At 47.1% G+C, this 142,955-nt stretch overlaps 2 protein-coding genes and 1 long non-coding RNA gene across 9 annotated transcripts; all 3 read left to right on the top strand.

The window, feature by feature from the left end:
• Window positions 1-27,726: 27,726 nt before the first annotated feature.
• On the top strand, window positions 27,727-53,920 carry STX16 (syntaxin 16). 7 transcript variants are annotated; one of them, XM_008514006.2, is made up of 9 exons: window positions 27,793-28,695; window positions 36,374-36,385; window positions 43,378-43,485; window positions 43,911-44,051; window positions 45,060-45,225; window positions 46,292-46,383; window positions 46,926-47,069; window positions 48,321-48,401; window positions 50,856-53,920. In XM_008514006.2, exons 1-9 carry the CDS (start codon window positions 28,564-28,566, stop codon window positions 50,958-50,960), a joined length of 981 nt encoding a protein of 326 aa, XP_008512228.1. In that variant the 5' UTR covers window positions 27,793-28,563; the 3' UTR covers window positions 50,961-53,920. The 7 variants fall into 7 exon arrangements, with proteins under 7 accessions (XP_008512234.1, XP_008512229.1, XP_070445737.1 ...); XM_008514011.2 differs by having other exon boundaries at window positions 27,793-28,644; XM_008514012.2 differs by lacking the exon at window positions 36,374-36,385 and having other exon boundaries at window positions 27,727-28,644.
• Window positions 53,921-64,707: 10,787 nt separating this feature from the next.
• Window positions 64,708-88,508, top strand: NPEPL1 (aminopeptidase like 1). Its single transcript, XM_070589637.1, has 12 exons — window positions 64,708-64,941; window positions 65,644-65,829; window positions 66,386-66,556; window positions 70,739-70,828; window positions 71,300-71,381; window positions 73,126-73,268; window positions 79,807-79,884; window positions 84,872-84,972; window positions 85,928-86,051; window positions 86,431-86,607; window positions 87,143-87,253; window positions 87,756-88,508. The coding sequence occupies exons 1-12, from the start codon at window positions 64,792-64,794 to the stop codon at window positions 87,912-87,914; spliced, it is 1,572 nt and encodes a 523-aa protein (XP_070445738.1). The 5' UTR covers window positions 64,708-64,791; the 3' UTR covers window positions 87,915-88,508.
• Window positions 88,509-93,318: 4,810 nt separating this feature from the next.
• Window positions 93,319-140,743, top strand: LOC139078117 (uncharacterized). The gene is made up of 3 exons (XR_011530883.1): window positions 93,319-93,935; window positions 138,200-138,402; window positions 139,784-140,743. It is a non-coding gene; the product is annotated as an uncharacterized lncRNA (long non-coding RNA).
• Window positions 140,744-142,955: the final 2,212 nt, after the last annotated feature.

Here is a 142,955-nt window from a genome sequence, read left to right on the forward strand (position 1 = left end):
ACAAGGCAAGGAAAAACAGGATTGAAACAGAAAGACAATCCACTAACTGGGAAAAAATATTTGCAAATCATATATCCAACAAAGGGTTAATCTCCAAAGTATATAAAGAACTCACACAACTCAACAACAAAAAGTCAAATAACTTGATCAAAAAATGGGCAGGGGATATGAACAGACATCTCTCCAAAGAAGATATATGGATGGCCAATAGGCATATGAAAAGATGCTCATTCGCACTGATCATCAGGGAAATGCAAATCAAAACTACACTAAGATATCACCACACAGCCGTTAGAATGGCTAAAATAACCAAGACAAAAAATAACAAATGTTGGTGAGGTTGTGGAGAAAAAGGAAACCTCATACAGTGCTGGTGGGAATGCAAACTGGTGCAGCCACTATGGAAAACAGTACAGAGATTTTTCAAAAAATCAAAAATAGAAATACCATATGACCCAGCCATCCCACTACTGGGTATCTATCCAAACAACTTGAAATCAACAATTCAAAGAGACTTATGTACCCCTATGTTCATTGCAGCATTATTCACAATAGCCAAGATGAGGAAGCAACTCAAGTGCCCATCAACTAATGATTGGATAAAGAAGATGTGGTATATATATACAATGGAATACTACTCAGCTATAAAAAATGACAAAATAGTCCCGTTCACAACAACATGGATGGACCTTGAGGGTATTATGTTAAGCAAAATAAACCAGATAGAGAAAAACAAACACTGTATGACTCCACTCATACGTGGAAGATAAACAAACACATGGACAAAGAGAACAGATTAGTGGTTACCAGGGGGAAGGGGGAGGGGGTGGGTACAAGGGGTGAAGGGGTGCACCTATAAGATGACTGACAAATAATAACGTACAACTGAAATTTCACAATGTTGTAAACTATCAGAACCTCAATAAAAAATAAATAAATCAAGACTCCTTGAGGTAGGTTGAATTGTGTCCCCCAAAAAGAAACATACACACAGATCCTCAAAACAGGGACTTGTTTGGCATAAGGGTTTTTGCAGATGTAATTAAGGTAAGGACCTGGAGATGAGATCGTCCTGAATTAGGGAGAACCCTAAATCTAAGGACAGGTGTCTTTATAGAGACAGAAGAGGAGGAGACACACAGAGACAGGGGAGACGGCCACGTGAAGATCGATGGAGTCAGGGATGGGAGTGAGGGGTCTGCAAGCCAAGGGTCTCCAAGGGCCGCCAGCAGCCACCAGAAGCTGGGAGAGAGGCCTAGGTCAGATCCCCACAGCCTTCAGAGGGAAGGCGGCTGCTAACACCACCTTGACTTTGGACTTCTGGCCTCCTGAACTGTGAAAGAATACATTTCTGTTGTTTAAAACCTCCCAGTTTGTGGTAATTTACGGCAGCCCCAGGAAACTAATGTCCGGCCCTTATGGGATCTAGTACCCCACCCCAGGGAATTCCATCAACCCAACACAAACCCCAACCCCTCATCCACCTCGAAGATCAGTCTCTAATTGGGGATGTAGCCTGTCCTCGTCTCCCCGGTGCCCCCACTCACGAATCCAGCCCATCTCCCAGCCCCCAACCCCCTCTCCCTGCCCCTCTACGGTCCCTCGGAGAAGAGGCCTCCTTGTCCTGCTGCTGGAGAAGATGGACATTGTTGCTCCTGATGGCCCAGCATCTATTCCCCGTGCTTCTAGTAATGGTGCCTTGGCTTCCCTTTTGGGGGGCTACCCTTCCCCAACTTTCAACCCATGAGTTCTGTGTGGGGCCCATAACCCAGGGCTGGTTAATCAGAGCATTCCAACCTCTGGCTACCATGGCTCACTTAGAGATGGCACACGGCTGGTGCATCAAGGAGATGCAATCACAGGGCTCTGGGTGGGATGTAAGGAAGCAAAGCTTTCCCACGGGATGGCCAATCTGGGAGGCTGTAAGCCAGGACCTACCACGAGAAACCGTGTGGGGAGAGCCTGCCTAGGAATGAAACCAACATGAAGGAAACCAGGGCTCAGAGTGGAGCAAGATACTGATGGCAGCTTTCATGTCCCCGGATCTCACCATGCCTGAAATCCACTCTGTCATTCCAGATAGGCACTTTGATGAGACAATGAAGTCCTACATTCTTCCTTGAGTCACTGAACTGAGTTTCTGCCCTTGTCAACGAAAAGAGCACTGTTGACACAAAAAGACATCCTGAACGTCCACCCAGAGATTCCCAGAGTGTACAGGAAGAGTGTATTCTTCCCACCCAGCCCTGGTCATCTTTGGGTTCCTCTTGCCAGAGGCCACTTGCCTGGCTCTAGGGTCCCCGCTCGCCCCTCTCCCCACACTGTTTGCAGGACTAACCAGGACTGAGCTGCGCTGATCTGGGAGTCGTCTCCCTGTCTTCAGTGTTCCCTCCAAATTAGGGCAGTGGTTTTCTTCTGAAAAACCCAAACCTGCTGGGCCTCGGCCCCACCCCACTAGGTCTCAGCTCTGTAACTCATGTGCTGCCTTGAGTGTAATTACGAGTATGTGTAAGTGTGGGTACAAGCTGTTTACCTGCCATCTCTTCTCCAGACCCCAGCTCCTGTGGAGACAAGGATTGCACCGCACAGACTGGGCGCCCAGTCTTGCTTGTCGGATGCGCCGATCAATGAATGATCCTAGCGCAGGAGCCCAAACCAGCCCAGAGCACCGATGACATGCCAGGTCTCCTTCCAGCTCTGCACAGGACTTGGATCCTAGGATGTGGCATTAATAGTCTCCATGTCTTGTAGATGAGGACGTGAGGGACAGAGCTGAGGAGCGACTTGCCTGTGGTCACATATGGCTGGTATGTGGTGGGGGGAGTATGATGTCCCTGGTTCCCAAGCCAGAGTTCTCAACAGGAAGGAAAGGAGGGAGGGAGGGAGGGGAGAAGAGGGGAAGAAGAGAAGGCAGGAAGGTGAGAAGGAGGAGGGGAGGGAGGGAAGAAAGGGGCTGGGCATAGTGTGTGCATGTATGTGTGTGTAGCCCATGACAGTGTTGTGTAAGCGCATGGGTATGTGTGCAAGTGTGTGTGTGTACAGGTGGGTGTGAGTGTGCACACTGGGGAGTGCTATGCATGTGTGCGAGGGTGAGTGCGTGTGTGGCGTCCTCGCGTGCTCCCTGCCCATTATCAATGTGCATTTCAATGCGGCCTCATCCCTGTGCCGAGGGCGTCCGCGCGGCTGCAGCGCTGACTCACGCCGCTTGCCGGTGAGTCACCGGGCGGCGGGGCGGCCGCGGGGGCGCTCGCTCTCCGCGCCGAGTCCCCGCTGGCCTCCCGCTCTAGGCCGCCCCCGCCGAGTCGCCCACACCCACTCCTGTGCTCATTGTTGTGTTGAAAAATGCCATTTCTTGGAGTGGCTGGGAGAGTGACAGCCTCGGAGACAGCGGACGCTCCCCCCCGGCCAGCCCCGAGAGAGCAGAGGGCAGGCTGCCGCCCTGCTCGGAGCCCGGGGCTGGCTGAGCACACGTGGCCCCGGGCCAGCCCCGACCCGGGGACAGAGGACAGACAGACAGTCAGACCGACAGTCAGAGAGAGACATAACAAGAAACAGATCAGATGGTGGGAGGCGCTGCTGGATGCTCCTTCACAGCCGTTAGGACCACCTTAATCCCGCGTACAGGGGCTCACAGCCCGCCCCGTCAGGGCCGACCCTGCGCCTTGCATTTCCTGCCTGGCCTGCCTCACCCTAGTCCTGCCCAGATGGGAGGAGGTAGGGGGCAGAGGGGGAGTGGGGTGGAGGGCCGGCCCAGGTAGCCCCCAAGGAACGCCCCCCACCCAGGATCTCCAGTGTCCCCATTGCGGACGGTGCCCAGCAGCCCTGGACTCCCCGAGGTGAGCTCTCGGGACTGGAGGAGCTATGCGTAGCACTTGCAAAACCTTTCAAAGACCAGTTTGTTACAACTGAGGACAGAGAACGAAGTGGCACGCTCTCAGCGGCAAAAGCTTCAAAAGCTTTGAGTATTGGATATTTCTGATCTGGAGGCCATGCTGAGAATAAATGCCCCTGGTCCTGCTTGGGCCTTCCTGCCACGCCCGCTTCCCTTTGCTGGGGTGGCACTTGACAGAGAACCTCAGCGATACCTTCCTCTGGAGCCAGCCTGTGGCCTCCCAAGCGCCCAGCTCAGAGATGGCCCGAGTTTGGGATTAGATGCTGGGTTTATGGGTGAACTCGCAAGATGGTGGAGCTCAAACTGTGGAAGGTTGTTCCATCTCTCTCAATCATCTCACACTCTTCCTTCGACTGTTTTATTCTCACTCCCTCCTTCTGTGTCTTTGCCTTGTTTTCTTCTCTCCTTACCTTCTTTCTCCTCCTCTCCTTCTTGTCTCCCTCTTTCTTCTCCTCCTTACATCTTCTCTGCTCCTCTTTCTTTTCTCTCTCTGCATAGAATCCAGGGAGCTCTAAGGACAGGACAAGAGTGGCCTGCGCAGGTTCCTTGCCTTGATCGCCCTGTCTCATACTGAGAATTGAGTTCCTTCAGAAGGACCATCACATCTGCTGAAGCTGATTTTCTAAGAGAGTCTATGGGATACACATGGACAGCTGCATGGCGGTGCCACCCAAGATCGCGAGACTAATGTGATTCCCAATGCCACTTACCACACATGGGTTGCATGCCAACTACCTTCAGGGGCTCACTTTTTTGAGAGGAAGCTGGACACGGTCCCAGCTGGCCTGGGTGCAAGGCAGACAGTGGCAAGACCACTGGAAGAGCCAAGGAGAGGGGCCCAGATCCAGGTGGAACCAAGATGGCACTGGGTGAGAGTCACATTGGAGTAGGCTGGGACCATGAAGGAGTGAGGTGGCCCTGGGTGTGGAGGAAGAGAAAGGCGATTTAGGAAGAAACAAAAAAGTGAGATGGGTAAGAGGATCTGGACCTGGATTCCAATCTTGGCTTCACAGCTTTCCGGCTATGTGGCCTTGGTCAAGCCCCTTCCCCTCTAGGACCCTGTTTCCTGACTAATTAAAGGGGGACACGGTGCCTACCCTGCAAGGGAATGAATGAGACATTTATTGAGTGCCTGGCATACGTGACTTGTTGTACCGTTCAGTCCTCATGACACAGGCTAAATGGAAGTGTTCTCCACTATGACCCCTGCGTGGCAGAAGAAGAAACAGGCACACAGAGAGGGGCAGTGCTGCCCGGCGTGTACGGTGGAGCTGGCATCCTGCTGGGCCTGCGGGCTCCAGAGCCATGCTCTTCCTGCCACATTTCCTGCCGCCCTGTGGAGGAGCTTCAGACGCCAGGCTAGGGGTCTGCACTCTCCCTGGCAGGATGAGGGGAAAGGGCAGCAGCCCCTGGAAGTTTCTGTGCTGGGCAAGGCACAGTCTCCTCACTGGTGGCCAGCAGGGAAGGACCTCTGGGGCTGCTGAGTGGCCGCTATTGTTCCTGCTTCTGGGAACTTCTCTCTCCCCAGCCTTGTCGCTGGGGAGCATCCTGTCTAGGGTCTCTGGAAGCCTCTCCTCCTCTTATTTCCTTCCAGCTTCGTGTCCTGGCGGCATTGTGTGCCAGGGGGGCTCATGGAATATTGTTTTTCTCCAACAGCTCAAACAACTGATGAAATATTGGTGACATGCTCTCCATAAGACCTATTCCCCAGAGAGCCTGTCTTCAAATGACTGCCAGGGCCTTCAGTGCTGAGCTGCCTTCCTTGGGGACCATCAACATATGGAACTTATTTTTAATTTAAAAGAACAACAACTCCCCCCGCCCCTTCCTCTCCCTCCCCCTGCCTCCTGCCGCTGCTCCAGGCTGCCCCGCAAACACGGGGGCTGTTGCTACCTCTGGGGCTTTGTTACTGTTCCAGCCTGGGAAGTCTTCTTTCCTCCTTGACTTGGCCAAGCTTTCCTGTGCTTCAGGGACCACGCCAAGGCCCTGGCTGGACCAGGAAAGCCCCACAGACATGCTTGACCCTTCCCATCTCCCCTTCCTCATCCTTCTGAGTGAGCAAACCATGTTGCTCCCTCCCCAAGCATCTCCCCTCTCCCTACCCTTGGGAGAGTGTTCTGAGAAGGAAAACAGTGGCCTGAATCTTTGGAAAGTTTGGACGAAAGGTGGAGGGGACTTGGTCTCATGGTGACGTCCCTCCATGGCAAGGCTGGGGCCTCCCCACACCCTTGCTCCACGCCCAGCACTTTCTAACAGTTGGAATGTGTTATTTGATTTCATGCATCTCGCAAGCCCATTTTATTGGCGAGGCAGCTGAGACGCAGAGAGGCTGAGTGGGCTGCCCAAAGTAGAGTGCTATAGTAAGGACTTGACCCCAATTCTGACCCTGAAGACCACCTCCGAACTCCTCTGTGGAACTGCTCCCATCAGGATTCCAATGTGGCAGCCTTTTAAAACACAGCTGGGGCAGAGGCACTCTGACGACAACATTAGTGATGAAGATGTGTCTTTGGAGATATTCGTTTTTTCATGAGGGGTTCAAGTCAGTTAGGTTTGAGGGGAAAAAGAGAAGGAGAGGGAGGGAGAAGGGTGGGGTATTGTGGCTAATTCAGTGCCCAGCACACTTGTCTCTGGGCCTCTCCTGGCTCCAAATCCCCCTCCCCAGCTGTGACGTCACCAGCCAGCCCCTACCGGCAGCCCGTGATTCATCAGCAGCCATCTGCTTTCTCACTGCTAGGCCAGCCAGAGCCTGGAGTGGGGCCCATCGGGCTGGGAGACAGCTGCCCTCTGACCCAGCGCAGCCCCTGCAAGGGCAGCAGGCCTTTCTGGATGGTTTGCATTTTTGGAAATGCTGGTCGTCTCACCCAAGTCTGCAGATAGCAGCATCTCACCATTCTGATTGGAGCTTCTAAATAGTCAGATAACCTTGCTCCCGGAGAAACAGCCTGAATGCCATTTACAGATAGTGACACGATTTAATGAGATAAAGCCTTGGGCATCCACGAATCAATTTATGGTACTAGCTGTGATGAAATGGCTGTTTTCTTAATAGATACCCAAACTGAACACAATCCATGGCTCTGGGAGCTTCAAAGAAACTTCTCTGCTCTAGCCTCTTGAAATTTCAGGCAAAATCCGAACACTTGTCAGTCTTATCACTGCCATGAAAATGATGTGTTTTTGTAATATTATTGGGGACCCATTGGCCAAGGAAGAGATGCCCCAGCTGCTTTGGGGGCTCAAAGCCATTGTCTTCACCCTTTTTTCAAATAATGCAAACACTGAATTCCAATACCACCTTCTGGAGGGGAGATTTCAGAGGGATGGCTTGTCCTGGAGAAATTTAAACAGCTGGAAGGGGGATAAATGTCAAGCTCCCACTGGCTCCCCATTTCCTTGAACAAACTGGTTTTGTGAAGACTCTGGCGCGGGTAGACTGTAGCAAGTGAGCAACCGGATATCAGACCTGCCCCTTAAAAAAAGAAAGACTCTCCTCCCCACTCCCACCGTCGTGGCCCCCCCAGACAATGACCCCCCAGACCACAGCCCCACAGCCCCACAGACCCACAGCCCCCTTGGAAAGGGCACGGTCACCTGATGGTGTCTGTCTTTTCCGCCTGACCTGGAGAAATGGCTTCCTCCTCTGAGTTCCTAAAACATTTATCATCCCTACAATTCACGGGGCAATTAATCATGTCCTGCCTGGAATATCTCTGCTATTGTTGTATCGAACAGCTGTTTAACCCTTATCAGCAGTGAAGTTTTCCGTGTCTTGTCTTTCTACGTAGATGTGAGCTTCCAGAGGGCTAGGCAGATGTCCATTCATCTCTCTCCCCTGCGCATAGCTGGAACGGGCCTGGTCTTACCACAGCGGGGGAAGGGCTATGTCTTCCCGTTAAGGGTAAAGTGCTTTCAGAGACTGGTTCCTTGTCAGTGCCCAGTAAAAGCCACTTGTAACAGCGTCATGGGGAACATTACTGTTACCTGGTTTACTCACATATTGGTCGAGCCTCTACCATGGGCCAGGCACTGTGCCAGGTACATCACGAACCACCTGGAAGTGGTACCCATGGATTTCTGGAATCCAGGTGCTATTCCCTACGGAGGGGATGCGTTCATCCCCTGGGTGAGAAGTTCTTTCCTCAAAGGCCCTCAGTCGGTGTCAGGGACGCTTTAAGCCTGGGAGAAGTTGGTTGTTTTGGTCTCAAGAGCTGTGTGTGACTTTCAAAGAACAGAGAATTTGTAGGCAGAGATGCTCATCAACTTCCCCAAAAGAGTCAGGGAAGGGCCAGAAGGGAAGAAGTGCTCCAGTGGGGGGGCCGCTGGTCGGGGGGAGCTCAGAGAGGCCCTGCGCTCACTGTGGTGAGAGACCTTCGCTCGTGTCCTGGCAACAGCTCTTGCTGGCTGAGGGAGAGGGGGAGAAGCGCAGGAGGGTGGGAGAAGCAGGGTTGAGATAGAGTCGAAGGAAAGGAGATATGTAAACTCTGTCCTCGTCACCACCAATAAAATAGTTGCTGTTGGATCATCTGAGAGAGCCCCACTTATGACAACACTCTCACCTGATTTTGAAAAGCTCTCTCTCTTCCTGTGTAGAGAATGTGTGGAGGTGCAGGAGGGACCCAGGAGCAGAGTGAGGGGCCTGGGGTGGGGGGGTGGAGAGAAGCTGCTGTAGTCCAAAGCCTTGCTTCTCGACCTCTCCACCCCTGGGTTCCCTGGCCCTTCCCGACTCCCTCCACACCCACAACACCATGTGCAGACTGCCTGTTTGCGTGTTGGTTTCCCTCACGAATGGGGGGGCTCCGTGAGGGCAAACTCCGGCTTGATCCTCTCTGCTTGCTGAACACTGGCAGGCAGGCTGGCACACACGTCATTCCGTCTCTGTTCTGGTTCAGCTCTCTGCAGGAATCCCATCTGTGGGCTTTGTGAAAGCATTCCAGGCCTGGACTAAGAGGAGGCCTAGCTCCCAGGCTGTATATTATTCCATCCAAATCCTAGCATTGTAAACCATGCTTCATTCCAGCCTGGGGTTTATGACTCCCATAGGGTCCATTCTGTAGCCCACTTCCCAGCAAAAGCTGGGTTCAGGGACCGCTGAGACCAGCTCCAGGTCCCAGAAGGAGAGAGACCTACATCTGCTCAGAGGGCCTCTGGCCCCACTGATCGTAGATCTTCCGTCAGCCTGTGGTGAACATGACAAGGACCTAAAGACTCTTTCCTGGTTCTGGTGTGTCTTTTCAGGGACAAAACAAGTTAAACACACACACACGCACAACAAAAAACAAAGTAAAAATCGATGATGATAATGGAACCCAAGGTGACCTTACCTCCATCTGGCCCCTAAAGAAAAGAAGGCAATGCCGGCCCTTCCGGAAACCCTCCTGGAGACCGGGGCGCATGCGGACCCCACGGGGGAGGAGCTCCACTCAGAGGAGGACGGAGCCATGACACCCACCAGGATGAGGGGCCCAGGAGCTTGGGCTACTGATCTTCTTTCTCCTCTGGGGTGTCTGGATATGAGGGCAGTCCTGGATCCCTGGGGAAGTCTGCCCACACCACTGCCCTAATGGCCCTGTAGGGGATTGAATAGTATCCTCCCCAAATGTCACATCTACCTCGAACCACGGGGACCTTACTTGGAAATGGAGTCTTTGCAGATATACTTAGTTAAAGATCTTGAGAAGACATTATTCCAGATTTAGGGTGGGCCCTAAATCCAATGACTGACATCCTTATAAGAGGAGGAGAGGACACAGAGACACAGAGGGAAGAGGGCCATATGAAGATGGAGGCAGAGATTGGAGGATGCAGCCGCAAGCCAAGGAGCACTAGAGGCCGCTAGGAGCTGGAAGAGCCCAGGAGGGACCCTCTTCTGGAGCCTCCAGCGGGAGTGTGGCCCAGCCTACACCTTGGTTTCAGGCATCTGGCCTCCAGAACTGGGAGAGAGTAAATTCCCATTGTTTTAAGCTGCCAAGTTTGTGGCACTTTGTTACGGCAGCCACGGGAGACTAATACGACCCAAAGGAGTTTGAATTTGAGCCTCGTTGGGATGCAGTTGTGGACATTGAAGACACTGGAGTCTGGCTGAGGGCCCGGGCCGGGAGGCTGCAGAGGGGAGGGTGGACTGGGCTGCGGAGGCGGCTGTTCCCGTCGTGTGGGGCTCTGACAGCCAGTAACTCTGGGAGGAAATGGATGGCCTAAAACACCCAAGATGGCAGGTGAGGGCCCCCAGAGCCTCATCCTCTGTGGGCTGGGCTCCTAGTGTGTGTCTGACATTGCTTCCTGCTTGGGACCAGAGGCCCTGGGATGGCAGTGGCCAGAAGTCCCCCCGAGGAGCAGCAGCCAACCTTCTCGGGTGGTCCACCTGACCAAGGGGGAGCCACTCAGCTCTGAGCCCATGCATGGGGTGGACACCTTGACTCTGGCCAGCTCTTGCCTGCCTCCCCCTCTGAGACCCTCTGCTGGAGGGACTCTGCATGAAGAGCATCAGGCCCTCAGAGGATCATGCCGTTTGGGTTTGAGTTCTGGTTCTCTGTTTACTAGCTGTACAGCCTTGAACAAGTGATTTTACTTCTCTGAGCTCCCCTTTACCCCTCTATAAAATGATGGCTGAGCCTCTCTGAGCCTCAGTTTCCCCATCTGTAAAAATAGAGATAAGAACAGCGCCCACCTCCCCGGGTTGTTGTGGGGATGGAAGGGAAGTCACCTGCGGAAGTCAGCACAGGCCCGGCCAGACGAGGATGGATGTGGGGCTGTTCTTTACATTGTTCCAGGCTCCCCGCCTCGATTTCCCCATCGTTTTCCACAAGCTGATGGATCAGCCACACCAGGGCCTCCCTCCAAGGCTCACCTGGGGAAGGCTGACGCCCCTCTCCATTCAGGTGAGAAGGACATGCAGAAGCCACCTTCACGGAGGACGGTGAGCCCACTGCAGGGGACGTGGGCTGCCTGCACGGGTTTCTGCAGCAGAAGAATTATGGCAGCTTCAGAGCAGCGACCAGAGTTCCAGGGTTCCTGGAAATCCACAGTGTCATCAGCTGCTCTGTGGAGAGGCTTTGCAAAGCCTCCTTGTCCCCACTGCCTTCCACGAAACCATTTGGGCTGCATTCCTTCTTCATTCTTTGCACAAATATTTATTGGGTACTTACAGAGTGCCTGACACTTGGTGTCAGGTCACCGTGGCAAGCAGACCAGGCCGGCTCACATCTCGTGGATGAGACAAGGGGCTGAGAGAGAGACTCGTGGGAAGACCTGGTAGGAGAGTGCAGCCAGAGGACTTCTCTGAGGAGGAGCCATTCAAGCTGGGACCTGGAGGCAAGGAGGAAGCCATCCTTGAGATGAGCCAGGGCAAGAGCATTTCAGGCACGGGGAACAGCAAATGCAAAGGCCCTGAGGAGGGGAAGCTTTGGCCAGTTCTAGGAATGTGTCCAATGCCACTGTGGCTGGACAGCAGTGGGCCCTGGTGAGGAGCAGGGCTGCAGGATTGCCATTTGATCAAAGACAAATGCCTCAGGAGAGGTGAGATAGCTAACCCACTGGCATGTCACCTCCTCCAGGAAGTCTTTCAGGGTGGCCTGGGAGGAGGTGAGCAGCAACACTGCAGAAAGATAGGCCTCTTGCCATGGCCTCATGTGGCCATCACCACCCATGGCTTTGCCTCTTCAGCTTCTTTGCGTTGTGAGGGGTGAGTTTCTGATCCTCCCAAGATACCCAGAATAGGGTGACATGATGTCTGTTACTCCACTGATGACCAGGACTGATGTGACACATCTGGCTGGTCAAGTGGGTGATCCCTTATCTCCCAGAGCTACGTACTGAAAGACCTTCCCAAGGAGGAGCAGCCCAGGACTCTCTGTCAACAGAATTCTGAAGCTCCGTGCGCGGTGATTGGTTGGCGATGTCTGCTAGGGGCCCGGGAGGGAAGCCCGGGGGCTGGCAGGCCATGTATTTGCCATCCTTCATAACTGAGAACCTCATTCCCCCTCCCTAAAGTCCCATACATTTTCTAGGTCTTAATCCAGTGGCATATACATGATAGATGTTAAAACGATTTGCTGTTTGATCGATAGTTTATTCAGCAGTCATTTTATAGCCTAGTGACTACGGGTGGGATTGAGAGAGGGAATAAGAGAGCGCTGGGTACTTGGTAGGCATAGAAAAATGACTCTCATGCCCAGACTGGCGAGACGGTTGACTCCTGGCTTCCACACGTTTCTCATCTCCTATCTGGCAGCTAGACGCTGGGGTGCCAGGCCCCTGCTCAGGAAGGTAGCTTTCCTGTGTCTAATTTCATGAGCTTTATGCAGAAAGACCCTGCTCTCCTTCCCCCCAGGCCGGGTCTTCAGAGCTGAGGCACTGGCCCTGGTGTGCCCACGGAGGGGCTGGAGGGCTCAGGTTCTGTTTGACAAATACCCTTATGAAAGCAGCCGTCAGCAGGCAGGAGAAAGGCCCTATTTAATGGAGCCTTGTCAGAGAGTCTAGAGTTTAAATTCTCTTCTTGAGAAAGGAAAAATACCATACAGAACCACACCCGCAGATGCATCAATGTGGGCGCGATTTATTAGCTCACATGTCAACCAGTGTTTTCTCTCAGGAACTGTGAAATCTTTCCTCCTCTCTGACCAAGGCATCAGCAGTGTGGTCACCGCATATGTTTTTCCACTTTTTCCAGAGCCAAGACCAGAAAGAAGATTAAAAATGGAAGTGTAAGAAAAGTTCAGGCCATCCCCACTGCAGTTTGGGGAGCTTTCTCAAAGTTCTGACAGGCACCCTCCCCGCCCCCCACCTTCCTCAGAGCTGCACACTCCCCACGGGCCCGGATGTGCTGGAAGTATTCAGACTCCCATCTCTCCCCGCATCTTTCCTAAGGCTCCTACAGCACACACACCAGCAGGACCAGGCGGCTTCGGAAGGCTTCTCTGTGTCCCAGTTGGCTTTCTGAGCATTTGGCGGAGGCGACAGCCCCTCCAAACACCAAGAGCGGGGCTTCCTGCTGACGACACAGGGTCCAGGTGAGGAGCCACCTCACATCAGCTTCGTGCCAGAGTCTCTCCTGGGTCCCCACAGTGTCAATGTGCTCCAGCCCTGGAGTCACCAAGAGCCTCTCGGAGCCAGCAGCCATGGGGACACCATCCAGTGCCTCGGGAGGTGAAAAGCAGGGGTTCTCATCTGGGGTCATTTTGCCCCCAGGGTACATCTGGCAGTATCTGGAGAGATTTTGGTTGTCAAAGTTCTAGGGGGCGGGGTTTGCCAGTGGCATGTCATGAGTGCGGACCAGGGAGACTGCTGAACACCCGCCAGTGAACAGGACAGCCCCCAGCAGAGGACTATTCAGCCCTAAGGTGCCGAGGTTGGGCCCCTGTCCAGAGAGGTTTCTCTCCTGCCTCCCTGCTCTCGAGCACGTGCTGGTACCATGGTCCCCTCCCGCCGTCCCTCAGGATTCTCCTGTGGGTCCAGGATTGATGTGCCCATCAGAGGAGTGGACAAAGGAGGAATCAAGCGGGGAAGTGACTTGTTCAAAGGCCAGGATCGTCACCTGACGGCCGCTCCCACCACCTCCCCTCCTTCCTCACTCTCTCTTTCCTCCTCCGTTCTTTGATGGGTGGCCCTTTGCGTTTTTAAAAATAAAAACAAGTGAGCGAGAGTGCCAAAAACGTTCCTGCAACCTTTTCCACCAGAGGAAAGAGAGGAAAGCCAACTGGAGACTTGCGGTGGTTGAGAGACAAAAAAAAAAAAAAAAAAAAAAAAACCAGAAAGAAAGAAACTGTTCTTCATCGTGACTCTCCCTGGAGCAGAGAGAAGAACACACTGGCCAGCCTGTGGCACATGCAGACGTTCTGTAGAAATTAGAGGGAGAAGGGCCTCACAATCCTTCCATCCCAGGTGGTGGTGAGGGCAGGCGACCACAGGGATGTGGGAAGGAGGCCACCCAGCTGGTGGGAGCCCGCCAGACCCAACATTAAAAGGAAAGGCCGACGCAGAACCTTCTGCATGGCTGCAGCTTGGAAGGCCTGAATGAATGATTCCAGCCCGGGGGATCTGCTCCTCTCAGGACCACAGACCCCAGGCGCGCTAAGCAGCTAAGAACCAGAGAGGGAACTGCTGAGGGGGCCCCGTGTAACGATTCCAGGAGTGGGCAATAGCCTGATTACATTCAGCCGAATCCAGAGGCCCCCCGGCAGCCTCGTGGGCCCTGCACCCGCAGGCTTGCACACTGCTCCTCATCTCCTTTCCTCTCCTGCTGTCCTGTGAACATACCAGCTACGCTCCTCTCCCGAGTCTTGCCCTGCTGTTCCCTCTCCCTGCGACACTCTTCCCGGACAGTTTCCCTCCTCCAACATCACCTCCTCCTAGAGGTCTTCCCTGACCACCCTTCATGTGAGTCTACTGTCTGCCATGAGGCAGGGACCTTGTAAGTCTTGCTGACCACGGCATCGCCAGCAGCCAGCTCCTTGCCTGGCACATAGTAGCTGCTCTGTCGATATCTGTTGAGGATTGGGTTGCACTCCTGTTCCTGGGGGCTCTGCTAGGTTGGTTCCTGGAGGACTTGGTTACAAGATGCTCTAGGTGATCGGGCTTAACTAAGATATCCTCATGGGTGACATTAGTACACTTCCTCCATATTAACAACATGATTGAAGAGCTAGGCGTGGGTTCTAGAGCCAGCCAGACCTGAGTTCCATCTCGGCTCTGACTCTCTGTGACCTCAGGTCAGTCACACACTTCTTCAGGAGATCCTAGCTCTGGCCCCTAAGGCTCGTGGATGGTTATGTGAGATGATTCATTTCAGGTGCGGAACATACTTGTAGCTACTGCACCCCTCCTCTCAAGGAGAAGCATGGTTAGGCAGAGTTTCTTGAAAAACCGGATGCTTTTTCTTCATAAGCTGAGAGCCTGGGGATGTTTCTCTCCCAGTAGTCCCTGGGGGGCCACCAAATTGTGCCATCTTCCAGGCGCCTCTCATTTTAAAAGACCAAGGAGCTGTGAAAAAGCCGCTTCCTGCACATGGAAAACTTAATCATGGGATTTGCATGAAAAGCAGCTGCATTTAGCCTTCAGACATGCATGGCCCCCTCCCACTACCTTTTCCAAACGTTCAAGATTGTCTGCTGGAGCTGCCTGCACTGAAAACAAAAGAATTATAGGTTCAGTCACTGTCAACATATGCCCAGTGTTGTTGTCAGGGGCCCAGATAGCCCCACAAAGGCCAGGCCAGACTCTGGGAAAGGATGCTGCCCCGTCACCTCTCCTAGCTGTTGTATAGACCCCCAGCAACCCACACCCAACTTAAGAGAAATGCCTATCAATAATTCTCCATTCTGGGCTGGCGACGGGCCAGCTTCCAAGGCGCGAGGGAATTGTCACACCCCGGGGCTCTCTTCTATCACTCTGGATCCATCTGTTGCCTCACAACTTCCTCCAGGACAGGGCCACTGGCCAAGGCTGACACATTTGAGAAAAGCAGCCCCTCATTTCACACTGAACTGCACCCTGAGCCCACAGACCTGCCACCAATGTGCCAGCTCACGCAGCCTCTGCTCAATGTGCAGCCCGTGCCTTTGGCAGGGGTGCAGTGCAGCCTCTGGGGGCCCCACACTCCGCGCAGCCTGGGCTCCGGGAACAGGCTCGCAGGCCAGTCCCTGCTGTGCGTGGGGCCTGGGGCCCTTCCCTGCAACTCGCCTTGGGGCCCCTGCTTTATTCCCACCCTGAGGACTGCCTTTTGCTCTCAGGAGGTCCATTCATTCATTTACTATTCATTTATTCTGTCATTCACTCAACAAATATTTACAAAGCCCTCACTCTGCGTGAGCATAATACAGAAATGAATAGGTATACGTGGTCCCACAGCTCTTTGCAGTTTGGAAAAGGAGATAAGAAAAGCCTTGTTTTCGGTCTATGGGGCTCGCTGCTCTTTTTTTGTGCCCAGTGTCTACTTTTCCTTCTTCTGGTAGCAACACCCTGATTTCCTTCGGGACAGCATTCCCCCACCAGCCTCAGTCCCTGTGGTTGGGGGGCCTGGCCTGGCTTTGGCTTTCTCATGAGCAGGTGAACCAGGATGGGCCAGATGGAGCCTCACTTCCCTGGGGACAGCAATTGATTGGGTCAGGGATGAGGAGCATGTGACCCAAGTCAGGCCAATGAGACTCAGTTCTGGAACCTTTACTGAATGACCAATGAGTCCAGACATGCTGGTCAAGGCCAAAGAATCCATTCATTCTTTCATCAATCCAGGAAGGCTTCCTGAAGGTGGAACTTCAGGTCTTTAAATGATGGGAGGGAAATGAGCACAGCCAGCACTCCTACGTGGCAATCAACCACCTGCTGACTCATCCCCTCAACATTCCTTGAAGACATGCTATGCACCAGGTGGTTCCAAGGAGAGCTGGATGTGTTCTAAGCTTGCGTGTGGCTTAGTAAAAGGGTCTGAGTCCTCTACCAGCAAGTAAGTGGTTCCCTGCGCCTCCCGCTCCACCTCCTGCTTGTTAACTCTTGCTCTAAGCGAGTTCATCTCCGAGGTGAGAAATGACACTAATTGTCCCAGAGAACAACACAGGAGATACTGGTCTTCACAGGGGACTTTGGGAAGGTACTAATTCTCCCCTGAGGGACTCTAGAGCGCGCTAAAGGGCTGCTCGAACTGGATTCAAGGCCAAAGCCAGGCACCAGGCAGCTGTGTGACCTTGGACAAATGGCTTCCCTTCTCTGGCCTACATGGTCTCTAGGCATCTATCCAATAAATTCATTATTTCTAAATCAATTAAATAGAAACGCTGAGGCCAGGAGGCTTGGAATAGGAGCCAGAGTATGTGGGGCTGACCAATGACCCATTGGGAGGATGGCTGCCATCTATCACGTTTTGAGAGGTCCTCCCTCTGCTGGACTCCAAAAGCCCTGACAGGGCCAGTCCACCACTCCACTCCCAGGCCACGTTCCCAGCACCGTTTCTCCCCCTTTGTTTTCCTTCTGTTCCAGGCAGAACTGGGTAGGAAATTCTGTCGAATAAAGACAGAAGGGCTTGCTGTTGCTGATGGCATCCCGGGGAAATGAAGCGGAAAACCGCACGAGTTATTCAGCTTCACATAATGCTTTTATCAGGGGCCCTGGAAAGAACGCCGGAGCGGGAGGAAGTCTGATTTCCTTGGAAAGATGGAATTCTGGTGAGACCAGCGGGGAGCCGGGCCCTCCTAGCACAGCAGCAGGATGGAAAGGTCTGCAAGTCTACCGGGGCGAAGACCGACGGGAAATTTCTCTCCCCACCCCGACACACACACATGCACACACGCACACGTACACACGCACACACACACACACATCAAGACCATGTTTCATCCCCACTTTTCAAAGGAAAAGCTGTGTGTGGGCTTTTACTCGGCCAACTTTGAAAGACGCCTGGACTCCACACACTCTTAGAATAAAATCCAAACTCTGACTTCAGCTTCCAAGGCCAACGTGGCCTTTGGCTCAGACCTCGCCCTGCACACCCGCCCCTCCTCTGTGACCCGCCGGCCTGCCTGGCTCCTTCCTGTTCCTCGAAGACTCCGGCCCGCCCCTCCTCGGACCTTTGACCTGGACGGTACTTCAGGCTGAGTGCTCTTCGTTTGGCTGTCCCTGCTGCTTGACATCTCTTGTTCTGAGGGGACTCTCTGAAATATCCCTGGTCTAAAGCAGGCCCCTCTTTTTAGTTTTCTCCTGGTGCTTCCCACTCTCTGAGATCACGTTGTTTATTGTTTATTTTCTGATTCTTCCTCCTAGAAGGTGAACTGTGGGAAGGCAGGCGTCACATTGGTGTCTTCGTTGCTCTATCCCCGATCGGGAACAGTGCCTGCTGAATCCTGCAAGAATCTCCTGGTGGCCCATCCCAACTGGAAACATACAAGAAAGGGAATTCTAGGAAATGTGCTTCAGCCTGGCCAAGTGTTATGGTCTGAATGTTTGTGCCCCCCTAAATTCCTATGTTGAAATCCTAAGCCCCAGTGTGGTGGTGTTAGGAGGTGGGGCCTTTGGGAGGTGATTAGGTCATGAGGGTGGAGCCCTCATGAATGGGCTTAGCGCCCTTATAAAAGGGACCCCAGAGAGCTCGCTCCCCTCTTCCTCCATTTGAGAAGCTGCCAGCTATAAACCAGGAAGAGAGCCCTTACCACGAATAAATTTCTGTTGTTTATAAGCCACCCAGTCTGTGAGATTTCGTTATAGCAGCCTGACCGCACTGAACAGGACAACCGAGACACCAGGTTAACACGTTCGAAAGCCATCACACAAGGTCCACGTCACTATTGACTGATGGAGCGAGTGAGTGGTTTTGGACTAAAGTGTGGACTTAGCCTGGCACATCATTCTCTTGATCCAGTCTCTGCCTGCCCACCAGCCAGTATCCTGAGTCCAGCTTCCTCCCAAACCTCCTCAAGGGTCTCTAAACAGCTCAGGCTCATTTGGGCTGTCCCCTCTGCCCAGAATACTGCTCCTCACCCATCCCCCGGGTGACTCAGCACCTCTTAAGATTCAAGCTTCAAGCAATGGACCCTTTTGGAGTCATTTCGCACCAAACCTGAGTCACAGGCTTCCTCTGATCTCCTTCTAGTTCCTCTCCCTGGAAACAACCATTAGTCCATGTTTCTTGTGTCTCTCTCCAGAGATAATCCAGTCATTTACCAACAAAATCTATATATATTTTTCCTCACATGAAAGATGGCATACAATATATATTTCTCCTGGATCTTGCATTTTTTCTCTTGATACTATATTTTGGAGACTTTTCAAATCCATATATACTGAATTGCTTTATTCTTTCTGACCACTGCATGGGATTCCGTATCCCCAGACCATAATTGATTTAACTGGTCACTCTTAGTTGGAAATTCAGATTGTTTCCTCTTTTTCACTCTGATAAACAGCGTTGCAGGGAACGTCTTCACACATGCTCAGATCATGCTCCTGCCCCTTCGAAACCTGGCCAATTTCTAGTGCTCTACGAGATTGCCTCTAAGAAGCCCACCCAAATCTTTACCAGGGTAGGTTGGCTGCCCCTCTTTGGCTTCCAGGCATCTGGTGTGTACCTCCATCCTATCACTCACTGTAATTATTGATGTGTCTGACTTTCCTTGTGTCTTGCTCATCTCTGAGTCTCCAGCACAATTCACAGTACCCAGCACACAGTAGGCATGCAATAAATGTTTCTGAATTGAATGAATGTCAGATTTAAACTCCTGACTTTCGGGGGGGCCCCAAATCTTGCTCTGCCCTAATTTATGCACCATCCTCACCTCCCACAATTCCTCAGTGCCCATGGGCTCAGTCTGGCTATCCTCTTGTCTCTTGCCCACCTGATTCTGAGTCTTGATTCTTCAGCTTTGCTCATGCTGCTTTTCCCTCTCTGGAATGCTCTCCCCTTTCAGAAGCCCTTTCCCATCCTTCAAGGCACGGGTCTTCCTCTAGCTCCTTCAAGAAGGAAGCTTTCGCTGAAATATCACTCTCCCCCTTTTCTGAACTGCTACTGACTTTACAGTCACTTCGGCATATTTTTTCAAGCTCCATTGCTCCCTCATTGTTTCCTGTCTGTTGGTTTTGTGTCCCCAGCTAGACTGTGAGTTCTTTGAGAGCAGAATGTCTTACACAACTCTAGCATCTTCCACAACGCTGGGCTCATGGCAGCTGTTCAATACCTCTGTATTGGTAAAGCAATTGGTTCCTTCATTGATTAAGTCAGACCTTAATACTGATTCCTGGAAATGGTCCTCATGGCACCAAGGCAGTGCTAAACATCACAGTCCTGACAACCTTCGTAGTAGGAGACAGGACTCATGTAGAGGAGTCTGTGGGAGCTTGGCTCTTCTCTAGACCTCCACCTCACCCCATTAAGACTGGGCCTTCTGCAAGAGTGACTCCTCGTTACACCAAGTTTTATCACTCTGCAGTCCCTATGGACCTCAAACCCTCTCTCCTTTGGAAGTTGCACATAATACCCATCCCGCTTTCTTGGCTCCTTGGGAGAAATGGAGCACCCAGGGAGAATTGAATGAACTTCACCCAGACCCCATGTCCAGTCATATTTCCAGAGAGAATTTGACACAAGTCCAGCTCAATCAGTCTTTATTTCTATCAAAAAGACATGAAGCAGGCTGTCGATCTCATCAGGGTGGAATAGTTAAGTCCCATCTAATAGAGCCAAAGGAAACATTTAACTAGGTTTGCTACTGAGCTTTGGAAGGAAAAAGAGAAAGAGGGTACCAGATGTGTGTGTTTATCACCAACAATCCAACCTTCAGGCTCAAATTGATTTAGACTGCCAGCTAAGGATGAGCTGGCCTTTCAAAGGGACGAGGAGAAGTACCAATGGGAGATGCAAAATTTAGCTGGATTTCTTCCTCTGTCATCGGTTTATACAACCTTCTCATTATCCCAAACACTTCCCAAGAAATTTGGGCTCATGAATGACTACTGATTACAAGTACCAGGCCCTAAAGACATCTACCTGGACTCTGCTTGGCCCAACCCAGCTTCACAAGCCTCACATCCTAAACCTGGGCTTTGGTTGTAAAACAAGGATCCATCTTCCTACTGTGATATGCTGTACGATGCCTCCCCAGCTCTCTCTGACCCTGGTGGACCCACCTGACTCCCCATCCCTCATCAGGGATGCTCAAAATGTCATTCATTCAGTCATGCACAATGAGCAAGCCCTTCCTCTGGCAGGCACTGGTAACTTAGAGATGAGTGGGCCTGCCCTCCCCACCTTCCCCATCTAGTGGAGGAGACAGACGTGAGAACAGATCCATACAAGACAGGATGGCACATCCTGCAGGCCAAGAAGAAATGCCACGCTTTGTGTTCCAAGAAGCAAAAGTGATTTATGTTGGCTGGGGGGATGGGGAAGGGCTCACTGGTAACACCTGAACTTGATCTCGAAAGGTGATTGAGAGTCTTCTAGAAGAAGGGGATGGGAGTGGACGTAAGTATTCAAGGCAAAAGATATCAAACATCAAAAGGGACAGAAATGGTAAGAACGGAATGTGCAGAGAAGGTTCCACAAGACATAGGATTTGAGATGGATGTGGCTTGAAAGGTCAAGGACACTTTTAGAGGCAAAGTTAAGGAGTTAATTTTTTCCTATAGGCAGTAGTAGGATGAGAAAGCAGGTATTTAATCAGGATAAGAACATGAACAGATTGATCTTTTAGAAAGGCGATGGTTCAGAGGACATCCTGCACCAGGGACCAGCATTGGAGACATGGGGCCAGCTAGACAGGCCACTGTTGAGATTTCCCAGGCAAGAGAGACAAGACCAGTGGAGTGGCAGTAGGTATGAGAGGAAGGACTGCTGATATTTAGGAAGCAGAATTTTCACGCTCTGGTTGTGGATGGTATCTTGGCCCACGCAAAAAGGAGCTAGGATGCGAGATGCCAAAGGCTCTATTTAGGGGGACTGAATGACTGGTGGTGCCACTGATAAAGGTCAGGAACAGAGACGGAGGAGAATACCTAGATGGGAAGCCAGTGTTGATTGTGGGACGTGTAGGACATCCAGGCGGCTCCGTGCAGTTGGAAGTTGGAAATCCACATGGAATACCCGGAACGAGAGGTAGGGGCAGAGGGTGGAGTTTGTGGAGACAGCCTATAGGTAGATGGTGCCTGTAATTACAAGTAGGTGAAGGGTAAGGCAAAAAAAGCAAGGATGAAACATTGGGGCAAATCAACATTTCCGGGCTGGGCCACAGAGTGATCACAAAGGAGAACAGTCATGACTAAAGTTCCAGAAGCCAGAGGAGTGAGCTTCAAGGAGAGGCAGATGGCAATGTGTAAAGGGCCCAGAGGAAGGATTGAAAACTGGCCTAAGGCAGAAATCTGTTGCATGTGAGCACCCAACATCCCTTTTCTTGGGTCCAACATACCGATTTCAAAAGGGCAAACTTGCAGTGCATTTGGTTTGGGTGGCTCTGATGCAGCCACCCTCAGCTTCCTGAGTTCAGAAGTTGACGCAGGCGTGACCAATTAGATGATGACTACTTTCTGGTCACAGTTTAGGGTTTAGTGTTCAGGGATAAAGAGAGTCAGGCCAATGAGAGTCAATTCTAGGACTTTTTGAAACCATTGGAAAAGAGAAATGTACTTTCTATTAGGGTTGCTATGTTGTGAGATACCAGGGCAGAGTTTCCGGATATCAATTTGCCACCTCCTGGGGAGAGCTAGCCTGAGCATGAAACCAACACAGAGGAAGAAAGAGCTGAGAGATAGAGACTCTTGTTGATATCATTTACCCTCTGGATCCCGCTATGCCTAGATTTTTTGTTAGTTATTTGGGCCAATAGATTCGCTTTTAAGCTTAAGCCAATTTGATTTGGGTTCTGCACTTGCAACCAAAGGGGTCCTGACCCATACAAGTCCACATGGCTAATAAGAGGCTGCTGGTTACAAGACTAGCATTTGGAGAAGACTAGAGTCCAGCTCTGTACTTGCACATCACACAGAATACCACAAGGAGGTCAGTGGTTACAGTGCTGGGAAAAAACCAGAAACGGATGAACTGGCCGTGTCTCGGTACCTGTTAGCGTGAAAACACAATGATTTCCTTTATATTTTTCAAGGGTTGAGTCATTCAGGGCAGCCCTGGCTTGGCACATCAACTTATTGTTCCTGCCAAGGAAGATGGTTAAGATGGGAAGGTTGATTTATTTGAGTACACACGTGTCAACATCATCCTGAAAGAGAAAATAGAGTGCAGAAGATATGCTTTGCTGGCATGAGCTATTAACAAAGAGGTCTCTTTCTTGGCCTCAAAGACTAAAAGCCAGGAGGTTAGATGTTGTTTGAGTCTTGAAGTTGACCAAGCATGGGCACATGGTATGATGAGCCTAGGGCCCTGGGAGGGGATGGTCCTTTCCCAGTGGCATGGAAAAAATGAGGAGATTACTTTATATGGGGTGGTCCGAGACCCACGTCAAGAGAAGGAGCCAGTCACATGAAGAGGCTACGTAGGAGGGAACGGCAAGTGCTAAGGTGGTTTGAGGAATAGTAAGAAGGCCAGTGTGGCTGAAGCATGGTGAGTGAGGAGGGAGAGAGCATCACCATACTCCACCTATGCCACCCATTTAGGGTCTTGACTCTCTGGTATACTCTGGTACTTAATATATTTCATCTCATCTTTCTGTCTATCAATCCATCCATCCATCTATTCCACAAACATTTATTATACCAGACAATAGGTGGCACTAAGGAAGTTCACCGAATAGAAGGAGGAAGACCCATGGTCTAGGCAAAGAAAACCGCATGAGCCAAGGCCTGGAAAGGAAAACCTCACCACTTGGGTGGGGCCTCTTGGAAATGGTCTTGAATGCCAAGCCTCCAACCCAGTAGACAGTCCACCACGTTGAGAGAGCAGAACATCAGGAGACGTTGCTATGTGAAAAAAATTCTGGGATAAATCAGGTATAGTATTATACTATATTCTAATACAGCCAAGTGGTAGCAGGGATGAAAGGCTTAAGAAAAAGTGAGGGGAGAAACACTTAGAATTGAGACTATTCCATCAATTAGCTTAATTTTTTTCTGCCAACCAAGAAAAGACCATCATTAGTTACTATTAGTGATGGCCCGGCTTAGAGAGCACCTGTTTTCTGCTGAGCATCGCTGGTGTGGGCCAGAGGGAGCTGTTTCAGGGCCTCAATCAGGCAGTGACATGATGATATTTGTGCTTTGGAAAGGTCACCGTGGCTTCTGGGTAAAGGATGGACGGAGGGAAAGAGAGAGTGGCTATTAGGAGGCTGTTGGAGAAATGCACATGATGAGAACCATCATTTGGGCAGAGGAGGTGGAGACTGCAAATTCCTTGAAGGCAAGAGTTTTGCTGTTTCATCCCTTTTAGCAGTGCCTGGCAAGAGCTAGGCACAGCCGCTGCTAGAGTTTTAGAAATGCCCACTGCATTGAATTGTCTGGTATAAAAACCTAAGAGTCTAGACAAGCAAAACTACTGCCTTTCTCTGGAGTCTCTCTGCTTATCAGAGGCATCGTGGCTGAAGACAGAGCTAGGGAGTTTTCTGAGGTTGGAAATACTCAAGATTTTGAGGAGCGATTTGGGGAGAGAGAACACAAAGCTTCTGTTTCTTAAATCCGGCCAGAGTCTGCCTGTTATGTCAGGTCTGTGCAAATGAGACATTCATTAGGGTTGGGGGCTTTTGTGGCTCATCTTGATAAAAGAATGACCATCTGTCTTTCAGTAGGTGCTAGAAAGGCCAAAGTGAAAAGGTATCCATTTGAGACTGTTTAAACCCCTCTTCCACATGAGAGTGTGTTGCAGACACATCTGGATTCCCAAGCCACAGAATGAGAATCTTGAAAATGTGCTTGGAGAGTACCCGGTTCCCAGGACCACGCCCTCCTCATTGGAGTCTGCTGTGATGCCTTCCAGGGAGGGTCCAGCCCCCCTGAGCTGTGTCAGCAATAAGGCTGCTGGAACAAACCATGTTGCCCATTTTTGGAGCACTTATTATGAGGGCTTCACGAGCCCTACCTCATCTAAACTTCTTCACCAAAGGGCGAGTCTCGCACTGCTGACCCATTTTCTCTAACCACTGACCTGTCAGCTCCTGAAAACCTTCTTCTGCCCCTGCCATCGTCTGGCTTCAGCAGAGAAATTCCATGTTTATAGTTCTCTTCTGCACTGATTAAGATGACAAGAAGACAATGAAACACTTATCTCCAAAAGTGACTTCTTGGATCCATTGGCTAAATGTTAGAAAGTGGGTATGAAGCCCAAGAAACAGGACACCCAGGCTCTTTGAGCTTGGGGAGTATTACAGAATCCTATCCCAGGCCAAGAATGAGTCACAATGAAAGCTTTTAAAATATAAAACCATCAACCTAGATTTCAATTCCAAGGAAACACATACTTGGCCATGAGGGAATGCTTTAAAAAAAAAAATCAGGCTTAAGCCACTTGACAGGAAAATAAAACAGCCAAGAAACATTCAAGTAAAATGATTTACATCCCCCCCACCCCAATCTCTTCCAATATGGGTCAGGATACATATGGACAAGATTGCCACCAGTGTGCATGACCTCTCCAGGGCTCCCTTCTTTTCACTTAACACTATTTCCCACACATAATCTCTTGCCTGTTCGCAGCCGGGTTATAGCTGCACGGTACTGCCTTTGGGTTGCTATGCCAATCTCATGGATTCTTCATGATTTTTTTTTTGCTCTTGGGCTCTTGGGTTGCTTGGAGTAGCTGTTTGGGGAATATGAGGATTTTTCTTCCATTATTTATGTGTGCAAGCACTGTTCATTTCTCTCAAAGAAATGGAAGCTTGATTGATTTCCTAAATGTAAGAACGAGATTGTCCTGCAATAAATATTTAAGGCTGACCAGGAAGGGCGACCACCATCTGCTGAAACACAAACCCAGGAATTACTTTGTTAAGCTTTCCAAGCGAAGGGAATAAATGAATAACCATCGTATATAATATCTGCTCACCACTGGATAGTTTACAAAGGTTTTCACTTATCTCATTTGATCTTCACAATAGCCCCGGAGAGGTAGACAGGGCACAGGTTACAGGATTATTAAAACCCCGCACTTTTTCTTTTTGAACAGGTAAGGGCTCTAAAGGCTTAAAGTCACTTGAGGGAGGTCAGAGAGTTTGGGGACTAAATCTCGGGTCTCTAATTCATTTATGCACATATTTCAAAAACATTTATCCAGAGACTATTCCAAGCTAGATGAAATGGCAGTGGGTACAAAGATGAATAAAACACGGTCCCTGCGTAGGAGGAAGATCACGTTCTAGCCTGGAGGAGAGAGCCAGGAGAAGTAAACAAGTCCCTGCTTTGCAAGGTGATGAGTGCTCTGGAGAAAAGAACACAGTGCGACCACGTTTCTAATCTGATGTTCTCACCGAAAACCGGCTCAGCTGTTATTTACAAAATCTGTCCTCCGAAGGGGGAGTTGGGGGGCTGAGCCGTGTGTCTGCGGTCAGAGCTCGCTGGGGGGATCTGAGGTGGTGTGGGGACACGGTTCACCCTCATTCGGTAAACATGCAAATATTTCCCGGGGTGCCGAGCTAAGCCTGGGGGTCCACACCCGGGCTCCCCGAAATTCCCTCCACGAGATAACAGAGGGTCCCTGCCTTTAGAGCGACGTTTTCATCCCGCCGCAGCCTCTAGCTCGGGAAAGACCGGCTGCTCGTTGTCTGCGGTTACACGCGGCGGCGAGACAGGCTGCGAGGTTTTGTCTCGCCCGAGCATGGTCCACGGCCGGGAAAAGTCGGCGAGCTAGCGCTCCTTCTCTGCGCATCGCCCTCTCCCACCGCCCCGGCTCTGGAAGCCACAGCCCCTTCCTCGAAATGAACGCGCCAGCTCGGTTCTCTGGCTCTCTCCTTTCTTTTTCTTTTATTTTATGCATTGTGTTATTTCCTCTAAAGATATTTTTAACGTTAATTTTTAGTTACACAACTGACGCATGGAAACATTCTCCTTTAGAAAAAGAAATATACATATAGATATATAGAGATCTATCTATCTATCTATCTCCTGGGTCGCCAGCAATTGGCCGAGGTCCCCGCTGGTGCGGCTGTCTGAGCAGCGCCGCTGTCTCCGCGCCACCCGGGCGCCGTTGGTGAGCGCCGACACCGGCTTTCTGTTTCTCCTTTTGCTTTACCCCTCTTTGCAAGCCCAGCGCTTTGCACGCGGGAAACGCTCGAAAAAGACACACGTGTGTGTAAAGTTTGTTTAATGCAAGAACAAACGCAGGGATGAGGGCCCGCTCCCGGGTTTCGGGGCGATTTTCCTTTGTTAGGACCGCACACCCGAGCCCTGCCCGGCAGCCCCGCAGTGATCTCGGCTCCCCGGGGGAAGGGAAGCGGGTCCTGCCCAGGCCCCGGGACCCGGGCTCCGGGGAGGCACGGCAGCCGGGCTCCGCGACCCCAACCTGCACCGGCGAGCGCGCCCAGCCCAGGCCGCTCCCGGCTCGGGCCTTGGTCTCGGGGTGCCCGTGGGGTGGCCTGGGTTCGGGAGCCCAGCGGGACACGGGCCTCCCTCCAGGGGCGGCCGCCTGGCCCCTGCTCGCGCGCTCGGGCTCGGGCGGCTGGAGCCCAACGCAGCCCCTAGCAGCCCCTGCCCGAACGAATGCTCGGATCCGGGCCCTGGGCGACGTGGTGGGGTCGCCGGCCGCCCCCGGCCAGGTCTGAGCGCGGGAAAGCGGGGCGCGGGGCCGGGGCCAGGCCCAGCCCCTGGCGCGCTGGCCCGCTCGGCAGGAAAAAGTTGTCGAGGGGGAGGGCCGTCAAAGTTTCGGGAACTTTTCCACTTGAGATTCCACAACCCTGCAGTGCCCCCTACAGAAAGCGGCCGCCGGGGAGGGCGGGCGCCCCTGCGACCCCGACTGCCGGCGGCGGCGCGGCCCAGCAGGCCTGGAGCGCCTGCTTTTGCTTTTTTTTTTTTCCCCCTGGTTGTTTTTCGGATACATCTTTTTTTCAGAATTGAAAAAAAGCGAGCGCGAGCCGCCGCCTGCAGTGGAGCGTGCTCGGCCTCCAGAGGCAGTCGTCTCCAACTTTTGCTCTCCCGCCCCAACTCCGCGCGCGCCTCAAACTTCGGCTCTGCTGGAGCCCAAACTTGCCTGCCGCGCAACTCCACTCTAATGTGCGCGCCAAGGCTTCTGGCCGCGGTGGGCAGCCTGGGGGCCACCCTGCCGAGGCCCAGGCCTGCCCGCTCGCCCGCTCGCCGCGCCTGGGCCCAGCTGGGGAAGGGGAACCCGAGCACCCGGGAGAGGGCGGAGCGCTCCCGCGCCCCGGGGCACGGGGGCAGGGAGCTCCCGCGCCCGGAACGTTGCAAGCAAGGCTTGCTAACGTCGCAGGGGGGCACTCGCGAGAGACGGACAGGAAGAGGGCCAGGGGGGACGCCAGAACCCGGGACCACAGCACGGAAACGGCCCGGGGCTGAGCTGCAGTCAGATCCGGGGATGGAGGGAGCCGGAGAAGAGGAGTGAGGAGGCCGGGGAGGCAGGCCCTGCTGCCCTCCTGGAGGCTGGCAGCCTGCTGTGGCAGTGGAGGCGCAGGCCTCCCAGCAAGGGAAGGGGTCAGGAGGTCGGGCCCGGCCTTAGCAGGCTCAGACAAGGCCCAAGAAGGGAGCACCAGGCCCTCTGGAGTTCAGGGCCCAGGCCTGGTTCGCTTGTCCAGAGGGGACCTAGGCCAGGCCTCTAGTGGAGACACAGTCAGAGCCAGAGCAAGGCCTCAGGGCGCGGCCTAGCCGCCTGTGAGCCAAGTTAGGGGTAGGGAGCAAGAACCCTTAGGGGTCTCAGAGACTAAGGCGGGTAGGGGGCTTCAGGGCCTCCCAGTCCACAGCCGGATTGGCGAGTTAGACGCTTGTAGATCCAAGGTTGGATTGGGGTGGGGTCTCTGGGACGTTGGCTAACTGTGCAAGGATTGGGGGGATTTAAGTGCTTAGAGATCGAAGGCAGGCCTTGGGTAGGGGGAGTCAGACAATTGGAAAGCCTAGGTGGTTATTTGGGGAGGGGTCTTTGCGCCTTGGCGAAGCGCAAAGCTGCAACTGCTTGGCTTGAGGCCTGAGGCCTTGTCAAGGGAGGCTTGTGTGCAGGGTGGGCCGACTAGGCCAGGCTAAGGGAAAGAAAGTGAATCAATCTGGAATATAAGTGGGCGGGGGGCCCCTGAGAGGGGTGTCACAAGAGGTGAGACATGGCCACCAGGCGTTTAACCGACGCTTTCTTGTTGTTGCGGAATAATTCCATCCAAAACCGGCAGCTGTTAGCCGAGCAAGTGAGTAGTCACACCACCTCCAGCCCTCTGCATTCACGTAGCATTGCTGCGGTGAGTCTCCCGGCGGCCTCTCCGACACACGCACCGTGTGCACTGCGGCTCTGCCTGTCTGTCTGTCTCTGTCTGTCTCTCTGTTTGAAAAAAGGAGATAAGAATAATAAGACTAAGAGTAATACGGAAATGCAAGGTCCGGGGCATCTATGACCCTGGATGGGGAAAAAAACCAGTTTTAGGCCCCTGCTCCACCTCTGCCTGTGCTCTCTCTCTCTCTTCACTTCCGCAACCCTCCCCATTCCTCACCCCCCCCGCCCCCCCTCCCCGTCGTCACGACCGGCCGCCTTCAATTTACATATGTTTTAACACTAAGATTTGGAAGCGCTGAGCCTTGCCGAAGCCTTTTTGTCTCTTTTTGTTCTAAACCTCCCTCCCTCCCCCCCGTCCCCCCCCCCACCTCTTACCGGCCTCACTTTGGTCCCGATGGCCGAGTTGCTGGATCGAAGACCCAAATCCTTGCAAATGAAAGACTCCCCCAAATGAGGAAGGAGTTGTTGTTGTTTTTCCGCCCGTTTTCTTTTAATGGCCTCGCAGCCCTCTGTGTGGCCGTGTTGTCTCTGAATAATTGCTTCCCTGTTTTTCCTGGGGGCTCTGTTTGTGAGACTGTAAGGTGCTAGGTTCTTCGTTTTCCATATCTCAGACAGGAAATTAAGCTTTTCCCTCCATTCGAACTTTAAAAAGAAAACCTGTGTGTGTATGTGAAAAATAACCCCCTAAATAGCCTAGGTTTTTTGATTTAATTAACCTGGACCTTTCTTTAGCCCAGCAGTACAATCTTTTATAGGGAAAGCCTGGAGAGATTACTGATGTTTTGTTGTTTTTATGAGGGCTGCCTTCCCTTTCTGAACCTCAGTTTCTTGCTCTGTTAGATAAGGGAGTGGGTCTGGATTATCCATACAAGACAATGATGATTAGCTCCGTAATATCTTAAATTGAAAATTGAAGTTATGAAACTAGTTTGTGGTCTGGGGCTGTAGACAGGCTGGGTTTGAAGAGAAGCAGCGTTAGAGGATGAGGGAATCAAGTCACCCCAAGACCACATTCTTAGGGATTGTACTTGAAATATACAGCTTTGGGAATCTCACACTTATTTCGCCTCTTAAGGGCTGTATTGCCTTTTACTTTTTGTCTTATGACCTTATGTAAATGCCTCAGAAAAATTATGCCATGTGTGTTAATTATTGACAGGGCATCTGCAAAGACAGTTTTTCCTTTTTGTAAATCACAAGTGGAAAATGTCTTTGGCCGTATTGCTCCTATAGAAAACCTATTTTAATCCGTGTGAGCAGTTTTAGGGAAAAAATCACATAAACTCAGTCAAAAAGCATAGAAAACAAAACAGGAATGGAGTATGTTTAGTTTTTTGTTTACTTAAGAACTTGAAGGTTTTTTGCATTTGTAAACTGAAAAAGATGGTATTATATTGAAATGAGTGTAAAATGGAAACGGGCTAATTCCCGTTTAAACAGTACTAATTTTGAAAAGAATATTCTGAAATAAACCAAGAATTAGAGAATAGAAATTGAATAAATAAAATTCCTCAGTGGAACTTTAGTTTTGTTAAATAAGATGTAAAAATTGCATGTTCCTTAATGGCTTGATTTTATGCTACCTCGAGGGGGAAAAAAAAACAGAACTAAAATTCCCGTTAATGTTTCTGAGGTATCATTTTTAGTTGATTGGAAAACGTATTGTTTGCTTTTAAATTTTTAATCGTATAAGGTTCAGAACACCCTGAACTGTTGGGTAACATGAGATTTTTTTATTATTATTGTTAATAATTAAGTCAGGCAGTTTAAAAACCTGGTGTCTGAGACAGGCAGCTTTTTAACAGTGCATCTCTAAGTCAAACCGATTTTTAAAATAGTTTTCTAAGTTAGGCAATTAAAAAAATATATAAGCTAAGTCAAATAATTAAAAATGAGTAGCTAGAGTGTACAGTTTGGAAAAATAGATATGTCAGAAAATGTACAGGTATATTTAGGTAAGCCAGACAATTTCTTGAAAACAGATTTCTAAATCAAACTAAAAATACATGTCTAAGTCAGAACATTAAAACATATTTTCTGTATGTCACACCATTTAAAATGTTGCAACTTACATTAGTCTATTTAAAATCTTTTTTAGATCATTATAAGCAATCAGATCATTTAAAATATCCTTGCAATCAATTCAGACCGTCTAAAAAATAGATTTTGCAATTAAACAAAAATAGTTTACCTAAGTCAGAATTTAAAAAAGAAAACACACATTCATATATTTTAATTGTGTGCATTAAAAAACACATGGCATATCAAATTTCTGAAGTGTTTAGGGGTGAAGTATTTTATCTTCAATTTGCTTACAATTGCTTCTACAGAAACTATTTACACACACACACACACACACACACTCAAATATTGGAAGATGTAAACATGACTAAGTAAATGATACAATTTTTTCAGCTTTTCTGAAAGTAAGAAAAGTGTTACAAACATTTTGGGGAAAAAACCCATGTCTAACACGATTTTTAAAAACTTCATTGAATAACTCATACAATGTTTTTCACTGCATATCTAGCTCTAGAAATTTTAAAACCTTATTTCTAACTTGTAAATTTCAAACCTGTGTAGCAAATCAAACACAACTGTAGCTGTCAATATGGACTGGGTTTTAGGTGATATTAACAAGTTATTACTTAATTAAACTAATTATAATTAATTAAATTTGTTAATAATTAGAAAGGGTTACTGAAACATTTAGTAATGTCAAAATATCACTTATTTCATATACTTAACGCCCCCAAAAGGAAACAAAATAAGGCAAAGTGTTACTAATTGTTAAATGTCCTGATGAATATGTGGGGGGATGTTTAACATTTTACATACTTTTTGGTATGTTTGAAAAATTATAAATAAAAACTTAAAAGATATATACCTGTCATGTTCAAAACATGAGTAAAACAATTAAAAGGAGACAATTTGTAAATATTTATCTAAAAGTCAGGTAATTAAAAAGGAAGTAAATTAAAGTTTACCTTAACTTAAAAAATCATAACCTGAATTTCTAGGTCCTGGTTAGAAGAAAAAGCTGTAGAAGTTGATTTTGGTGTGTGTATTTGTTATCTCACACACAACAAAAAATAAATCACATCTAAAGTAATAGATTTTATCTTTTTTTTTAGGTTAAACCAGAATTTTCATGTCCTTGTTTAAGGAAAAAGCTGTGGAATTTGACTGTAAAGTGGTGTGTGTGTGTATGTATCTCACACACCTCAAAACAAAGCATACCTAAAGCCAAATCATTCAAAAAATTTAAACCTGCATTTTTTGCATCCTAAGTTTGAGGAAGAAACTAGAAGTTGATTGATGGTGATAGGTTATTGTATGTACCTATACATTCCTGCTAAAACAGGTTTGTGCAGCATTCAGGCAAATATGTCACAGCGAAGCAGGAATTTAAGGAGGACGTGCCATGACAAAACAAACAAAAAGTCCCAAGGGCCAGAGGGGACCTAAAGGTCACTTGGCCCAACATCCTCATCTGTGATAACCCCTATGCCTGCCTTCCTTGACCACGGTTTGCGATGGCGATAGGAAATTCCAGCAGCCTGTCATTCCACCTCTCATACGACCAAAAACGTCTTTGCCTGTATTAACCCTAACTATGTCTGTATCTTGCGTCCTGTGACCCTACCTCTGGTTCTGGCCCTCAGGGTCTCTGACACAGGAAGCTCCTTCTTGCTTCTGCATGATAACCCGGCAGCCGCCTTCTTCCCGGCGCTTTCTGTAGCTCAGCAGTCCAGCTCAGACAGCGTGGTTAAGTTTCTTGCCTATGAACGAAGTCAGGTTTTTCTGTATTCTTTTTAAAGTTCAGCACCCAGAACTGAACAAAATTCTACTTGTGTTTTTGGTTATGTGGATATTAGTGAAACTAATTGTCAAGAACAGACTGGAGTTTGATTTTTAGACTGTCATCAAGATGCAGTTATTGGCATTATTCATTCTGTTTTGACCTCAGTTTTTGATGCCCCATCGCAGTTATGCCGTAGGGCAGTGTGAAATAAAGGAAAGAGCATTGGACCCTAAGTCTGGAAATTTAGGGCTAAGTCTCACTATGTGGCTGACTCAGAATGTGTCTTTAGGCAAGCTTTTAATCTCTTCCAACACCTTTTGCCTCATCTGTAAATTGAGGGGTTTGAGTTAGGTGATTTCTAGTGGCCCTGTGGATTCAAAAGTGCTTTCTCAAGTTCTGATTTAATACATTGTTTCTTCTGACCAAGGCACACAGCCTTAGCTTTAATTTGAAAAGGAGAAACAGATAGTTAACAACATTGCTGTGCCTGTTAGCCCACTGTTCCGGGCAAAAATCCTTAGAAATAGCCCCAATATGCAAAAGTAACTTTGACGTTACATCAGCCAAGTACAGGTTTTAAGGCAGCACTCATTCAAACAGTTACAGGCAGCTTGACATTAAGAAGCTGAAATGAATTTACAAAGCTAAAGCATTCTTAAAAAATGTGTCTCTTAAATGAATGAAAGTAGATGTTGAGTTGCTGTTCTCATCTGATGAGGTGCTGTATGACTTGTGTGATTACCTTTGGTCTCAGGGAATGGATCTAATAAAGGGTGGGAGCCACTTCGTTAGTGTTTACTGCCTAATCTAGTCTCTGCTTTAAAACAACACAATTTAAAAATGGAAGCTAGAGTTAATTGGTCTTAGATTAGTTTGAAACTAGCACATTATTTTTAATAAACTATGTTGTGCTTTAGGAAAAGAAAACTAAGGTTTAGCTGGGATTATAAGAAGGCTGGGGTGCTTCTTGAGTCTTGACTATAACATCAGCTAAGATTTATGGAGAGCTTCCTCTGTGCCTGGCACTGCTCTAAGCCCATTCCATATGCCACCTTATTTCATCCTCACAGAGCTCTGTCAACTAGGTGCTGTTCTTTTCATGATACAGATAGAGAAACTAAGGTTTAGAGGAGTTAAGAAACTTGCCCAGTGTCGCCCACCTCGTGAGCCAGGGAGTTGGATGGGAACTCAGGCAAACCTGGCTCCAGAGCCCTGTGCTAAGCTACTGGGCCACATGAGTGCTGGCTGCTTTTCCAGGACTTGTGCTGCAGGTCCTGGAAAATGGAAAGACCCATTGTTTAAAAAATTTTTTTCGTGCACTAGGATAGCATCTTTCTTTATCTCACTTTACAACTATACGCAGTCACTTTTAACTTGCATATTGAAAGTTTTAAGTTTTAGTCCAGGCTGAGTCTGTTGGAAAATTAGTTCTCTGTCTTTAGAATCCAAGTATGAAATCATTGTATATTTCTCTTTAGATCTATTTGCTTTTCTATTTCTAAAGATTCCATTGGAGCAGTGAGGCTTACTCGAGAATAAGGGTACTTTGTTGGATAAAGGTGAAGCAAACTTTTATTTTGGCAGTAACGGAAATAAAGTAAATATCACTATAGCATAGACCTGTATTTCCAACTCATTTTGCTCAACTTTTCCAGACTTCCTGAGTAAACACAGATGGGTTTCCACTTATTTTTCAGTTTTATGTAGAAAGTTCTTTAGACTATAAATTCCACATGCTACTTGGAGTTTTCACTATTTGCTTGATTGTGTGCCATTGGGGCAGGTCAGAAACCTCGATTTAGACATTATGAAGATTTAGAAGGTGGTGATGTGTAGTAACGTGTTTTCATTTGGCTATGTTTTGGTTTTTCCTGATGGTAATTCTAAATGTTTTGATTCACGTCTTGACAAAATTTTCTGGTAATTTGGTGGCAGGGGGAGTTTTGAAAACATGTTTTTAAGTAGCAAAGTGGAAGGGGGCGCTCTTCGAAAAGATGAACTTGTGAATTTAATTCCTGATGTGGTGTGGTGGTGGCTGTGTATCACTAGCAATTCCCCAAGTTGTTAATAAAATTAGAGAAGCTGGAAGGGAGGCTGGAAGGAGGCCTGAACACCTGGGTCTGTCTCCATCCCAGCCATTAACAAGTTCTGTGACTTTGGGGAAGTGGATCCATACATTCTGAAGCTTGGTGTTCTTATCTGTAAAAAAAAAAAAAAAAAGTGACATCTAACCCATGATTCTGATTTCGCCTCTTAACAACTAATAATTGTAGAAACCAAAACATCGGGATGTGTGCTTGGTTAATAATCCAGGAGGACAGGCTCACGTGTAGCAGAGAGCTTCACCCTGGTGTGCAGTAATACTTTGTTCAAAGATTAGATGCCAAGGAGCCGCTGTAGAACCGGCTGATGTGCAGATTCAGATGCTGAAGTTAGGGGGTTGCCTTGTGTCTTGTTTTAATAATAAAAACACTCTGGTGCTTTCTTGCTGAAAATGTTAAACTTTTAAAAAATAGAAATGTTTTTCTTTTTTAAAGTAAAAGGTAATTAAATCAGATTTCCATTTGACACTATCTTTTCTATATCTTCTTATACTACTATAGCAGGGTGTATGTATATAAATATAGTTCTCTTTTGCTCTCATTGTAAACTGTAGAAGGAATGAAGAGGATTCAGTTTTCTGTAATGTCTCCGTGGAGGAATGTTATTTAATTACATTTTTATTGCTGTCATTGTTTAATAATATTTTGGCCCTGATAGACTAGTTTCATTTGCACTATTAATTTTTAAATAAGGAAGTTATGTTTTTTATTTTCTAAATTTACTGCTGAGCATAAAAAATCAACACTGTCGATTATTGAAATTCACCACTAATTATTTCAGTGATCAATACTGTAAAAAAAAGACCTAGTTGTTTAGATTACCTATCATTAGTAAATGTCTGTCCGGAAGCTAGAGTTCCACATTGATCTAAAAAAGACCCTTCAGTTTTAAATGGAAACTTAATCCTTAGGGCTGCAGGTGCTTCCTCCTTCCTACTCCCTCTTTAAAACTCTCTCCTTACCTTTTGTTTTGTTTTGTTTATTTGCTTTTATAATCGCTTCATAAATAACTGTGTGCTTTCTAGACTAGTAATAATATATGCCAAGCAAATGGGAAGCGTTTTTTTTTCCTTTAACACCTGTGTCTCTCTCCGGGGAAGAGGGGTTTCTCGGCTTGCTTGTTAGCACGGATGGAGCCAGCTCTGCGGGATTGAATTTGTGCAGACCTTACATATGTGGTCACTCACGTGCTGTCTGAACACAGCCATAGACAGTTTTTGTGGACTGTTCACTTTCTAATTCTGCTGCATTTGCAGGGCTGATTTACATGTTAAAATTTTACATTTATTCGACATGGTAAAATTACATTTTAGCTTTGGCTCTCTTATTTAATCTTTCTAAGGGAAATTTAGAATATTGTGTGTGATATTTGATATTTATGAAACAGGTAGCATTATATTTTCGTGAAACTAATCAAGTGTGTTTTATTTGTTTCTATTGTATTTTAATTTTTGCAACTATTTGTTTTCTATCTCTTTTACCAAAGCAACAATCACAGTAAATAAAAATTTAAAAAAATGTATTGATGTAGCTTTTTTTAAAAAAAAGGAAGAATCAGAAGGGGGAGATTTTTTAAATGCCTTGTTTAGTGGATCTTTATTTTTAGTTAACTTTAGAGTTGCTTAAAATTTCAGTGTTTTCTCGACTGACCGTACTTTGTCTGTCTGTCTGTCCCCAACCTTCTTTCTTTTTGCTATCCCTAACTGGATGGGACTGATGGGAACAACATATCTCTTCAGGAGCTGGATGAGGTATTGTGTTTTGAATATTTTTGTATGTTCGTTTATAGAATTATCCCTGTTTTTCTGAAGTCAATGGTCATATATAAAATGCCAACAGAGTTTACACATGTTGTAGCATTTGTTTTGATTACTTGTAATTATCGTGCTTAACAATTTAGTATTTAGGATTTATTTAATATATTGTCATACCAGGTGAATTGATGATTTAAAGGAGGGTTTAGGAACATTATTTACTATTCTTGGGAGAGTGTCTCAACTTTGGAAGCAGTAAAGGTTGAACATTTTCTTGAACTTAAAATAAGCCAGATTGTTTTTAGGATTATGTGTGTAACTCTTGATTTCTGAGAAGTGTGTGGTGAGGTTGCTCAGGTGGAATGTAGAAGGACGTGATGTCTGGTGACAGCCCTAAGGAAGTATGACTTCGAGCCACTGGACCTGTTGAGGGGTCTTCACAGTCCCTATGTTTGGAATGAAGTGAGTGACCCTCATTTGTGCTGACCAAGCTACTCATCACATGGTCCCTTTCTGCCTCCTTCCCAGCAGCACACCCTTAGCCTTTTCATTACTTGGTAGCAATTTGCCCAGAAGATGGAGAGAGTACATATTCATAGCACTGTTTCTAGTAGTGCTAATAAAGGGGTTGAGGAAAAAGGAGAGTGAACTGTGATTGTTAATTTTGTGTGTTTCTATTGTCTGTTTCAGTGATGAAGGGGTAAAAATATTTTTCCTGAGGGTAGACCTTTTAAAAAGAATAAGTGGGGGAGTTTTTTTGTTTCTGTTTGTTTTAATTATGAGTATGAACAGTGAGATGGGATTAGGGTCACTATCTTCAAAACTCAGGGGGTTCCTAACTAGTAGATTGAGATCTCCCTGTAAGTTCTTGAAACCTTAACCAGTTAATAATAACCAGATGGGGAACAACCTAAACACCCTTCGCTGAGAATTGGCTAAACCAGTTGGAGAGCATCTTTGATTCTCTGCAGCGGTTAAGAAGCGCAGTTCCCCTATGAAGGCTGCGCTGCGATGAGCTCCCGGACACGTCGCTCAGTGAAGGAGCCTGATGCAAAACAATGTGGACAGTGTGATTCCCGTGCCTTTTTTTTTTTTTTTTTAAAGAAAACTAACATTAATGCTTATATACTTAAAAAAATTTCTAAAAAGAGGCACAAGGAACTGTTAACAGTGGATACCTTCCAGGAAAAGTCTGGGATGGAAGACAAACTTCCTTTTTATTGCAAACCCTTTTCTTAGGTTGGATATATATTTTTAAACCAGGTGCATGTATTACTTTTGTCATTAAAAAACAATTAGTATTTAAAAACAAACCCTTAGCTGGTAGCTCATTGAGTCAGGTGCCATGGCCAGGTCTGACTCAGGAACCTCCTTGCCAGCACCCGGCCTGGGCACTGGGCCCTGGAGAGATGAGAAGTCACTTCAGTTCCCACACAACGAAGTTAAGGATCTCTGAGGCACAGCAGACGTGAGGTTTGCTGAGCAGATTCTAAAAGTGATAAGGCGTGGGGGCTTAGAGAGTAGGCCTTTTAGAATAGATGTTACCCCTTACTGAACAGTTTGGAACTTGTGGCCTCAAAAAGGAAGTGTATGGTGAGGGAAAAATAACAAACAATAGAACAACGTAGATTGAAGAAGCATTTGAATAGTTTTCACACAGGGAGCACGTCAGCAGTCACGTTTACTTAGGGGTCTGCCATCTGAACTGATTTCTGGTCTCTCCGACTTCCTCTTCTGGCAGCAAGTTCCAGAAACTGGCTACTCAGTGTGGGAACTGGCAGGCCCTTTTGCTTTTCTTATTCTTAGCTTCTGGATGTTTAAAGAGGGTCTCCACTTTCTGTTACCAGAGCTCCTGAGTGGAGAGCCACTGTCTTCACCACACACACCTCATATGCTGTTTGAATGCCCTGAGCTCAAAGTCCCAGTCTTTCCTTTCTGGCTTCGCACGGCCGCTTCATCCCCCTGACCAGTTCACTTGCCCCTTCTTGTCCTTTGTCCAGAACCATTATATCTTTTATGAAGTGTAGCTTCCAGAATTGTACATGACATGTGTTTTATTTACTTCATTCATTCATTCCGTCCATTTGTTGTTGACTCATTCAGCTAATTACAATTGTACATTTATTACTCCTAAGTGCCAAGGGCTGAGCTGGGAGCTGGGGATGTATGGGGAATGGTATTCAGAACCTTGCTTTGCCAAGGTTGCACTTCGCCTTCAAATCTGTGTCTTCTGGGAATAGTACAAGTGACCCCTAGCTCCTGGCCTGGGTTAGTTGGAAGCCCACCCCTTTGTAGGTGAGGCCTGAGCAAAGTCCTGACTGCATCACTTGGGCCTCCCAGAGTATAGCCATCTCGTGGCTTCCTGTGGTCTGTCCACATCAGTCTGTCATTCTCCTACTCAAACCAACTCTAAAATCTGCACCCTGGGGCTACCATTCTTCATTCTTCTCCAGAAACACTAAGGTGTCCCTGAGGAGGAAGCCCACCCACCATTCCTTCTCTACGCAGAGAACTGTCTGCCGCTTTCCTTTGTTCCCTGTGCTAGTCTACTTCCCTCCTATGACAGAGTCATCTCCTAAGTTGTTGGGTTTTTAAAATTCATAATAGGAAGTATTAAAAAATTACAAAATGTAAATGTCAAGCTCCCAAACTTTATAGCCTGGGGAGGGCAGGGCGATAGAGTGGGGACATGGAGGGCCACAGGCTAAGGGCGGCTTTGAGAAAGTCTCTGAACTCAGCTGGGCCTTAGTGTCCATATTTGTGACGCAGGGAGCAATCCCCTCTGAAGGTTTGTTGTTGGGTCTAAAAAGATCAAACCAGTGGGAGTACAGCCCTGGCAGAATGCAGGTCATTATTGCCCCCTACTTGTTTATTATATATCAGTTGAGAAAAAAGGAAAATCAGTGAAACTAGCAACATTCATCTGGGTGGTGTGACTCTCAGATTTTTTTATTTCTGTATTTTTTGCACACTTGGAAAAATGTCTATTTTGAACATTTATTATTTCATCAGAAAAAGTAAACACTATTTTCAAACTATCACAGATTTTAAAAAACTGCAGTGCTGACATCCCCTGATTCTCTTTTATCTACATGCTTATTCACTCCTTCAGAGAACTCTGAGATTTCTTAAGCTGCTTGTCTGTTAGCAAAGCCATCGAGCCTTCTGAGCCTGGTGAGTTATGCTTGTGGTCGACTTCATCATACCTGCTTCTAGATTGTGTCACATGGAAGCGAGAGATGCCAGGCTATAATTTTGAGTGGCCCTTCTAGATGTTTTAAATGTTCATTGCCTCAGACAGTGCAGAGTTGTCAGTATTGTTTCTTATTACCAATGGATTATGGCTGAACTTAGTTTATTTTTTTTTAGATGGGGGGAACATGTGTCTGACTTTTCTAATCTCTACAGAGGCTTTGCCATTTCCTTAATCTTACAGTGCTCTAAATCAGCCTTCTCGTAAAGGCAAGGTTTTATCTGAGTAGGAAGGCTGTATATTTGGAACAGCAAGATTTATAAGAGTTTGTGTGTGTGTGTGTGTGTGTGTGTGTTCGTGTTCCTTCCATAGATCAAGAACTTGTCCATACTGTCTGGTACTCTTGAAAAGGACAAATGTCAACGTCTAAAGTGAATCAAGGACAAAAGATAACTTTAGTGAGACTAGCAAGAAGCCATTTGAGTGTGCTGTTTTGAGCATCCATTGGAATTTTCCTGCATTGATGACATAGAATTAGGTGGCCCTCGGTTAGGTTAGTGCACCTCCATAGTTCTTGGAGGACAGAGCTACAAATCAGAGAGATGAGAGTTCTTAAATTCTTAATTCTCATAAGTACAATTTTTATAAAATTTTTTTTATTTAAAAAAATATGAAAAGATTTTTCTACTTCAGAAGCACAAGTTTATAAACGAAAAGCTTTAATGACCAAAATCATATATGCAGATAGGGGACTAAGTTGAAACTCAGCCAGGATAAGTAAAGAGAATTAAATATCTGGCAGTTTGTTAAGGTCTGTATTGACTGAGATGGCAACTTGAAAACTGATATATCCTGGATCTTAAAAAAAGAAGAAAACGTTTTCAGAGAGGAAATGAGGTTTCTGAAGGTGATTGTTTTGCACTTAAAATGCATTTTTTCTGTTCATATTTATTCCCATTTCAAATAATTGACATTTATCTTCAGTTATGTTTTCTCTTCCCAAAACAGAGCCTTTTAAAAAAATAGTGCATATTGTGATACATATTACAAATCCATAGAAAATAAATGGCACGTTTCTTCTGAGTAGGGCTGCATTTCTTTACCGTGATGAGCTATTCCTATAGACTATATCATAAAGGGGACAAATTATTCCCTATTTAAAGTTTGCAGTCCCAAGAATCTCTTACTGACAAAATCCTGATACAGTGTGTGGGAAGGCTGGGGTAGCTAGATGGGCTGGCATCTGTCTCCTTCATGTGGGGATCTCCTAATGAGCAAGCTTCCTTAGATACTTAAAGAGAATGTTTTTGCCCCAGTTTTGATTTACTTGCATTTTGCGGGCAAGACGTCTGTTGTGTGAAATCAAGTACTGGTTAAAAGAATTGAACCCACTTCAACTGACTTTCATATGTGATTTATAATTTCTTATTTGTTTCAGATAATTTAATACTAATTACTGTGCAGATAAATTTAGATAAATACCACTCTCTCCGTCTTTTTTAGTTTAATGTATATTTGTAAGCAGTAGAAACAGTGCAAAAATAAGATCATGAGTTTAAAACTATAAATAAAACAAATTATTACTATTACTCTATTGAAATATGATATAATAAGAAAATATAGTGCATTAGATAATAAGCTGGCATAGTGGAAATTCTGTGACTCATGAAGAGGTACCTTAGCAATTTTGGGTTTTGTTTTGTATAAATAGCTGGAGGCTTACGTTCAAATTCTGCTCCAGTCTGGCAGCTCTCCTCAGCACCTGCTGTATAGCTGGCCGACGCTGGGAGCTCGCTGTGTGGTTTGTCCCTTCTGCCTTGGTCAGTGTACCCTCCACAAAGTTTCATGCTCCTTGGTGACTGAGGAGCAGGAGTTCTGAGGAATAAACAGCTCTGCCCCTCATTGTGTGTGCCTGCTCTCTCTAGGATGAGGTCTGCAGCTCCCCACAGATGGGCCCCGAGAGAGGCTGCTTTTTGTTTATGCTTATATGCTCGCTCGGAGCCCGTCCTGTGGTCCCTAGTGCCTTGGGTAGGGAATGGATGGGAGGCCTGTGTTTTGTGGTGGTGTTTTAATCGGAGGGCTTGTTTTCTTAGCAAATGGCAGTTATATTTCATGGGCCTGCCAAAGTGATTGGCAGCTTGTGGAGTAGATGGGGCTTCTGGAGTCAGCCGACCCGGGTTTTAATTTGTCACATAATAGCTTTGTGACCTTGGGCAAGCTACTTAACTTTTCTGACTTTCAATTTCCTCATTTATAGATTGAAATAATAGTTCCTAGCTCACCTAGTTTTTGTGAGGATTCAAATAAGAAGAATGTAAAATTCCTGTTAGTGAACTCTTAAAAACAAACAACGTGGCGATGGTTGAGAATCACCACTTCACAGACTCAGAGCCCCAGATAGTGCAGGTTGGATGACACACCGTTTGCTTAAGACCTGAAATGACACTGTGGCCCTGCAGGGTCCGCTCAGCGGCTGACGCCACTAGACTTAACCACGACGCACAGGTGCTGGGGAGCAGTTACGGGGATTCCGGTCCCTTCAGCGTGGCCATTGCGCAAGCGGTGCCCCCTGAATACGCAGTGTGCCTTAAGCAGATGGGGGTAGGACCACTGGGGGGTCGGGGGTGGGGGCAGATGCAAGACACCGACTTGCTTTTAGGAGTTTTGCTATAAATTCTCTGTTCAGGATTTAGGGCTTGTTACTTAAAGAATTCTTTTATTCTAGGTTTTTCCTTATGTGATATTTCTTTTCTCCTTCGTCTGTGGACTTTTAAATTTTGTCTTGTTCCTTTATTGTTAGAAAAGCAAAAAATATTTGCTGAATGAAAAGATAAATTTAGGTAAATGCACGGGGGGAAGAAAAGCAATATAAATTCTTCACCCCATTCTAATGTAAGACTTAGAAAACTTACAAGGTATTACCTATAAAAGAGTTTTATATGCTGTTTTCCATTGCTTTTTGATCATCATTTGGATCTTTTGAAACTAGCATTTATAATTTCTGAGCTCGGAGGGCACCTCAAGATCCTTTCCACCCATTCACTGCCTCCAGGCAAGAGAACAGCTTAACCAAGCCAAACCCATGATTTCCCTCCCATTCTTAAAAGCTTTCTAAGGCAGTGTATTATATAGGTAAAATAAACAAGAACTATTGATATCATTTCAAAATAAGTGAAAATGTTGCCTGTGGACATTTGACTGAAGAAAGGAAACGACAGTGTGAAATTGCTTTGAGATTTTAAGGATTGCTTTTGCCAAATGGTGGATGATGTGTTAACCGTTTTCGGCAGTGCTTTTACACATTTTAGCACATGGTTAGTTATCTTCTGACTCAGGCAACTGGATCAGCCCTATTTCCAAAATAAGCTAAACGTGTGGAAGTAAACTTTGCTGCAACTGAAATTTTGTGTTAGTTCCATTTACAGGCTAGTATTTTTTTTTAATTTGTATCTGCTCACATTAATTGCTGAGGTTTATGCCATTCTATCGTAGTACTAGTACTAAGAAATCTTTCTTTTAAGGATTCCCTGTTGACTTTTTCATTACATTTCTATAGCCAAATCAAGTCAAATTCATGTTCACAAGTATGTCCAAGGAAATTAAGAACTGGTGCATGAAAAGATAGGAGAACAGTTCCAAATCCTAGCAGTATCAAAGCAAGTTTACAACACAGGCAAATGCATTCACTCCTACATTTCTATCTCTTCCTAGGGAGCGACATTTAAAAGGGAGCAAGAGTATGCTTTTCTAAATTGCATTTGAATAATTTTTTAAATGTCCCTTTATTTCCCTTTAGCTTGCTGATGACCGTATGGCTCTGGTATCAGGCATTAGCTTAGATCCAGAAGCAGCAATTGGCGTGACAAAACGATCACCTCCTAAGTGGGTGGATGGAGTGGATGAAGTAAGTTGAATGTTAGTTTCACACTATCTTATTTCTTTAATTATGACATTAAAATATTTTAAGATCTCTGTCATTAAATCTGATTTGGCTACAGGTAAATGCTTGTGCCTGGAAATACTTTAGGTTTCTGCAGTTTACATACCACAAGAAAGGGTCGTGTGTGTGTGTGTGTGTGTGTGTGTGTGTGTGTTAATGATTTGGGCTTTAGTAATAACTTCCTGAATTATAGAAGTGGAAGAACTGTATATAAGAAAGAGGAATGGTGTTTGAATTTCTGGTAATTTGAATTAGAAGTTGCTCCTGCGTCAGTGAGCCTACAAGTTGTCTGAAGACTGAGCTCTGTATTCTGAGTGCAGCTTATTGTCTCAGAGGCAGACAGGTGGCTGACAGGCATCAGTGGAGTATTGGTGATTTCATTTGTTTAGATACAGTACGATGTTGGCCGAATTAAGCAGAAGATGAAGGAATTAGCTAGCCTTCATGACCAACATTTGAACAGACCCACCCTGGACGACAGCAGTGAGCAGGAGCACGCCATTGAAATAACCACCCAAGAGATCACTCAGGTGAGGATGGAAGTGGATCCCCAGGTGGGAATGGGCATTTCCCAGCCTTCTGACGACTCTCTCAGAAGCTGGAACATGGTACAACTCCAAATCAGACTACAAGTCAGTTTCCTAGAGTTCCGCTTCCCAACCCAAAGTTCACAAAGGGGCTTCAGGAGGCCCTGAGCTTCTCCACTTCTCAGCGTGTGTACACAATGTCCTGGAGGAGTGGAGCTATTTTTCAGTTGTTGATAGACTCTACTGTGGATTGATTTACAAATTAAATTTCAGAGCATTACTGAGTTCAACCATTCAATTTTAAAATGTATAACTTCTATTGTGTACTAGTGCTTAAAATGTTTTCATGTTAAAAATGGTGCCCCTAATTGAAAAGACTGAGCGCTATTGCCCTGGACTGAGTATATTAGTTTCCTAGAGAAACTTAGTATCCTAGAAAAATTTCTTGTAAAGTGTTGAATTTGAGTAATTTTTAGATAATACGGTGTTTAAACTTTCATGATTACATTTTTTTATTTGTTTAAATCTCCTGGGTGCTAATGATCCAAGGAGGAGTGTGGTGCTGTGGGAAAAGCACTGGGGTGTTGGAATCTTTGAATCCTGGCTCTTAGCAGTGTAACAGCGGCATGATTCTCATTTAATCCTTCTGACTCCAGTGTTCTTGTGTATAAAATGGGAATAATCCTAATAGTAACACCTGGCTCATCGAGTGGTTGTAGGGATTAAATGAGAAGAATGCAGTAATAGAGTGATGCGTGGTAACACAGCCTAAGGACATGTGTGTAGTGCCTAGCACACAGCACGCACGTAGACAACGTTTGTTCACATTATGTTCAGTCTTTCTACATGTGTAAATTAAGCCTCAGGTTACTTTTATCTGTTCACATCTCTCCATGCTGGCCTGTATGAGCAGAGCGTGTTATTTATGTCTCCCTCAGACTTGAGTGTAGAGGCCTTAGCACTTCAGGGCTCTCTCCCGGCTTGCTGTGAGCCGTGGGCTTGTTCCCCCAGCTCTTCCACAGATGCCAGCGTGCGGTGCAGGCTCTGCCCAGCCGGGCCCGCAGGGCCTGCTCGGAGCAGGAGGAGCGGCTCCTTCGCAACGTGGTGGCCTCCCTGGCGCAGGCTCTGCAGGAGCTGTCCACCAGTTTCCGGCGCGCACAGTCAGGCTACCTCAAACGTGAGTGTTGCCCGGGCGACAGAAGGGATTGTGAGGGATAAGAGTTCCAGTGCCAGAACCACAGAACTACTCTTTGTTTTCATCTTTCTTTTTTGCTACTAGTTCTCCTTTTTGTTCTCTACCTTTCTTTGTTAGCTTTTGAGTCCATTCATACCTTCTACAACAAAAGGAAGCCCCCTCCTGCGAAGCTGTGCCTGGACTGAGGCTGAGGACCAGGTGTCAAAATAGTCCACATCTAAGAACATAAAACTTACCCTGCACCAAGCTTGAAGAGGTTGAAAATCAATCTAGCACATTTGAGAACTTGCAGATTTCTAGATGTTGAGGTGTGGGGAGCTGCTAATAAATAGGTAAAAAACAGCCATAATCACAAAGCTCCTGATTTGGTGTTTGCGTAACAACTGAAGTATTTGAGGGTGCCTGAGAACCTGTCCTTGGAACAGTTTAACACTTTCCCTGCTGGCACAGTGATTTCCTCAGCCTACCCTTTCTTCCTAAATAGTGCCAATTGGGTTCCAGCTACATCCTCATTCTAATTATCCTGTAGACTGGTTTTTTCTTTATTGCCAGTATAATCAATAATATCCCCTCATACTCCGAAAAAAACTACTACTCCCTTCCTCTGACAACTAGCATATTTGTATTTTAATTTTATTACTTCTAAAATTTGATTAGGGCCATTTGGAATTCTTACTGGAGATGCTTCTAGAGAGAAATATTGATTTTTTTTTAATGTTTTGTAACAGCAGTTAGATTAAATATTTCTGCTTCACTTAGAGATTCTCAGATGGTTGTAAGTGTCATTTTATCATTCACTTGGCATCAAGTGAATTGTACACATTTACAGTGTGCTGTTTGTCTTGAATAACTCCAAATGCTTGCATATTGTGTGTTTATAATCCTTTACTCTCCCCCCACGTCTCTTGGAGATAGGCTTCCTTTAAAGCTGCTAAGAATATCTCCATTTTGATTGTTGAGTTTTGCTCTAGATTTCCCCTTTTTAATGGTGGAACAGTAACCAGGATGGTTTACATATTCGAGTAAAGTGAATTCCTATCTATGATAGGCATGAAGAATCGAGAGGAAAGATCCCAGCATTTTTTTGATACATCAGTACCACTAATGGATGATGGAGACGATAATACTCTTTATGATCGGGTACGTGAAGGGGCTGACAGTTGACTGGTGTACATTTGCCCTCCTCTGTTTCCTTCTCTTCATAGACCTCTAGCTTCCATGCAATCCAGGTGGATCCGTGCTGGTTGACTTGTACATCATCAAGTAGTTTTTGCAACATGTGGAAGAACAGTCATGGGGCCATACTTTCTTCCTTTCCAAAGGCTACTGGGAGACCCTGTGATTTGCCTTCCAGAACCTTAAGGGAGGCAATCTGCACACCCCATTCTTGGGAGGAACCCAGAGAAGCACAGGGTTGTTCCCCCTGGTTTTGCTAATCAGTCTTCCGTGGCTGCAGACGTGGGGTGCTCTCTGTGCCCCCTGCTTTGGCCAAGAGGGCTCCAAATTTGGGAATTTGGATCTTTCCTGCTAGGGAAAAATAAGTGCTTATATGTTGTTTAGAGGCTTTACAGAAATATTTTCAGAATTCATTTTCTTTAAATTTTATCTAAAATGGTACACCATAGCTTTCTTGAGGGGGGAAAAACCTAACATTCAAATTCTGTATTTTTTTGTTTTGCTAGGGTTTTACAGATGACCAGTTAGTGCTGGTGGAGCAGAATACACTGATGGTGGAAGAGAGGGAGCGGGAGATTCGCCAGATCGTACAGTCTATTTCTGACCTCAATGAAATTTTCAGAGACTTAGGAGCAATGATTGTAGAACAGGTACGTGAGTTTGCCTCCTCCTCAGTGATATTCCTGCCTAGATATCTAGTCCTTCTCCAAACTTCTTTGATTCTGCACTCCTGTCAGGAAAAAAATTTGAACCTACTCCCCCAATGTATGTATGTGTATGTGTGCTTGTATGCACACACGTAGATAGATATATATGTATGTGTGTATGTACAAATGATAGACATCTACTACAGTCACTCCCTGTAAAGCTACTAATAAATGTTTTGTTTCAGATAAAAAATAAATGTCACTAGAGGTTCTCATATTCTTTGCCTGTAGTCCAGGGGTACTCACGAGAGCTCCCTGCTCTGGAGGTCTGGTTGGTTCTGCCTGTGCTTAGTGATTCTGGCAATAGATAAGGTTCCCCTTCGAATTGGGGCAGGTTATTGTGTAATGACGACTGGAACCGCTAGCTTTCAAGCAGAATTCAATTGTTTGTTCACTGTTACAATCTGATTAGGGTATTTTATTATCTTGCCAGCAGGGGTTTGGGTCCTGATCCCCCTGGAACCAGCTGCAGGATGGAGTGTTGAGGCTGTGGAAGACCAGTTACGTTAATTACTCCCACGGTTCCTGGGGAACTGCTCTTGCTATCTCTTCTAACACAGTGTGTTTCCGTTAAGAGCCCTGTTCCTCCGCATAGCCCAGTGTTCCCTTCTTTCTGTTTGAAACAAGAGATTAAACAATTAAAAACAAAATTCTCCTCGAGGCACATGTGTAGTTTTACAGGGTGGATCGCAACTTACCGTCATCGCTCTCACCCAGGGAGACCTGTGTTGACGTTTATAGATAGGATAGTCAATTTCCAGGACTAACCGTAACCAGGTCTAGTTTAACTGGCGTTCTCGGCTTACTTGTATCCCAGTATTTAAGCAGCAAGTGGGCACAGAAGCTACCCCTTCACCACTCAGAGCCTGTTTTCACTGAACTGTATATTTTTTAAAGCCCCAGTAAGGTTGAAATGGCATATCCTATAGTGTCTAAATCCAAAGAGGAAATCTCAGTTTGTCAGTATTTCTTTCTCATGAGCTAGACTTTATTGCAACTAACACAGCACTCTGCCATTGAGTGCCTGATACTGCTTGATGATGGATTCCAGAGCTTTCAGTGTGTACCTTTACAACACAGTTAAGTGAAACAGATAATCCTGTGGATAATGGTGCCTGCAATTTGCATATCTCATTTTTGAAGTTCAGTTTTCCCAGTTGTGGTTGTTGATCATCTCTGTCATTTCTTGCTCAGGGTACAGTCCTTGATAGAATTGACTATAATGTTGAACAGTCCTGTATCAAAACTGAAGATGGCTTGAAACAGCTTCACAAGGTAATATCATATCTTTCACTAGTTGAGAATTTGAGGAACTGTTATCAAATATCAAGAATTCATAAGAGGATTCTCTTCCATCATAACTGTCTTCAGCACTCTTGTCTATCTCGACTCTCAATATAGTAGTGTAAAAATGCACAATATCGTTTTATTCAAATTGACCACATGGCTTGTTGCCATTTTAGGCACCTCACACTTAGATTTGAAATTGCTGAGAACCCCTTCTGTGATGGCAAATTCTAAGTGAATTGGGGTTTTCTTACTTTTAGAAAATATTTCATCTTTTGAGTCTTCTTGTTTTAGGAAATCAATTGAATGGGCATTTGCTAAAATATGTGTTGAACATTCTCTCTGTTGCTCCTGACTCAGGCCTCTCTTGTTGTGGCACATTTCTGATGAGTTGCTGGTAGAGAATTTTCTGGAGGAGATAAAAATCTAATTTTCCCTTTTAATTACCACTTGTCTGTGTATCTGTGTACTACCTTGAGAAAAGACTGGTTATTGAAGTGAGAATATTAGCTCTCTTATTCTTTGCTAATAAGGTTGCTGTTTCAGGAATATTTTTCATATTTGTTAAAAATAAAGGGAAAGCATCTTAGAAATCTTGTAATCAGTCATGAGAAACATATACATTATGCTGCTGAATGGCTCTTGTATATAATCGGGTGCATATTTTCTTTAAAGGGAATATAATACTTCACAAATAAAATAAATTCCATCCATTTCCTGTATCTTTGAGACCCAATGGTATTTCTAGCCATATAATGAGCATTTTTCTGACTCACTAATGTACTACTCTCTCATTTTTCTGAAACTAGTCACTTCCTTTAGCAGAGATGGCCCCATCTAATAGTAGTCTCAGGTTTACAGAAGTGAGAACTTGCACAGGTCTGACGAGAAACCCTTCACTTTCTCTTACATGTGCTTGTTGCAACGTGCGGGGTCAGAATGAGACTCTAGCATATGAGAAAGAAAAGGTTTGCCTTGTGCATACAGAGGGCTGTGTAAGCACTAAGATTCATTTGGTTGCCAAGCCTTGTATATTAAAAAGAGTGAAAACTAACTTTAGTTTCTCACTCTGTAATACCCAGGTTTTGATATGCTGTTGAATTATGCATTGGTTTTGAAGTTTCTTAAATAAAAACTAGTAAAACATGTTTTGTAATATAACACAGATAAAGGGAAAAGCTTTTTCCATGGGAGTGTACAAATCTAGTGGGAACTAAAAATTTTGTTTTAGGTTCTACTTTATAAATCATTTTGAGAGGTTTTAAAGTGTATCATTTAGTATTGGCTTCCCTGGTGTCTGAATTACTTATTAGGAAAGTAAGCATGCTCCGTCTCATCTCCCAAGTCCTGCTGCTGTCGGCAGCACGGCTGGCTGTTTCCTTGGCAGGCAGCTCATCTGAGGATGTCTGAGCCTTGGGAGTTGCTTCACACAGGCCGGACTCTCCAGATGGGTTAACCAGTCTGTCCTGATGTTTCCTTTCGGTTGATGAGTGGCTCCTGGTGGGTGGGTAGTTTCACTTAGGAAACAAAACTACCAGTCAGAAGGTTGGTGGTGAACGTGGAAGTAGAACAAAAGAGATTGGCTGTCCTTAGCAGGTATATCCATTAAGCTGTCTCCCGTCCTTCACTGTGAAATCGCACCCCAGAAAAGGGCAGGCTGTGCCCTCCTTTGATGTGGCTAGAGCCGCCGCACAACTCCCTTCCCACTCTCCTTTCTCTGGCCGTGTTTCTGCATGACAGGCATGGTATAACTCAGGATGCTGCTCCTGGGCTGCCAGGCTGATGTTGACCCGTGAACCTGGGGAAGCTGTCAAGCTTTTGGAAGCTCCTCCCTGTTGTGTCATCAGAAGCACAGGGAGAGCTTACCTCAGGTGGATTCTTTCTGCACTTGACACCCATGGGGTGCACTTTCCCATTTTTATTTCAGAGGATGAATTTTGTGTTGTTTCCAAATTCAGGGGAGGCAGAAAACAAGCTTATTTGGGGCCATCAGTTCCATACATACTGACTGTAGTAAGTTTAGCCAGTTGTTTGATTTCATAGTGAAGGAGGTGTGTGTTCACCCAAGGAACTATGTCCAGAAATGAGAGCTTTCCTAGAAGGAGGGGGTCATTACGGTCAGTGGAAGTAGAAGTAAGGAGAAGCAGATCCATCTGGACCTGAAAGCAGCATCTTTGACTTCTCCCTCCAGCCTTCATCTTATGGTAGACCCCAAACACGTGCCTGAGCGAAGACGGGATAAATAGGCAGTTCCAGGATCATGGAATGCTTCCCCTCATGTTGATTGAATTCACCTGAATTGATGGAAGGGATTACAGTGTAGCCTGTAGCAGAGATGTGAGTTATGCAGATGGAGCTGGAAGCCTAGAACTAGAAACGAGTGAGACTTGATTTTGGACTTTTGGGAAATTGACTGCTTTTTTTTCCCTCCTCTTTCTGTAGGCAGAGCAGTATCAAAAGAAGAATCGGAAGATGCTTGTGATTTTAATATTATTTGTCATCATCATTGTCCTCATTGTTGTCCTTGTCAGCGTGAAGTCTCACTAAGCAGCGTTGGGTCTGTGTGTGCGGCACGTGTGGATTCCCAGGTGTGAGGGGCTTGGCCGCGCTCCGCGGGCTGCCTGCAGAGGTGCAGCCCCACGGATCTGCGTCAGGGCGGCGAGCGTTTCCATGGACTCCTCGTCAAACAGTCATGCTCGAGCAAGGGCAGTGGGCTTCTGTTTTTCTTTCATTGTCAAGAATTTAAGAACCTTTGGTACTGCTGCAGAATAGAGATTGAGTTCTGTCATCAGTTATATATTTTTTTAGAAAGAGAAAATGAATTGAACGTTTACAGGCACTCCGCAAGCTGTTCAATATTATGTGTGTATATGCTATTTTTTTAGCAGTCATGTCTGAGCAGCATGTTAAAATAATTTTTGGAAAAAATTTTTTTAAAACCATCTGGTTTTTAAGAAATTTGGTACCAAAAATTTATGAGTAGAGGCAAAAATGCCTCTTCATCTTTCTCTATATATTTTCCAGTTGAAAACAAACTGAGAAGTCCTTTAAGAATTTATAATCCATTCCCCATTAACTTAATTTAGCTTTTCCATCACTGTTAATGATCAGAGTAACAAAGTGTGAAAAATAAGAAACCATCATTGATGTTAATTAACACATTTAGATGGGCCAGTTAAAACAGCTTCATAAGTTTAAATTAATGGTAAATGGAGTATTCCTCATCTAAAGTGTGTGCACTCCATTTTCTACTGTCAACCAAAAGGGTTACAGAGCAAAGCCACCTAAATTTAAAAGTTGGTGATTTGAACTAACCTCACATTAAAGGGAAACTTAGCAGCGTCATGAGAGTCACCAGAATCAGCCGGTATGTCCCTGTGCTCGTCCCCAGCCATCCTTGCTCAATCCATTCCTTATATACTAACTACATAATGACCTGTTCAAACCAGACACCATTTAATGAACTGTGAATTTACACAGAGGCCATTCTAAATGGGTCACCCCATTTAGAACTAGTGGCTCTCAAATTATTAACCAAACATCACTCCATTTCAAGGTAAAATATTCCACCAGTGGTTTGATTTATTGGCTCTTACATTGCCACTTAACATGCCCAGAAAGTAGGCATATTCCTGCGGATTGTGAAAATCTTGACTAGGAAATCCCTCACTTGTGTGAGCGTGAATCAGATTGCCAAAGTAGGACTTTGTCGTTTACTTACCTGGTATCAATATGGTGCTCGAATATATTCCTGAAACTAGAATAATGTGGAAAGTGATGATAACTTTGAAAAACTGGAGTTGTTCATGTTTTAGTTGGTCTTGGGACACCAGTATAGTTTTAATGATCTTTGTATAATTTTAGGTGGCTTTTCCATTGTTTTTACCTCTCTTAAAAAGTTTAAGAAGAGCATGACCTCATTAAATGTGCTACATTTTATTTGGACCAGTCACATAAAATGTCTCTCTAGAATTGACTTTGAAGTTGTTTCCAGAAATTTAAACTCAAGTCCAGAGATTCATGTCGTCCAAATAGAGCACAGGCTTAATACCCAAACCCCTGCCCCACCCTTCCCTTCCCAGGTTGTTTATAACACCAGGCAGCCACTGGTTTTCTTATTACTGATGTGGCTATTGAATGATCTCAAGGTGTCCCTGGCATTTGAGGAAATAGCCTGGTGTTCCCTGACAAACAATTATTTATTAGGAAAGAAGGTCAGGGAGTAAGAATCCAGCACCTCTTTGATCACCCCTGAAATGTGGGGCTTTTACAGATCTTGAGAGTAGCTGTAGGTGTCCGTTAGTCCCAGCAGATTTTAACTCAATGGTGAAGTTGAGATGTCCTGTTAGACCAGCTCCTCCTAAGAGTGGGGCTGTTCACATCCTGGGGCTTCCCTCCCAGGTGGTCTACGATGGTGATGCTGGAGTATTGTTAAAGCTTTTAAATGCTGAGTCTTAGCAACCCTTGAAGGAAAGTGACCCTTTAAGAAGGATCACCATTTATTTATATTTATTTCCAGTGAATAGGGTGATTTAGGGTTGGTTTTTATCCCCCCAACCCATTTGGGTAAGATAATGGATCTGATTAGAAATGGTTTTAAGGATCTCATGTGGGGATGGGGCAACAGTCCCATTCTGACTGAAACCAGCGCAGTGCCAGCTAAAGCCCCAGCTGTCCACTGTCATAACCGTGTCCCAAGGCAGGAAGTGGCCCCAGAGCCTGTGTGCTAACTTGCTGGGCTCCTCAAAACACTGTCTTTTTCTGTTGAGCCTTTATGTGGGGAAAGATCAGCAGCATTGGGAGAAGTAAGAAAAAGTTAGTAATCGTGTCCTTGTACCTTGGGGTAGTTTCTTCCCTCTGAAGGAGACAGGCTTGTTTTCCTGCCCACAGCTGTTGTCTGCGGGAAGGCTGTGCCAGCCCCTCCGTCTCTGTTGGGCTCTGGTGGTGAAGATCACCCAGTCCAGTCTCTCTGCTTGCCTGGGATGTGCCCTGAGGAGAGGACGAGCAGGCAAGGCTCCTTCTGGGCACCTGCCCCCTTGAATGCATCCTGGGATGGGTGACTCCGTTGAGCAGGGCCAGAGAGGAGAAGTGCAAATGTTTACTGTCAGGTCTCCAAGGCTCCTGGTCTTTCCCGAGATTGTAGCTGAAATCTACTGTCTCTTGTTTTATTAATTTGGGGGTGTGGGGGTTCAGGCTTCGCCATGGGCGTGAAGCAGTGTATGTCTCTAATTTAACGGATTTATGGCTTTCTCTGCTAATTGAGAGAGCATTATTTATTTGTTTTGACACAAGTGCTTTCAGTGTTTTATCCTAGCTAATGGCTTCGTAAAGGTAATAAAACCCTTCCAACCTAATTGGTCAGATAAGATTTTTTTCTTGTGTGCTTAAATAAAGCAATTAGTGAAGCGCTTCTATCCAAAATGACTTTTTTTGTCCTTTTTTAAAACTAATTTACTGTTACTGGAAACTTTTTATACAATAAAGCAATCGTGCAGATTAAAGAACAACCTGCAATCCTAGTATTAATTTGAACGATGGGGTTCATGTTTTCTTCAAATGCATCTGTGTTAGGGGAGGGCCCATCTGTGATGAGTCTGGCCAATGGCTGTTTGTTTTGTGCCTGAGGCCTTTGCTTCAGTGTCTGTAAGTCCATCTGTCTATCTAATGGACACTTTCAAAGGGACCAATCTGTTTGCTATCCAATACACAAAAAGAGAAATTGCCTAAAAGGCAGATAATTATTTTTTTATGACAATGTATACTTTATATAGATACCGAGAAACATTTGGAGATCTTGAGATAAAATTGTAGTATGTGTGCCTTGTTACACACAGACTCCAGGAGATTTGAATTTCTAGGTGACTTTGAATGTTTCCTATCCTCTTACAGCAAAAACTTCAGGGATAGTGTTTGCCAGTTGAACTCAAAGGCAGGACTATATTTCTCCCCAAATGTGTCTGTGCCCTGGCTCTTCCTCAAAGGCTGGGGAGGAGCATTAACTTTCACCCGTGTATGCCCAGTGGGAGATGTCATCAAGGCACGTTGGGGCTATGTCTCTTTTTAGTTAAACACCAGAGTCTGTGCATACATAGGAGCTGTCTTTCCAAGTAGTCACCTTGGCAAGCTAGGCATTTAGTCCTGTGATGCTGGTGTTGTTATGGCAATTAATTACCTCCAGAGCCTATTGAAGAACCACACAAAAGAAGCAACTCTTCTTTTTTTTTTTGAGGAAGGTTAGCCTTGAGCTAACTGCTGCCAATCCTCCTCTTTTTTCCTAGGAAGACTGGCCCTGAGCTAACATCCGTGCCCATCTTTCTCTATTTTATATGTGGGACGCCTACCACAGCATGGTGTGTCAAGCGGTGCCATGTCCGCACCCAGGATCAGAACCAGTGATCCCTGGGCCGCCAAAGTGGAACGTGTGCACTTAACCGCTGTGGCACTGGGCCGGCCCCAGAAGCAACTCTTCTTACTGTGCTCTCACGTTATTTTTTGACTAGAAATTACATACCCCCAACTTACTCATCAGCCATTGGCTCTGTCCAAGAATCAAATCCATCCTCAAAGGATAGACGTTTACCATAGGCTTCGAGAACATTCTGACCAGTGATAAATACATTGAAGAAGTTCTCCATCCTGATGCGGACTGCCATAACAGTGGCAACATGTGTGAATGTGTAGGCTCTGCAGGGTGTGTGAACTTCGTGAGTGGTGACCTCATGGGTCATGGTTCCAAGTAAGTTTTTGGTGGCTCACTCTTGAAATCATGCTACAATCGGAAACATCGCCTGTTGAGCAGAGAGCTGTGAAGGCTCAGGTCCTGGCCCTCAGGTGTGACTTGCCTAGAGGCATCGGAAGTATGGACCATTGGGTGGCTCCTTTTGAATGCCCACGTGGACTGTAGGAGAACAGGCTGGATGTAGATTTACCCTGCTAAATTTCATGAACCTCCTTTAAGAACTCTGATCATAATCCCAAACTTGAGCAACCTAGAATTCTTTCCGTTCTGTCTGTTGTTGTGTAGCCACAGCAAAACAACTTACCTAGCTTAGCATGATTTGTATCTAATAAGATAGCGTGGTGTTCTCCACGTGGGCTTAATTGTGATCGTTAGGATCCCTTATTCTAGGCAAGACATCTAGGGAACCATATGGAGAGACCCAGCTAATATCTTCACAGAAGGGACGAGCGTTAGTTGGCTGTAGGGAGGAGAGGACAGCACTTCAGTGTTGTTGCTTCTTTGATTAGTGGTTGTAAGTTTCCATTTCTTCTCAGATTTAGGTAGGCAGACTTGGTTCATTGGATGTTAGCTACCTTTTGAAACTTAGCGCTGTGCATACTTACAAATATGGGTCTTGAACTGTATATCTCTGTGTGTTAGCCCTTAAAAACTCCTGATTTTCTCTCTCCAAATTCCCTTGACCACCCAGGTGCCACCACTAACCATGTTGCCTGATGTTTCTGTTTATTTTTGTTTTGAAATCAAGGGAAAACAACCCCCTTCAAAATCATGGGTATTAGAGTGAACTAATGAGGGCGCTCACTGGTGGGCGTGCAGAGACTTTCCGCTCGTCTGAAAGGGCCTCGGATTGGGGGCATGGAGTTAGACAATGGGCATCAGCTGTGTGATGTGTGCGTCTTGTCCCTGATTCCACGCCATCCTCCTCATCATTCTCCCAGTCTATGGCTGGGTCTCCTTACAACACAAAGGGACATTCCACAGAGTCAAATGGCAGAGACTTGTGGACAATTATCTGGTCAATTGAGGCAAAAGAAGATAATCCTTCATCCAATTGTCCGAATTAGTTCCCCAGGACTGTCCTGAAGGCTCAGGATAGTTGTGCGGGCTTCCACTTCAGCTCTGCGATCTGGCTAAAATGCACTATTTAGATGAGACTCTATTCAGCACAATGTACGTTTAAATTGGGCTTAGTTAAAACAGACCACTGGGTTTAGCCTTTTTCTGTTTGCCAACTATTCTTCTAGAATTGCTTTTAGCTAATCATCCAAATTCCGCCATTAGTAATCACTCTTTCTTTCATTTTATAGATGTCCTAATGGAGGCAAAAGGGCTCTGGGTTGCATCATTTGGTCTCTTTCTCGGAAGAAATGCTGAGGAAATGTTTTTTAACTTGGTGTTCTGACTCAGGACACCATAATAGACCTCCCTTTCCATCAACTGTTGGGGAAAGAGAGCACCTTCTCCCCCAAGCCAAACCTCCCCCTTTTCCAGATGGGGAAAGTGAGACCCACAAGAGGGCTTGCTGGGGTCTCTCGACTGATAGAACCCAGGGCTGGAGCTGAAATCTTCACCTTTCTAATTTCCAGACCACTGCTGTTTCTGCTTGTGCCACTTTAATTGTTCATTTCTTTCCATAAAATTAAGCGACCTTCCTCCAGAAAGATTTAATGGTCAAGATGTGATTTGGTAAAAGCTTCCTCAAGGATTTTTCTTCTTATTACAAGGATTAGACCAGACTGAGGCTAAGAGAGATTTGCAAACAGTGGTATGTCATTATCCCTAGTTCAGTTTTTCGTGTAATTGGTGTGAAGAGATTGCTGCTGATGACTAAGCCTGCCACTGAGCAGAGAATAATGATGCTTTTGCTCCATGACTTGGCGTGCATACATGTATATTTATGGTTGTTTATAAAAGGTATATATATACATAAAACGTTTACCAAGATGGAGAATGTCATTTTAAAATTATAAATAATAAAAAACAGTCTTGAGCAAAACTGATTTTACAACTGCCTAAGAACGCAGCACTTCATTTCCACACTATGCAATGGTGAGAAATTGATGTTTTTTTAAATCCAATTAAGCCTCAAGGTTGGTTATCCATTTAAAAGGTCGGCTGAGTTAAACAATGCCAGTACCTTCAGTTCATGCTAATAATTAAATTTACTAGGAACTTCAGTGCTTGCCTCGCGCCTCGTGGAGGCACACGTCGTGTGCTTTTGCATAACATTGCATTGCAGAAGTTCCCAGCACAGTGCACTCACACAAGCAGATCATGAACCCTGGCTTGGTAAGTCCCCGAGCTGGCCACCATCCCGCTCACTCCTTCCCCTCCGATTCCCACAGTCCGCCCTGGAGAGGACTGGTCCTGAGAGACACATGTTTCCTGCTCATCTCCCATCCTCTCTTTTCTGTGGCCCCAAGAGTATTGGGAAATGGAAAGTAGCCTCTCATTTAAATTTTTAAAAAAGAGGGAAGTCTTGCTGTGTACTCTACTTGGTTTCATGTGCTGCCGAGTTTATAATGTAAAAAATAAATCATGTTTTAAAAATGGTACTTTATAGTGCATATTTACTACGCGTTCCCAATGTGTTAAGAAAAAGATTTCAAAATGTCTTTTTATGGTTCTCGTAGGTAATGCTTAAGTATTACTGAATTTATGAAGATGTTAGGAGAACCGCAGACCTGATTGGAATGCTTTTTACTCTGTTTGGGTTATAACGTCACTCAAGTTTGTAAATCATTGAGAAGGGATAAGTGATCTTATTTCAAATCTAGCATTTTAACCTGCATTGTAACATAAGTAAGGTTGCTCCAGATTGAGTGAGAAAAAAATACTGAATTTCCTTCTCCTGGCTCTTAAAAAAACTAACAATTTCTGGTTAGTTGTTCCTTCCCCCACCCTTTCCTCACATTGCTCAGCTGCCAAGGTCCTCGGCAGCAGATTTATGATTCTTTTTTACTTTTTAAAAGATCCACATTTAGATAGTACAGATAGACGTGTTACTTTACACAAGGGTGTTTCTGGAAAAAATGTGACTCAGGTTTTGAAGACTGAATCATTTTCAATGCACTGGAGAAACATACTACTTAAAAGGATCCCAATAGCTGAAGGTTTTCTTGAAGAAAAGATTTCTTGAGCAAAATAAAACTTACCCTCATTTTGTTTTTCCATACATCTCCATTTTCATATGCTAAATTTGCTTCAAGGAATGTGGAACCACATTCAGTCTGTTAATTATTTCTCTTTTCCTTTCAGCAGCCACCTCATCCCCAGGCTCCAGGTCTTCAATATGCCCTTGAAAATTTTTGCAGCTACAAAAATAAGTTTGCTGGTGTTCTGAAGTAAACAGGAATTTAGTTCCCGAGACATGAGGGTTATTACTATCTGACACTGTACCCTTCCTGGGAGAATAATTTAGGCGGTGAGAACAGCAAGGAACCTGCAAGAGCTCCTCGTTCAGCCCCCTCATTTTATTGAGAAGTCCTAAAAACTGATGTCAGAAGGAACGATTTTTGTTGTTAATAAATGATTCCACTAGTACATTTTTATTAACACATTCTCTCATCCCACTGATATCGGAAGGTAAAAACACAGTGCTTTAGATAGCACAAAATGTGCTTTTTAGGCAAAGTGCAAAAGATTACATGCAATACGCTATCTTTTGTGTAAGATCTATGAATATATATAATCTTGTATTTTTTTCCCCAAAATAAACAGGAAAGATAAACACAAAACTAATAAAAATGATTCCCTATGGGAAGATGAGTAGAAAGAAGATGGAGGAGCCATGAGACAACTCTGAGCATTCCTTCCTACAGTTTTGACTTTTGAACCATATGAATGTTTTATGTATTCAAAGAAGGAAAACAGCAAACCCTTCTGTTGAAGTCAAACAGAAACACGAATCTAGATGTACGATAGATGGACCACACAAAAATCAAGTAAATTTTGAATATATCAGTGGGATATTCAAAAGAACAAAAGAAGTAAAGAAATCTTGAAGTTTTTGTAGTAGGCTAGTCAGGAGTGGAGGGTATGTGGTGAGTGTTACAGGAAAGGACGACTGAGTATCCACACAAGGGTGATTGGGAACTGGGGTTGTCACCGTGGGAGAAGGAGATCCAGTTATGGCATAGGGGCAGGTGAGGACGAGCCCTGTAACATGGGATTTGAGTTGGAAGAATCAGTACGAACTCATGATATTAAAAAACAAATCCTACTTCTGTCCTCTAAAAGGGTCAGAAACAATGATACCCAAGGAGCAGTGAGGACACCTAGCACACAGATCTGGGTTTCTAAATAGAAAGCTCTCGCTTCCTAAACAACCCTTCCTCTGACTGATAGGAGACAGGGTTCCTTGGAGAAATAGCTGACTCTAGATTTGGGACAAGGAAGGAACAAAGTGAGCCTGGAGATCGTCTTATTGTTCTAGAAAGGGGAAAAGTACTTACAAACTGAGAGAATATGTGAAAAGACACAGGCGCTAGCCTACGTGGAGACACTGGGAACAGTGATGCTGAAAGACACAAATGGACGCACGTAGTGGGGGCAAGGCCGCCTTCGTGAGCGGGCAGCCATTGCAGTCACACGGGGCCCTGTGTTTGGTTTAATGCTCTACTGTTGCTATCCTTGAAATTCTTTTTTTAAAAAAAGGAGGCTCTGCGTTTTCGTCTTTGCACCAGACCCCACAAATGACGTAGCCCAGCCCTGGGGAGGTGGGAAGCCAGAGGTCTTTTTGACTCAAGAATACCAAGTAGTATGTGTAGAAGGGATGGTGCAGCTACAAAACCACTGTGTTGCACCCAGTACTTGATGCAGGCCGAGATCATCATTGGATAGGAAAGCTACTGGGGAAATGTGGACAGGAAACGGAACATGCTTATACTCTCGGAGCATCACTCCACGCATTACAAAGAGGAAACTGATTTTAATTCTATTAATTATAAAGGGGGAAATGTATCTTTACCATGAAGAGATCTGGCTGACCCCACTTAAACCAAGTAACCAACCTTGACCGTAATGAGAGACACGTGGGTTATGTACCTCCTGAAGAACAGTGGGAGACACAACGTGTATTGTTGCCAAAAACATTTAACCTGAATCAAATCATAGGAAACAATCAGATGAATCCAGGCTGTGCGACCTTCTACGAGACATGTCAGCGTCAGGAAAGACAAAGGCAGGGATTGTTCTGGATTAAAGGAGACCAAGGAGACTTGACAACCAAGCGGAATGCCTGATCCTTATTTGGATTTTGGATTTAAAAATAAAAGGCCATGAAGGCCATTTTTGGGACAATTACAGAACTTTCAATGTGGACTGTATATTAGCTAATAGTATTGTTTCAAGGTTAAATTTCCATGGTGTGATAAGGATATTATAGTGATTATGTGGGCTGATGTCCTTGTTCCTACGAGATACACACTGAAGTATTCAGGGTTAAGTGTATGCAACTAATTTTAAATGGTGCAGAAAAAAATATACATATGTACACAGCCATACACACACAGATACATATATATGGATCTAGGTAAAGGGTATATAAATGTTCATTGTACTGGTTTTTCAACTTTTCCATAACTTAATGCATTTTTTTAAAAAAGTTTCTAGAGAAATGTTATTTTCATGGCAATTAGTTAATTTTTAATCCTTTGGGGAACGTTCCATACATTTGGCGGCACGTCTGATGCAATATTTACAAAATGTAACTGAGGCATCCCTTGACGTCCCCGCAGTTACGGTACGGTCAGGGAAGGCACAGACACACACAACTCAGGCAGTATTCCGGAAGGTCGTGCAAGTGTCACTGTCTTTGTTGGGTGGGGGCTCACTTCTCCAGCTACTCCATGAGGGACGTCATCGGAGCTGGGCCTTCCTTCCCTTCCTCTGGGCACATGAAGCAGCAGATCATTCTCAACCAGGAATGAGCCCTACCTTTGCGTCATGTTAGTCCTTACCAAGGCACTTCCACTAGCTTTCACTTACCCCCAAGGTCAAGTGCAAACTTCGTGGCTCAGCATACATCTCATGAACACTTTACGTGCAGCCACACGAGCTTTTGACAATTCTGTAATGGGGCACGCCCTTCAGTACTTTGGGCCTTTGCATGAACAATTCCTTTGTCAGGGATCAGACTGCCTGGCACACCTCGACCTGCCCTCAAAACTCTGCTCGAATATCTCATCCAGACTCAATCTTCTCCCAGGGATTAGATTCTGGATTTTACTGCTGTATTTGCTACATACATACATACCCACACATGCACGTGTGCGCACACTCGCACACACACACACTCCATTGTATCCCCAAAGCCTGACCTGGCCTGGATGTCTTCAGAACTGATATTCAATAAATATATGTTGAATGAATGAATGAATACACCAGAAAGATGAAGCAAGTGCTCCAAGGGAATGAGTGTTTCTCATATCAAATATAACGGAATCTGGGAACCTCATGGCAATCAGTTTAGTCTAAGCAGGCATTTGGAGATTTTATACAGGTGAACTCTGGCATGAAATGGACATATAAATGGACATTTCATACACCTAGAGCCATCTTACATGATATGACTTCAGAAATGTGTTCTAGAATGTGATCTGTACCAAAAACTTCCTAATAAGTCCTGGGAACTTTATTCTGATTTCTTCCAGAAGTTTTTAGTCTTTTCCTCAACTCCTAAATTAAGTCTGAACACCCAGTTGAGTTTGGAATGGGACTCAAGTCATCAAAAACATAAGTTACTTCTTGGGTTGCATGAAAGATCTGGTAAGTTGTTTTAAATTTTCATTTTTTAAAGAAAATTAAATTGAGGTGAATTTTTCATTGACAGTGAAATATATACTAAGCTGTGGATTAATACCTTCATAAAAATTTATCTGAACAAAGTGCTGCCCGTCTTATTTATGTCGAAGTCTGTAAAGTCTGCAGTGAAAAAGGGAAAGTACTTTCCTGGAATATATTTGTCTCTGTCACAAGCTGCATCTTGAGGAAATTGGCAGGCATTTGAAGTGGAATAATTCCTTAGTGTTCTGTTTAGTTTGGATTTCTTTGATTCAGGGGTGGCTTAAAACCAGAATCAAGAATACCTGCTTTTAACAAGCAACTAATGTTTTCTCTTGCTTTGTGTGTGATAAATGTTCAATAAATGATAGTTGAATTGAATCATCTTGTTCATCCTTTCTTGGGGCCATTGGGGTTATTCAGTCTCTTCTTAAATATGGAAGAATTCTGAAAGGAAAGAATCTCCAAAATAATCTCTCTACTAGCAATTTCTCTCCCCCTCCAACTCCGTGTACACAAAACCCCAAGATCCCACATTCTAAAAATGCTTCTTGGATCCTTCCTCAGGTTGCAAAAGTCTATGGAGTGAATCAAAGACTCCCTGGTCCACCCGCCTCGCCTACTCCTTCCCTATGATCCAGGCCCCCTCTTTTCTTACACATTGTTTTCAGATCCCCACGGGCACTCCGGGTCTGTGCCTTCTTCCCGGGCTTCTCCCCACCTGAATGCCTTTCCCTGTCCTGTTTGCCTGCAGAAGTCCTATTTCATCCATCAGGGTGTAGCTTATGGCCCTCGCCCTCTCGGAAGATCCCCCGCTGCCTCAGTCCCCTCCCAGAGGGCCCTGTGCCTGTCTGCAATGTATTTGCAAACAGAAAAGAGTAATAGATCTTCATATATGCTCTTCATACCCTTTACAAATGTGTGAAAACATTCAGCTGCTGTAAAATCTTTTGAGGAAAATAAGATCCAATTAGCGTCGACTTCTATGTCGGGAAGGCTGGGGATTTCGAAGGGATTCCTTTCACTCATTCAACTATTTTTTGAGCACCTGCTCTGTGCCAGGCACTGGAGAAAAAAAGCAGACAACAAGACCTGCCTTCAGAATGCTGAAGCTCTAGTCCAGTGGGATGTTTTTGACCTGCCCTGTGCCAGGGACCATGGCTCAAAGCTGAGGAGGAGAAATGAAGGGAGTGGACAGGGAAGATGAAAGTATGGCTTGTGCATGGGTTGCAAGTCAGGGAGTAGGGCAGACATGCCCGGAGGTCAGTGGCTGAAAGCCTTGGATGCCTCACTAGGGAGTTGGCTTTCCTATTTTTAAGGCTGATAATGAAGAGGAAACCCAAAATAAGAGGAGTGGCGCATGGAACTAGCTGGTGGGAACAGAGAGGGGTGCCAACCAAAGGCCTTTGAGCAATCAGGATGAGGGCAGGATGGAGTAACAGATTTTTATATTTAAATGACTCCTAGCTAGAGCTTCCTCAACTGGGTCATCACTCCCTGAACCTTGTCTCTGAGCCGCGGCAGGAGCCAGGACACCCCCGCCCGCCCCCAGCAACAGCATACCCACCATCCACCAGATGCCCCCTCTACCCTCACCCAGGGCCCCTCCACCACTCACCACATGCCCCCAACTCCCTCCAGGCACCCCTGCCCCCACTAGCCTTCTCTCCTCAATGAGAGGCGGCTCAAGTGCTGTCTTGTAAACCACGGCTGCCCCTCCTCTTCTCCACCACCTTCTCCTGTCTCCCCAGGTGGGTGGTAGGCTGTGGCAGCAGCCTGCTCAGACTATTGCCAGATGACCCCTCCTGCAAAGGGGTGGGCTGGGAAAGGTCCTCCACTGGCTGGACGAGGCCTGGATTTATAACTGGCCATTCCAGAAGCAGCAATCTGGACAGAAACCCACATCCCTGACACCCCTCTCACATCCAGGACAGTGCCTGGCAAATAGTGGGGGTCTGATAAATGTCAAGGAACTCATTAAGTGAGGAGGAAGAGACTGTTGATGCTGCCATGCCAGGTGGAGGGACCTTGCACAACTCAGGAGCTGGCGCAAATCCAAGACTCACGAGCCAATCCAAACCTGACTGAGGGGCAGGTGTGGTGTGCTAAGGGCAGCCTTGCCAGGGTGGGGTCTCCCAGGACCACCGCGGGGCTGTTCAGTGACCTCTGGGGGGCCTGCGCTAGGGCGGGGCTGGGCCTGCTTAGGGCTTAGAAAGACTGCGGTGTAGTCGGAAGTGCTGGGGTGGACTTGTGGCTGGGCCTGAGTCTGCTCAGGACCCGCTGGAGGTCAGGCTGCCAGGGGTCTGCTGGCAGCCTGCAGGGGCTGGGGCCAAGGCCTCTTCCTGGAACGGCTGTCAGGAGCGCTGTGTTTCCTCACTTTGAGGGCAGGCCCCGCTTGGGGACCTGCCCGGGTTTGGGGCCTGCCGGGGTTTGGGACCTGCCCGGGTTTGGGGGCCTGCCGGGGTTTGGGGCCTGTCCGGGGTTTGGGGCCTGCCTGGGATTTGGGGCCTGGCCAGGGTCGGCCTGCAAGGTGGAGGCCTGCCCGGGGGTTGGGGCCTGTAGCTTGGGGCCGGGCGAGCGGGGCCTGCTCGGGCCGGGGCCTGCCGGGGTCGGCGCCCGCCGGGGTCAGGCCTGTGGGCCTGCTCGGGGTCGGGGCGCCCTCCCTCCGCCCCACCGGCCCGGCGCCCCCTCGCGCCCCGGGCGGGCCCTGCACGTCTCGCGAGCGGCCCGGAGCGGCGGGGGAGGCGGGGCCGGGCGGCCGGGCAGGGCCGGGGCGGCGCCGAGGCCGGGCCGGAGCGGGAGCCCGGGCGGAGCGGGTGCGGCGGCCGGGGCGGGGGGCGCGGGCCGACGAAGATGGCGAACGTGGGGCTGCAGTTCCAGGCGAGCGCCGGGGACGCGGACCCGCAGACCCGGCCGCTGCTGCTGCTCGGGCAGCTGCACCACCTGCACCGCGTGCCCTGGAGCCACGTCCGCGGGAAGCTGCAGCCCCGGGTCACCGAGGAGGTGAGCGGGCCCGCCGGCCGCCATGCGCCGCCCCGCCGGCGAGCGGAGGACGCGCGGGGGCCGGGCCGGCGGGGAGGCCGCGGAGGCCCCGCCTCGGCCGCCCGGCGCCCCCAGCCCCCCGCCCGCCGGCCGCGCCCGGCCAGGCCGCCAGCCGAGGCCCGGGCCGCCTGCCTCACGAGAAGCAGAAGACCAGGCGCCCGTCCAGCGGCGGTGGCCGTGCCCAGCCCCGCCCTGCGAGGCCGCAGGCCCTGCAGCCACCCAGGCCCCCAGGCTCGTGGGGAGAGCTGGCAGATGTGACCAGCCTCTGAAGAAGTGCCTTCGAGGGGCTGTGCCCTGGCAGCCCTGCTGGGGGATCGCCCGCCTGCCTTGCAGAACCCCCGTGGCAGTGCCCACCTGCCCCCGTGTCAGTGGCACCTGGCTGGGTCCCACCCCAGTGGGGGTTTCCAGCGTTTGAAGTAAAGCAGCCCCCAAACTGGCCTTTTACATCCCCACTGCTTAATCCCACAAGGGTGGAGTTGTGCCAGCAGACACACACAGCTCTAGCAAGATGTGACACATCTTCATTAGGGATCGTGGGTGCCCGGGGAAGCTGCACAAGTGCCCTTTTAGCAATGCCAGCGTCCACACACAGGCACGGGGCTCCTGGCATGCGGACTGTCTGAAGTCTGGTGTCTGTCTCTTGTCTCTCCCTTTTTGATCCAGCTCTGGCAGGCTGCTCTAAGCACGCTCAACCCCAACCCCACGGACAGCTGTCCCCTCTACCTGAACTATGCCACCGTGGCTGCCCTGCCCTCCAGGGTGAGCAGGCACAACAGCCCCTCGGCCGCGCACTTCCTCACCCGACTTGTGCGGACCTGCCTGCCGCCGGGAACCCATCGGTGCATTCTGGTGAGTGCTTCTGAGAGAGGATGGCCCCACGGGGCCCCTGAGTGCCAAAAGCCATCCTAGTCATAACAGGGAACATGTGTCTCCCTTAGCTCAGCCCTCGTGCCTGGAGAGCACTCTGGCCCATAGTGTCTCAGAGGTGCACGGTGCTGCCACAACTGGACACTGTAACCCCTGCTTTGCAGACAGGGAAGCCGAGGTTGGAGAGGCTAAGCCATTTACCCCAGATTGGTTTTGGTGGCAAATCTGAGACTCAGACCCAGCTTTCCTGAGCCCATATCTCTTGTTCGTCCCTCCATGTCCTGCCTCCCTGGCTCGGAAGGCAGTGGACAACATCTGGTGGGTGACGTTTTCTTTTCTCACGTAGCGAGACATTGGTTCCGGGAAGGCCCCTGGGCTGTTGGCTTTGTTGGGGCACCTCTGTCCAGATTGTATCCACAGTGGCCTCTGACCCAGCTGTGAGGCCCCAGCACTTCCTGATCGCAGTTCCGGTGGGTTTGCTCCTGTGTCCTGTGCCCCTCTTTGCCCCTCATCGTGGCTCTGCCTCTCTCTGCTGCAGATGGTCTGTGAGCGGGCTGATGCGTTCGCCTCTGCCTGCGCCCTGGCCCGGGCTTTCCCGCTGTTCACCCACCGCTCGGGTGCTTCCAGGCGCACGGAGAAGAAGACTGTCACGGTGGAGTTTTTCCTGGTGGGACAAGACAACGGGCCAGTGGAAGTGTCCACTTTGCAAGTGGGTGACTGGAAGTTCAGACTGTGTCCCCAGGCTCCCACGAGTGGGGCAGCCGAAAGAGATGTTGGGAGAGCTTTCTCTCCCACTTACTGGTGGGAGGATGGGAGGGCAGCTGTAATTCCTGAGAAGGCCCCAGAGGCCTTTCTGAGCCCGGGCAGCGGGCTCCCTCGCCCTCAGGGTGGTCTTTGTTTTCAGGATTCACTTATGTTCTGCCAGTGTTTATTGAGCACCTAAGCAGTGCCAGACGCCTTCATGTTTTAATACTAGTAATCCTGTCCGTGCATATATCACATTACCCTTTATGGTGTACTTTTACAGATGTTATTTCATTTGCTCCTCAGAAGAATTCTTTTGAGACAAGGCAAGGCTGGAAGTGATCTCCAACTTAGAAATCCTTGCATGGGCTGAATGTTGGGTTCCCTTCCCCATGGCGTCTGTCCCAGACCCTGTCACTGTGGTCTCACCCTCCCTACCTCCAGCCCCCATTCTAACAGCCAGACACAGCTTGTCCTTTCTCCTGCCTCATCCTTCACTTCTGTCTCGGGAAAGCTGTCGCAGTCAGTCCCGAGAGAGCACCCCTCCTCTGTTCTCTCCTCCCGAGGTCTGTAACTTCTCCCTGTCCACCTGGACTCTTCTCCTTCGAAGGAGAGGACGTGCTCTGACCTCTCCCATCTTGAAACAGCTCGTCTTTCTCCTTCTCTTCATCTCCGGACCTTTAAAAAACATGGTCTAATTGCTTTGCCTTTCTTAACTCTCTTTTCCCCCTCAGCCCACCAAAATCTAGTTTCCACCTCCTTCCTGACATTGTTTTTTTAAGGGCCCTGTCTACTGGACTCAAACATTTATCATCCTTCCTTGAAGCCACCACCCCACCCAATGCCGCCCGTCTTTCCCAGTCTTCCTCTAGCCGAGGCCCCTCATTCTGACCTCACTCCTCCTCTCTGGGCGGTTTCAGCACCTCTGGGCCCCATCCTGCAGTTGGACAGCAATGACTACTCCTTCCTTCTAGCTCCAGGGAGTTCCTTCTGAGTTCCAGGCCCACCATCCATCAGACCCCAGGGCTGGACGCCTAAGCATCAAGCCTAGATTCACCCACCTCCTCCAAGCCCCACTCCTCCTGCCCTCATCCCTGCCCCTCCTCCCCTCTCTCCCTCCCTCTCTTCCAGCAACAGGGACTGCTGTCCCTTGGCCTTGCCACGCTTGGTCCTGCTCAGCTTCCCTCTCCATCCTGCTCCAGGCCTGCCTGGTCTCAGTCTGGCTTCTGCCCACATCCCTTCTCCAGGGAGGCCTGGCCATCCTGTCGAATATGGCTCCTCTCACACCAGCAGGCCCTCTGCAAGCTGAGTACCACCCCCACCTGACGTTATTTATCTTTGTTTAGCGTCTGTGCTCCGCACTGGAATTGGAGCTCCCGGAGGGCAGGGACCTGGTCTTGTGTGCAATAATCCCAGCACCAGATCAGCACATGACGAGGGCCAGTGGGTTGGGGGTCTCCGTGGCTGCTACCTTCCATCTATCCTACTCTGTCCACTGCTTCTGCTTTGGGGCGCCCCCACCGGTACCCCACTGCTGTCCTGGACCATTGCAGCACAAGGTCTTCCTGCCTCTGCATGCCCTCCCTCCAGTTCCCCCTTCCCACCACCTTACAAAGGTAGATCTGGCCACGTGAGCGCCAGTGTCTTCCAGGTGTTTGTCGGTATCAGGCACTGCTCTGAGCACGTGTGCGCACACACGGATTGGTTTACTTACATCTCAGCAGCCTGTGAGATGGATCCTATTATTATTGCCGTTTTAGAGTTGAGCAAACTGAGGCTCAGAGACATTAAGTGACTTACTGGGGCCATGCCAGCAAGGGGTAGAGCCAGGTTCTAACTGCGGCCGCCGTCTGTCAGCCCTCTTTCCCGTCTGTCTTGGATCTTGAGCACATGAGGTTCTGACACCCCGTGGGGCCTTTTCCTCCTTAGCCCCCATCCAGGTCCTGGTCCCCTCTGGGTCCCTTTGGCCTCTCATCCCCTCCTCCTTTGTAGCACTTAATGGAATGGTGTGTTGTGACTCTCTGCTGGACCTGAGTCCCTTGGATATCTTTGGATTCTCAGAGTCTAGCTTGGAGCCTGGCACACAGTAGGTGCTCACATAAATGTGGATGGAATGAATGAATAAATGAATGATCCTGCTTTGGCGATGAGGAAACTGAGGCACAATGAAGTGCAGGCTCTCCCCCAGTGCCACGCGGCTGTGCTGTGGTGGAGGGGCACTGGGAGCCTCCCCGGCCTCCCCCGCAAGTGCTCTCTGCCCTCTTCCCCGGAGCTGCACTGCGCAGAGGAGCTCTGAGCTCACCAGAGGTCTGTGAGGCGAGCGCCTGGCCTCCTCTGAGACAAGTCTCAGGGCATTGACGCACTTCCCAGACAGCAGCCCTGGGCTGCGTCAGAGATGAGCAATGGGTCTCTGTGACGCCCACAGACAGGGACCCTCGCCCTCCCAGAGGAGAGTCCACTGACAGGCGGCAGGGACCACAGGGGCGCATCTCATATCTGAGCTGTCACGTCTTGTGTCTCTGCCTTTGAGACTTGGGGGTTTAATTACCTCGGGACAGGCAGAGGCTCTCGCAGTGATGCGACAGGGTCTGGGAGGTGGCTGGGCTGGCATTATTGACCCAGAGCCTGCCCTCCCTGACACTGTGGGACTGGAAAAGGTGATGATAAACTTGATGCTGTCTGCACCCCCGCTAAATCCGTGCTGCTTTTCTCTTTTAATATCGCCTCTTTCCTGCGTGCTGGGAAAGGCAGCCAGGCCAGCCTGCTGTCTGAAGCTCAGGAGTGGGTGGAGGGGATCAAGGTGGGGCAGGAGGCACTGTGAGACTCAGTGAGAGCAAGGTGCTGTGGGCAGAAGTGAGGCAGAGACAAATGAGAAGGCACAGAAGTTCCAGGGTCAGGGCTGAAGCAAAAGCAGGACACAAGCAGCCAGTTTCTGGGACAAGTGTGACTTCTGCACAGGTGCATATCCCCCTGTCTGAAGTGCCTCCCGCTGCAAGGCCGAGCATGGTGGGCGGGGTCAGGCTCCTGCTCCATCCGGGGCACTGGGTCGAGTGTGAGCTGCATGAGGCAGGTCTGTCTGTGTTTTTCCCTCTGTGCCCTGCGCCCAGAGCAGTGTGGCATCAGACAACCAGGAAAACAAGGGTGAGGAGTCTATGATACGCTCACACGGGGCACCTGTGAGAAAAACACCCCCACTCTGGGCTGGAGGACGGCTAGGAGGTGCAGCGGGTCCAGGGACTCAGGACATAGAGTGCTTTTACTCCCTTGAGAGGATCTGGAGAAGCTTCTGGAGTTTATGGCCTTTGAGAAGTGCCTCAGACGACGGCTGGGATCTTGATGAGAGAAGGGAGGGTGTGTTGGTCTGCTCAGGCCACCATAAGAAAATACCCTGGACAGGACGGCTTCACCAACAGACGTTCCTCATGGTTCTGGAGGCTGGACGTTGAGGTCCGGGTGGGTTCCAGGAGGGCTCTCTTCTTGGCTTTCAGATGGCCGCCTTCTTGCCACGTCCTCACATGGCAGAGAGAGAGAGGGCTCTGGCCTCCTCCTCTTGTAAGGATACTCTGGGCCCATCACAGGGCCCCCATCCTCCCCATCCTCTGCGCCTGATCCCTCCCGAAGGCCTCCTGACACCATCACGTTTGGGGTGGGGCTTCCACACACGAGTTTGGGGAGACTCAGCCTCTCGGTCTGTAACAGGAGGCAATGCCTCCCCCTGAGAGAGGGCATGGGATTGGCGGAGGCTGGAGCGAGGAATGCCCAGCATGCATTCAGGGCCAGGCCTGAGGGCCACCTGCCACCGGGATGAGGAGAGGAGCAGGAGATGAGGCTTGGAAAAGAAGGTGGGCCCTACTTATACCAGGTCAGGACGCCAGGCTGGAGGGTGACTGTGAAATTCTGGCAGTGGGGTGCGGAGCCATGTGGAACTTTCTGTAGATTGCTCAGTGGGTCACGGGCACTGAGGAGCGAGAACAGGCGGTGTGACTCCCCTCCACCTGCCCCTTGCTGCCCTTTCAGCAGCTGCACAACCTTCCCCCGGTAACGCGTGCCTCTGATGCCTTTGGGTCCCTGGGGGAATGGATGAAGAGGGACAGCCCCCTCACACCTGGTTCCAGGGCCCCAGTCACAGCCTTTGGTTCTTTTCTAGTGCTTAGCAAATGCCACGGAAGGCGTGCGGCTGGCAGCTCGTATTGTGGACACACCCTGCAATGAGATGAACACAGACACCTTCCTAGAGGTTCGTGGTCCTGCGGGTCGTGCCAGGGGTGGGGCCAGGATGGGACGGGTGTCAGTAGACCCCAAGGAGAGTCAGAGGAGACCTGGGGGCTGGCAGGGGGCAGTGGCCACAGTCTCTGCACCTTGCAGGGGAAGCCTGGGACTGCCACAGACAAAGTCCTGCTGTCCGCCCAGCTCCATGGGGCCTGCAGGCCTCAGCTGAGGGCGTGGGGAAGACAGAGCCTCCTTCTCAGGCCCCTCTTCGGGACTCTAGCCATGAGCTGCAGGAAATTGCAGAGTTTGGAGGGCGAGCCTGCTCTCCTGGGTTTAATCACTCTCAAAGCCGGGAGAGTTGAAGCCTCTGGCTCCCACGCCTGGTTCCTCTCCCGCTGCACAGGCTTCGGCTCGTCCTGGCTCAGACCCTCGGCCTCTCCTTGACTTCAGCTGTTCTCACGTGCCTTCTTGTTGTTGTTTTTTCCATGAACATGTCCAGGAGATTAAGAAAGTTGGAAAAGATGTGGGGATCACCCCAACCATCATCCGGGACGAGGAGCTGAAGACAAGAGGATTTGGAGGTGTGTGGGGCTGCTCCTTTCCGGTCTTGGCCCCAGGGAGAGGTCCAGGGTACCTTGGGTGGCAGGGTGGTGGTGGGCCACATGGTATGTTGTCCCACGCTGCATCCTGAAGGAAACCAGCCTGTGTCCAACCCCAAGGCCAGGCCCTGGGACGCAGACCTTCTCTGGGGGAGAAAGGAGGCAGTGATTCAGATTCTGGAAGCCGCAGGATAAAAGTCCGTCCTCCACCCACACCCTCTCCAGCCTCCTCACGCGCTGCTGTCCTGGCTCCCTGGGCCAACTCAGCAGGGCCTTTCTGTTCCTCGAATACAGAAGTTCACATCACATCAGGGCCTTGAACTTACAGCTCTTTCTATCTAAAATACTTTCCACCAAGATACACTCTTTGCAGGGGCCATCATCCCCTGCATATCTCAGCTCAAAGCCACCTCCTCAGAGCCCTCCCTGATTACCAGGCCCATCCTCCCCAACTCCCTGGGCATGGGAGGTGTGGTGACAACTAGGACAAGGTGCTTTCAGACTGGTTGGGGGAGAGTCACTGTATTTGTTATCCATGGTTGCAAAACAAATTACCGCAGAAGGTAGCAGCTGAAAGCAACGCACATTCATTATCTCACAGTTCTGTGGGTGGGGAATCAGGTCTGGCTTAGCTGGATCCCGGGCCCGGGGTCTCTCCCAGACTGTGATTAAGGTGTTGACCAGGGCTGCTGTCATCTGAAGGCTCAACTGGGGCCAGTGATGTGCTCAGCAGGGCTCACTCACAGCACTGCCAGCAGGCCTCAGGTCCTCACAGGCTGGTCCTTGTCACGTGGGCTTCTCCTTGAGTGGCTCACAGTGTGGCAGCTGCTTCCCTGCGAGTGAGGTCTCTAAGCAAGAGAGCAAGAAAGAGCAAGCAGCAACATAGAGGCCAGGTCTTTCTTTGTAACCTAAACTTGCAAGTGGTGTCTCCTCACTTCTGCTCTATGCAGAAGAAGTGAGACAAGGTCCTGCCCACACTTAGGGGGACAGCGTCCACACCGTCATGAGTGCCCAGAGGTGGGGATCACTGAGGGCCATCTTCGAGTGCCTACTGCAGACACATAAACCGGTTGCAAGTGGTGGGAGAGGCCACTCCTATCAGGGAAGGCTCACAGAGGAGGTGACATTTGCAGTGGGTCTTGCAGGACAAGTAGGAGTTTGTCAGGCAGCCATTATTGGCTCTTGTCCTGGTTGTTGTGATTGTTCAGGTCAGTTATTGGGGAACCTTGAGGCATGGATGCTGCCCACAGCAGGACATGGTTTTCTTGAGAAGCTGGGGCGTGTAAACTGAACAGCAAGGCAGTGGTGGGTGCGAGCTTGGAAAGGGTGGTGCAGTTCTGAGTACGTGGAGGGTTCAGGGAGGAGAGAACAAGCGTGGGCTGGAGCAGCCTTGAAGCATTATCCAAAAATCATTTCATTCTGCAATTCTGTTCATTTCTTTCTGGGAAGGATACAATATTTTTTTCTCAGCGGGTTTTCTTGCCTAACAGTACTGTGCATAGAATTTGTTCGCAGTCCCAGAGCATTGGAACTAATTTGCATTCCCCTCTCATGCTGGCCAGGGGGCCGGAGCTGGGGCAGGGAGCTCAGGCTTAGACAGCACAGCTCTCCAAGAGAAGACAGTGGATATTTCTGGGGGGAGAGCTGGGGTTTCTGGGGGGCTGCTGGAAGTCCTCTGTTCAGTTCAAAGTGAGCCCAATCGCCCCTCTCCCTGTGCTTTCTGTAGGAATCTATGGTGTTGGCAAAGCCGCTGTCCACCCCCCAGCTCTGGCCATCCTCAGCCACACCCCAGACGGAGCCACTCAGACCATTGCATGGGTGGGCAAAGGGATCGTCTACGACACTGGGGGTCTCAGCATCAAAGGGAAGGTGAGGTGTGGGTCTGGCGCCTGGGCGCGTCCTGGGCTGGGGAGGGCTCTAGGTGGCCTCACCAGCTCTCAGAGGCGTCAGAGGAAGGCAGGGAGGTTTCCAGGAGCTCGGAGTTGGGGTGTGCCTTTGGGGAGCCAGGTTCAGGAAGAGAGTCGATGGGGCCAATTCCCCTTCTGAGCAGGAGATGATTTTGTGCCCACACTTCAAACAGGAGTCTGGAAGCAAAAAGTCTGGACGGGATCCAGAGAAAAGCCACAGAAATGATTAAAGGGCTAGAAAACAGAACCCAGGGAGGCACGGTTCAAGAAGTCAGGTGGTTGTGTGAAGAGAAGTGTGTGGGGTGATGCTCACTGGCTGCACGACCATCTGAGGTTTCCATGGAGAGAACACTCAGAGTGGTCTGCACGAGACTGCTGAGAAAGCAGGCGCCCTCATTAATGCAAGGGGAATTTGGACTCAGAAGCAAGCTCCCTGTGAGCCTTGCCTGGGAGGCTGGGAGTTCCAGAAGTCTTTCCTATGGATGGATGGCCTTTTCAGTCCAGCCATCTCAGGAGGACAGTACATGAGGACCACCTGTCAGTGTCTGCCCCTGGATGGCCTGCCCTCCTCCATGCTCAGCACGTGCAGGGCCCGCTGTGCACCAGGAGCTATGCTGGCACCAGGAATAGCAGGAGTGAGGGTCTTCATCTGCTCATCCCACAAACTCATGTTAAGCGGCTGCTGAGCACCAGGCCTGAGCTAGTCTAAGGGGCAAAGACTGGGAAGGAGCAGAGGAGTGAAATTTATGCCCCAGGAGATCTGGAAGAAGAGAATCAAACATCCCAGAGAGGGAGCTTTGGACAGGAGAGGACAAGCTAAGCTCATGCGGAGCAGACGTTGAAAACTGGCAGCCCACATGGCTCACAGATGTGTCTTGTTGGCCCAAGTGGTGTTTTAAAATTTGAATTACTTACCAACATTTAAAAACAGGAAGAATTCTCACAAAAGACTAGATTTCTGACCTTTTGTGAACTCAGAAGATCTGGCAATGCTGGTCCTATGTTCCCAACTGGTGGTGTTTTGCTGGAGCCAAGTGGCAGCTTCCCCCATGGATGTAGTTTACATCCTCCACTTTGCCACAGGCCCCACCACTCCCTGTCACCTCTCTGACATTGCAGCCCAGTGCTTTTGCTGCTTAGGGCAGAGCTGTGCAGCTGCTTTTTGCACCTCTAGCCTGTCTAGTGTGAGTGGCACCCAGAGTGGACGATCTTTTTTTTTTAACATCCCTCTTCCTCTAAATAACAGAATTATTTTCAGGACTAATCAGGAAATGAAACGAATAATAATAAAGGTTTAAAAAACAAATACCCATAGTGAATTCTCTTTTATTGAATTCTGTACATATTATCATGCTGGTAAAAAATTAAAAATAAGTATTATAGTACAAATGAAGAAAACTAATGGAGTAACACTTAAATAGCATTAATATAATTTTTTTAATAGAAAAAACTTATGCCTTCGTATTGATCTCTCGTGGCAGTGAATGTTAGCATTATAGTTTCTGTTTTGGGGCCTTCGCTTCTGCAGATTTGTCACTGACTTTATCAGAATTGATCTTCACACCTCTGTGTTCACTAGACAGACAGAAGTCCCAGATTTGTCGTCTGTCGTCATTCATAGTCGATCCAAAAACAGTATTCATTTTAATTTTGAAGAGTTTCTGTCACATGAAGCAACCGATATGCAATACTCAGGAAAAGTCACTTGGCAGAGACTGCTGAAGTCCCATTTCCCAAGAACCTCCAGAAATTGCAAGACTGTCCACGTCTTCAGTGCTCTGAGATTGATTCTAGCAGCTTTCAAATGTCTGTGGAGTCAAAGCACTTTAAACACAACTCCAGTTGTTCACCGTTTGAAGGCAGAATGTGCGACATCGCAGGACCTGCAAATCCTGGCTGCATCCACAGGCAGACCCCACTATCCTCACCTGTCAGGACTGTTCTCAGAATGAAGGCGCGTCGCTGAGTTTGTGCATGTCAGGCTAGCTGTGTAACTGGCAGTTATTAGCATCCATGTAGAATAATGTTTCTAAAAGGATAAGTAATTAAATTGGTGGATTTGAAGCTTTTCACAACAGTTTTTTTTCAGGAGGAATATTTTGCCACTGATGACAACAGGCAAACTGACTTTTAGTCGGTTTATTATTGTTTTTAAATTCTCCACAGACGATGCACCCCCTCTAGCTGCATCTGGTCCTGGCCACCCGCCCCTCCTGCCTTTGACCCCGGCTCGTGCCCTGGAGGCAGCTGAGTTCCTGCTGGTAGCATTGCTGGCTTGTTTCTCTGGGGATCAGATGCTTGTTTTGGCCGTTGGCTTGTTAGAGAGTCAGAGTGAGAAGCAAGGCTTCCTGGGAATTAGTCATTTTGCTGGTGGTCCTGATTTTGTAGGAACAATCACAGCTCCATTTCCAAAGATTTCCAAGGGAAATCAGGATCAGCATGAACTCACAGGTCTCAGATGTGGCAGTCTAACCCCTTACACTCTTAACAAGTACTAGTCCCAAAGAGATTTTGTTTATACGGGTAATGTCTGCTGATATTTGCCCTACTAGAAGATAAAATTTGGAAATTGTAAATATGTTTATTAATTCATTTAAAAATAACAATATAAGCCCATTGCATGTTAATGTAAATAATATAATTTTGTGAAAATAACTATATTTTTCAAGATGAAAAAAATAGAAGAGTGGCATTGTTTTATGTTTTTGCAAATCTCTTTTGTGTCTGCCTTCATAGAAGACAGCTGTGATCTGCATGTAGTTTATTGTGATATGTTATTTTAGTTAAAATGTAAGAAGAAAATCTGGCCTCATTCATTTTGTAGTTAGAAAAGGGAGAAGTATTTAGTACCCTTTTCAGACAACTAAAGACATTCTTCTTTGCTATTACACCAAAACTCAACAAGTGGCAGTTTCTGAAAGGTTAGTTATAATATGAAATCTGAAACCAGATCAGTCAGCTTTTGTACCCTGTTACTTTAAAATCTACTGGTCTATCTTGCACTTTGAATACATGATTTTGTAATATCATGCATAGATCCTTTGGAAAATAGTGTTCACAGAGTTTTGCAGAACCCCAAAATCTTAACACATTTCATTATGTAATATTAAAGAAAATCAGCTTCGTTAATATCACCATCCATCTCATTTAAAAAGTCATTGAATATTAGGAACCTGTCATGGAGGCAAATACGAGTTTTTGAAAATTCTCATTTTTGCTTGAAAGCTCACACATTTTACCATTGGCAACAAATAATGTCAGCTGTCCTGGAAGCACGAGGCTCACTTTGTTCATTTTTGAGAAAACACCTACTAGCTCCCTTAGTGTGAATACCCAGCATGTATCACTTGATCGTCCAAGTAAGAATGACGTTCATGAACAGAGGCTGGTTGAACTCAGAACTCAGACGACCTGGCCCGGCTTCCTCTCTAACCAACCGTCGAGCATCCAGGGGGCGCGGAAGTGCTTTTCCAGGACCTTCTGTTTCACCACACAGAGTATTGAAAACGGATGTACTCAATGGTTGAGATTTTTAAAAGTTAATAATTTTGCTGCTTCAGCAAGGAAACAAGTGAAATTGGCAGTGCTTTATTTTCCTGGAGGGCTGGAAATGAATCCAGTGACTGCTGGCTCATGGGTGCCACACCTTGGTCCGAGCTGCGGCCCCAACCCATCATTACTTTTGCTCCATCCATACAAGTGTCAACCCAGTGAAAAAAGGCAAATACATCTTGGTGTTTAAACGGAAATCGTTTCTTTTTTAAAGATGGGAATGACATATGGGGGAGTCTGCAAAGCTTACACGATCAATTGAGCTCCATCTGCAGTTGGACATTTGTTCTGCCTGTGGGAGACTACGTGGTGACAAGGGGACACCATTTCAGTAGCCATTTCGAGTCATTTTCTATGTGGGCCATTTTGTAAGTGTTTTGATTCCAGATCTGAGGCCCTGTTTTTCCATTTAAACAATCCTGTGCTTCCTCAATTAGGTCAAAAGAGACAGCTTGTTTTCAATAGTGCTAGCTGGGTCATTTTCACTCGACTTAATTGTAAAAGCAGCTCCGTTAGTGTCTGAAAATACTTTCCATTAAAACTCGAGGCTCATGTAATCCGATAAGGATTCAAAAAGTCACTCAGTACATTTCAAATCCAGATCCTTACATCTGATGACCTGTTGTTAATTTAAAATATGAACTTGTCAATTCGAGTTGGGAGCCTATAAAGTGTAAAAACGTGTAACCGCTCTCCACTAGTTTATAGAAAATCCTGTTTGCCTCTGCGGCAGCAGGCGCCTCTGTTTCCAGCGCCTTCTCATTAGACCCGTCTACACAGGAGACTTGACCGGAGGGAGGGGCTGGGTGGTGGGGTGGGATTGGTGATGTGACAGTGACATTAGGGAAGGGTTCACATTAACCCAAGAAGATCATTCAAGATAGTGACATGGAGGAGCAGAGAGAGCCGAGACCGAAAGTGTCGCCGAGGCCAGACAGTGACGGGTTTAAATGCCAGTGAGAGGAGGCGGGGCCTGTTCCCTGGGTGGCAGGTGGCCAGGGCAGGGTGGTCTGCTTCAGAAAGGTGGTCTTGGCAGTGACATGAGCGAGGGCAGAAGGCCCACGTGGGAGAGGCTGGAGCAGTCATGTGGTGTAGCGAGGGACATGGCCTGGCCTGGCAGAGAGGGCTGGCTGGGTGAGCCAGACCTTCCAGAAGGGCAGGCAGGAGGCAACAGAAGAAGCAGAGATTTGCTCTTGGGAGATGGGTGGGGGCTTGGTCCCAAACAAAGATGGAGGGAACAGGGGGAGGAGGCAGTGGGGGTGAAGACACATGGTGCCTGGTTTTAACTTGAGTGGCTACAGCAGGAGGCCCCTAGGATTTGGCTGTGGATTTGGGTGGGGGTGAGACCTCAGGGGCAGTTGAAGCTTTGGGGCTCTTTCCTTACACCAGGGCTGTGGAAGAAGAGTGGTAGAGAGAGGGCTGCAAAGGGAGATGGGGGTGTTTGGGGGAGGCCATTGTGGAAACCAGAACAAGACCTGGTCCTCCTGTAGGGCCTGGCTGCCCCAGGGCCCTCTGCTGAGGAGCACATGGGGCTGGCCCAGCTGTGGGCCTGCAAGTGGAGAGCAGAGAGCTTCAAAAGCAAGGAGAGGCCATTCCCATGTGCCCAGCGGCCAGCTGGAATTAGAGGGGCTGAGAGCCATGGTGCTTGGCATGGGGGGCACCACCGACCCAGCAGAGCATGGCGGCCTTGGGGGACAGGCCACTGGGAGAGGCGGGCGGCAGGTGAGCAAGTAACGTATCCAGAGAGCTCAGGGACAGAGAGGGGAGTCTCCGTGGGCTGTCTCAGATGAGGGTCTCAAGGGTGCCTGTCAGCTGAGGGGTGGGAACCAGGGAAAAGGGAAAGGTTGGCACCATGGGAGGGACCCACGGCTGGGCCCCCAGTGGAAGCAGTGGGAGGGACAAGTTGGGGGACAGCACAGGTGGAGGTGGCTCCGGGTAAAGGCCCTGAGCGTGGAGGGAAGATAAGACTCTGATTGCTTCTGAAGCAGAAAGCAAGCTGAGTCCTGAGCAGGGTGAGGCTGATGGGGACAGAGGCTAGAAGGTCGGAAAGGCCACCGTGGGAGCAAGGAGCTCTGCCTGGGCTCCAGAGGATGAGTAGACGGAGCGCCGAGTGGCCATGCCTCCAGCTATGGCTGGAGGTCACAGTACCCGTTAGGGGCAATCAGCCTGTGTGTGGTTTTCTCCAACAGGGCTGTGGTGCCTGGTGCGGCAGCCAAGCAGATGGGGGTCGTGGGGCCACTCTAAGGTGGGAGGCCAGTCCCAACCTCGAGGCAGGGGGGCCAGGGGCCTGCAGGGCATCTAAACATAGCAGGACCTGTGATAAGTGGAGAGTCCAGGTGAGGTAGCCGTCCCCTCTAGGATTTCACACCCCGTCCTGGCCCCTGGAGGGGCCCCCAGCTCCTTGTACCCCCGGGAAGCCTGCTCCAGAGCCCTGTGGTGCTGCCTGGCAACCTCAGGCAAAACTTGGAGACTTCCAGACTCAGTTTCTTCCTCAAAAATCAGGCAGAGAAGTAGACAGAGAGAGGCATTGCAGACAGACCCCCAGGGGGCCGTGGCAGCTGCGTGAAGAGGTCATGGCCAAGCCTCTGAGCCAGGGCAGCTGTGTTGGTGTAGGAGCCCAGCCACGGATAACATGGCAGCTTGGGACATCTCACCCGCATGCCCTTCCTGTCCCTTCTTCCCCTCCTCCTCTTCTCCTCCCACCTGGTAACCTCTAAAGCTCTGTTCCAGCGAAAGGAATCCCGTCGTCTTAGGCTGTCACTTCTGGAGAACACCCACCTGACCAATGGAAGTTTCCTGTGTTCTGTGGGTGCTCGGGTGACCTGGCACCAGGTCCTGTGAGAGTAGGGGTGCCCCCTCTGGGCCCTAGTGTGCCGGGTGGGGTGGGGCAGGGCTGGGGCAGGTCAGCATCCACTCACCCCTCTCTCGACCTTCTTGTGCCACCTCAGACCAGCATGCCAGGGATGAAGAGGGACTGTGGGGGCGCCGCAGCCATCCTGGGGGCCTTCCGAGCAGCCGTCAAGCAGGTGAGTGAGATCTCCGCAGTCTAGGGGAGGAGGGCTCCCTGAGCTTCCTCATCCCAGCTCCCTGGGGAGCTGGGCACCTTACTCCTCCTCTGCACTCCCACCTTGGGCCCCTCCCAGGCTCCCAGAGCTTCCTGCCTTCTCTCAGGCTTCCTCTGCCCAGGCATTTGGCCTCTGCGTGAGAGTGTCGCCTTTGCCTGAGGGTGTTGCCTCTGCCTGAGCGTGTCACCCGAGAGCAAGGTGCACCCATGCCTGCCACTCAGGGCCCAGCATTTATGGGGCCCCCAGTAGTGTTTGTTCAATGAAGTAGCCTCACCTAAAACCACATGGCAGGATCAGGTGTAACCCAATGTGCCAGGCCCTGGACTGAGCTCATAGCGTAGGTTTTCTTCCCTGACAACCTTTCTCCCAGTCAGAGTGACCCCTGGAAAATGATTTTGCCAGGGCTCGCCCCCTTCTTCACTCGTCCTCAACAGACACCTGGAGCTCAGGCCAGGAGGATTGTCCCTGAGGGTCCCCCATGGAGTGGGGATGGACTTTAGATTTGCACCCAGGCACCCCATGGAAGCCAGGTCCCCCCTGCTGGCAGGGAAACCCTCTGGCAGAGGGTCCTGCTCTGTTGGAAGCCAAAGGCCGGCAGGAGGGGGTCCTTGAGCTGGGAGGACAGCAGTGACAGCCCACACTGGGCCATGGGGACTTGATTTTCCATTCTCTGGCCTGGGTGATGCGTCCTATGACAGAAGGAGGGCCTGTCTAGTGCCACCTGCTTCTCTTAGCTTTCCATTGTTTATCTTCACATAAGACGCAACCCTTGCCGTCAGCCAACGATCTCCCAGTCACGTCATGGGAGTGCCGTCTGTGCTGGTGGGAACCTGGGGCTGCCATCTTCCTTCTCTGCAAACCTGGCCATCCAGGGTCTGTTATGGCCCAGCAGCAGGGCTGTCCTCTGGGGTTGGAGTGGCAGTGGTGCCAATGGTGGGGGAAAGGTGGCAAGAGGCTGACTGCCAGGCCTCTGGGAGCGACACTGCTTCGGCCCACTTCTGCCAGTGGGTCACCTTGTGTGATTGTAGTCTTGGCCCTGTGCCATTCAGGCCAAAGCATCTGGCTTCACAGGTCCCCACTTATTTCTAAGTTCAACCAAAAGGGGATGGAGTGCTCTGGAGCAGGCTGCCCCAGCCTGGCCTGCCTGCTCATGCTCAAGGGCGCTCAGCGTAGGGGTGTGGGGAGAGGCTGGCTGGCTTTTGTGGACCATGGCCAGGTAGAAGGGGACTAGGGTCTGCTCTGGGAATAGCCTGCATGACCACTTTGAGCAAAGACATCCAAGGGAGTCAGGGGGACCCCATTCCCCCCCAACCCCCGCCATACGTCAGAGATTGCTGAGACTCACCAGCTCGCCAAGCAGCAGGTCTCTCATCCAGAACACGCCTGGCCTCAGGGAGCCCGACAGTGGGAATCAGAGTCTGAGCAAGGGGGAGCCCCCATAAAAGGGACCGGCAAGTGGTAACTTTGAGGAGACCCCGGTTAAGGGACCCCCAGGTGGTGACTTTGGGAGCCCTGGGTTAAGGGATCAGCAGGTAGTAACTCTGGGGTGTCCTCAGTTAAGGGACCAGCAGGTAGTGGCTGTTCCCTGCCTGTTTGCCCCAAGGAGGTAGCAGGTACTCGCTTGCTGAAGGCTCTTGTATTAAGGATGCTGCCCAGGAAAGGGCCCCTCTTACGTTCTCAGGGCATTGCGGCCTTGTCCCCAGGAACATGGACAGCCACACTAACCAGGTGCGTCACCTCACCTGGGGCATCCGCACCACTAGAGGCCAAAGGCTCTGAAATGGGAGGAAACAAGGGCTCCCGGGAGGCCCCTCCCTGCCTGCACAGCTGTGATCTCTCAGGGCTTGGGTGAGGTCCTTTGGAGCTCAAAGTCCTGGTGCCATAAAGAGTGTTTATTCAACCAAGCGTAGCATGCCCTGGCCACCACAGGGAGACTTTCTCTTTAGTGTAGCTCCTTGGGGCCTTGGTGTCATAAAGTGTAAGACCTCTGTTCCCACAGGGGCTACCTGTGCAGTGGGGTTCCAGGGGTAAATTTAAAGTGAAAACAAAAACTAAAAGGTCTTGGCAAGTAGTTTCTAATTGAGGTGGTCAGGAGTCCAGCCTCTTTCCTGAGAGAGAAGCAGAAACTCCAGGTGGAAGGAGGGCCTCGTCTATGGGGTGTGGGGGCGTCCTCGACTGCCCTGGCGGCTTCTCACAGGGCACAGGGCTGGGGCTTCTCAGAGCTGGGCCCTGCAGCCCACTGGTTCTTGCTTCTGCCCTGCACAATTAACGCTGATTCATCAGCTGGTGGCCATGAGTGGTCTCAGGACTCCTCTGGACCCCTCCACCTCAGGGGTGCTGCAGCTGGCTGCTGAGGAACCCCCACCCCAACAAGGGCTGCAGCCTGAAGGCTCCACTCTTAACTCTAATTTTTGTCGGCCTCTTAAAAAGCAACGTGCCATAATTTGAACCACAAAATAGATAATGATGGTAATGGATATAACCCGCAGAATAAAATAAGAATCCATACATCCATACCAGTAGGAGTAAATTGTTGAATGAATAAGGAAATGGGGGAGGAGAGAACTATTTCCTACAGTGGAATTCCAAGTTCTAACTGTAGAAGGAGTGATGGAAATAGAAAATCACCATTTGGCAAGCTGCACAGTAATAATTGTTTCAGGTAGGAGTGACCAACGGATGCTAAAATCAGAGCGTGAAAGTGTGATAAGAAATGGGATGGTTGTGACTGCAGAGCACATCCATACAAGTATGCACAGTGACTGTACTGCGGGGCACCTGGCAGCCATCACTGTGTCCCGTGGACCTCACCAGGACAGGCACAGAGCCCATGATGTGCCTCTGAGATGAGGCGCTGGGAAGGACACACCCCTTCTCTGAGCTTCCTGCCAAATGCATGCCCTGAGTGTAGCACAAGGAGACAGTGCAAGCACCAAGGTCACCAAAGACAAAAGGCAGACCTCAGAGGCTCCAGACTGAGGAGACAGACAGGTGACGACAAGTGCAGTGTGTGACCCCAGACTGGATCCGGTCACCATGTCCATGATAACTCCCTAGTGTAGACCACGCCAGGCATTTCCATTAGAAGAGTTGCCATCAAGGGTATCCAGGAATTGTTTGTACCATTGTTGCAAAATTGTTTGTAAGTTTGAAATTATTTCAAAATGAAATGTTTTAACCTTTTTAGAAGGGGAGGACGTGCCATCCTGACACGAGGGTATGCTGGGAGCAAGGTGGGGCTAGGTTCTGCCGTGGTAATGGCCCTCCAAGCCTTACTTACTAAAACCCCTGGCTGCCTGCAGGTTTTCAGTCCCCCTGGTGAGCCCAAGACCCGTGTGCCTTGTCCCTGCACCCTGATACCTGGCAACATGAGCCTTGGGACTGCCTGCCCAAGGCCTGCAGTCCTTCTAAGGCGGCCTTCCCAGTGGGTTCCCCACAGCAGCAGCAGGACCCCAAAAGCCTATTAGAAATGCACATTCTGCCTCTGACCCAGACCTTCTGAATCTGAAATTACGGGGTGGGGCCAGCATCAGGTTTCCACAGCCTGGGGAACTCAAGTTGGGAACTCTGGTCTCTCCTCACAAGCCCCTGTCCTGTCCTCATGTTCTGCAAACTCCTCTACCCTCTGGACCCACATCCCTCTCTCTGGGAAGACTTCAGGGCTCCCCTCCTTCGTTGGTGGGTTCACCTCTCTGGCCTCAGTGGCCTGTCTCAAGGGTCATCTTGTCATCATTCATTTGTTCCCAGCACCCACTCCCACCTGGATGCGAAGGGCTGGAGCCCTGGCACAGGCTGGGCTGTGGTCACTGTGTGCTGCCTGAATGTCAGTGATTGGGGGTCTTAGGGAGGGGAGCTCTGAAGGGATGAGGCTGAGGGTCTGGAAGCCCCTGATGCCCTGTTCTCACGCAGGCTGGCTGTGAGCGTGGTAGTGGCAGCCTCAGGGCCTTTGGGAGCTGACAGGTGGCCCAGTGTTATTGCCCCCAGGAAGCCAGTGGGGCTCTTTCCCCCGTGGTGGGTGTTGGGGTTCAGGGCCATCTGCGGGGCTCGGGCTCAGGGTGTAGAGCTGGAGCAGGGGCTGTGCTGCTGTGTGTCTCGGGGCTCGCAGCTGCCCCTAGCCCAGCACGGTGCTTCAGTGCCTGCTGCTGACTCCACCTGCCCACAGGCCCATGTTTGTCTTTGCTGGATGCTCTGCACCTGTGGTTGAAGAATCACCTGTTCCAGGAGCCCAGGAAGGTGTTGGATCTGATAGAGCTGTTTGTAAGAGCCCTCGGGGCGGCAGGCAGGAGGCCGGGCACACTCAGTGCCAAGGGGAGATGTGTCTTGGTTAAGGGCTTGTGTCCGGGAGCAGCGGAAGGGCAGGGACGGGTGTGGACCTCTGCTCCGCCTTCGGCTGCCACCTGGGTGAGGCCTGCTCAGAACCCGTGTAGGGCAGAAAGCACCTCCGCCTGTGTAGTGCACTTTTCTCAGTGTACAAATGTTGCGTTTTGGCATCAGAAAACCATCACTTCACACCTAAATTTCCGTGAGGCCAAGTTCTTCCTGACCCCCTGCATATGCATGTGTGTAGTGTTCTGTCATACAGCGAGGCAGAGCCCAGTGGGACACTGACCGCTGGCCACATTTTGTGGACAGGAGGCAGGGGCTAAATGACTGGCCTGGCATGTACCCCTGGTAAGCAGCAGGGCCGGGATTCAAACCCGGCAACCCAGCCCCACATCTGGGCTCGTCCCTGCACTGCGTGTGCTCTGGTGGGGAGGCTGGGACTCCCCAGGTGTGGAGAGCCTTGGCCTTGGAGCCCGCGGCCAGGACTGCCAGGGAGTGGCAGGGAAGCTGTGCCTTCTGCTCCCTGGAGTTCTGTCCGTCTATCTGGCCATGGTGGGTCCTCTGGCTCGTCCTTCCTCTGCGCGTTGCCAGCCTGTAACTGGGCCTCTGCCCTCATCCCCTCCAGGGTTTCAAAGACAACCTCCACGCCGTGTTCTGTTTGGCCGAAAACTCAGTGGGGCCCAATGCTACGAGGCCTGATGACATCCACCTGCTGTACTCAGGAAAGTAAGGCTGGCTGCCCCTTCTCTCACCTGCATCACAGCGCCTGCTTCCCTCTGGGCATGTGGTCCCGTTGTTGGAACTCGCGACCCCTTCCTTCCCAGGGCCAGGCTGGTCAGCCTGGAGCCAAACCCGGCTGAGGGGCAGATTGCACCCTGCTCACCCCTGCCACAGGCAAATCCTCTGGGAGGATGCCCTGTGACAGGAACCCCATGGGCAGCAGGCTGCTTGCTCCCAGGGGTGGCCAGGAGGGTGGGCCACGTCACTGGACGAGGTGTTGTGTTCCCTCAGGGCGTCTGGCTCAGGAGCTCAGGATTCACCCTGCCTTGTGGGGAGGAACCCTTCCCAACCCTTAGGCTTAATGTTCTTTGGGTGTCTGAAGCCCTGCCCCCCAGATTCCCTCCTTGGGGGTCTCTCTGCATCTCCTCCTTGAGTTTAGCCCTTAGACCATTCCTTCTCAGCTGCAAAAGGACACACTTGAAAGTCACAGCAGGTGGCAGCTGGAGGAACAGGTGGCCCAGAATTCAGAATAAAATTCTGGATTCAGAATAAAAAATCCATTCGCCCCCTCCCCCTTCCCACATACACACGGGTGCCGGTCCCCAGGGTGACCCTGAGAGGTGCTTCCTCCTTTGCTTTTATTGGAGCCAGGCACTCTGTGCCAACGGCCAGCCCAGTGCATGCTGCCCACACAACCCTGCTCTCCCGTCTTACAGATGATGAAACTGAGGCACAGGGAGCTGGGCAGCTTGCCCGGGCTCACAGCTGGAGAGCAGTGGGGCTGGATTGAGCCCGTGCCCTCTGCTGCCGACCCCGGCACTGCATTGCTGTAGGATTTGGAGGCAGCCTGGCCTCCCAGAGGGAAGAGGGGCTTTAAACAGGGTCTCCCAGTTCCAAAGAGACTCACTCCCAGTGCTCCAGGGAATGCCATCCCTGAGCCGGGGTCTCTGCTGTGCCCCAGGACTGTGGAAATTAACAACACTGATGCTGAGGGCAGGCTGGTGCTGGCAGATGGCGTGTCCTATGCCTGCAAGGACCTGGGAGCTGACATCATCCTGGACATGGCCACGCTGACTGGAGCGCAGGTGGGCCCCTTAGCTGCAGCCCCCAGGGAGCCTGAGCCCACCTTGACTCCAAGGGGGGAGGGGGCCACTGTGACTTCATAACCTGGCTGAGGAGGCCAAGGAGCTTATCTGTGGCACCCAGTGAGGGTGCAGGCGGTGGAGCCCGTGGACCAAGGCCTGTACAGGACAGGAAGCCTTCCACGCCTGCTCCACACTCACGCTCCTCTGCCTTTTCCTTTGCTTCTCCCTGCTGCCCCTCTGCCCCTCTTTTGTTTTGTGTGTTTCTCTCTCTTCTCCCATGGTGGACACTTCCCGTGCGGCTCTGTCCATCTCTCCCTCACCGCTGTGACTCTCCCTCTGTGTCCTCCTCCCTTTCCTCCCATGATGTCCACCCTCCCAGAGCATCGCCACAGGCAAGTACCACGCAGCAGTGCTCACCAACAGTGCCGAGTGGGAGGCAGCCTGTGTGAAGGCCGGGAGGAAGTGCGGGGACCTGGTGCACCCGCTGGTCTACTGCCCCGAGCTGCACTTCAGCGAGTTCACCTCGGCCGTGGCCGACATGAAGAACTCGGTGGCGGTAGGTTTGGAATGCTGCCCGTGCTGGGTGGAGCAGGACGGGAGCATCATGGGAACTGGGGAGACAGTGACCCCAAGAAATAGCAGCAGTGCAGATGAGGGTCCCCTCATGAGGCCCTAGATCCATGCTGAGGCGAGAGCGTCCAGATGTGAGACATGCGTTTCTCTGGTCTCCCTGCCAGCGCATCCACCATAGCAGCCGCTGAGGGTTTCCTCCCCACTCTGGGGTTTGCCTCGGTTGCCCCCCATCAGCTCCTTCCCCGGCTCCTCACTTGCCCCGGGGGGAAGGCAGACCCCTTAGCCCACATGGAAGGCCCTGGGGTCCCTCTCAGCTGCCTCTCTGCACTGGGCCCTCCTACCCTCCAGGCCCCTTCTTGCAGAGGCGGTGGCTGAGGATGGGGAGTTGAGAGGGTTTGGGGACGTCCACAGCAGGCCCAAGAAGCAGCAGCCCTGAAGGCACTCTTGGTGGAGCCCCTCCCCCCAACCCTCATTGCTGGGAGTGGAAGGGTCACCGTCTGTCCTCCTGTCCCCCCCAGGACCGGGACAACAGCCCCAGCTCCTGTGCCGGCCTTTTCATTGCCTCACACATTGGCTTCGACTGGCCCGGGGTCTGGGTCCATGTGGATATTGCTGCACCTGTGCACGCCGTGAGTCCAGCCCCTCTGTGGGTGCCCTCCCCTCTCATATTAGGACACTCCCTCGGCCTGTCAGCCAATGTGCTTCCCCACCCATCCCCTCCCCACTGGCCTGGCTGCTCTTGCCCTCTCATGAGTCCGGACCCTCTTTCTGGCTCCAGTGCTGCAGGCTGAGCGCACTCGAGAACTCTTTGTTGAGGGTCTCACTGCCCTTGGCCCAGCTGTGGTCCATCCAACCTCTGGTCTCCTCATCCCTGGGAACAGAGTGGCTGCTATGTGCAGTCCTGTCCCAACCAGCCCATCTTGGGCATGAGGCCCAGGGCCCTGGGTCTCACCCCTGCCCGCCCCCAGGAGACCTGGGAGTTGGGGCCAGAGCACTCGGCCCTGAGTGTGGCAGGACAGTAGAAGGGGGCGGCAGGGCAAGTGGGGGTCCAGAGCCCCTCCCTGCAGAGGCGGGCTTGCTTAGCGGGTCTGGCTCAGTGGCAGAGAGTTTCCACCCACCCATTGCCCACAGGGTGAGCGCGCTACAGGCTTCGGGGTGGCTCTCCTGCTGGCACTCTTCGGCCGGGCCTCCGAGGATCCTCTGCTGAACCTGGTGTCCCCGCTCGGCTGTGAGGTGGACGCCCAGGAGGAGGATTCGGAGAGGGACTCCAAGAGGCGCAGGCTTGTGTGAGGCTAGCAGCGTCTCCCAGCCCCCAGCAGCACAGGGCTCTTTACCTCACTTTGCACTGATTAATTTTAAGCAATTGGAAGATTATACCTTAAGGTCGGCTTTGGTTTGTTTTTTGTTTTTAATTGTCGTGGTGATGGAAATGGCTCCTTCTTATGTCTTAGAAAACAGCTTAGGGTTTGGCGGGGGCCCCAGGAGAGGGACGGGAAGCATTAGGGCTTGTTTCTGCTTGAGTTACCCGCCGGCCTCCCCGATACCTTCTGCAGACTGTGCTCCCTCCTGGGGCCTCTGCACGACCTTGGAGCCCCAGGACACATGGGTGGCCCTGACACCCTTGGCCAGCTGGCCATCACGCCTCCTGCGTCTTCTTGGTGCCAGTGGTGGGTGCCCGTGGCCCTGTCTCTGGCCCCAGGCCCGGTGCATGGTACCCACATTACAGAGAGCCCACGCCCCTGCTGCCACCACCTCCAAGCAGCCCACCCCTTTGAAAGGACGGAGGTGACTTGTTTCAGGAACCCAATTTTATGGAGCAAGAGAAGTCTCTACTCTGGCCCCTTAGAATTCACTGGAGGTTGAATTAAATATGGCTGTACCACATCTCATCTTTGCCTCGTCTCACTCTTTCTCCCACCCAATTTTAGAAACTGACATTGAAGCCTGCGGGTGGGTCTGGGGCTCTGGGCTGTTGCCACCTTCTCCCAAACCAGCATCTGGCTTTGAGATGCAGCTCGTGACCTCATTTTTGCAGATGAGAGCCCTGGGTCCTGGGGAGGAGGGCTTTAGGGGTGGAGGGGGGCAGCCTGGGGCCCGGGGCCAGGCCTGCACTGCCTGGGCCAGCTCAGTTTTCTGCGGGTGCGCAGCTCAGACTCCAAGGGGAGGCCATGGGCTTTCCAGGGCTCTCTCATGATCCTGCACTCACAGGGAAGACTGTCCTGACCCCAGAGCACATCACAAGGCGAGGCCTGTACCAGGTCAAGTACCTTTCCTCCTCACTGAAGCCCCCATGGGCACAGTCCCAGGTGCTGAAGGGCAGGGCCTGGTCAAGATTCAGGGAGACCCCCCCCCCGCCCCCCCCGAACCTGGGCCTAGTGTAAGGCAGGTGAGGCTGGCCTCAGGGCACCTGGTAGCCAGCTTCCCCCTAGTTTGGGTGAGAGTGCAGGCAGGGCCTTTGTCCCCTCCTGTGCTCCATCCTAGCGGGCAGCCTGGGCCCAGAGGAAGAAATTGGGGACTTAAGCCCCACCTGGCACATGGGTGGCTGCCCACACTTCTTTTCTTGAAAACAGGGGGGTGAGAATGTGGCTGCAGGACACATGTCCCCAGGCTGTGCTCTGGCCCACTGACTACCTCACCCCTGCCCAAGGGTCCCCAGGCTCTGAGTCTCTTCCCCAGCCCTGGAAATCAAGGTGACTCTTTCTGGGCTTGATCCCAAGCAAATATTTGTTAACTGCCTGCTGTGTGCACAGCCCTGGCTGGGCCTGGAAAAGGCAAGCAGCAGCTCTGGGGCCTGGGCCCTGTCTGGGAAAACCGTGGCCCGACACGTTAGGTAACAATAACAGCGGTCACAAGGCGGTCGGTGGGCATGGGCTCTCTGAGCCGAGGGGAGGCACGGCTGGCAGCCGGAAAGGCTGGGAGGCTTCATGGCTCATTAGCTTGCTTAATGGCCTTGCAATAGGCAGCTCTTGCCAGCTTCTCTCTGAGATGCCCTGGAGGAGGCAGAGGTCACTGAGGTGGTGCACCTCCTTCTCTGGGCAGCTAGCAGTGTCTGCTTCCCCCCGCCAGGGGGCTGCAGGATGGAGGGTCAAGGAGCAGGAGATGAACTGAGTCTCCCTTATGCAGGCGCAAAGGTGGCCTCAGGGCCAGGGACGCAGCTGGGGACCAGCTGCAGGCTCAGGGCCTGGCCTGAGTGCTGGCGTCAAGGGTGACCATGGGGGTGAGCCAAAGGCCTTGCTCTCCCAAGGGCCAGGGAAGACCCAGGGCCACTCAAGGTGACTGCATCAGGGGAGTTATCTCTGACAGGCCCATGATGGATGTTTAGGGAAGCAAGTGACTGTCACCTGGCTCTTAGGAGAATGAGGAGGCCACGAGACCTTGGGAGAAGGGCAGCCACCCGTGATCGCTGAGATCCCAGGCTCACTACCCACCCATCCCGGGATGATGGAGCTGTTGCTTACCCCCCACCCTGGGCGTGAGGGGGAGGATTCCTTACCATCCAATCCCTGGCTTCTACACCCTCAAAGCTGGGCTCCAGGAAGCCAGTCTCCAGCAGGAGGAAGAAACTGCAGGCCAAGAATGTGTCCTTGTGAACGTGCATAAACGGAGCTGGGGTGTAGGGGCCCATGGTGTGCCAGCCTGTGCACCAAGGGTCCCCACTAGTCCCCACAGCCCTTGGTCCTGCCGTTCTCCCCTTGGCACGAGTGTGGGGTGGCCGGTCAAGTAGATGCAGGGTTAGGCGAGCCCTCCATCTCCACCTCCCATCCTGGCCCTGGACATGAGAAACCTGACCAACCCCCTAAAATGCCCACACACATTTCCGGCTGTGTCACTTCACCTTTCTTTCTGTGCCACCAAAAATGGGAGAATAGACTTATTTCAAAGAAGCTACTCAAACTGACCAAAATCATTTTTATTTTGGAAATGCTGATGGCCATTTGATCATCTCAAAATATCCCACCCCACCTCACTGCTACAGAGTAATCACCCCAAGTGCTACTCCAAGGGGGAACCTCCAGTGCTCCCCCCCATAGGCAATGCAGCCTCCACTCAGACGCAGCATGGTCTCAAGGTCCAAATGCACCCCTCCTCCCTGCCTTGCTCAGGGGTCCCCCCCACCTGGAGGGCCCCCTCCCCAGCCAGCTCCCAGCAGCACCTCCCATGGCTCAGTGTTTTTGCTCTGTGGAAAGATCAACCTTGTCTCCTGATGCATGCTGGAATGCCCCTTAAAAGCTCTTAGGGGCCCCTCATGAGCACATCTGTGACTCCAGCAGGCCCCTCTCCCAATACACGTTTGTTGAATTTGAATTTGCTGCATATTTCCCTGCCCAGAGCCTCTGTTCAGACTGTGTTCCCTGGTGAACTGACGTTCAGCATTTTTGTTTATTTGTTTGTTCTTTAACAAAAGGTTGTTTTGGTTTGAGATTCAGCAAAAACACACGCTGCATTCGGCTTCCTCTCCATTCAGGATTCAGTAAATTAGTTGTTTTCCAGTCTGCTGAGTTCTTGCCTCAAATGAGCCTCCAACAAGATAATGCATTTGAAAGCCTTTGGAAAAGTACCAGACCCCACGCACATCTGAGATATTGTCATCAGCCCCGCACCCCTGAGCCAGGCTCAGCTCCTAGAGAATGCTGGCCCAGGTGGGGGTCCTTGTGCACAGCTGTGAATAGGGCTTAGGAGGGAAGGGGGCTGCCTTCATGCCCTCCTACAGCCAGCCAGGTCCCCAAAGCCCAGGCCTGCCCTCCCCGCTGACGGCTTGGGGTTTCTCTCTTCTATGGCAGCAGCATCTTGGGGGGAGGGCGACAGGGATGTGAGGGTGAGAATATCCAGGAAGGTAGTGCTCCCTCAAGGAGTGGAATGAGTTCTTACTAACTTCCAACTACTGGGCCGTTTTTGCTTTACTTCAGTCCCCACTGTGGTCCTGAGAGCTCTTGGGATGAGTCCAAGGGGCATTCTTCAGAAAGGAAAACAAAATCCCCAAATTGAAAAGCTCAGAGGCCTGGTTCACATTCACCATTAGCACAATTAGAACATGAGGTGGCCTTGAGCCGAAACTGTGGATTCCTGTTGGCTGTGTGAGAAATTCCACCTGGTTCGGACTCCTTCCCCCTCCTCCTGAATCAATTTAGGAAGTTTCTGCTAACTCCGTAACTGTAGATCTCTGTTTAATGTCTGAGAGTCTTCCTTTCTTCAACGGGTTGGGTAGATTTCTGTGGCATCCATGAGCACGCTTGGTTCAGTGTGGCGATGGCCTGAAACCAGCTTCCTCATCCAGGATTTATTAAGTGCCCCTGAAAAGCTCATTCCTTTTGTGGGGATGCCTTCCCAGCCTGCTGCACTCCCAACCCAGTTTCTGGCCAGGGCAATTTCCAGCAGCCTCGGAGGGGGAGCCAGACCGGCCCTGTGGGAGGCTGGAGGTGTGCTGTGTCCCTGGCACCCAAGGTGACTGGGCTGAGTGAGGCATGCATGCCAAAAAGATCCCCCAGGCCCCCTCAATGCTCACTTTCTTGTACCAACCATAGGGATGTTATTAGCAACCACTAGAATAGGTAACATTTCATAAGCAATTTGCCTCGTGCAAGGCAAATTATCTTATTCCCATCCAGGGGTGTGGAGGACAATGCATGTGTTGGGGAGGGGGTGGGACTCCCCCCAGGCAGCCCATGCTCTCTTTACATCCCAAGTGCTCTGACCTTGGAGCCCCTCCCCACAGTGCAGGGCCCCGGCAGGTAATCAGCACGTGTGTGTGTTGGTTGATGAAGGGAGGTGAGTCAATAGATGCACGAGACCGGGGATGGCCAGACAGAGAGATGCAGCCACTTTGAGGGGAGATCATCATAGGCCAAATACCCCAGGGAGCTATGTGTATGGCTCCAGGCTCTGGGCCTCAGTTTCCTCATCTGTAAAATGGATGGGTCCTGGACCTCTCTGGCCTCCTGTGACCCAAGAGGCCAGATAGCTGAGTGTGCCACTCACAGGCTTTGGGTCAGCAGAAGTGGGTTCAAATCCTGACTGCCACTTTCATAGCTGGGGCCAATTAGCAAGTCACTTTGCATGGGGACACCAGGGACCTATGAAAGTGTTTCCTAAACAGGGAAAGTGCTCCTTTGCTGCACACTGGAGCCCCAGCCTGTATCAGTTGCACCTGGCCACTCCAGCAAGGAGGGGACACCTACACGAGATCTGTCCTGGTGTGGATGGGCATTTGGACCAGCTGATCCTGGGTCTCCGTGTTTGTGTAACAGCCTGTGTGCTTGCTGGATGCCTCCACATTCTTGACCAGAGACACATTCCTGAAGGGTGGAGGAAAAGGGAAGAACAGGTCCTGAGAAGCAAGCGCAGCCACTGGGCACCGTGGGGCCAGCTTCCCTCCCGTCCCAGCCTGTGCCCCCAGGCGTCCCCGTTCAGCCCAGCTACCAGGATTCACCACCTGAGAAAAGCTGAAAGGCCATTGTTTTCATCTCAGGCCCGCTCAGTCCCCAAGGGCAAAAGGAAAGGGCGACAAAGGAGAACCCGCCCTCAGGGAGTCGGGGTCTTCGCTAGGGCCCCGGCCTCCGCCCTCCGCCCCCGGAGCGCCCTCCTCTCCCAGCCCTGTGGGGCCCTGGCACAGCCCGAGGTGGGGACACGCGCCAGTCTGGCGCGCGGCCCGGGGCATCCTTCTTCCGGGGCAGGCGGCGGGGCGGCGCGTCTTTCCGGTTCCGCGCGGGGGCTGCTGGGAAGACGCCGGAAGAGGCGCCAGCCTTGGCACAGGCTCGCTGGTGGCGGCCCGAGGAGGGTCTGTGGGCGCCAGGCCTTGGCCGGACATGGCTGCTCCCTGCTGGCCTACGCGGAGCGCTCACTGCCGAGCCTCGGTCTCCTCGTCTGACACTATGTGGGCGTCTGAACCGGGCCCAGCCGCCTAGGCCGGGCCACCGCGAGAGTCTGGCGCGAGGGTGTCACTTCCCGTGACGAGGGGAGAGTTGGCGTTTTGACAACAGGAGGTGGCCCGGCCGCGGGACCCCTGTTCCCCGTGGGGAGCAGCCGTCCCCGCACCCGCCAAGAGGACCGGGGCAGAGCCCGCCCGCCGCCCGCCACGCCGTCTTGGGAAGGTTCCGAGTGCACCGCGAGGGCCCTGCGCGCCGCCCTCACCTGCAAAGGGGTTTTTTTTTTTTTTTTTTTGAGTTTTTCCGAAACCGAGCAGTGCGCCCCGCGGGTAGGACGCCTCGGGTGGGAAGGGCCTGGAGCGCACGGCGCTGCCATGGGCCCGCGAGGAAGGCGCTGTTTCCTCCTGTGGATGGACGACGGCCCAGTCCGGTTTCCTCCCTGGCTCCGGTAAGAAAATGTGCTATAAATCAACAGCCCACAGCAGATGGTGGTGATAGCAGAAGGGACAGCGCCGCGCGAGACAGGGCCGGGGGGAGGGCCAGGTGGGGAAGGCTTCCCTCCAGGAAGTGATGTCTGAACTGAGCGTGCAAGGATGAGTGAGTATTAAATGGTGCTGAAGATGGAAGAAATAGTTTCCAGCGGAGGGCACTGCTTGTGCCAAGGCCTTGGGGTGAGAGAGGCCATGATAAGCTAGAGGAGCAGAAAGGAGGCCAGCGTGTCTGGAAAGGAGAGGAGGGTGTAGGGATGAGGGTGAGGTGGGAGTGGTGGGCAGGACACAGGCGGGAGATGTTTTTATTCTGAGAACAGTGGGCGCCTTTGAGGTGTCTCCAGCAAACAAGACAGGTTGAATTCACACCTGTAAGAGAGCCCTCTGGTTGCAGTTCACCAGATGCCTGCCCCTCTCACTTGCGGACGGGGAACGCGAGTCTACACTCAGATTTAGCTGAGATGAATTGAAGTCCCATTGAAGGCCCAAGGTTCAAAAGAGGACCAGTGAGAGCAAACATTTTAGGGGCCACAATTCCCAGGCATCTGACCCTAAAAACCAAGTTCCACCTCTGCTTTCCATCAGGACTCTGCATTCCCATCTCCTGTTGTGCCTGGGTAAGACATGGCTGTGCGGTCCTGCCTGCACCAGCTCTGCCATTTCCTGGCCATGTGACCTTGCCCAGTGACCTAATCACCCTGATCATCAGACCCTTCATGGGTAAAAAGGAGAATACGGTACTGATGTCCACCTGACAGGAGGTTCTGAGGGTCAAAATGGCATCAGTGGTCATGGAAGAACCATGGGTAACGAGTATAAACTTGATAAATATGAAAGACAACTATTTGAAGACACTGGATAAGGACATGCAATAAGAAATTGAAGGGGGCTCAAGCCTTGAAAGAAGGGAAGCACGCTGAGAGAGATCCATGTTTACATGACTTTTCCCCTGAGGACTCTGCCCAGCCATTAGCACAGGGTGGCCAGAATTCCAATGAAAAGCCACAATCTTACTGGCTTGAGTGTGAGAAGATGGAGTTCCGGCTGCCAGAGCAGGTGACAATCATGATGTTGGGGGAAGGAACCACAGTCTGTGTTTAACATCCCCTTAAACTTGGTTTCACCACCGTTTCCAGCCATGATGGAGTGGAGGGACTTGATTTATCTGACTGCCTTAAACAAGTAAGAAAACCAGACAAATGTATAGAAATCAGTGGTTTCCAGAAACTAGAAAACAGGCAGCACAGAGAGTTATCCTTGAGAAAGGAAATGAGTATGGTGAGCCCACGAGTTGCCCCAGGCTACAGTACAGGGAGGAGTGACCCAATCAGAGCCCGGTGGTCTTCCTGAGTTGAAGCTTCAGAGTTGGGGATTCAGGAAGGCCCAGGCCCTGGTGGCTGGAGTTTGCAGGACAGAGACCTGCCCGGAGACAAAGAGATCCAGGGCTCTGCAGAAGGTTTCCTGAGTCTTCAGCCAAGTCCTGCTGAGCACACACACATGAGCAAGCTCCCCATGGCTGGGGAAGAACCACCTGCAGGAGCAGAGGGTACAGTGAACACTCACATGGGACTGGACAGGCCCTGGTCCCATAGGCAGGGAAGTAGAAAGGCTTTGAGAGCTGAGCTACCTTATACACCACCACTCAGGTTCCACACTATCCTCTGAGTGGGATGCGCACTGGGCAAACAGCTCCGCCAAAGTTTGGAAGACCGAAATGACAGAGGAATCACCGCCCACAGAAGGAGAGAAAGAACTTGCAGTGTGAACCTAGCTGAGTAGACTGCCTGTGAAAACAGAAGAAGGACAAGAGAACAGGAGAGGAATGGGGAGGAAGAAAGGGAAAAAAGGAGAAGGAAATCAACCTTCTCCAGAGCATTTTTAACGGGATCCAGTTGTCTTCAATAACAGAAACAACCAAAATGTCCAGGATAAAAATCCAACGTTACTCGGTATACCAAGAACCAGGAAAATCTGACCAAATCTCGAGGGAAAAGGCAGTCAAAAGATGACAACTCTGAGATGACCCAGATGTTGGAGTTATCAGACAAAAACTTAGAAGCAGCTGTTCTAATCATTGTTCCTGAGGTAAAGCTGAAGAGTCTTGAAATGAATGGAAAAATAGAAGTTTTGGCAAAGAAAGACAAGCTATGAGAATCATTAAATGTGATGTGGTATCCTGGAACAGAAAAAGGACATAAGTGTAAAAACTGGTGAAATCTGAGTGAAGTCTGGAGTTTAGGTAATAGTAATGTACCAGTGTTGGCATCTTACTTTTTACAAATCTACCTTGGTATGTGGTAATGTAAGATGTTAACATTAGGGAAAACTGGATGAGGGGTATTTGGAAACACTCCATATTATCTTTGCAAGCTTTCTAAAAAGGTAAAATTTTATAAAAGAAAAAGGTTATTTAAAAAGAATCAAAATTTTCTAACTGAAAAGCAAAGTATATGATACGAAAATTTCACTGGATAGGCTAATAGCAGAATGGAGATTACAGAGGGAAGAGTAAATTTGAAGGTAGATCAATAGGAATTACCTAATTTGAAGAATGAGAGAAAAAAAAGGATTTCAAAAAGTGACTGCCTCAGGGAGTTATTAGACAATATTAAAAGGTGTAACACTCTTATTAAAATCCCTAAAAGAGAAGAGGAGGAGATTGGTGCAGGAAAAAAAATTGTAACCACTTTATTGAGGTATGATTGATATACAAGCCATAGATATTTAATGCATTAAATTATATATTTTTAACAAATTATGAAAAATTATAATTTAAAAATAAATTATAGATAATTGATGTGTTTGGAGCTAAGAATACACCCATGACGTTATCATCACTATCAAGGCCATGGCCTTATCCATCACCTCCAAAAGTTTCTTCCTGCCTCTTTATTTTTTTCTCTTTTTCTGATAAGAGCACTTAACATAAGATCCACCCTCTTAGCTAGTTTTTAAAGTATACAATACAGTGTTGTTAATCATTAATCATAGGCCCTGTGTTTTGCAGTAAATCTCTAGAACTTATTTTGAATGTCCCAAACATTCACAGTTTCCACCAGGATCCAAAAACAATTTTTTGAAAGAATAATGGCTAACCCTTCCCAAATATGTCAAAAGACATAAATTTATAGGTTCAGGAGGCTTAGAGAACTCAAAACAGGATAAACTCAAAGAAAACCACACCCAGACACATCAGAATCAAATTCCTGAAAACTAAAGATAAAGAAAAATATTGAAAGCAGCCAAAGAAAAATGACATTTTACATGGAGGGAAACAATGACTGAAGATTTTTCATCAGAAACAATGGTGGTCAAAAGACAGGAAAACAAAACAACATCTTTAAAGTATGCAACAAAAGAACTGTCAACTCAGGATTCTAAGTCCAGCAAAAATATTTTTCAAGAATGAAGGCAAAATAAAGACATATGTCTTCTGAGTATTCAGAAGAAGAAAAAACCAAAATAATTCATCACCAGCAGATCTGCTCTAAAAGAAATATAAAAGAATGTTCTCCAAACAAAAAGGAAATGATACCAGAATAAAACTTGGAATATAGGGAATGAAGGAAAAACAACAGAAAAGGCAAATGTCTGGGCACGTGTAATGGACTACTTTTCTTCTGTTAAGTACTTTATTAAAATATGTATAACTTTAAAAAGCAAATGTGATAACATTGTTGGGGAGGTTCAGTGTATGTGGCTGTAATACATATGACAACTATAACATACAGAAGTTAACATACAGAAGGTAAAGATACTTATGTGATTATAAGACTTCTATATTTTACGTGCAGTGGTAAAATGTTAACTCTAAATAGATTGTGAAAGGTTAGGTATGTATATTATCCCTAAAGCAACAACTAAAAAGTAATGCAAAGTGATATAGCCAAAAAGCCAGTAGACAGAATAAATGGAATACTAAAAAAATTCAAATAATTGAAAGAAGGCAGAAAAGAGAATAGAGAAAATAATGAGAAAGAAAAATAAGAAAATGGTAGACCTAAATTCAACTATAGCAATAATTGCATTAAATCTGAATGGTCTAAACACAGCAATTAAAAACAGATATTACCACACTGGATTGAAAAAGAAAAAAGAACCTAATTAGATGCTGTCTGTGAGAAATGCACCTTAAATATAGTTATATAGGGACCAACAACAAACTGGCCCACAGACCAAATCCAGCCCATGGCTTGTTTTAAAGAATAGTTTTTGCAATTTTTAAGGGTTACAAAGAAAAGGAGGAGAAGGAAGAGGAGACAGAGACCATATATGGCCACAAAGCCTAAAATATTTAATTACTGGCCCTTTATAGAAAAAGTTTGCTGGCTCCTCATATTGATGGGCTGAAAGTAAAAGGACAGAAAAAGAAGTGGCTATGTTAATATCAGACAGGACTTCAGAACAAAGAAAACTACTAGGTATAAACAGGACCACTACATAATGATAAAAGAATCAATTCACCAAGAAGACATAGCAGTCCTAAACATGGATGCCCCCAATGACAGACTACCAAACTACACAAGACAAAAACTGATTGAGCTGAAAGGAGAAATAGACAAATCCACAATTATATTTGGAGATGTCATCATTTCTTTCTCAATAATCGGTAGAATAAATAGAAAATCAGCAAGAATGGAAAACCTGAACAACACTATCAACTTGACCTAGTTGACATTTACAGGTTACTCCAGCCAATGGTAACAGAATACTTATCTTTTCAAGTGCAAAGGGACAATCACCGAAATAAATCATATTCTGGGCCATTAAAAAGTTAACAACCTTAAAGGAATTAAAATTATGCAATTTATATGCGTTGGCTATAATGGATTTAAAATAGAAATCGATAATAGATCTGGAAAATCCACAATAATTTGGAAATTAAACAACCATCTCTAAATAACCCATGGATCCAAGAGGAAGTATCCAATAAATAATCTAAGATTCTACATTGGAAAGTAGAAAAAGAGCAAATTAAACTCAAAGCAGAAGGAAAGAAATAATAAAGGTAAGAGCAGAAATTAGTCTAATTAAAACAGAAAAATAGAGGAGATAAATGAAACCAAAAGTTAGTTGTTTGAAATAACTTTTCAAATAAAGATCAAAAAAATTATCTTTTCAAATAAAGATCAATACACTTGATAACACTAGGCAGACTGACCAAAATAAGAAGAAAGAAGATATAAATATCAGAAATGAAAGATGGGATGTCACTACAGATATTAAGGTGATCTCTCTGTGCCATAAATTCAGTAATTTAGATGAAGCAGAGAAATTAATTGAAAGGCCCAAAACACCAAAACTCAAGATATAATCTAAATATGCCTATATCTACTAAATAAGTTGGATTGTTAGTTTAAAATTTTCTAACAAAACTCCAGGCCTAGATTATTTCAAAAGCAAGTTCTACCAAACATTTAATGAAGTAATAATACCAGTTTTACCCAAGCTCTTCCAGAAAATAGAAGAGGTGAGAACACTTTGCAGCTCATTTTATGAGGCCAGCATTGCCCTGATATCAAAACCAAAGACATTAGAAGAAAAGAAAACTAAAGATAAATATACCTCATGAGTATATACACAAAATCATCAACGAAATATTTGTAAATCAAATCTGGCAGTATATAAAAAGGTAATGCATCATTAGCAAATGGAATTTATCCTGGGAATACAAGACTGGTTGAACATTAGAAAATAAATCAATGTAATTTATCAGATTGACAGACTAAAGAAGGAAACATCATATGATCATGAGAAAAATGTACTTGACAAAATTCAACATCCACTTATGATAAAAATTCTCAGCAAATAGTGAGCAGTAGGGTCCTTCCTTAACCTAGTAGAGGGCATCTACAAGAAAACTATGGCTAGCATCATTCCTAATGGTGAAAGACTGAAGATTTTTCCTCTAAGATCAGGAACAAGGCAAGGGTGTCTACTCACCATTTCTATTCACTGTCAGACTCAAATTCCTAATAAGTGTAATAATAAAGCAAGAAAAAGAAGTAGAAAGCATTGACAAGGAGTAAATAAAACTATCTTTGTTCACAGATGACTTGTTTGGCTACATAGAAAATTCTAAAATACATTGGAATCTACAAAAAAAGTCCCTAAAATATAAAATTATTTTAGTAGAGTAACAGGATGCAAGGCCAATATACAAAAATCAGTTATATTTTTACATATCAGCAGTGAACATTTAAAATATAAATTTTAAAAATCAGTGCCACACCCTTGTTCTTAGCATTATTCACAGTAGCCAAAGGTGAAAGCAACCCAAGTGTCCATCAACAGATGAATGGGTAAATAACATCATATTCAATGATAAAAGACTGCAAAATTTTCTTCTAAGATTATGAACAAGGCAAAGATGTCCAGTTTTGCCAGTCCTAATCAACATAGTCCTGGAAGTTCTAGCCAGAGCAATTAGGAAAGAAAGAGAAAGAAAAGGCATCCAAATTGGAAAGGAAGAAGTCAAATTATCTTTGTTCATAGATGATATGATCTTATATGTAGAAAATCCTAAACACTCCACAAAACAATTGTTAGAACTAATAAATGAATTTATAAAATATGAATTAAGTGAATTCATATAAAGTCAACCAAAAAAATCAGTTGCATTTCTACACACTAAGAATGAACAGTGATTTTTTGGATATGACACTAAAGGCAGTGATTTTTTGGATATGACACTAAAGGCACATGCAACAAAAGGAAAAATAGATAAAATGGATTTCATGAAAGTTTTAGTACTTTGTACATCAAAAGACACTATCGACAGAGTAAAAAGACAGCCCATAGAATGGCAGAAAAATACTTGTAAATCATATATCTGGTGAGGGATTAATATCTAGATTATCTGGAGAACTCCTGAAACTAAACAACAACAACAAAAACAACCCGATTCCAAAATGGGCAAAGGACTTGAATAGACATTTCTCCAAAGAAGATATACAAATGGCCAATAAGCACATGAAAAGATGCTTAACATCGTTAATCATTAGGGAAATGGAAATCAGAACTACAGTGAGATACTACCCAACACCCATTAGGATGGCTACTATGAAAAAAACAAAGTAAAACTGTTGGTACAAATGCAGAGAAATTGGAACTCTTGTGCACTGTCAGTTGGGAATCTAAAATGATACAGCCTCTGTGGAAAACAGTATGGTAGTTCCTAAAAAAATTAAAAATAGAATTACCATATGATCCAGCAATTCTACTTCTAGGTATGTACCCCAAAGAATTGAAACCAGGATCTCAAAAATATATTTGTATATCCATGTTCATAGCAGCAGCATTCACAAAATGTGGAAGCAACCCAAGTGTCTATCAATGGATGAATAGATAAGCAAAATGTGGTATATACATAAAATGGAATGTAGTTCAGCTTTAAAAAGGAAGGAAATTCTGACACATGCTACAACATGGATGAATCTTGAGGACATCATTCTAAATGAAATGAGGCAGTCACAAAAAGACAAATACTGTATGATTCCATTTATATATGAGGTACTTAGCATAGTCAAAATCATAGAGACTAGAATGGTGGTTGCCAGGGGCTGGAGGAAAGGGAAGAATGAGGAGTTAGTGTTTAATGGGGATAGAGTTTCAATTTTACAAGATAAAAGAAGTTCTGGAAATGGATGGTGGCGATGGTAGTGTGTTAAGAATGTATTTAATGCCACTGAACTGTACACTTAAAAATGATCAGATAGTAAATTTTATGTTTGTGTATTTTACCACAATAAAAAAAATTGGGGAAAAAAAGGAATGCATATTATAATCCCTGCAACAAGCATCAGAAACAAAGTGTAAAGATGCATATTTTAAAAGATAATAAGGAATTAAAGTGGAACATTAGAAATACTAAAAGTTTTCTGTTAACCCAATAGAAGGCAAAAAAAAACAGAAGCAAAAAAAAGACATTGAAAGAACAGCAAAATGATAGGCATAAATTCAGCTTTATCAATCACTGTATTAAAATTCAAATGGACTAAACATTCCAATTAACAGGTAAATATTGTCCAATTAGTTTTAAAAATGCAAGATCCAGTTACATGTCATCTGCAAGAAACAGAAAAAACATGAAAACATGGGTTAAAACTAAAAGGATAGAAAAAAATATACCATACAAACAACAAACACAATTAAGTTGGTATAGTTACATTAATATCACACAAAGTAGACTATAAGAAAAGAAATATTACCAGGGATAAAAAACATTTCATCATGAAAAACATTTCACAATCCATCAGGAAAACATAACAATCATAATGTATATGCATCTAATACCAAAGCTTCAAAATGCATGAAGTAAAAACTTGATAGAACCAAAAGGATAGAAAAATCCACAATCATAGATGGATTTTAACACTCCTCTCTGAAACTGATGTAAAATCAGACCCAAAAAGTCAGTAAACATACAAAAGATTCCAACAACATTATCAACCACCTTTCTTTATTGACATTTACAGAACACAACACCCAGTAACTACAGAATATACATTCTTTCACATAAACATGGAATGTACATCAAGATAGACCATATGCTGGGCCATAAAATCTCTCAATAAATGTCAAAAGATTGAAAACTTACAGAGATTTTTTTCCTTCCTATGAACACAATGGACTTAAATTAGAAGTCAATAAAAAAAGCTATATAGAAAAAACTCCCAAATATTTGGAAATTAAGCAACACATGTTTAAATAACATGTAGGTCAAAGATGAAATGACAAAGAAAATTTTTTAAATACTTCAAACTGAATGATAATGAAAATTCAACATATCAAAATTTGTCAGATGCAGTTGAAGCAGTCCTTAAAGGGATATTTATAGATTTTAATTTGTATTGGAAAAGAGGCAAAGGTTTAAACATCAGTGATATAATTTACCATCTAAGAAGCTAGAAAAAGAAGAGCAAATTAACACCAAGTAAGAGAATAAAGGAAATAATAAAGATAAAAGCAGAAAGCAATGAAATAAAGAATGAGCAACAGATAAGACAGTGATCCCTGAGCACCTCTCTGTGCCCCATGTGTTACAAGGACTTTCCACTATGAATCATGGGAATACACATTATTCCTGGCCCAGTTTGAGCTCCAGGCATTATTATTTTTGTTGCTTTCCAGCACTTTTTTCTACCACCTAGATAGTTTCTTTGCACACATGTAATGATCAACACTCAGCTACAGATTCAAGGGGAACCCTCTGCAGATGTTTAATGTTTTCTCTGTGTTCAGCTTTCACTTCTGCCTACTCAGACTCACACATTATCACCACCTTGGCCTCCCTAAACCCCAAACTCTGCTCAACTCACTGGACTCTGTTTGCATTCCCATCCCCTGTGCAATGGCCTTGAAATTCTCTCCAGGCACAAAAAGGCAAAAGGAAATGAAAGACAAATGGTACATATTAAAACATGCAATAAGATAATTTAAACTCAACCATATCAATTATCACATTAAATACAAATAGTTTGGATGCACCAGTTAAAAGGAAGAGATTTGTAACATTGCATGTAAAAATAACCCAACTCTGGGGCTGGCCCCGTGGCCGAGTGGTTAAGTTCACGCGCTCCGGTGCAGGCGGCCCAGTGTTTCGTTGGTTCGAATCCTGGGCGCGGACATGGCGCTGCTCATCAAGCCACGCTGAGGCAGCGTCCCACATGCTACAACTGGAAGGACCACAACGAAGAATATACAACTATGTACTGGGGGCTTTGGGGAGAAAAAGGAAAAAATAAAATCTTTAAAAAAAAAAAAAATAACCCAACTCTATGTTGTCTGTAAGAAACCCACTTCAAGACTTAAAAAAGGATGGAAAAAGATAGAATACTAATACTAATCAAAAGAAAGCTGCAGCTACTCTGTTAAATAGGACAAAGTGGATTTAAGAGCAAGAGATATTACAAGGATAAAGAGGTTTGTAATGAAAAAGGGGATGATTCATCAAGAGGACCTAATTGTACTAAATATTTATATACCAACTAATAGAGTTTGAATTACATGAGCAAAAACTGACAGATTTCAGAGGAGAAATAGAAAAATCCAGAGTTAATTGCAGTTTTCAACACCTCAGTAGTTGATAAGACAGGTAGACAGGAAGTCAGTAAAGATATGAAAGACTTAAACAATGCTATCAATAACAACAGCAGAGCATGCACTCTTTCAAGGGCACGTGAAACATTTGTCAAGATAGATCATATTGTGGGCCATAAAACAATTCTCAATGCATTTTAAAAGACTGAAATTATACAAATAATATTCTCTGACTACAATGGAATTAAATTAGAAAGCAGTATTTTATATTTTTAATATCTGAAAAATCACAAATATTTGAAAGTAAAGAACATACTTGTAAATAATCCATGGCTTGAAGAAGAAATCACAATAGAAAGGATAAAATATTTGAACTGAATAAAAATTAAAACATGACAAAATTTGTGAGGTGCATCTAATACGTAGAGGGAAATTTCAAGCATTAACTGCTTGTATTAGAAAAGTAGGAAAAAATTCAAATGAATGACCTGAACTTCCACCTTTAAAAACTAAAAGAAAGAAAGGTAAATTAAACCCAAAGTACAAGAGAAAACTGAAAAATAATATATAAAATAAAGTCAAAAATTTATTTCTTGAGAATATCAATATAATTGATAAACTTTGGTCAGATTGATCAGGGAAAAAGAGAAGATACAAATTGCCAGTCTCAGAATTAGAGACTATTATTAAAGATCCTATGGATATGAAAAGGATGTTAAGTGAGTATTACAAACAATGTTTTGTCAATGAATTTAGCAACTGAGGTAAAATGGACAAATTCTTTAAAAGACACAAACTACAAAAACTCAAGATTAAATATGTAACCCGAATAATAGCCCTATAGCTATTAAATTGAATTTGAACTTTAAAGCCACCTCTCAAAGACAACTCCAGGCCCAAATGGATTTACTGGTGAATTCTACCAAACATTTAAAGTAGAAATAATACCAATTCCATGCCAACTTTTCCAGAAAATAAAAGAGGAGAGTATACTTCAAAACTCATTTTATGAAGCCAGTATTACTCTGAGACCAAAACCAGGCAAACATATTACAAGAACAGAAAACTACAGAACACTATCCGTCCTAAACATAGATGCAAAATTCCTCAACAATATACTTGGAAACTGAATTCACTTGTGTATTTATGTTGTACTTCATAATACAGTGAGGTTTACCCTGGGAACTGAGGCTGGTTTAGCATTAGAAAATAAATGAGTGTAGTTCATATCTACACACCATAGAAGAAAAGCATATGGTCTTCTCAACAGGTGAAGGAAAGGCCTGTGACAAAATTCAGTATCCGTTTACAATAAAAACTCCTTTCCACAAATTAGGAATAGAAGGGATATTAACCCAATAGTGAACAACTACAAAAATCTTCAGTTGACGTCATAATTTATGGTAAAAGATGGATTGCTTTCTTCTTAAGGTTAAGAACAATTCAAGGATGTCCAGTCTCACCACTCTTATTCAACATAGTACTGGAAGTTCTATCCAATAAGGCAAGCAAAAGAAAGAAAAGGCATACAGATTGAAAGAATGAAATAAAACTGTTTGTATTTGCACATGACATGATTGTCTGAAAAGAAAAAAAGAAACTTGTAGTAATAAATGAGTTCAGTGATGTTGCAGTATGCAAGATCAATATGCAGAAATCAGTCACATTTGTATATGTTAACAGTGAACATGTGGAAACCAAAATTTAAAACACAATCCTGGGCTTCTGGTTTTCAGTATGGCATGTAAGAAGCTGGAAGTTGCCACTTTATGTTAAAAACAACTACAAAGATGAACAAACTGAAAAATCACTGTCTTCTTAGATCTATCACAGAAGTGAGGCCACAGAGCAAACAGTGGCCCCCTAAATGGGAGAGACCAACAGGCAAATACAGAGAATCACAACTTAACAGCAAAAACCCACAACTACAAATCTCCATGTGAACCGCTGTTAAGGTAGGGGAAAACTGAACTGTAATTGACGAATTGTGGGAGGCTCAGCATAGGCAAGTTTTAGAGATAAAAGCTCCAAGGGGACCCAGTCATGGGAGGGCCCCTACTCGTTTGCGAATTTTACCTTCAGGAGGTCAACTGGGTCCTCATAGTGAATGTTGAAGAAAATTCCTCTTGACCTCCTGGCAGGGGTAGGGAAAAGGAACTATTTTGAAATAAGACAGAGCATTCTGTTCTTCTTAATAAGGCATGCCCTCTGAAGAACTAGTTAACCACAGCCTAACTGACCCCGGGGAAGGGAAATACCCAACTCCAGCCCACAATAGCATCCTGTCCCACCTAAGTTGCGGGGTGGGGAAAGAGAAGAACACGTGAAGTTCACCAAAGGCACAATCCATGAAAAGAATTTACAAACTCTAATTCACTAAAATTAAACACTTCTGCTTTGTGAAAGTCACTGTCAAGAGAGTGAAAAGACAAGCCACAGGCTGGGAGAAAATATATGCAAAAGGCATATCTGATAAAGGACAGTTCTCCAAAATATGCAAGGAACTCTTAAAACTCAACAATAAGAAGACAAACAACCTTATTAAAAAATGGGCCAAAGACCTTAACAGACACCTCACCACAGATATACAGATGACAAATAAATGTGTAAAAATATGCTCCACATTATATCATCTGGGAAGTGCAAATTAAAACCAGGAGATACTACTTCACACCTATTAGAATGGCCAAAATCCAGAACACTGACCACACCAAATGCTAACGAGGCTGTGGAGCGACAGGAACTTTTGTTCATTGCTGGTGGGAATGCAAAATGGTCCAGGCACTTTGGAAAACAGTTTGACAGTTTCTTACGAAACTAAACGTACTCTTACCATATGATCCAATGATTGAATTCTTTGATATTTACCTAAGGGAGTTGAAAATTTATGCCCACACCAAACTTGCACACAGGTTTTTAGAGCAGCTTTATTCATCATTGCCAAACTTGGAAGCAACCAAGGTGTCATTCAGTAAGTGAATGGATAAGTAAACTGTGGTACATCCAGACAATGAAATATTATTCAGAGCTAAAAAGAAATGAGATATCAAGCCATAAAAAGACATGGAGAAAACTTAAATGCATATTACTAAGTAAAAAGCCAATCTGAAAAGGCGAAGTCTAACTGTATGATTTCAACTATATGACATTCTAGAGAAGGCAAAACTGTGGAGACAGTAAAAACATAAGTGTTTGCTGGGAGTTAGAGGGGAGGGAGGATGAATAGGTGGGACAGAATTTTGAGGCAGTGAAAATACTCTATATAGTACTGTAATGATGGATACATGTTATTAGACATTTGTTTAAACCCATGGAATGTATAACACTAGCAGTGAACCCTAATGTAAACTGTGGACTCTAGGTGATAATGATGTGTCAGTGTAGTTTTGTAAATTGTAACAAATGTATCATGCTTGTGGATGATGTTGATGATGGGGAAGGCTGTGCCTTTGGACAGGGGCTATATGGGAAATCTCTGTACCTTCTCAGCTTTGCTGTGAAGCTTAAAACTGCTCTAGAGAAAAAAAAGTATTTTTTTAATGCCATAGTATTTACAGTCACTCCAAGGAAAACAAAATACTTAGTAGAAACTTAACAAAATATGTGCAGGATCTGTATGCTGAAAATTATAAGATGCTGAGGAAATAAATCAAAGACCTAACTAAATGGAGAGACATACCATATTCATGTGTTGGAATATTCAATATAATGAAGATGTCACTTCACCCCAAATTGATCTATATGTTTGATGCAATTCCTATCAAAATCCACGCAAGTTTTTTTTAATAGACATAACCATATTCTAAAATTTATGTAGAAAGACACCAGGCCTGGAATAGCTAAAACAACAAAAAAGAGTAAAGTGGGAGGAATTACTTTACCTGACACTAAGGCTTACTATAGAGCTACAGTAATCAAAACTGGTATTGGAGGGATTACCAGAGCTACCGTAATTAAGACAGTGTGGTATTGGTGAAGGGATAGATACATAGGAAAATAGAACAGAATAGAGAACCCAGAAATAGACCCACACAAATATGCCCAACTGATTTTTTACAAAGATGAGAAAGCGATTCAACAGAGGAAGGATATCCTTTTCAACAAATGGTGCTGGAGGAGCAATTAGATATCCATAGGCAAAAAAAAAAAAAAGAACACTGAGCAAACATGCAAAAATTAACTCAAAACAGATTATGAAATTAACATAAGACATAAAACTATAAACATTTAGAAGACTACATAAGAGAAAATCTTCAGGATCTAGGGCTAGACAAAAGAAAGTTGGTACAAAAAGCATGATCCATAAAAGGAAAAATTGATAAATTCAACCTCATCCATATTTAAATTTTTTCCTCTGCAAAACACCCTCTTAAGAAGGATGTAAAGACAAACTACTGACTGTGAGAAAATACTTGTAAATTACATATTTAACAAATCACTTGTATCTAGAATACATAAGGAATTCTTGAAACTCAACAATAAAAAGCAAACAATTTAATTAGAATATGGGCAAAAAACATGAGCAGACATTTCACTGAAGAGGATATACAGATAAGCAAATAAGCACATGAAAAATTGTTCAACATCATTAGCCATTAGGGAAATGCAAATTAAAACCACAGTGAGCTATCACTGCACATATACCAGAATGGCTGAAATAAATAGTGATAATATCAAATGCTGGCAAGGCTGTGGAGAATCCAGATCACTCATACGTTGATAAGGGGAATGTAAAATGGTGTAGCCACTATGGAAAACAATTTGGCAGTTTCTTGTGAAACTAAACATGCAGCATGACCCAGCACTTGCACTGTTGGGCATTCATCCAGAGAAATGGAGACTTTTGTTTACACAAAAACCTGTAGACAGATTTTACAGATAAAAAGGAAACAACCCAGATGAACTTCACTGGGTGAATGGTTAAATAAATTGTGGTACATCCATACCATGAAATACTACTCAGCAATAAAAAGGAGGATATTATTGATAGATGCAACAACTTGGATGGATCACAAGAGCATTATGCTGAGTGGATGTTATCAAAATTAAAAAGCTGTGTTTTTCAAAAGACACTGTTAAGAGAAGGCAAAGGCAAGCCATAGCCTGGGAGGAAATATTTGCAAAACATATAATTGACAAAAGACTTTTATCTGCAATATATAAAGACCTCTAACAACTCTTTAATAAGAAGACAAATGACCAATTTGAAAATGACCTAAAGATTTGAACAGACACTTTACTGAAGAAGATATGTAGATGGCAAATAAACACATGAAAAGATGCTCAACATCATTTGTCAGTAGGTAGCTGCAAATTAAAACAATATGATAAAACTATTATATAATTTTTGAAAACTATCATTTTATAGTTTTTTTAAGCCTTTAGAATGTCTAAAATTTTTTGAACTGACCATAGAATGTTGGAGAAGATGTGGAGCAACTGGAATTCTCATACACTGCTGATGAAAATATAAAATTGTACAATTACTTTGGAAAACAGTTTGATAATTTCTTTAAAAAGTTAAAAATATGCCATACAATCCAATATTTCTACTTTAGGTAGAGAAATGAAAGCATATATCCATCCAAAGGCTTATACATGAATGTTCATATTAGTTTTATTGATTATGGGCAAAAATTGGAAAGAACTCCAATGTCCATCACCAGGTGAATGAAAAAATAAATTTTGGTATTTCTTTAGAACATGCTATTCAGCCATAAAAAAGAACAAATTTGTGATACATGCAATAGTATGGATGAGTCTCAAAATCATTATGCTGAGTGAAAGAAGCGGATCAAATAATATGGTATATACCACATGAATTTATCTATATAAACTTCTAGAAAATGCAAACTATAGTTCCAGAGAGCAAATCAATGGTTGCATGGAGATAGGGGTGGAGGGAGAGAGGAATTACAGTGAGCCATGAGTAAACTTTTGTGGGTGATGGAAATATTCATTATCTTGATTGTGGTGATGGTTTCACTCATGTATACTTGTCAGCATTCATCAAATTGTATACTTTAAATATGTGCAGTTTATTATATGTCAATTATATTTCGGTAAATCTCTTGTAAAATCCCTAGCAGAACTGAACAAGAAAAAAGGGAGAAAGCTCACGAATTACCAGTATCAGAAATGAAAGAGAAGATAGCATTATAGACTACAAACATCAAAAAATAAGGGAATATTATGAGAGACTCTATGCCAATAAATTGCATCACTTATAGGAGGCGGACAAATTCCTTGAAAAACACAGCATAACAAAACTGATACAACTTGAAATACTCTGAATGGTCCATTATCTATTAACAAAATTGAATTTGATATTGAATTCTTCCTGCAAGGAAATTCTAGGCCCAGAGTGCTTTCCTGGTGAGTACTGTCAAACACAGAAGGAAGAAATAATACAACTCTTACTCAAACTCTTTCAGAAAACTGAAAAGAAAATATTTCTCAAATCATCTTAGGAAGTCAGCATAATCCTGATACCAAAACCTGACAGAGGCATCATAAGAAAACTACAGACCAGTATTCCTCATGAAACAGACACAGAAATCCCTAGCATGATATTAGCAAATTGAACCCAGTGGTTATAATGTGATAATACATCATTACTAAGTAGAGTTTTTCCAAGGAATGGAAAGATGGTAGGACATTTAAAAGTCAGCTAATATAATTCACCATATTAACATAAATGGGTAAAAGCATATGATCATTTCAAAAGATACAGAAAAAGTGTCTGACAAAATTCACTGTCCATTCCAAAATTGTGTCCATGACCAAAAGTGTTAGCAAACTTGGATGAGAAGACAACTTTTTCAATCTTATAAGGGACATATATGAAAATCCTAGTTAACATCATATTTATCCTGAAACATTGAAGGCTTTTCTCCTAAGATTGGGAACAAGGCAAGAATGTCTGCTCTTAACCATTCCTATTGACTATTGTACTGAAATTCCCAGCTAGTGTAACAAGGCAGAAATGCTGTGTAGATTGGGGAAAAAGAGCAAGCCTCTCTATATTTATGGATGCCGTGATTATTTATGTGAAAATTTTTAAAGAAAATATTAGGACTAATAAGTACTTTTAATAAGGTCACAGGATACAAAGTCAATATATAAAATAAATTATATTTTTTATTCTAGCAGCAAATAGTTGGAAATGAAGTTTTAAAAACTATTTCATTGATAAATAGCATCAAAAAATACTTAAGAATAACTTTAAAAGTGTGCAAGACCTGTATATAAAAAAGTAGAAAACAGTGCTAAGAGAAATTAAAGATCTAAATGGATAAACTATGTACGTGGTTTGGAGACTCAATATTGTTAAGATGTGAGTTCTCTCCACATCGAACTAGGGACATTTATAGTTTCAACATAATTTCAATCCAAATAGCAACAAGATTTTTTGTAGAACTGACAAGATGTTTCTGAAATGGAAATGGAAGTGCGTAGGACCTAGAATAGCCCAAACAATCTTGAAAATAAACAACCAAGTTGGAGAGCTCACATTTCCTGAGTTCAAAACGCATCAAAAACTAGTAATCAAGATGGTGTGGTATTGATGGAATCATAGAGAAATAGATCAGTGGGTCATAATGAAGAATCCAGAGATAGATTTATATGTATTCAGTCGATTTTTTACAAAAATGTGAAGGCAATGGCCCCTTCAGTGAGAAGAAACATTTTTTTCAGCAAATCGACTGGAAAAACTAGGAAAATGTATAGAAAAAAATGAGCCTTGACTTCTACTCCACATCACGTTTAAAATTAATTTGAGATAGGTTATAGGCCTAAACATAAAAGCTAGAACTATAAAGCTAGCAGAATACATACAAGAATATCTTCATGAACTTCAGGTAGGCAGAAATTTCTTAGAGAGGACCCAAAAAACACTAACTGCAAAAAAATATATTGACAAATTGGATTTCTTCAAAATTAAAAACCTCTGCTCAGCAAAAGTCAGCACTGACAGCATGCAAAGGCAAGTCGCCGACTGCAGGAAATATTTACGTACATGCATCTGACAAAGGACTTACATCCAGAATGTTTAAAGAATTCCTACAACTCAGTAAAAGCCAAAAACAGAACAATATTGAATAGACACTTTACAAAGGAAGATATACAAATAGACAATAAGTGCATATAAAGTTACTCCTTATCATTAGTCATCAGGGAAACACAAAAGCACAATGACGTACCACTCACACCCATCAGAATGGTCAAAATTCAAAAGATTGATGATATCTATTGTTGGAGAGGATGTGGAGCAACTGGGGCTACTGCAGCTCTCATACATTGCTGGTGGGAGTGTAAGATGGTACACTCACTTTGGAAACTAAGTTTCTTAAAAAGTTAAACCTGGAACCACTTCATCACAAAACAAATTCCATTCCTACGTGTTTACTCAAGAGAAAAAGAGGACATATGTCCACAAAAATGGGCACAACTCAGATGTCTATTAGAAGGATGAATAAATAAATTGTATATATTTATACAGTGAGGTCCTACTCAACATTAAAAAAAGAATAAACAACTGATACACGCAACAATGTAGATGAATCTCAAAAGCATTGTGTTGTACAAGTGGTACATAGTCTATGATTACATGTGTATGAAATTCACGAGTAGGGAAGACTGATCTACAGTGATCAAAATTAGAACAGTGGGGGACCGGGCAGTGGCGCAGCGGTTAAGTTCACACGTTCTGCTCCTCAGCGGCCCGGGGTTCACCCGTTTGGATCCTGGGTGTGGACGTGGCACCACATGGCATGCTATGCTGTGGTAGGCATCCCACATATGAAGTAGAGGAAGATGGGCACGGATGTTAGCTCAGGGCCAGCCTTCCTCAGAAAAAAGAGGATTGGCAGTAGTTAGCTCAGGGCTAATCTTCCTCAAAAAAAAAAAAAATTAGAACAGTGGTTGCCATGGCATGAACTGGAAGGGCCATGAGGGAACTTTCTGGGATGATAGGAATATTATCAGTCTTGATTGGGGTGGTGGTTACGTGGGTATTTGCATTACTCAAAACTCCATTAAATTGCACACTTATCTGTGAATTTGCTGTATGTACATTTTGATGCAATAAAAAAGTTATCATGAATACATATTCTTCTTCAGCCTTCAGCCAGCATCATTACATCCTCATATATCCCATTTAATGTTCCACATTCATTCCTCAAAAAATCTACCACAAAACACAAAATAGACCATAAGGCAAAACGATAATAAAAGATCTACTCACATAATGCCAAAATACTTTTGGGACAAGTAATATTGTTTGTTCCTTAGTCCATTTTTAAAACGTGTTCTTTCTAACCATATAATTAAAAATAATTGGTATTTGTTTTATTCTGGTATCGTTTCACAAAACAAAGCAAAACAGTGAATTTTGAGAAAACAGCAAGGTAAACCTAATCTGTGTTTTTAGAAGTCAGGGTGGTGAGTTTCCCTTAGGAAAGTGTAGCGACTGAGGGGTAGTGAAGTTCTGTTTCTTGATCTGGGTGCTGCTTACAGCGGTGTGTTCAGTTTGTGAAAATTCATCAACCTTTGCACTGATTATATATATGTGTACATGTATATATACATAGACTTTTCTCAGTGCTTCTCAATTATACTTTTATAAAATTAAAAACAAAGACTAATCCTAAAAAGTTAACCATAGCGAAAGATTGGCTAACAATGGATAAATTCCAAATAGAAATTATTTTTGAGAGAGAGAGAAGGAAGGAAGGACAGATAGACCGACACAGTGACTGACAACTATGTGGTCTTCATTCAAGATCAGTCATTATGATTATTTTTGAAAGTGCTCAGAACTTCTTAATGTTTACCTGTAGGATCCCACAAACAACTGGGGGCTTAAGACAGGGCTGTGGATTTGGATGACCCCAGATTACCTCTGAATGGTCCAGAAGGTGGTGATGTAGATGAAAGTGGTATTGGCTAGTTCCTTGACCATTGCTGCTCTGTTGGCAGGGCTGATGCCCCATAGCAGACTGGCATGACTTTTGATCTTGGCAAGAACTACGTCCTCTGGTCTGTAGTTCGCTAGGAGCAGCATGGTGGGCTTGGAAGAAAAAGGAACCTACATCAGGATGCAATGCCACCTCTTTTATTGTCATTTGGGTTCATCTTTGTGCTCCTGTTGCATTGATTTGCCTCCCATATCCTATTCCAGGTCCATTCCATTTTAATACTTGTAGCTTTACAGGATTCTAGTATCTGGTAGGGGAAGGAAATGCACAAGTGGGAACTGGATGCCCGGTAGCTTCTTTGGGCTTGGGAGACACTCATGGATTGAAGAGTATATTGCTGGGTTAGCTGGTCTTAATCTGCATCTGAAAAGGGGACCAGGTTCTGTTGCTGAGATCTCATTGAGAACAGGGTCTGAGAGAAAGGAGGACGGTGGGGTACAGGTCAGAAAGCTGGCCCATGCTAGTGATGGGAGCAGAGAGGCAAGGAGTTGACACATTGCACTCAAGGAGCTTCTGTTCTCTGGGGTGATGTGTGTCAGCACTAAGCACATGATCTGGAATGGGCTGAGGTGCTGAGAGGACAGATGGAGAAGAGACTCAGATCTCTTCTCTTTTGAAACTGGCAAGGGAGAAGATGGAAAGAGTATGTTTGGGGGAAGGAACAGCAAGAACAAGGCTCTGAGGCCAGTCTGAGCTCTGAATCCACATGTAGGACCACAGCTCAAGGAGCAAAGATTTCAGGCTAGGAAGCATGTGCTGATACCGCCTCCCCACAAACACAGGCACTTCCCTTCCCCTTCTGCTCCAGCCACCTGATAACCGTTAATGGCCATCCTGGCAGAGACATCCAGGGGCTGGTTGGTCATACTGCCCACTGTCTCCAACAAGGACACGAAAACTGGGCAACCACATGAGGAAAACCAAAGCAAACGTGATAATGCCCCCAACTCTGTATTTCAAACCTGCTGCTGCTGCCCTGGAGGCTGGGGGTATTTCTGCAGAAGAGGGCCACACAGGTCAGAGCCAGGCAGGTGTGGACTTGAGGGAGGGCAGTTTGGCAAATGACCCTTAAAAGTTTAGGGAAGGTAGTCAATTCAGGGAATGTCTGGTGATCCAAAGCACTGGGGTCAGGGAGAGTTGGATCTAGGTCCCAACTCCATTATTTCTAGCTATGTGACCCTGGGCACAGAGCCACTCTTGAGTTGCCTGCTCCTCTGTAAAATGGGAATAAAAGTGGTACCTCCTGGGGCCGGCCCCGTGGCCGAGTGGTTAAGTTCGCGCACTCCGCTGCAGGTGGCCCAGTGTTTCGTTGGTTCGAATCCTGGACGCGGACATGGCACCACTCATCCAGCCACGCTGAGGCGGCATCCCACATGCCACAACTAGAAGGACCCACAACTAAGAATATATAACTGTGTACTGGGGGGCTTTGGGGAGAAAAAGGAAAAAAATAAAATCTTTAAAAAAAAAAAGAATGTAAACAAAAAAAAAAATGGTACCTCCTCCATCAGGTGGTTGTGATGGTAGGAAGAATTTAGCACAAGATCTGCCATATTATTGAGGACTTACTACATATTCTGTGAGCCCCAGGAGAATCAGGGCCAGGGCCACACCGTTAGGTGAATACTAGGCAGGGCAGGAATCTCACTGCTCCAGGGGAACAAGGTTAAGGCCAGGTAAGCTGCCACCTCCAAGACTCCTGAGAGGCAGGAGATGCTGCATGCACACCTTCTTGGACTCCTGCCAGCACTTCATGATGAAGATGTTGGCATATAGGTCCTATAGGCATATCCAGTTGGACAGGCTGAGGGCAGTGTCAGTCCACACCCAGTCTGACTGCCCTCAGCTCCAGGAGGAAAGGTATAAAGTGGAAGCTGGGACCAGAGAGGACCACCAGGAGGCTTGAGGGCACTGGTCCATCTAGTGGTCCAGCCCATCTGTCCAACTTGTTCGTGCCGTCACACCCCACCCATGCCCTTCCTCCCATCCCATCCAGTCCCATCCATTATTTCATCCCATCCTGTCTCATTCCACCATTTCCCATCCCATCCCATTCTTTCCCTTCCCATCCCATTCTTTCCCTTCCCATCCCATCCCGCCTCTTCCAATCCAATCACCCCAACCGCCCCATCTATTCTCCATCCTTTCAGCAAGCAGTCTTACTCTCTGCTAGGCGCCATGCTAAGTATTTAGGATATGTGGGTGCACAAGAGAGAAAACATCCTACGTGGAGAACACTGACAATACATCGGCAGACATTGATAGATCGTGATAAGTGCTACAAAGGAAATAAACAAGGGGGTGGCAGAGACACTTCAGATTGGGTGGCCAGGAGGGTCTTTATGCTGAGTCTTGAAGGATGGACAGAGGCAGCTCTTTGGAAAGGGTGAGAGTGGGATGAGGCATTTCCAGGACAGCAGGCCCCAGGTAGAGAGGTGAGAAAGAGCTGGACACATTCCAGGAACAGAGTGGCTCCAGGGGCCCGAAGAGAGGAGGGACACAAGTTGAAGTGGGACATACAGGCAGGGTCGGACCATGGGTCTTGTAGGCCGCAGCACCATTTGGCTCTAAGTGAAGGAGTTCATTCCGGTCCTCTCCCACCTCCAGAAGCATCCCAGAGCCCTTGCTTTGGAGCTCATTCACCCACCCCAGAGGAAAGTCACTGCCCCTGGTTCTGCATCTGCCTCTAATGGGGGAAAACATGTGTATTTGCGGCGCAGAGAGAAAGGCATTCCATGAGGGACGAGTTTGAATGAAGTTGAGAAGAAGGAGGAAAAAGTTTACGGGGAACATGTGGACACAGAGCCTATTCCCTCTTGCCTTGGTTCAGCGTGTCCTTGGGTCCCAGGACTCTCTCATGGTGTGGCCCCATCCAAGAGACCCTGTTCGTCCAGACCTGGGCCCACAATTTGTCCTGGACCGGCCGTGCGAGCCCTCAGAGGGTCCCAGCCCCATGTATCTGAAGTTGGTTCTCCACTCACCCTTTGAACAAGATGAGGTTGATGAGGTTGAGGTTTTTGGTCAGGAAGTTGCCAAGGATCCAGTTTGAGTAGCCTCACTTGATCTGCTAGGTAGACAGGCCAAAATAGATGCATTTCACCAGGGGCCAGGACTGAGCCACGTAGTTGAGACTAAATCTCCTGCAGATGCCCAGAAAAGCTGATAATTGCAGCCATACCTGGGCCTCCATGCCCTACCCAGGACATAGGAGAGGAGCCTCTGTGCTCACCTGCTTTGGCCTCTCAGGAGCCCACACAGCTCACTGGGGTCATCAAAGCCGAGAGGAAGACCGGGGTGGTTATTTCAAGAATAATTGTTAGTAGGGGAGAAAGGAAGAAAAATAATAAAACTACCTTTTCACAAACGATTTGCTTGTGACTCCTGGGGACACCTGGACTCCCTTTGCTTTGCTGAAAAAGTTGAGTTTTTTTACACCCTTCATCTATTCTTGACAAAGGAGCCAAAGCCGCCACTTCAGGTGCTAAAATCTTGCCCCTCTTGGGTTGTCTGCTGCTTGGGTGGTTTATTATTAAGATAATCCTTAAATCTTTTTCACTGGGCCAATGGAGACCATCTAATCAGAGGGGCCTTAGGAAGCTCTTGAGACACACTTCTTGGGATAACTGAGCCCCCCAGCAAGTTTGCTGCAAATATCTCTTCCCAGAGAGAAGTTTAGGGTGAGGCCCTGGGGAACACCCACTGGGGAGGTTTTATGTCACTGCTGCTGTAAATCTGGGCTTGGAGCGCCAGGTCAGCGGATGGATGAGTATTTCTACCAGGCAGGAGAGGCTGTGGCTTAGGGGCAGACATGTGGCGGACAGTGCCTGCCTGGCCCCTAGCCCTGCCATTCTCACAAACACTTCAGGAGATGTCACCTTCATATTCTGGATTTCAGGGGCCCCTCTTCCCCTCAACCTGAGCTTGAGGGCTAGCCTCCAATTCCTGCTGGCCTCACTCTATTCATCTCCCTGTACATGGGTCTCTCCTTTGACCCCCTGAAAACTATTGGGGATTCATTGCTCACCTCTCTCTCCCTCTCTCTGTCTTTCTCTCTCTCTCTCTGTCTTTGTCCTGACTTGGCCTTCAAGGCCTTGTTCTAATGTCCCTGACTCCAGAAAACCCTCCTGACCTTTCCTCCCCATCCCCAAACAGAATGGTCATCCATTGTGCACCCCAGGTTCCTGACTGGCCTCATAGTCCTGGGACACTGGACACCGACCAGCTTGGACTGTGGTTTGCTGTTCCCAGACATGTGTCCTGTTTCCTCAGTCAAATGCTCAGTCCCTTCAGGGCTAGAGCTGCTTTTGACATTTCTTTAAGCCCCAGGACACAGAGCAGGACTTACCCCCCCAAGATCTTAATCTGGAGGGGACTCTGTCTGCTCCTGCTGTCACCACCCCTCCTCTCCTCTGGCCACTGAGCACAGGCCAGAGTAAGGGTGCTACAGGTAGTCTCGTCTCCCCTTCCAGCCCCTCTCTAGCTGGCAGATGTCCTGGTTTTGGGGGGTGAGGGGCCAGGCCTTGATGAATTATCAAGAGAGTCCAGAAACTGAACAAAGAGGGGATGGCAGCTGCAGGGCCCTGAAAGAATCCTGTCCAGTCAGCTCGGTGAAAGACCTGTGCCTTGCACTGCAGCCCCAGCCCCATTTGTGTCTGGCTTTCACCTTAATTAGTAGGAGCTTTTCAGAGAAGCAATAAAACAACGTCATAGCAACTTGGATAGGGCACAGGAGGCAAGAGCCATTTCAGTAATGGAGTCAGTGAAATTGCTATTCTAAAAAGAGAGAGAGGGAGAGGGAGACCACTCTCTCCTATTAAGAAGCTGAGGGCAAAGCTATCCTGTCATCTGCCCAGTTATTGAGGATAACTGATGGCTGCCCCCACCCCCAACAACAGAGGGAATTGCAGCTCCATGAACCCAAAGTTCTGGGCGGTGGTTCCCAGGAAACCAAAGTGCTGAGTTCAGCAGTCTTGGGAGAGATGTGTGGGCCAAGGGCTTGCTGGTTTACCCCAAAGGCCGAGTAGTCAAAGAGGATGATGGCAAAGTTGAGCACCTCCACCAGGAATGTGAGGGCATGCTGTCACACACTGAGCTGGCCTGGGACTGGGTGAGGTGGTAGAAGAACTGGCGGATGGTAGATCTGGAGGGTCCTGCTGGGAAGAGGATGATGCTGTGGGCTACCCTTCTAATTGACCATACCTCAGCACCAGCTGGAAGGTTCTGGGAGGATATCATGCAGCTCCCTTGTTGATAGGTGAGGAAGCTGAGGACAACACACAGGTTCATTTTCCCAAAATCTATGTTTGCAAAGAGCACAGAGGGAAACTGGTGTTCAGGGACCAATCTCTGAATGAATGCCACACTTCTTTCTCTCAACCTCTTCATCTCCACCTGCGTAAGGACTGGTTGCTCATGATTGAACCTCATAACCCTGACCCAAATACAAGCTCTCGAGGGTCTTACCCAAAGGCAAGTCATATGCAGACTGGAGAAGAGCTTGGTATCGTAGAACAGTAGCAGGTTCAAATCCTCCAAGCTTCAGGTTCCTCACCTGCCAAACGGGAGTGATGAACCCTGGCCTAACTAGGCCATGAGGTAGCTCTGAGGACATAATGTTGGAGTAGATGTGAAACAGCACTGGGAATGAGAAAGTACAGTCTGCATGTTTGATTATCTGTGATATACAGGGAATCCTATAGACAAGAGAATGGTAGGCAGGTAGGTAGGTGGGTGGGTGGGTGGGTCAGTAGATGGGTAGATGGATGGATAGTTGGGTGGATGGGAAGAAGGAAGGAAGGGTCGTGGTATCCAGAGATGACAGATTGATGGAAGAAGGGAATCATGGAAATATGAAAGGAGGGTGGTTGGGTAAATGCAAAGTTGTTTAGATGGATGAATGATTGACAGACAGAAGGAGAGACCACAGTATGAACTGACAAATGCCTGGACAAAAGGAAGAATGAACATACAATCTCCAGTAGTCCATATAGACAGACCAGTGAGAGGGAAAGCATAGGTGATCTTGCTGATAGTAGATGGGAGTCTAGGATCTGACTCTCACGTGGTGTTCTTCCCATGTCCCAGCTTCAGCAACCATGATATGTGGGCCTAGGTCTTCCCCTAGGGGCACATGGCTCCATAGTAACTGTGGGGCTCTATTTTTCATGCCAGTTCTACCTGCAGCCAGGAGTCTGTCTGTGAGGAAGGGGGAAGAACTCATGCCTCATCAGCTTCCTCTTGGACTTGGCTTTCCCACTGCTCCTGAATGAGCTTCCCTAATCACCTTTTAATGACCATCTTCCTGGTCAGCTCTTCCACTGCTCCTGACTGAGGTGCTCAATCACCTTCTGATGACCAATTTCCGGGCTTTCTCTATCCGCTTCTCCAGCATCCTTTTGCTGAGTTGCTTTTGTCTGAATGGGAACTTCCTGAGGAGGCTCCATCTCTTCCTGGATCCTGGGTCTTGGGGACCCCCTGGCATGACACAGTGATATGGGCCTTCCCCTTGACCTTTTCTTCCAGAAGCTATTTTAGCTGGGACCACCCTGACCCCCAGGCTGGGAGGGAGGGAACCGGTGCCACATGATTTCCGCCAGCGTCTGGGCTCGGGCCAGGGGCTTACTCTCTCGCCTCCCCTGATTCTTAGGGGCCAGGTCTGGACCCCAGGCTGGAGAAAGGAAAGCCTGACGGGGTGGGAAATCCAGCAGGAAGGCCTGGGCACTGGGTAAGGAGGAAGTGTGTGGTGGGCCTGGGGAAAATGACCAACAGATCCTCTTCCAAGCCCAGGAACTTGGGGACTCCAGAGGCCCACACTCTCCTGGACTCTGTAGCTGGGTTGAGGCTACTGAGGGCTCCTCCTTGGGCCAGATCTTGGGGGACTGGGGCCCAGGGCAAATGGGTTTCAGCTTACCTCTGCTTCTGGCTCCCTGCTGCTTCCTTCAGAAGGCCCAGCAGTGGCTGGTGGTAATGGCAGCTCCTGGGAGAAGGAGTCCAGCTTGGCCTGTCTTGGGAGGTGGCCACTGCCTGGAGCCCCTCTGCTGGCTGTTCTTCTCTGCCTCCTGCTCTTTTTATTCCCTTTGCGATGAGCCCAGTCAGATGGTGGCTGGTCCCACAGCCCTAAGTCCTGGAGGGACGAGGCAGGCAATGAGGAGTGTCTACCCATGACCACCAGCACTGCACGGCCTGCCCACAATACATGCCTGCCCCCAAAGCTAGCCTGGAGGCCAGGGGGATCAGAGAGGGCAGAGAGGACTCTGCAGAAAGAGGCAGGAATGAGGGGCTGGCCCCGTGGCCGAGTGGTTAAGTTCGCGCGCTCCGCTGCAGGCGGCCCAGTGTTTCGTTAGTTCGAATCCTGGGCGCGGACATGGCACTGCTCATCAAACCACGCTGAGGCAGCGTCCCACGTGCCACAACTAGAAGGACCCACAACGAAGAATACACAACTATGTACCGGAGGGCTTTGGGGAGAAAAAGGAAAAAATAAAATCTTTAAAAAAAAAAAAAAAAAAGGCAGGAATGACCAGGAGAAAGTAGGCACTGCCTCCCAGGAGCGGGGGCAGCTCTGAGGCCCTGACCCCCTTGCTGAGGCAGACTTTACAAGGCAGAGGCGCTGGCATGCAGGCCTCAGCTCAGGGGATTCCATAGAGCCTGGCTGCCTCTTCCACTTCGGCCACCTATGGAGTCAATGATTGATTAGTCTGATGGTCAGCAAAGGCTCTAGCAGTCTCCTACAAAATGTTGATCTGGGGCCACTCCAAATCAGAGAGAACTCTGGGCCTCAGGAGGGTCCCTGGGATTTGTACAGGGCATGAGATGTGCCGGATCATCCTCCATTCCTGATCTCGAGATTGTCCACTCCTGTCCTGGGACTTGACGTTCGATTCCAGCAACCTAAGAGCGGAGGTTTAATTGTGCTCAGGGCTGTGTTCCCTGTGCCTAGAATGGCGCCTGCACAGAGCAGCTGGTCAGTGGTTGGCTGGGAAGAGCAAGAAGAGAGAGCAAGCCAGGAAAGAGGACCCAGCAGTGAGAGGATGCTTCTCCAGGCTGCTTCAGAAAAGGAGGAGACACAGCCTTCTGTGAAACAGATTGACCTCTGAGTCCTGTCTAGCTTGTTGTCCTGTCCAACCTTCCATGGAGAGGAAGCAGAAAGATAGAGAGGCAAAGGAGTATGAAACAAGTCCTTGGCAGGAAGCTGGAAAGGAGGTTTCCAGGGAGGGACAGGAAAGGTGTCGGGGGAGAAGGTTCTGCAGTGTGGGACAAGATGGGAAGGAAGTGAGGGGCTCCTGAGGCCAGTGGTTGGGGCAGGGAGACGAAGGGACTTGCTGGGTGTGCACACACCACCAAGATACAGGGATGTCCTTTAGGGGCAAGTCACCGTGCAAGGACCACAGGGAAGTGAGCTGTTCGGGAATTCAGCCACAGCTCGGACTCCCGTGGGAGTTTACCAGGGAGCAGGAAAGTCTCAAACCAAATGATTTAAAACTTCACTGAAAAGAAAACAAACAGGGAACAGAGCAGCAAAACGACCAGAGGCTGAACCAGGCGTCAGAAATTTCATCGTCAGTCTCTGCTGTTGTGATGTCCTGGGGCAGGGAGAGGCTCCAGCAGCGTGAAGTCTCAGGTCCCTCATCTGGAGAGTGGGGACAGTTACTCTGACCTTGGCCAATCCACCTCTCTCTCTAATTACCAGCAAATGATGACTCGTGGAGAATGCAGCCAAATGTCACAGCCTCCTTCTCTGAGGCTTTTACACCTTCGTGGTGGCGTGGTAGGAGAACAGAACGAGCAACTGCAGGAGGCAGCACAGGACATAGCCGTCCTTCTTTTCAATCCCAATTCTATTTGGCAGAGAAAATGGCTTTTCCCTACTGATGCCAGCGTGTCCTTTTGTGGTCCAGGGAAGGAATCCAAACTGCAAAAAATATTTGACCACAACAGTGGCCTAAGAAGGGAAGGAGAAAGAGAGAGGCAAAGTCATTGCAAACAACCGGATGACAACACACAAACACATGTACATGCACACACACCCCTAAACCAAGTGAATACTCAGGAAAGTGCTTGGTATATGCTAACAGGCTTCACAAATGTAAGGGACTGTTCTGGTCATCAGCAGAGGCTAGAGATGAAAAGGAAATAAAAAAACCAGAAACCACTGTGAATATATAAGTTGGCCCCATGTGACACTGCTGAAGGCTGGTCAAGCTTTTTTAATTTCTTTGAGCTATTACTCCCTTTCTAATTTCTCCTGACATTTGTTGCCGGCTAAATCAGTTTGATGCATGGGAGGCAGATTAAGATGGCTCTCCCAGCCTGCCCCCTCTCACAGGCAAGTTGCAGGGTAGTGATTTTAAGAGATTGTCTTTTTATGCTGAAAATGCTCAAAAATGGCTTTGTTTCCTTTGGCAAGAGGAAAAGGTCACCCAAATTTCCCATCCTTTTAATGCTGCTAGATTATTAAGCATCAGGGAGAGCAGCAGTTCTCCCAAACCAGGGAGGTGAATAACCGCATACGTAATGTCATGCAGTTTCTTTAATGCTTCTGTTTCGCAAACTTCTAAAAGGACAGGTTCTTCAGCCAGGTAAACAGCCTCATGCCTAGCAGGGACCCCTTTAGCAGTTGGCTCGTGATGCTTCTCTTTGGAAGCGGAGGAAGTGGAGAGATGCCTCCAGTCCCTTGGAGTGGGCAGGGGGTGGCCACCACGTATCTTTCGTCAGTATTACTGACAGCCGGTGGCAGAATTGTGGATGGAGGATCCCCTGTTGATTGTGGAGGTGGTCAGGAGCCTAGCTCGTACCTTAAATTCTGCCTTAGACCCAATGCCCTCTTGGTTTTCTTGTCTGTAAAATTAGAGGGTAGGTCTAGATGGTCTTTAAGGCACTCTCTAATTTGACTGTCCATAATTCTTTAAGCAGAAAAACATATTTTTGGACTTACAGTTAGGATATACAACCATGCACTGGGGCTTTGGGGAGAAAAAAAAGAGAAACATATTTTTTTTTTTTAAAGATTTTATTTTTTCCTTTTTCTCCCCAAAGCCCCCCGGTACATAGTTGTATATTCTTCGATGTGGGTCCTTCTAGTTGTGGCATGTGGGACGCTGCCTCAGCGTGGTTTGATGAGCAGTGTCATGTCCGCGCCCAGGATTCGAACCAACGAAACACTGGGCCGCCTGCAGCGGAGCGCGTGAACTTAACCGCTCGGCCACGGGGCCAGCCCCAAGAGAAACATATTTTTGCTGGTCGATCTGAACAAGAAAAGAGAATCAGCTCTCTCAGTAAGAGTATAACATAGACGCTACAGCCATCTCTATGCCAGTGAAGCCCCTGAGCAAGTCATTGTGAGGACAAGTTCAGGCACTAGTGTCTGTGATTCTCTTTCCAGAAAGTGCCCTCTGTGTGGTATGTCATTGAAAGCTGTGCCCTGCAGATAGTAGCTGGAGCTTCAAAGGCCTGGGGCAAGAACAGGTGGGTTTCAGTAGGAGTTGAGGGTGATTCCAAGGCTATAACAGAGCCTCATGGAAAAGAGGACGTGGGTGGATTAGGAAGAGGCCAATTGCATGTTAAAGAGTATTATCCTTTCCTGGTATAGAGCAAATGTCAATAAAAGTGGAGGCAGGAGATGGGGACCCCAGTCAATGACCTCAGGCATGTCACTCTACGCCTGGTGTCCCCTCTCTTTACAATCTGGGACAAGGCCCAGCTTGCCTTCCAAGAATCCTGTCCAGAGACCCTGATGGGATGAAGGATGTGAAGGGAGATGGAACCATGTAGATTATCAAAGCAAGCCTTTCAAGTGCGAGATGGTATTAACTAAAATTCAAGGAATACTTTTAGGGTAATTAAATTTTATTGGACTCGGCTATAAGCAGTAAATCAAAATAGATCTGTTTCCTTTGAATTTAGAAGGATCTACTTATATATAAAAAATGTGGCATGGACTCTTAAAAGTGTATTCTTTCAAATGGATTAAAATATTCTTTATAATGGTGTTTACTGTGTTGTTGTTGTTTTTTTTTTTAACATGATTCTTTCTTCCTAGTCATACAGTGCTAGGATATCAGAGCTTAGGGAGCCTGACTGGACAGAGCCAAGGCTGGCTGCTGCTCCCCTCAGGGGTATTTTCGGTGACTCTGAAGGAGGGGACCCAATCCAGGAGGCTCCCTTCCCTCCCTGTCCAAGACTCTTGGGCAGGGGAGCAATTCATTCTGACAGGCTTATAAAAGTGCTGTGATGGGAGAAACAACTTAATGACTGATACTTAACTTTTGCTCTAATTAATTTCACGGACAAACTGTCTTCAAGTTTACAAATGTTGCATCTGAGTCAGAAAGTGCACCAGAGAGAAAGAGCTGGTGGTAAATTACATCCAAGATGTCAAAAAATGAAATAATAGAAACACGCATTGCCAGAGCCCACTGGGGTAAATCCACAAATGTTTACTGTGCACCTATTATGTGCAAGGCACCATAGGAGCACCCATTAATCACTTCATCTGACTTTTGAAAGCTAATGCATTCTTGGGAGGATATGGGCACTGGAGGGGAAAACATTGGGGCTCCATTCTCTGGCTCCCCCACCTCATCAGTAACTTGATTCTAGCACTTGACATGTTGCTATGAAGTCACATCAAAAATGTGCAAGGTAGTTGGGATGATGGTGAATGGGGTGCGTCATCTGTTGGGAGGAGCTGGGTCTGTGAGAGGGCCTCCCTTTGGCACCTACCTCCATGTAATAGACCGCCACCGTCCAAAATCGTCTTGAGGGCCTTGGGACTGAAAGCATGGCCCACAAGAAAGACAAGACGGCGACAACCATGGACAGGACAGAAGCAAAGAGCATGTGATTCAGAACGATCACAAAATAGCACAGCATCTCGGACTTGGACTTGGCCACCTGGTACAAGGTGAAGATCAGCTTCACCAGGCTTGGCAGACTCCTGTAAAAGCAGTCTGACTGCTCCAGCTCATCATTCCGGGGCATCCTGGAGGGAGGGAGAGACCCTGTCATAAGTCCAGGAAAGCTAGGTCCAGCGCCATAGACCCACAGGCAGGGCGGGTGTGACCCTGCCTTGAGAAAATCCAGTAGGTGAAAATAACTGCATTTTCCCCAACTCAACACAAGGAACAATTTTTCACTTTCCTGGAGCACTCAACCACAAAGTTTTCTATTTAATAGGCACTCTCCAGATGCATTTAAAAAAAATGTGATTTGCAAAAAAGCTCAATTGCTCACAATTTCTCTATTGAGTAAAGTATTTCCAAACAAGTAATCAAGTTCAAAGAAACACTTACTTTGCCTCCTGGAGTATCTAGCATAACACCTTTTAGCTTAACTTGCTAACCCAAGGACGGCAATTTGGGCTGCCTCACTGAACAAGAAAAATGTGCTGGTTCCTGACTTGGGTTACAGATAATTCTTGCCTTTTAAGCTACAGATCACTAGCTGGCAACATCCTGAAAGGGGCTTTTCTGCTGGGGCTGTTGGTCTTTTTGATTCTCTGAATGGGTGGGATGTAACAGGAAGGCTGGCGGCTATCAGGGAGCCTCTTGGGCTTGCTGCCCACTTCTGAAAGGGACCTCTGCCCGCAGTGGGGTCCTCCTCATCTTCCCTCCTGTGCCTTTCTACCTTCCCAGCTGGCCCCCTGCACCTGTGCATTACCATCTCTGTGACGTCTCTAGAATTCAAAGACATGGTTTTTAAAAGTCTTTGATGACCAATTTTTTTAAACACCTCATGAATTTGATTCCAGACTCCTCTCACATGGGATTTGCAATCACATGGGACAGTCTGAGATTTATTCCTGCATTATCAACAAAGACTGTATTGCTTTGTTTAACAAGTCTGTCAAGAGACACTGAAAGGCTGTTGTGTTCTAGACCTTGAACTAGACTTCAGAGGCACAGAGATGGACACAGCAGGCCAGTCCTCACGGAGCTCAAATTGTGAGAAACAGAGGAGTCCTGATGACATGCATGGGTCTGGGGCACAGGGTCTGGTGAGCGCCACTTCTGAGGTGGCATGGAAGTTCAGAGGAAGACAGGGAGCCAGGAGACTTCCCAGAGGGGAGACTCGGTTGGATCTTGAACGAGTGGAAACCCCTCCAGGCAGAGAGGGCTGGAGAGTGGACATTTCAGGTAGAAGTTATATCAGTGTGTAATTCAAAGAACATGGAGCTCGAAGAATAAAAAGCTCGTCAGATCATGAAGGGCCTCATAAGCCAGGCTGAGAGTGTGTATTTCATTCTGCAGGAGACGGGAAAGCCAATGAAGGGTTAAAAAGGGATGGTGGCAGGGGCAGGCTGGGGGTGAGTTGGGGATCAATGCAGAGAGTGCATCTAGTGGAGGAGCTGGTGGCAGGGAGGATTGGCTGATAGATCAAGCAAGAAATAACGAAGATCTGATTCAGAGCATGGGCACGGGGTGGGAGAGATGGAGGTGGAATCCAGAGAAATTTGCAAAATACACTCCACAAGATGCAGTGCCCCCCCGGATGTGATGGGTAAGGAAAAGAAAGAGGCTAACAAGTGCTCCTGGGACTCCCCGCCGGGAGCTGGATAGCTGGTGAAGACTTTGTATAAGATTTGGAATAGGACTTTGACCAGCAAAGACCATGATGAGAGTGCAGAGGGAACCAGTTTTTGGAGAGAAGGAAGTAACAAGCTTGGTTTTTGCAAGGTGAGAGAGAGCTCCTACCCAGATAGAAAGCCTGGCCTTCAGCTCAGAAGACACACTGAGGAAGAACCAAGAAAAAGTGGTGCGGGGAAGGAGCCAAAGGGAGTCAGTCTGAATTAGCCAGAGGAGTCCCAGTAAAAGTCTGCGATGGATAAATAAGCAGTAGCTGTCCACAAGTGAAGCATGAGGCTCAAACTGCCCTTTCACCCTTTCAAGAAGGCTGGTGGTGAAGAGAGGAGAGGAAGGAAGGTGTGACTTCTTGAAACCCAGGAAGACCCCAGCCTTCTGGGACACTAGAAGGAATGGAAGAGAGGGGCTGGGAAACAAGCACCCATAGAAAGGGGAAGAGAGGGAATGTGTAGGCCAAGCCCTGGAAGGCTAAGCCTCTAGATGAGAAACCACCGCTCCTGAGACATGAAAAGGGGTCAAACTAGCAGGTTTGAGGGAGAGAAAATGAGATGTTCCTTCTGGGATGGTGGAGGAGGCTGCAGGCTGTAAGGGCTCGAGTTTGGATTGGCAGCCTGGGGACTAGCCGAGAAGGCATCGTGCCTGAGCGGCACAGCCTCGAAGGTGGCTGCAATTCTCCCCAGTGGCCCTTGGCACCAGATGGTGGACCGGTTGGGGTGCAGGGGTAGCTCAGGACTGTGTCCACAGCACCTAGATATCCATCCCTATCACTGCACTGTGAGGATATGGTAGAATGTGGCAGCAGTATAACCTTGGGCAAGCCACCTACGCTGTCTGGCCTCAGTTTCCTCTTGTGTCAAGTGGGAATAATAATATTACCTTCCTCCCAGGGTTCTTGAAGGCTACAGGAGTTAATCCATGTAAAACCACTCAGGAGCAGTCCAGCAGGTTGTAAGCACTTGGGAAAGGCCATTGTTCCTGCCCTGATTAGAATGATCTGCCCACGTGTCCATCCCCTGTGGCACCGAGAACTCCCGGGGGTCAGGAGTCTGTCCTGCAGTGTGTAGGACACACACAGCCATGACTGAATAGATGGATAGTTCTAGGATGAGCTTTCTCAGAACTTCTTGCCAAGTAGCCCCCTGTGGCTCTCTACTCCTGTTAGGTGTGCACATGACGACTGCTCCATTCAGCCCTCCTGGTAACTTTTTAAAGGCACGCATTTATAAAGTCACAGCTCCATTTGGATCACTTCAAGTACACAGAAAAAGGGGTTCCGTCAACATCAACCAGGGCTGCCTCCAACTTAGCTAAAAACCAGATTTCGTGTTTGAGGGAAATTACTTCTATACCTGCCGTGGGCCACTGTTATTTGACTCAGAGTATAATTTCATGGCATTAGCAAAAATGATCCATTTTACAGCTCTACAAATGTCCTCAGCCCACAAAACACAGTCTTGACCTTCAGAGAGACTGAGGTTTCACAGGGGGCCCTTTTCACTTGAGATCCCCCTGGGGCAGGGAGGCTCCTTGGGGCTAAGGGCAACCTACTCCCACCATTGGCAGGTCCTCCAGCTCCTCTTTGCGGAGGTCCGCCTGACACTGCACGTATTTCTGCGTTGATCTTCTATGGCCATTTCTTTTTCCATTTCGTTAGGCAATTGAGTGTCTTCCTGGAGCAGCTGTTGAGACCCAAGTAACCCTTTGCTATCTGGATGCCCCTCGTGCCTCTCTTCCCTCCTGGCCGGGGCTGCCTGTGGGGTCTCTGCACTGGGGAATGGCAGTATCTCAGAATGCTGTCTGTGGTGACCTTTTTCCCCTACAGAGAAATTTCAGATCTTCACTACATTAAGTTAAAAAAGGAGGGAAGCAAATGAGGATAAGCAGAAGAAGGAAGGGAAAGCCAGTGAGGTCTACTTTCCATTACAGGGAACCGATGGAACATAATTCTTTTGCATCTCAGGATTCAAGCTAGGATCACCAAGGGGGTCTCCCACTGGCGTCCCAGAGACTCCTCCAGTGGCGGAGCGCAGTGACTCCCTGCAGGTTCCAGTCTGAACGTGCAGGGAGGTTGCACAGCAAGGGGCGGGGGCGGGCAGCTGAGGCCTTCAGCAGTCACTGCCAAGAGCTAATGCAAGGCATAAATCATCCGTCAGCTTATGGAGTGACTTTCAAAGTTGTTAGAGTGGAATAATTAAAAGAAATTGATATCGTAAGAGAAAGCCATGTCTGCCGTTGAAAGGCTTGCCTTACTGACAGCTCACCAGCACACACTGCTCCACCCAGCATGCTGCTGCAAGACTAGTGTGCTCGCCGCTGAGTGCATCCAGGACGTCAGTGACATCATGCAGCAGTGCCTTCCCCAGCACCTAGGAGAACTGGGCCATGGTGATCAGCCTCTGGCCTGTGTCTTCTGTGGGGAGAGAGCAAGGATGATCTGAAGAGGTTCAGCTTTCCACCGTTGGTGACAGAACCAAACCAGCCCAGGCAGTCAATGACAAGTAACTGATGAAACCCCATCAAGAGCATAACTGTTTCTTTTGTTAACTTGCCTCATAGAGACAAAAAAATAAAATTCATCCACTCCACTAGCTGAGTACTAAGGGGCTGCTGTGTGGGAACCTGTGTGCTGGGGAGAGTTTACCAAGATGTAATGGGTTCCTGTCTCAAGTGGGAACTAGGTCAAGGTGACAGCCACCCTTTTGTCTCTCAGTGCCCTTAGCCAGCCTCCACCTTCTCCTTCCATATGAGGAGAGGGTGATGGTGGTAATGTTTGCATTATAAATAGCCAACATTTATTGGTCTCTTACTGTGTACCATGTGCTGGTGTGGTTTTGTGGTTTGACCTTTTAATCCTACAGCAACACTCTCACTCAGGTTCTCTTATTATCCTCCTTTTGCAAATGGAGAAATTTCTCCAAAACTTCCAGAGAAGTTAAGTAATTAGCCTAAGAACACACCAGCTAGTGAGAGTGGAAGTGGATCTGATCCCAGGCTGCCCAAACTTGCTCTGAAGGTAGGGTCATTTGAGATCATGGATGGGAAAGACTCTGGAAAAGCAGCTCTGTAAATGGGTAGGGATGAGCTAGAAGAAAGTGTGTCCGTTAGGAGGATCAGCTTTGTGCTGTGGTAGTCCCAGTTCAGATCCTGGCTCTGGCACTTTCCAGCTGAGGGGGCCTTGAGTGAGTGGCTTAACCTCCTGATCACCATCTTTAACTAGGCATAGGCATTTGGGTTGTCCAGATTGTGCCTGGCACACAATAAGCCCTCGATAAGCACCAGCTATCTGGATTCTTGTTGCCATCTTGATGTGAATATGTGCCTGTCTTTCCCAAGCCCAAGGATACAGATGTATTCAGCCTTCTGCTTATGAATTTTCACGTGGGAGAAGCACTTTGAGGGTAGCAGGGCCCACCCAGACCCTAAAATTCTACCTTTCCCCAGAAGTGAAGATTCTACCCCGAGTTGAGAAGGGCCAGAGCTACAGCTGCCCGCACTGACCAGCCCCTTTCTGTGTTGCCTCGGTAATGCTGCATAACATTGAGCTAAACGCCTTTGGACAGTTCAGTGATTTCTTATTTAGGGTTGGGTTTTACTTTGTTTTTACGTCTCTCAACTACATCTACCCATTTTCATCCCTGAGCAAACTTGTCAGATGTTTGCCCCAATTCAGTAACACGTTTTTTTCTTCTGTAATTTTTTTCTATTTTAGACCTGGCAGGACGGCCACACATTCCAAGTTCATTTGAATTCTCTGCTCTGGCCTCAACTTTGGCCTCACGAGTTGCAAGTCTCTCACCTCCTGAATCATACCAAAGAAAAACAAAATAGATGGCCATTGGAAATTCCCATCTGTTTTCCATTTACATTTTTGTAAATGTTCGTTACATCCCAATAGGGGTGTCTGTGTGTCTAAGGCAGGCATGTTGATCGGGCTGTGGAAATTATGGTCCACCTTAAACATTCATAACATTGTGGGCACTTTTTTGGGGTCACTGGTACACTACAGGCATTAATGTCAAATCACCTGATCATTGCAGACGCTAGGAAAAGCAGGTCCCTCTAAAGAGTAAAGCCTTTCAAATTTGTATTGGCTCCTGTCTACTACTTGTCAGGGTCCAGGGCTTAACTCCAGTGAATGCCTCACTTAGGAAAGATTGGACACCCGACAGACCACATATTTATCTCTCTCTGGGTCTGGTCAGTGCGTTCCAAAGCTCAAGCCATTATGGAAAACAGGCTTGGAAAAATGCATATTCCCCCCAATATCTCAGACTAACAAGTTGGCCCTTCAGCAAATATCCCATTGTCCAAGCTATGTGGACGCTTCCATAATGCCCCTCCTTCATCAGCGTGTATAAAAGATTCCCTATGCTTCCTATATGCGTCCATGACCTCATCTTTCCTACACAGTCCACTTGTTGTCAATGGACCCAGTCACAAGCCAGAACTGTTTGACGCCAGTGTTTCCTAGCTGACCATCTGTTGATCAAAGTTACCACACAAACCCTGCTTTGCCATCCATAGTACCTCCACAGTGGCGCCGCTGGGCCCCCTCTTCCTCCTGCATGTCTCTCCCCATCCCTCCTTCCTCCTGCCTCCTCATCCTGAGAGCAGAGTCAGAGCAATTCGTCCGAGCATCATGTGCGAGCTGTAGGGAGATGGTCATAAACCCGGCTCTGTTCTCTGGCAGTTTCAGGCATCGTCGGGCCCAGACCCTCCTTTTCTTCCTTAAAGGTCACAAAATCTAATTAAAACCATTGCTAACTGTATATTCTCGTTGTCGGTAAGCCTTAAATAATAAAAATCAGACCAAATGAGACTAATCAAGGGAGATGGAAAATCGATGTCATATTTGTTCCAAGTAATTTCCTTTTAGAAGAGAAAAGGCTCTTAGGAGTGGTTTGTGAATTTAAAAGATATTTAAAGTTGCATCTAGACATCGGAATATCAAAGTCAACCCCAAACGGAATTTCGCTGGATGGTCTCTCTCCTTATTCCCGGAAAAGTCAGTGCTGTTTGGTATAAAGGCTAAAATGGGGTGACAGTTTTTCTTGTGTCTGCTTTAAATAGTTCTGGCTTTGCCAACAAAACAAAACAAAACAAAAACATTGAAAAATGGATCCCTTAAGACAGGGGCAAAGAGTAAGTAACATATGGGATTCTTTTACCTTCCTTCAATATTTTTCTGAATAATTACTTTCAACTAAAATGCACTCTTAAGAAGAAACCCTAAATGATAAGAATGCAGCAGAGACACATACATAGACATAGCAAAGAAGAGCATTGAAACACTTCGTCAAATGATTCATCCTGTTGTCTGAAATACCCCAAAGTTATTGGTTAACATCTCTGGATAAGCACCTCTCTTCTCCATTTGGTTTCACGTGTGTCCATGACAATGGGAGTAATTTATAACAAAAAGACTAGTTAACCTGCTTTAGTATAAAGAGACTAGTTGAGTGGCTTCCTCATGATTCCACTGCTTTTCCAGAGTAGTCAGAAGGAAGCCCCCTTAGCAGGGAGGGCATCTTCAGAGTCATGCCCTCATCACAAATAAACAAGCACTGACCACCCATGGTGGCAGGCTTCCAAAGCAATAGTTGTTTTTTTTATAATTAGAAATTCCCCAGAGGAATCCAAGTAAACCTGGGCTAAAGTTAAGTTCTAGGCTTCTCGTTCTGCAAAGTGCGACCTACTGTGTGCAGATCCAATCATGCCTTTGGCATACATGTTTCCGTTGGCACAGAAAGCTTCTAAGGCAAGGGGCATCCTCATTGCCATTCAAACCACAGTAGGCGGCTACTGCATCTACATTAGCTCTTGAGTCCAAGTCCAAGAAAAGTTACTGGAAAGCTGTTTTGGGCTTTGGCCGATTGTCTGTCATTTCTCGTCACTTCCTTCTGGCTCTTCTTCCTCACTACCAGGTTCAAAGAGGCTGTAGCTGCCATTCTGGATCACTTGGAAACACGTCCACAAAAATCCTGGAACGCATGCCCTCCTGCCCCTTTGCCCACAGACCTCACAAGTCTAGCCCCGCCTAAGATATGTTTGATATCTTGATGACCCGGTGGGCATGTTATTTTATACATGAGGTTTCCTCCCTCTGGCATATTCTACAACAGAAGTGAGCACCGTCAAAACAGGTTTACCTTTTTCTCTAACTGGATTTAAATTATGTATTAGTAGTGATATTTCACATTAGACTCCCGTGGATTTCGTTTTCTCTGTACTATCAATCCACCTTGTTAGCTACAGAATTTCCAATGCCCAGTCTTCCTCACCTGCAGACGCTCAGAGTCACTGTGCACGTTTCATTCATGGTACACCAGCATGCTGCCCCTGCTAGGCAGAGGGGACCCTCCTACTCTACCATCCCAGTGGGCACACACTCAGCTTTTTGTTTCTAATAGTCCTGATGGAGTGGCAAGAGTGAGCCATCTGCCTGCCTCCTTGCTACATCCTTGTGTAAAATGGCAGGCATTTCCTAGAGAATGGGCCCATTTTAGGGAACCCCGGAGCTGAGGGGGACCACCTAGCTTAGCTGGCCCCCAATACTCAGTCTTCTGAAGGGCTGTGCTCCAGCCAGCTGTTAACGCTCCCAACTTACTGAAAGGTGCTTCACCCACAGCTGCTACCATTTTTTCTCTTCTTCTTCTGTCGTACTGAGATCATCTAAATAAAGATGAAACCCAAATCTATCGGCCATTGCCACCCTGGACGAGGTTGTGATCATTCAGAAGAGGAACTGGACTGACACTTACTTGTCTACTGAAGAAACTGGAATCAGTTCATTGAGTGTTTATTACCTCCCCCCCCCCCACAGAATTATTCATTTGGACAAATTAATTAGTGCAAATAAAATTTGAAAAGGAAATGTATAAACAACATAAAATAATACGCTGTTTTCAAGTGTGTGCAAGTCTGCCTGGCGCATAAGCTGACAAGCTCTTTTTTCCTCCACCTCAAGAAGATTCCTAGGGAGACCTCACTGGGCAGACTTTGGGAGACCAGTTCTAATGGTTTCATGAACTTGAAAGTACTAAAATGGAATATCTTTTCTTAAAAGCACCATAATTCAAGTCTTGTCACTAATTCAGACAGTGTGTCCCCCAATTAGGAAGGTTAAACCATATATCACACTCTGCATATAAATTGCCAGATAAAACAGAATCATCTTAGAGGTTGGTAGCCAAGGGATGACATTATTTTCTTCAGCTTGTTCGACTGAAAGAAAGAAAATCCAGTCCAATTTAAAAGTAAAAACTTTTGAAAGATATTTATTTCATGACCAATAAAAAATGAAATGCCTTTCTTCTTTAGCTACCTGGCCCTTGGAGGAAGTTGTTTTTTCTGAAAAATCTCAAAACTGAAAGGAAGAAAATGCTATTTAAGCAATTCATGGATTTCCAGAGAGCCAGGGCCCAATCAGAAAGAACACTTTTTTGACCAGGAGAGTTTTTATTTTGCAGATAGGAGGGATCCTTTCAGTGACTTCAGTTTGGGTTCAGAATTTCGCCTCAAAGCACAGTTCCAGTCTAAACTCTTTAGAGGCATTGGACAAGGGCACTTCCCTTATATCACAGTTCTCAAAGAAGAAATCCATTTTCCTATTGGCTCCTGGGGTGGCTTGGGGATGGGGAGCTGGTGGCGGAGGGATCAATTTAATGTCCCTATTTTGAGATCAGTGGGGGCAGGTTACATCCACGCGCCCATGTCATTGCAGCTTACCTCTGACGCCGGCCCTTCTCACAGCTTTCTCTCTGGGCAGCCTGCTGGTGCTAACCCAAGGTCGTCAGGATTCCTGTGTGCTTGCTGCAGAGTAACAATTTTCTTTTGCTTTGCTTTGCTTTTCTCCATCCTGGCAATTGAAGACAAACAGACAAAGCCATTGAGAACTCCATCAGTTAAAGTGCCTTTGCCATTTTGTTGGTTTCTCTGTTTGCCTTTTTCCCTAAACCCGAGGCGGAGGAAGAAATGCCCAAACTTCCACTCCCAAGTTTCCCTCAGTTAAGAGGGTCCACATCAACACCTCCTGCCCAACAGCCAATATCGTGTGCCCCGCTGTGGACAGGATTCTGTTCTAGGGGTGCCTGGAGTCAATGATCAGAGGACTAGAGAACCAACCTGCCCTCTGCTCCAAAAGATGGGGCACACCTTACAAGTGGGGTTTTCTAACCTCAGATGACCGCAGTGCAGAGGGAGGGTCTGAGGTTGGAGAGTCTTGGTGGACTCAGTTTAAAGAGTTTAGACTTGAGCAGGCAACAAAATAGCACTCTACCAACTTCAGTCATGTGCATACCATGATTTCTCCAATATTCAATGTTTAAAGTTGGGTAAAGTCAATTCACTTTTTAAACTTAGCCTCATCCTAAGCACTAATCTCCTTGAAGTCACTCACTAGATGGCCTGGATATTCTCCCCGCTTAAAGTGCATTTATTTATTTTTTTTTTTAAGATTTTATTTTTCCTTTTTCTCTCAAAGCCCCCCGGTACATAGTTGTGTATTTTTAGTTGTGCGTCCTGCTAGTTGTGGCATGTGGGACGCCACCTCAGAGTGGCCCGATGAGCGGTGCCATGTCCGTGCCCAGGATTCAAACTGGAGAAACCCTGGGCTGCTGCAGTGGAGCACACGAACTTAACCACTCGGCCACGGTGCTAGCCCCTAAAGTGCATTTAGATGAATAACATAACCTCCAGGCAAAAAATGCATTCACGTGTGTAGCACCTAAAACCTTCCTGGGTACCGCTTGGGGTTCATGCATTATAGCACGTTGAAGTATGGAGCACAGTCTTGGCTAAACAGAGTAGCGAGTAGCCCGTCTTAGCAAGGGCAGCTTGAACTGAGGCTCACACCCAGGAAAGCAAGTGGCCTTTTGGAGGATAGGAAGTTCAGCCAAAGTGGAGAGTCTGAGCCGTCAAGAGCTCAAAGTATCACTTCCTCATCTAAGAATTACATTAGGTGATGGGTCATCCCAGGGGAAACTCATGTTCTTATCACACTCAAGAGCACTGCCTTTGTTTTCTGAGTTTGGAGAATCAGCCTGCAATTTCTGCCACCTCCATCCACTGATTGACCCAAGTTTATAGCTCATTAGTGTACCATGCGCCGAACACTGGCACATTTCCAGTCTTACTCAGACTCTTCCTCTTGGTGAAATTCAAAGATAAGAGAAAGAAAGAAAAAAGGGTAAGTTTGTATCAACGAAAGAAAGAAGCAATAAGAAGGTGGCAGATCCTTTGGAAGGGCTTCCTGTGTAAAAAAAGAAAAGCCGATCTGTTTCTTGGTGACCAATCAGGACTTTTTCTCATCTTCTTTATGGTGTTCCAGTGCCTTCCTTAAAGATGGCTCCAACACTACAGCACTCCTATGGCTACAAAAAAAAAAAAAAAAAAAGTCATCTTGTAGCCTAGGGAACATCTTTTTGAATTCTGTTAGTAAAATATCACTATCAGTTTTTGCACCAAAATTTAAGATGAACTGTATCAATCACTCCTATAACAAGACAGGTCTAGCTAGCTGCTCAAAAGGAATCTTTTTCTCCTTTCTTCCCAAAGAGCATAAACCTCCAGAGTGTAAAGACCAAATTTAGCTCAACAGACTGAGGACAGAACACTCAGCAAACCATGGAAACTTAGTATGGGAATGGATGCTTACAACTTGCCCGAAGACTGGCTGGGCTTGGATGGGATCTTAGAAACTCTGGAGTTTGAGGGGACACAGTTTGTTCAGTGGCATATCTGAATTGTGGAGTATTGGTCTGCACGACTGAAATGGATGGCATCATACCCTTGAAACTGAATCTGTCCCTTCCCTCGGGCACAGGTTGTTGCTCCCCTCAATGCTGTTAGATGATCAGGTCAGTATCAGATGAGGAGTGTCCCTAGGAGGGGCAGTCAGGTGAGCTGGTCAAGCAGACATTTAAACAAGGATGGAAGAAACCTAAGGCTAGGATGGGTGGGGGCTGCCAAGAGAGGTTCCTAAAATCCTGAACCTCTGCAGGGCCGGGCTGATTCTGTACAGAAGTTAGCCAACCTCCCCTTCAACTCTGAGCTGAACATTGTCCCTCACACCATGGGTTTACTGTCATTCTCCCAATGGTTGGCAAAGAAAGCAGCTGGTCCTTTGCCCTTGTACTTCCTCTGTCTTTATAAATCAGCATCTCCTAAGATTTCATGGCCCTACACAATTAGAGGCCCCAAGGAGATGACCAGAACTATGTCCCAGACTTGGGAGGAAGCAGCATGTGTTGGAGAGGCACTGGGAGGAGGGGCTGGAGTCAGTCCTGCTCTGTGCCTAGCCAGCTGAGCCACCCAGGTAGGTGACCCACCCTGAGCCTCAGCTCTTCCTCTGTCGAGGGGAGGGGTGAGATGAGGTGGGCTGAGGTTTCTGTGATTTCTAAAGGGTCATGATCCTTTAATTAAAGGTTCCTTCATGTCCAGTTGAGCCCCTAAAGTCAGATAACTTTATCTTGGCTTTCCTGGTACCTGAATTCTAACTAAGACTTTGGTGACCTCTAGATAAGCTACCACATAAAGGTGGTAATAGCTTAGGAAGATCAGTTGCTGGATTAGCAGAAAGGTGAAGCACACGGCATCCTAAGGGACTCCTTCTTCCTTTTCTAGGAGTTCACAGGATTCATCCTCAGGAATGGCTGCATGGAAGACGGGAGAAACCAGGAGTCTTGTGGCCAGTGCTTGGGGTGAAGCCACCACTCTGGAGGGGAAGAGGCAGGTCTCATTCAGGCAAACACTGCTCTGCTGCCTTTGGGCTCTTCTTTCTTGCTTCCCTTCCTGCCAAAATGGTGATTTTCTAGGGGAACCGTGAGGTGAGCCCTCCATCTGCACCAGCCTCTCCCTGGGGCCTCAGCCCATCCCCTGCACAATTCCTTGCTGTGACTCGTGCCGAGAGCTGTCCTGGCCTTCCCTTTGGGGTAAATAGCGGAGCTGATGGTCAGGGGTGGGACAGGTAATCCATGGGGCTTGAGAACCTTCCATCTCAGCACCACTCTGGGATGTTGAGAAACCGACTCCCTATGGCCACAACACTAAGCCCCAGAGCTCCAGACTTGTCTGTGAAAGAGGAGAGAAGTGTCCTCACATATTTTCTTGACAAACTGAGAGAGAGTGAGAGCCTAACCCAGGGTGTCACTCAGAGGCAAGAGTTAAAATAAACACATTTCTCCTTTTCCTTCATTCATAAAAGGAAGCCAGTTACAGCTCCAGTTGGGCAGAACCCAGGGCTCCTCCTTCTCTAAACAGGCCAGAAGCCTGGGAATTGTGGCGTGGCTGGACTTTCGCAAACTCCGGGGAAGTGCTGCTGGCACAGAGTGGGAGTATCCCCAAAACCCAGAGTCCTTTGACTGGAGGGCGCCACTGCCCTTGACTTGACATTGGGTCTCAAAGCAGAGTCTCTGACATCTCATTTCTTCTTTCTCCTTTTCATTTGGTCCCTGGATTTTCCCCAAGAGAATGAATGCCTCCCAATTTCTGTTGAGCCTTTCCTCAATGTCCCTTCGAAGAGTAGTCTGGCAAAACCATCAAATGCAGCACAATGACTTTGATTTGATACTGAGTCCAAATAATACTACTAATAATAGAAATAAAATAGCTGTCACCGACAATTTAAGGACAACTGAGGGCATTAGAATGTAGACTGGGTATTAGATGATATTGGGGAATTAGAGTTAATTTTCTTAGGATAATAATAACTAGTAATAATAATAATAATATTAGTGCTGATAATAACATGGTTATGTAGGAGAAGGTCTTGCTGTCTGCACCTTTCTTTCCAGTGATTTCACAAAAAATACACATACTAATATAGATAAAGCAAAGATGGCAAAATAAACTGTAAATCTAGGGATGAGGATGTGGAGGACCGTTGTACTATTCTTTCAACTTTTCTGTGTGTTTGACCTTATTTTCCTAATGAAACATGTGGGCTCTGCACCAGCCGTGCCCAGATCCACACCTGTGCTGAGCTGGTGAACATTCGGAGGGACTTACCTAATTGGTACCCTTGTACTGCACAGAACATGCTGAAACTGTGGGCCAGCCAGCAGTGAGAGGCAAGTAACGCCTCTAGGTGCACACACACACTAATCTGCAACAGAGGAGAAATGTGGAAAAGACTTGCCGTGCCCTTTGTCTGCAACGTCCCCCAATTTGGCCTCACTAACCAGTGTCATCTTTCATTTGTCTCCGTAGTTGTAACCTCAAGTGTGCCAGTCACCCAGAAGAGTAGCATTTGGCTGTTCCACCAAAGAGGTCTAATCATGCTCCTCCCCAAGAACATAATGAGGCGTTAACCCAGAGGCCATGGAAGAATCTTCTATGTCAATAAGGACTGAGCATAAGAAATTGAGCAGCCATGAGCAATTGTGTGGCCAAGAGTGGGTCATTGCCCTTCTCTTCTCTCATTCTCACTGTTCTCATCTGCAGAGTCACCATGTCATCTCTGAAGACTCCTTCCCGCTCTCACAATCTTGGATTTTTATAAAGGAAGACCTATTGGCCATTAGGAGGATGAAGTCCTAAGATGTATTACCCTAAAGGACAGTGTGGTATCTCCGCCCACGGAGATGCAATAAGATAAATTGGTAATATGAATGTCACCATTACAGTAAAAGCTAGTTTATCTGACAGGCAATCACTCAGAAGTTTCGGCCCAACGAAGACCAATATTCTGAATGATGACCTGAGGCTTTGAGACCTCCAAAGAATGACTCCATTATGCTGAGTGGAGTTCTGATGTGCAGCTGAGTTAGAAAGTGTGCACGGGGATGGCAGATCAGACGAAGGATCAGCACTGAGGGTCTGGAGACAGGGATCCATGTCTCCTAGACTGGCTACTTGTACTGGGCTGGGCCTCTTCTCTGTCTTTATCTCTTGTGTGGAAATTTTAGGTCTTACCAACCCAAGATGGGGGCAGGAGGGATGAACTAAATAATCTCTTGAGGCCCCTTCTAGTTTTCAGACCATGAATTCTCTGGCTTTCAAATTGCTGGATTAATCCACTTGGTTCTGTATTATTCAGATGCGACTGCACTTTTTGAAATACACCAGGCTAATAGGGCATGTTCTGTTACAGTGAACAAACACCAGATTCACTGGGGTATCGTCTCCAGGTTATTAGCGAGATCATAAAGCATGCTTTCTGTTGCACTTCCTCCCTTTTACCTCTTGATTTCCTTTAAGTTCAGAGTTCTTCAACATCAAAGCTACTCCAAAAATCACAGGCTGCATCATGCATGACATATGGAGGATCATTTTACATTTTTCCACCTTTGGTAAACATATCTTTGAAAAAGGCCTTTTAAGATGACTGTTGGTTTTGGCAGTACCTTTTTTAGGGTATTAAGACAGTTGGGCTAGGAAAACAAAGAGCAGCCTTGAAAGAAGGACTATCCCATACCAACAGGAAAGTCTTCACACCAACCACCAATGCTGAGTAGGTGACCAGGCAGTCTAATGGCCAGAGAATGAACTTCGTGGGCTTCAGGAGGAAGGGGCTTCTGTGCAGCATGAAGTATCCAAAGGTACCCAGCACCCAGGACATTGATCCGTGTCGTTCCCGCAAGAATCACCAGACAAAGCACAAACCAGAAATGATACTGAAAACCAGCAACTTTCACAGTGTCCAAATAGAACATGGAAGATTGAAAAGGCGAGTACAAAGCAAAGCTGATGCCACTTGACAGACACAAACATACCTCCCACAGGTCATCTTATAATAGAAAGACAAATATAAAACAGGAGAGCAGAGAAATGCTGCGCAGGAGTCCCTCAGAGCCTCATGGTAGTGCCCACAGCATGGGAAGCTCCTTGACAGGGTCTCCTGTGAAGTCAGGCCGATGGAGCTGCAACTCGCGTCCAGTGAAGCTCCCCTTTGTAGATGTGTGGTTCTGTGAGTTGTGACAAAAGCACACAGTCCTGTAACCACCACCACATTCAAGATATAGAACATTTCCATCATCCTCAAAGTTTCCTGTTCCCTTTGTGGCCAATCCCTCCCTCACCTCTAGGCAACCATTAATATGTTTTCTGTCCCCATGGCTTTGCCTTTTCCAAAATATCATGTAAATGGCACCAGACAGTGTGTCACCTTTTGTGTGTAGCATAATGTTTTTGAGAGTCATCCATGTTATCACATGTCAGTAGTTCATTCCTTTTCATTGCTGAGTGATACTCTATTGCATGGATGGGCCACAATTTCTCTACTCACCAGTTAATGGACATTTGGGTTGTTCCCAGTTTTCAGTGATTATGAGTAAAATTACCATAAACATCCATGTACAGGTTTTTGTGTGGAACTAAGTTTCCATTTCACTTGGGTAAATACCTAGGAGTGGGGGCTGGCCCCGTGGCCGAGTGGTTAAGTTTGTGCGCTCCGCTGCAGGCAGCCCAGTGTTTTGTTAGTTTGAATTCTGGGCGCGGACATGGCACTGCTCATCAAACCACGCTGAGGCAGCGTCCCACATGCCACAACTAGAAGGACCCACAACGAAGAATACACAACTATGTACCGGGGGGCTTTGGGGAGAAAAAGGAAAAAATAAAATCTTTAAAAAAAATAAATAAATACCTAGGAGTGGAATGGCTGGGTCATACAGAAAGTGTACATTTAACATTATAGGAGTCTATCATTTTGCGTTGCCACCAGCAATGAATGCGAGTTCTGTCACTCTGCATTCTTTCCAGCACTTGGTATTGTAAAGTTTTTGGTGTTTTGTTTTTTTTTAATCTTAGCCATTCTAACAAGTGTGTAGTGGCATCTCATTTTAATATTTAACTTGAAATTCCCTAGTGACTAATGATGTTGAGCATCTTTTCAAAATGTACTTATCTTTTTTGATTAAGTGTCTGTTCAATTCTTTTGCCCATTTTAAAAACTGTATTGTTTTCTTTTTATTGAGCTATAAAGTTCTTTATATATTCTGTATACAAGTCCATTATCAGACACGTTTTTTTGTTTTGTTTTATTGAAGTATAGTTGACACACTATGTTATGTTAGCTTCAGGTGTCTCAGACATATGTTCTGCAAATCTTTTCTCTCAGGCTGTGGCTTATCTTTTCATGATCTTAACAGTGTCTTTTGAGGAGCAGAAGTTTTTATATTTTGATGAAGTCCAATATATCAACTTTTTCCTGTTATAGATCATGCTTTTTGTGTCCTATTTAAGAAATCTTTCTCTAACCCAAGGTCACAAAGAGTTTCTCTTTGCTTTTTTCAATAAAATTTTGTATAGTTTTAGGGCTTACATTTAGATATACGATCTATCTCAAGTTAATTTCTGTCCATGATACGAAGTAGGGATCAAGGTTGGTTTGTGCTTTAGCGTTTTGGCATGAGGGAAGGTTTAGATACGGACAGATCCA

This window comes from Equus przewalskii, chromosome 21 (genome assembly GCF_037783145.1).
Source record: "Equus przewalskii isolate Varuska chromosome 21, EquPr2, whole genome shotgun sequence".
Classification (NCBI taxonomy): Eukaryota; Metazoa; Chordata; class Mammalia; order Perissodactyla; family Equidae; genus Equus; species Equus przewalskii.

What these genes read in the sequence shown, in the direction of transcription:
- NPEPL1 (XM_070589637.1), top strand. Translation starts at nt 64,792, where the DNA reads ATGGCGAACGTGGGGCTGCAGTTCCAGGCGAGCGCCGGGGACGCGGAC. An exon ending in AGCCCCGGGTCACCGAGGAG is followed by an intron (nt 64,942 to 65,643) that starts GTGAGCGGGCCC and finishes TTTTTGATCCAG; the next exon opens with CTCTGGCAGGCTGCTCTAAG. An exon ending in ACACAGACACCTTCCTAGAG is followed by an intron (nt 70,829 to 71,299) that starts GTTCGTGGTCCT and finishes GAACATGTCCAG; the next exon opens with GAGATTAAGAAAGTTGGAAA.
- STX16 (XM_008514006.2), top strand. Translation starts at nt 28,564, where the DNA reads ATGGCCACCAGGCGTTTAACCGACGCTTTCTTGTTGTTGCGGAATAAT. An exon ending in ACAGTCAGGCTACCTCAAAC is followed by an intron (nt 45,226 to 46,291) that starts GTGAGTGTTGCC and finishes TATCTATGATAG; the next exon opens with GCATGAAGAATCGAGAGGAA. An exon ending in GCTTGAAACAGCTTCACAAG is followed by an intron (nt 48,402 to 50,855) that starts GTAATATCATAT and finishes CTCTTTCTGTAG; the next exon opens with GCAGAGCAGTATCAAAAGAA.